At 32.5% G+C, this 136,070-nt stretch overlaps 5 protein-coding genes across 6 annotated transcripts; 2 read left to right on the top strand and 3 right to left on the bottom strand.

Annotated features, from left to right (window-relative positions):
- Nucleotides 1-31,612: 31,612 nt before the first annotated feature.
- On the bottom strand, nucleotides 31,613-34,287 carry LOC139526801 (beta-1,3-galactosyltransferase brn-like). The gene is made up of 2 exons (XM_071321956.1): nucleotides 34,159-34,287; nucleotides 31,613-32,875 (listed from the first exon to the last, which is right to left on the bottom strand). Exon 2 carries the CDS (start codon nucleotides 32,832-32,834, stop codon nucleotides 31,800-31,802), a length of 1,035 nt encoding a protein of 344 aa, XP_071178057.1. The 5' UTR covers nucleotides 32,835-32,875; nucleotides 34,159-34,287; the 3' UTR covers nucleotides 31,613-31,799.
- A 6,542-nt stretch (nucleotides 34,288-40,829) lies between these two features.
- Nucleotides 40,830-55,762, top strand: LOC139528353 (nuclear speckle splicing regulatory protein 1-like). The gene is made up of 8 exons (XM_071324298.1): nucleotides 40,830-40,941; nucleotides 46,679-46,754; nucleotides 48,734-48,802; nucleotides 49,887-50,024; nucleotides 51,984-52,191; nucleotides 53,106-53,286; nucleotides 54,391-54,432; nucleotides 55,208-55,762. Exons 1-8 carry the CDS (start codon nucleotides 40,907-40,909, stop codon nucleotides 55,746-55,748), a joined length of 1,290 nt encoding a protein of 429 aa, XP_071180399.1. The 5' UTR covers nucleotides 40,830-40,906; the 3' UTR covers nucleotides 55,749-55,762.
- Nucleotides 55,763-59,498: 3,736 nt separating this feature from the next.
- On the bottom strand, nucleotides 59,499-68,777 carry LOC139528350 (TLC domain-containing protein 3A-like). Its single transcript, XM_071324296.1, has 5 exons — nucleotides 68,621-68,777; nucleotides 66,026-66,112; nucleotides 63,897-64,101; nucleotides 63,120-63,215; nucleotides 59,499-60,723 (listed from the first exon to the last, which is right to left on the bottom strand). Exons 1-5 carry the CDS (start codon nucleotides 68,749-68,751, stop codon nucleotides 60,436-60,438), a joined length of 807 nt encoding a protein of 268 aa, XP_071180397.1. The 5' UTR covers nucleotides 68,752-68,777; the 3' UTR covers nucleotides 59,499-60,435.
- A 35-nt stretch (nucleotides 68,778-68,812) lies between these two features.
- Nucleotides 68,813-107,167, top strand: LOC139528348 (SAGA-associated factor 29-like). 2 transcript variants are annotated; one of them, XM_071324293.1, is made up of 10 exons: nucleotides 68,813-68,955; nucleotides 75,819-76,055; nucleotides 76,875-76,950; nucleotides 78,348-78,420; nucleotides 79,217-79,281; nucleotides 81,442-81,547; nucleotides 102,755-102,937; nucleotides 103,969-104,062; nucleotides 105,258-105,326; nucleotides 105,822-107,167. In XM_071324293.1, exons 2-10 carry the CDS (start codon nucleotides 75,906-75,908, stop codon nucleotides 105,936-105,938), a joined length of 933 nt encoding a protein of 310 aa, XP_071180394.1. In that variant the 5' UTR covers nucleotides 68,813-68,955; nucleotides 75,819-75,905; the 3' UTR covers nucleotides 105,939-107,167. The 2 variants fall into 2 exon arrangements, with proteins under 2 accessions (XP_071180394.1, XP_071180395.1); XM_071324294.1 differs by having other exon boundaries at nucleotides 68,830-68,955; nucleotides 103,972-104,062.
- A 2,339-nt stretch (nucleotides 107,168-109,506) lies between these two features.
- LOC139528349 (cell cycle checkpoint protein RAD1-like) lies at nucleotides 109,507-124,489 on the bottom strand. Its single transcript, XM_071324295.1, has 8 exons — nucleotides 124,295-124,489; nucleotides 118,980-119,135; nucleotides 116,020-116,108; nucleotides 115,546-115,657; nucleotides 114,432-114,554; nucleotides 112,574-112,638; nucleotides 111,133-111,277; nucleotides 109,507-109,832 (listed from the first exon to the last, which is right to left on the bottom strand). Exons 1-8 carry the CDS (start codon nucleotides 124,403-124,405, stop codon nucleotides 109,791-109,793), a joined length of 843 nt encoding a protein of 280 aa, XP_071180396.1. The 5' UTR covers nucleotides 124,406-124,489; the 3' UTR covers nucleotides 109,507-109,790.
- Nucleotides 124,490-136,070: the final 11,581 nt, after the last annotated feature.

Genomic DNA, 136,070 nt, shown 5'->3' with positions numbered 1-136,070 from the left:
ATCCTTTATGTTAGATATTTTATTTCATATTGACAGTGAATCAGTCATGCACTGATCAGGCTCTTCATTTTAAATTGAATGCTTCTTTTTGAAAATTTAATTAGATGTAAAGCATTGACCGAAGTACATTTTGTTTGAATAAAGCGCTGAAGCGCTTCATTCTAAAAATGCGCACACGGTCAACACGTTTACAACCCTATTAAATTACTAAAAGAATCATTCAATACTTATAATCACATTGTTTTGATAGGAATATGAAAAAAGAATTATATTTCCTTTTCTTTTTATTTACCTGTGCACTTTTTAAATTGCGGAAGCTCGTGTCATCACGATTGTTACATTTCATAGTGAAATAAGGATTGATTTCAGAAAGACGCGAGATAGCCATTATAAAATCAAAATAACTATCAACGATGTAAAACATCACAGTTATCTTTCTTTACATGAACATATAACTTTCTTGCTAAGTTGCTTTCTAGTTTAATGATAAATTAGATATTAATCCACTTCAGCAGATTCAGTTCATTCATATAATAAGATAGAATAGAAGTGATTTGAGACAAGGTTTGCCGATCAATAAGATATTGGTAAGACTTGAAAATCATTAAGACATGCTATTTCATACCCAAGAGAGAAGACAAACAAAAAACAGATTCTTTGTAGCTCTACATAAACTGGCATAACTAGAAATTATACATGTTGTAAGTCTGACATACATCCATACCAAGCACCAGGCTGTTCGATCGCGTTCATTTGGGGTATTTTTTCGATCGATTGGCAGGTGTATATTGACATTGATAGTTGCAAAATTTGCCTTGGGGTTTGATAGTTTTTATGTATTTTTTTCTTAAAAATTAAGGAGATTCAAAGGGTTCCCGTCTCAGAAACAGCAAACCAAAGACAAAAATAATCGATTGGAAACAAATTATTAATATATGATCAAACATCTACATTTTTACTATTATCACCATCTTTTCAATTCTCTATGGTCTTTTTTATATTTTTTTAATTTTCTATTTTTCTTATTTTCTTATACTTTTTCCAATGAAGTGAGATTGGTTTTATTTCATTGCAATCTACAAGCTGACAAGTATATATTGTACCAATTCGGTTATATATTTTACCTTGTTACTGCTTCGACACACTTTACGAAGCTTTTGGTTTCGTTTGATATTTACACCATATTGAAATTGTTTTTTCAACAACTATCGGTTCTGATTAGTTGCCGTATCATAATGTGACTGATATTCGATTGGCTTTAATGAGATATGATAGAATTTGGAATATGCTCCAAATAGAACAAGATACAATATACTGTTTGGGCATGCAAGACCAGACTAACATTATTGCTTCGTTTTGATGCAATTTATGATACAGCGAAGTGTTCCGAGTTTTAAAAATCATTAGATTTAGATTAATTTCAGGATGCCAAGAAACGGTCTTCTAAATATACTCAAAATACTTCACCTTGTTTCATACGCATTTGAAAGAAAAAAAATGAAATAAATTTCATATGTAAGGTGTTAACACACAAGTGTGTTAATATAAACAGGATAAACACCAAATATTATAGGTACCTTAACTATGCTTTTTTTAGATCTAAGCAAAAGTTATATTCATAGTTTGAATTTTGTGAATGCTCTTCAAATTCAAATCCTTGTATAGTATCAAAATGTAAAAAACTTAAATTCGGTTTAAAATTCAAATTTGTTTAATTCAAAATAATTACTCCATTTAGTAATCGAGCCACTTTTTACCGGTGAAAACAAGACATAAATCTATACCTTGAACTATGATATCGGCAATATGTTGCTTCTTCTTTCCTTCCATTTCGACTGAATCCATTGTTGCAGTTTCACTTTCACTTCTTCTTTTTCTCATTGTTAAATTAAATACTGATTGAAGTTGTTGGAAAATCCCGTTCTCTGAACAAAGACAAAGTATAAAATGGACCTGGTATTCGTTCGTCATCTATTATAGTCAGACGATCGGGGAGGGATGTCTGGTACATTTCGCCTTCTTGTCAGTCGTACTTAATGGGTTTATAAATGACAAAGGAAAAGTTCCGGTTGTCCCTTTGTTAAGTAAAAAAAAAAACATTTTGAAAATTGCATATCTATTTCTTTACTGTTTTTTTTTATATTATATGAAAGGTTGACGTTTTATCATTTAGACTGAAGACCGGAACTGAATCAAGCTGCGCATGTCGACGCAAAGTCAACCTAATGAAGCCAGTTTTATATTACATTTGTACGTTTATATTAGTAATTATGAGTAGGAAAACAAATATATCGAAGAATTGATTTGACGTTATAGAAACATTTTTATTGTATGCTTTTTACTTATCATGACTTTAATGCACAAAAAATATAAAATTTGGCTGCATAAAGGTGGAGGAATGATCCTTTGTTCCGTTTTTTTTTTGTATCGAAATTTGAAATTCAGAACAGTTTTAGAGGAGTGCGTACGGCGTTTGTTTCATTCATTGCCTTGCCCAACTAACATGATTATTTATAGACAGTGTCGAAAATTGTTCAACGATGAGGTGGAAAATATGTTTTGATATTATTGACAAATAAAAAGGGAAAACCCGGACTCTAAGAAAAATTCAAATAGGGAAGCTTCTTATCAAAAGACAAAAATCAAAAACAAATGTTCAAATCTATCAAACAAATGGAAAGTAACTGTGATACTAAAATGATTCTAGAATAGAAAACTGAACCCTTAATAATATTTAACATGTTTTGTCATAGGCTAGCATAAATATATACTTATTATAATTATTGTAAATAGTAAATAGCAAATCACATTTATAATATACATTTTTTCAAATCAATTCTATGCTAAAAAATTTACTCAGGACAAACATTTCTTGTAACAACTGACACTAAAAAATTTCCTAAGTTTCTAAAGAAATAAAATTAACATTTTAGAATCCAAAAAATCTGATCCCCAACTTGATTGAGAAAAAAACTATTGTAGTCAAGCAGATGACAAAAAAATGTATTCTGAATCCAGATTTTTCAATATTCTTCTGACTCAGACAAAAAAAACCTCCTGAAGTTAAAGGGTTGCTCCCTAATGTAGACCAAGAGCGGTTAATTAATATATAACGCTAATCCAGGACTCACTATCACAATCAATCAGACAATCACTGGGATCAACATGCTCCGGAAGTACACGATAAACAAGTAAAATAATATCACATCTGGCAGAAAAACTGACCACACTAATACCCGACTAGGATGGTATAGAAATATGGTCATCATCGGGATGCATAAATACACATGCACGCAGCCACGTGATATCATGCCTTGCGTAGAGAGATTGCCACATTCTGCATATTAAAAACCCTAACAATAACTCATTCTCTATTTCATAAGTATTATTACTTTTTCTGATTTTTGTTATCTGAATCCTTTGACTCATGCTGCCTATAGACAGAAATGTCCTTTTAAAAAGACTATATGTTCTGGTTTTATTTACAAGTGGCATATTTTTATGTCATCGTTTAAAGATAAATACCTAATTGATTGTACGTGTGTTTAAACCAATTTAAAATAAAAAATTTAAAAATAGGCATAATATTTTAAAATTCGAGATAAAGAACGGATATACAAGGTATACTAACACAGTAAACGTGTGTCAATGAATAAAGTGTACTGAGTTAATTGAACTTTATATTTGTTAATACAATTATAAATAACCAGCTTTTTTCTCCTGCCAGTTGATTATGTTCTTTTATTCATATTACGTTCATAAGAAAATACAGTATAAATTTTCCTTAAAGAGAAATATATGATGATGAAACAGTGAAAATGGTTGACACAAACGTATTGTACATACTCAAATTGGTACAATTTTGTTTTATCAAATACTTCTATATAGGCGAGCGCCAAAACAAGGATTCGGAGGTTTTTAATGCACCTACCTAACACACGGCTATATGATATATCATTCGAAAGGTCTTTTATCGAACATTCAGAATTGCCTGGTCGTCAAACTGGGAAATGGTCACATTTTTCAAAAAACGGCAAAAAAGGAGAAAAAAATATAAGTCATAATTTGACGATATTGTTCGAAAAATGCAGTTTAAGAACAAATTCATCTGCAATATAATATGAAATATATCATTTGACAAACTAAAGTCTATCTAATTTTTGTTTCTGAAATAATTTTTTTTCAAAAAGTGTTTAAAATGAAAAAAATCTCGTATTTTTGTGAAAATCATAATTTTTACGGATATTGACGCAAAACTCGCGGTAATATTGAATTTTGCATCTAAAAACACACAAATTCTATTGGTTTTATATTAGTAACATATATAACTAGTTTTTTAAGTTCTAATGTCTCGCCTAGCTTGTTTTTTATACCGACAAAATATTGATAAAACTATATTAAAACATATCTTAAAACTGCTCTAAAGCGCATATTTACCATGTTTACAGCACAGTTAAAAATAAATGTTATTTTGGTCTCCTGTTAGTTCGACAGTTATAAATACAATATGATTTAATTGTCTTAAGCTTGCCAACCACGTCAAGGCCGAAGATCACTAGCAAGGTGTTGTTTTTTTGTTGTTTTTTGTTTTGTTTATATCACTTGCAAGGTGTTGTTTCTTTTGTTTTTTTTTCTTAACTACCACTATCATCGCATACGGAACTTAACTATACAACCATTTGGTAGAGTTATTACAAAACACAAAATTAATAATAATATACATATTTACATTGAATAACAGTGAGGCAACTTAAACTTTATATTGCCCCATTGCTCAAATGCTCTTTCGCTATTAGTCAATGGTATCGTTTTCATCTTCATCATCGTCAATCATTTGATCTTTTTTAGAGGTTGATGTTCTCTTTAGAATAAATATTTTGGCAAGTATCACTGCCCTGACATGGACAAAGCTCCGTGCAAGACATTTGCTGCTCTCGGCAAATACATTTCTTGCTACGTATTTATTCCCTCTTGCAAGAACATACTAGATCTTGCAGGAAATCGGACTTCATCATGCCTAAAAAGTAGAATGGATCTGGGCCATGTAAACTCTTTTCCATCCGTATTAATAAGGAGACAAAGGATTTTGATGATCGAGATGTGAGGACATCCAAATTGTCGTTTGTTGAAATGACCGCAAAATATGTTCTTTGAATGCAGGTTCAGTTGAGTCTTTGCATGTTACAAGTTTAACACGTAACTTGTTTAAGTCAACATGTGATGAAGCGAATTTTTCTTTTAAGTCATACAAGCTTGAAATAAGCTCTATGGCAGCTGACAACGATGTGGAAAAAGCAATCTTGTCAAAGTTTTGGAGATTTGTAAACTTACTCGGAGATTTTCTTATCAAATTGAAAACAGTCTTTTTGCCAATCCCAATTATAGCAGAAATGGTATCACAACCAGTTCAAGCATGAACTACAGGGAGAATGTTAGCTAGTAAAGGTGAAAAAAGTTTACTTTACTCATGGATTGGTATGTACCTTCTACAGTTCCTAAGACAATTAGTTGACCCCGTCAAAAACCATATTTGTTCAGTCGACACAAGAATCTTGAAATAATGAACACAGAGCACAAGAACATCTGTATCGGAACACTTGACTATGATTGGTCGCCTTATATTCAACTGCTTAAAGATTTTATGAGAGTATAACATGAAGCAAGATTCTGGTGTCTGTGTCTTCATACGAACAGGACAGATCTGAAGATCTATTACATGCTCTCATTGAGTGTTGTCGCTCTATTCTGGATTGGAAAATGCGCCGTCAAGAACTAAACATTTGTTTTCATCCTGGAACATATCAGACAAATTGCTGCTCAGGTAATCTCAAAGGAAAGTTATCAGAGCTTGCTTGTTTTTGTTGCTTGATAGACATTTTTTCCAGTCTGGAACCGTTCGGCCTTCAGCGATATGAAACTTTTTCGTAGTTGTTGCCGATCGTCTATGTCGCTCTGCTGATTTTATGGAATGTTCAGTACTAGTGTCATAGCGATCGAAGACATCAACAATCTTGTCTGTGAATCGGAAGCATGATTGTAAATGATGGACGAAAGATACCAAAAGGGACAGTCAAACTCATAAATCAAAAATAAACTGACAACGCCATGACTAAAAATGAGTGCCTGCATAATGTAAGATTTGGCCAAGTCTCCAATTGTGGACATCCTTTGAACATCAAATGAGTGAAATCATGCCATTTCTTATTGGTACGGTAGCACTGTGATTGACTGGAGGAATGTTAGGGACTGATCCTACCTTAATTTTCAAATTCATGGGAAGATCAGACTTATTTTTTTGATTGAGTTTAGTCTGCCAATTGATATTTTATCGTATGTTTTTCTATGTTGTGATGTTATGCTATTGTTTCAGAAAAAGGGAGAAGGTTTGGGCCCATTAAAACGTTTAATCCCGCTGCAAATGTTTGCACCTGTCCTAAGTCAGGAATCTGATGTACAGTAGTTGTCGTTTGTTTATGTAATATATACGTGTTTCTCGTTTCTCGTTTTGTTTATATAGATTAGACCGTTGGTTTTCCCGTTTGAATGGTTTTACACTAGTAATTTTGGGGCCCTTTATAGCTTGTTGTTCGGTGTGAGCCAAGGCTCCGTGTTGAAGGCCTACTTTAACCTATAATGGTTTAATTTTTAAATTGTTATTTGAATGGAGAGTTGTCTCATTGGCACTCACACCACATCTTCCTATATCTATTATTTGTCTTCCTCATAATTCCATCGTCATAATATATGCAGTGGGAATGGGACAAATTAGATAGGACGAAACAGTTTCCACAGAAACGGCATCTCTACATTTAGTTAGAGATAGTGCACGGGTAAACACAAGCTCGGGAATCAAATGACCTTTTACAACTTGCCCAGATTTGCATTTTAGTTGTACTTTGGGGTTCATATCCTCACATGTCTTCAGTCCTGATCTTTGTCTGTTGATAGTGATGACTCAACAAATATCTTCCTTTTTGACGTTTTTGTTTTTCAAGTTTCAACTGATTTTAACAGTGAATCTTCAATGTCGTGACTTGCATGGAGACCAGTTGAAATGATCATATGCTGACGGGAGAGATTATCAACGTCAAATGGATTTGTCATATTTTCTGTTATATAAACAGTTAGATCGTCGACAAATGTTTTATCCCTTTTCATTGCAGCTGGTTTTGCTTCATCGTGACATTGGTCACCAACTTGGACAAGACACGCACGTGCTCTCATTGCCGATGTTATCTGACTAAGCACATGCCTTGTAAGATTCCATCTTATCAATGACGCCTTCCTCTTTGTTAAACCAACAATGCCTCTAACAACCTTAACACATCATCATGTCTTTGCCTTAAGCTAACAGCATTCATTAAGGTTGTGAAACCTCTATTAGTTGTCATACTAAGAGTCTCTTGTGTGATATTTTGACATATTATACAGCATTGCTAATTATGGACATGCGGCAGGCCGCAGCGCTTCATTGGAAGTGGCGCACATTTCACAGGACTTGGAACTCATCAATGATGAGTACTAGTAATTATAATAATATTCAAGAATATACTATTATACGAAATGCAGTCTGCTGCTTACATAGCACATGCTAATATCATTAGTAATGGTTAAAGTGGTCTTTTGGTAACACATATACGAATATGTATCTAGTAATATGTTGAAACACGACTTGTGTTTTGGAAACTCAAGTGTTACCTATGCATATTAGATACTAGATTTATATAAATGTTTAGCGTCTGGGATAAACACGATACAGATCCGGAATACCGTTTAATAATGCAGATTTTAGAAAAGTCGTCAAACGTTTATTATCCATCATTGAGCTTCGATGTGTGTCGCAATCTTTTCAGGGTATATGGAATTTATAAAAACAAAACATATAAGAGTTTTAATAAGTCATTGACACTGACAATCTAAAAAAATATGGTATTTTTTTTTACATTTTAGGGTTGGTCTTACAGATGCCTCAGAATCAACTAATTTTTCATAAAATCTTCTTTTTATTGGATTCCATGTCTTTTTAGAATGTATTCCAAGCTATCTTAGATAAAAACGAATAATATATTTACAACAATGCCGATATATGCAATGTTAAGTATCACCGTATAATCCAAAGTAATTCGACATGTCTGTGTTCTCGTGAGATTTGCAAGAAACGTGACCATAGGGAACTTTGACGACCACCCAAATCGTATGCTCTAGAAGTTTTTCTTTCGATTGATACCAAAATTAGCTGTGTGTTCGATAGGTGCATTAAAAACCTTAACGAGAGGCTTTTTCTCAAATCGGCGCTCGCCTAATAGTACAAGCATGAGGATCTTTGGGTGGATATTTGTTTTGTTTTCTTTAATTCAATTGCAACATCTCTATTCTTAATTGTTTACGTATTATTTTCTGTTCTCTATGTTTTAACATCTCATGGTTTAGTTTGTTTTTTTTTGCTTTTATCTTTTGTCCATTTTTCCTCTTTTTGTTAAGCCTACGCGACTTTGGGGTTCATAAAGTGGGAATCACATGAGAACCTCGAAACAAAAAACAAAGAAAAAGAAAAGTAGCGAATTTCATATAAAAAAATGACCAAAAATAAATAAAACGAACATAAAAATGAATCAAATTATTTTATCATGATAAAGAAATCTTTGATCTTTTGTATTCATTTACTTTTTTAAATGAGCGGATTATTTGATGTTTTCCTAAAATCAAAGTTATGTCTGCTTACCCTTCCGGAGCACCTGAGATCACCCCTAGTTTTTTGGTGGAGTTCGTGTTGTTTATTCTTTAGTTTTCTATGGTGTGTCGTGTGTGCTGCTGTTTGTTTGTCTTTTTCATTTTTAGCCATGGCGTTGTCAGTTTGTTTTAGATTTATGAGTTTGACTGTCCCTTTGGTATCTTGCGTCCCTCTTTTATCATACCATCTGATGTTTATCTTTATCTGATGTTGCACAGCAACGTATCATTGAAAGTGAGGTAGCTTTTAAAACTTTGGAAAAAAACCTTATAATCCTTTAATACCAAAAGTACAAGGTGTTCTGATGCGATATTCTGAAAAAAAATCCTATCGATTTCATTAAGACTTTAGCTAGTGTATATTAAAGCGATTATTTATATGTAGTCTTTACACGTATAACGTTTGAGTATGCGGGATGTACAAATATGCAGCCACATACGAAATGCACTCATTTTAAAGTAGCTCTCATATTATTGTCCTACATCCCAGTCGATCTACCTGCAGAACCTAGCTTTGGAATTTAAAAATATTTGTCACTGGGCGTTAAGCAACCTACAATCGACCTAGTGTATACTTAAAGCATTTATATGGATTCTTTACATGTATATCATCTGTTTTGTAAACCGAAACAATATTAAAATGAATCCAATCTTATAATTAAATCACTTGTCGTTTTCTTTCCATGGTTTAGTATTATGGCTTGTCGTGTAATCATGACATATTTTTACCAACTTCAATCATACTTCATTCACAAAGGTTGTTAATGGTATATAATTAAATTATAAATGTATCCTTCGAACTACATTTGTTCGGCAGTCTTGCTTAAACGGGACATACGTTTGAGAATGCGGGATGTACAAATATGCAGCCACCTTGTTCCGAATTGCAACGTGTTAAATGATGCCGTATCAAGGGAGTGTGTCAATGAACCCTTACAACAACTTCTTTCTGGTATCATACATGTCCCATAGGAAGGCTCTATTCCATATACGAAATCACTCATTCTAAGTAGCTCTCGAAATTATTGTCCTTCATCCAAGTCGATCTAATTTTGCAGAACCTAGCTCTTGAATCTAAAATATATTTGTCGCTTGGAGTTAAGCAACCTACAATCAATTCAGAATATCTTGCCGTTGTGATAATCAGCACTTTTTGGTTTACACAGATTCATATAAAGATATTAAGAATATCAGAAGAGCATAAGTTAAAGACCAAAATTAGCTAAAAATATTGATAAGTAATAAGCTCTTTTCAAGATATTTTTTTTCTTCTTCTATTGACAGGAAAAGGCTTACTCGGACTTTTATCCTATATTTGCATTGGGTTTTTTATGTCTCAAATCGAGAAAAAATCAGAATCTTCTTAAATTATGGTAGATGACCTTGCATTTTGGATCCTCAATGCTCTTCAACTTTGTACCTGTTTAGCTTTATACATATTTTGAAATGAGTGTCACTGATGAGTCTTAAGCCCCAGTCCCACTAGACCACGATCGCACCACGCTCACCGCGATCTAAATTAAATTCAGATCGTGGTGAGGTCGCGGTATGAGCGGCATGAAAATGTAAATTTTCGTTGCTTTCACGATGCTACTACGTCCTCATTACGCTTCCACAACGATCCCGCTACGATTATAACACGTTCTCACTGCGCTTATTCTGCGACCTCACTACGCTTATCAAGATCTTTCTACGCTGATCACGTTTTCACTACGACCATACCACGAGTTATCCGATTGCAACACGATCTTATCACGCTTCTACTGCGATTATAGCACGTTCTTACCACGATTACACTACGTTCAAACGCGATCTTACTGCGCTCTCAGCAATAACGTCAACATCGTGTCCCATATCAATACAGTATCATTCCTTCAGTTCTATTTCTGATTAATACGTAGATTTCTCGAAAAAAAATACAGTCATGCCACCAAAATCTACTAGAACACGTGGGCGTGGTGTTAGGGTTGATGTAGAGGCAAATGGAGCTCTGATAGTAACGAATCTTGATCAAGTAGAGATGTCGGACCGACCAATCTGACCTAAATTACAACCTATTGCTGGTCCATAAAGCTGAAATGACGATATTTTATTGTACGATAGCAGATATGAAACAGATGTGTCAATAGATATAGGAAGATGTGGTATGAGTGTCAATGAGACAACTCTCAATCCAAGAAACAATTTTTAAAAGAAACACCATTATAGGCCAAGATACGGCATTCAACACGGAGCTATGGCTTACACCGAACAGCAAGATATAAAAGGCCCCAAAAATTACTAGTGTAAAACCATTCAAACGAGAAAACCAACGGTCTAATCTATACGAAAACAAGAAGCATGGTTGAGCCGTTAGAGAAAATGGACAAGAAGTCCCTATTACATGCAGACAAACAAAACCTGGAGAGAATTAATATATTTTATGGGAAAATGACAATGAGAATAATGGTCGTAGTATGAACGTAGTCAGGTCGTAAGAAGAGCGTGATGAGGACGGCAAGGGCGTGCTAGAATCGTACTATGGTCGTGAACAGCGTGGTATAGTCGTAGTGGAAGCGTAGTTTGGTCGTGGTGAGAACGCGATGATCGTAGTGAGGTCGTAATAACGTCGCAATGAGATCGTAGCGCAGTTTCTCCGAATAGAATCACGCTTTCACTACGCTCTCACTACGATGGCACAGCGACCTTTGCGATCTTACTACGATATTATTGCGCTCTCACTACGCTTCTACTATGACCTGATTTCGCCACGACCGCACCACGATTGTTTTGAACATGTACAAAGTTTGCCACGCTCATCAAGATCTTGAAGACCTCACCACGACCGTGATACGACCTTACTGCGATCTACACGATCGTACCACGATCATTTAAATTTGCATTTTTTTCACAGATCGTAGTGCGATCGTGGCCTAGTGGGACTGGGGTATTATGTAGACTAAACGCGCGTCTGGCGTACTAAATTATAATCCAGGTACCTTTGATAACTGTTTTATCCTTTATTAGATTGGTGTAATGTTCTCTGAAAATCAAAACTGTACTTTTTATCTATCACAGTGAACTTATTAAACATGATAAAGAAGGACATCCTTTACACATCTGAATCATATTTGGACCAATTAGGGGAACAGAAGTTAAACAAAGGTAGCCAAGTAAGTTCGTTACTTATTCAATACTTATTCCTTATTCGTTACTTATTCAATTTTTATTTTCTTTCCCCTTTTTAATTCCTAACTTTTTTTAATCTCTGGTAATAGTTCTTATTTTGTTGAGGCGAAAGTACCCTTTTAACACGTATATATCTGTTTTTGTGCTCAACCGATCCTGTTAACATGTTCCTGATTTCAATACGTTCTGCCTTTTTACTACTTTATGTTCGTATGTATTGGGCTGTTTCTTGGTTAGAAGAGATGAAATAACCAGAATAGCGGGTGAGAATCGTTTCGGAGCTACAGTAAAACCGTGTTTTTAATTCGTTCCTTATTCGCTTATAATACGTTTGTTTTATGTTGTACCTTTAAAAAACATATTTTCTTTTGTTTCTTGTCTCTGGTAGTAACTATCGGTTTTTAGAGGTAAAACGAGCTTTTAACGCGTACGAAGCCGTTTCAGTGCTCGACTGATACCCTGTTACGTATTCGTTACTTATTCGCTATTAATACGTTTGTCATACGTTGCGCCTTCTTAAAGATTTTCAATTTTATTTCTTGTCGAACTATGGGTTCTAATTGATAACAAAGCCTATTAGCGTATATGTTCTCGTTTCCGCGCTCGACTGATATCCTGTTACTTATTCGCTTATAACATGTATAATACTTGTGTTATATGTTGCACCTACTAGGGTAATTTCTTCTCTGAAAACCAATAATTACCATTAGAGACGCGAAAAAAAAATGAAAATCTTTGAAAGGTGGAAAGTATAACAAACGTATTTATTTATGTGTTACATGTTTTATTTTTTTTTATATGTAAATAAGGCCGTTAGTTTTCTCGTTTGAATTGCTTTACATTGTCTTATCGGGGCCTTTTATAGCTGACTATGTGATATGGGCTTTGCTCATTGTTGAAGGCCGTATAGTTGTTAATGTCTGTGTGATTTTGGTCTCTTGTGGACAGTTGTCTCATTGGCAATCATACCACATCTTCTTATTTATGTGTATTACAAGCGAATAAGTGACGATTAGGTAATATGGTATCAGTCGAGCGCTGAAACGGTTAACTAAGCGCTTATAGGGTTATTTCGTCTCTGAGAACCGTTAGTTACCACCAGAGACAAGAACATAATTGAATTTATTTTAAAGGTGCACCGTGTAATAGACGTAATATAAATAGAGGGTTGTTTCACCTCTAAGAACCCATAGTTACTAAAAACGACAATAAATAAAATTGGAAAGATTTTTTTAAAAGGTTCAACGTTTAACACATCTATTATAAGTGAATAAGGAACGATTAAAAAAAAAAGGTATTAGTCTACCTCCGAAACGTTGTACACACGCTAATAGGGTTATTTCACCATTTCGAACCTAGAATCATCTCCAGACATACGAATATAAACCAGTTAAAGGGTAAAACGTATTAGAATCGAATAAGGAACATATAAGTATCGAATATTAAGTAACAGGATCGGTAGAGCACAAAGGCGGAAACATATGTGTTTAAAGGTTAATTTTACTTCTACAAATTAAGAACTATTACCAGAGATAAGATCTAAAATATAAAGAATTAAAAAGGGGGAAAGATGTTAAAAAATTAATTAATAACGAATAAGGAATTAGTAATTAGTAATGAATAGGTAACGACTAAGGAATATGGAATAAGTAACAAATAAGGAATAAGGAATAAGTAACAAATAAGGAATAAGGAATAAGTAACAAATAAGGTATAAGGAATAAGTAACAAATAACAAATAAGGAATAAGGAATAAGTAACCAACTTGACAACCCTAGTAAACCAATGTTAAATGTAATATTATGAATATCACTGTTGATTTTATCATAGTTGTCATTTCCATGGACAGTCACTTGACATTGAAATCTTATTATATTATCAAGTGTTGGAATAGATATAGGAAGTCTTTTTAGTGATGTATTCCGCTCCTTCATATCAGTGGCAAGTGTATATGGAGTTTAAATTTGCATCTTCTTAACTACGTAAGTAGTTGGGTAAACTTTAATCAGTTTACGTTAAATACAACATTCGGACAATTCTATTATACCTTTAACTGCCAGAACGGTCAATAAATCTTCTTATAATATCATGCCATCGCAATCACACAGGCAACTGTCAACTATCTTTGGGAGTAACATTTATAAATCCATTTACCTGGCTGGCTACTACACAGAGCGCACCGCAAATACAAGCGGATTCAAGTTTAAAAATCTATTAACCTGGTTCTCTGCTGACTTCTACTCCTTGTTCAGAGCTTACGGCAAATACAAGCTTATTCCAGGTTATAAATCCATTAAAAGAGGGACGAAAAATACCAAAGGGACAGTCAAACTCATAAATCTAAAACAAACTGACAACGCCATGGCTAAAAATGAAAAAGACAAACAGAAAAACAATAGTAAACATGACACAACATAGAAAACTAAAGAATAAACAACACGAACCCCACCAAAAACTAGGGGTGATCTCAGGTGCTCCGGAAGGGTAAGCAGATCCTGCTCCACATGTGGCACCCGTCGTGTTGCTTATGTGATAACAAATCTGGTAAATAGTCTAATTCGGTAGGTCACATTCATGAAAGGGAAGGGGATTGTAGTTACGACGTAAGGAACATATCCGATATCATTTGTGAAACAGTTATTCCATAACGGTCAACCAACTCGTGATGGCGTCCGTAAAATTTACGAAGAGATGATTTCAACTGCACCATTTGGAACTCTTGGTTTAATAGCTTCCTTGTCAGCAGCAACCCTCTATCAAGAAAATCATGATAAGAAATGCAAGCACGGGAATATCGTATCATTTGGTAGATGTATACCCCGTATGCAGGTGCTGCTGGAATGTTGCTACTTAGAAATGGAAAGTTTATATATAGTTAGTGAGACAAAAAGAAGATGTTTAAGAACATAAATTCCACTATTTGTTTTTATATTTTAATTTTACCGACATCGGATAATTATATATATTGTATCAAAAGTAATAATGAACACAAAAACAACAAATCAACATCTTCACAAATGATTAGGTAGAAAATGAATTCCTTTGAGCTTGACATTGATTATTGTCGGATGTAATAGTGTCTGACATTGTGGTCAGAAGATATATATATATATATAATTGAAGATAATTTTTGGGTTGATGTTTGGACGAGTTGTATATACATAATGTACACAGCCATGTATCACCATCACTGCTGGTGATCCGATGGATATATCTGTTATAGAGTTGTCACTGGCTCAGACGTACTTATGAATATAATTATTTTCTGTGACTATATTAATTTGTAGGATCTTTTTCTATAGATAATTTAGCTGATCTGTAAGAATAACATCTTCATGCCTTATATATCATGTACTGTAGTACGACGCTAGATTAAAACTGACATGGAAAGGTAACACCCGGCCACCGAAAGCTTCATTTTGAAGCCCAGGTGGTCGTGTGGTCTAGCGGGACGGCTACAGTGCAGGTGATTTTGGTATCACGATAACTCAGTAGCATGGGTTCGAATCCCGGCGAGGGAAGAACAAAAAAATTTGCAAACGCAAATTCACAGATTTAACATTGTTGGGTTGATGTTTAGACATAAAGAAAAGACATGAAACAATGGCGACCAATTAGTCTACTATGTGTTGATTACAAAATTCTTACCAAATTCTTAAGTAAAAACTTGTCAAAAATATTAAACAAATTATTAGATAAAAATCAAACAGGTGCAGGACCAGAAAAGTTATTATCAGACAATCTTTTATCTATAGAAAGTAAAATATTGGAGTATATGGACTTGAATGGCATAAGTGATATCGTTTAAATTGCATTTGACCAGGAAAAGGCTTTTGATCGGGTGGAGCATGAATTTATCATACAAGTGTTAAGAGCGATGAATTTTCCGTCGAACTTTATGAGATGGATTGAAATCATTTACACTAATATATCAAGTAAGGTTATTATGATTGGAGCACTAAGTGACAAGGTTGAAATTACAAGATCCATAAGACAAGGATGCCCAATAAGTATGAGTATTTATGATGTCATAATAGAAGCATTAGCCTGTAAAGATCGCAGAAACAATGATATACAGGGAATACAAATTCCTAATCATAACACAAATGTAAAACTTTTTCAAAACGCAGATGATTGTTCTATTATATCGACGAATCTAACAGATTATGAAAACAAAACAGAAATTTTAAAAATTGGAAATCCTGATACAAAAAACGTTGGCAGTATCAACAAACTAATCAAATACGAAATTAACTGGAAAAAGAAATATTATGGACTGATACAACAGATTGACAAATGAAAAAAAAAAAAGAAAACTACGATACAAAGTTTTAGTTCTGAACACTTATATAATTATTAAACTCTTGTATACTGCAAGAATATATCCACCTAGTGAATTTTATATAAAGAAAATAAATAAAGTGATTTTTGATTTTTTCTCGGACAAACATTGAGCTGTTAAGCAGAACAATTACCAAACAATATAAAGATGGTGGAAAATAAGTTCCAGACATCAAAATGAAATGTGAAGCCTTACTTCTATACAGAATATCTCAAGTTTTAACTGGAAGTTCATCGGTATGGACATCATTATTCATTTATTTCATAGGAATCTCTACAAGAGCCATACTTCCAAAATTAGCAGAAAATATGTATAAACATTCTATGGTCACTATAGGGCAATATGAAAGATTAAAATGCATTTATCTTAAATATCAAAGTAATATTATACTTAATAAGTTTTAAAGACGTTTATTTACAGCTGTAAGAATTGGACAATGTTATAAACAAGATTGAAATATTATACCCAAATGTAAATTTCCAACATATATGGATTAACTTACAAAGGGTGAACAATCTGTATAAAAGAGATTTTATCGATAAAGCTGTTCATATGATAATGCCAACAGGGGCGTGGCTCTCAAGAGGCAAACATATAAATGTAGATATTGTAATAAACATGTTGAGACGTTAGAACATCTATTTACAAAATGTGTTACTTTGACATATTTCAGGACCTTAGTTTGTAGTATTATACAAAATGAAAAAAATTGTCAAAATTTTAGTATGAATACAAATACTGGTATACTGGTTAATATTGATATAGACGTGTTTCCGTATATTTATGGATATGGACATAGTATTTGGGCTTGTAGATATATGCCAATAGAAGAACACTTATCAGAAATACTTATGTTAAAATATTATAAAGATAAACTTTTATTCAAACATTTGAATAATATTGTACAGTAGTTTCTTTTTGCTAAAAATAAGATTTATATGAGTATTTATGATGATTAAGATAAATAAGAAAAAAAGCACAATGATGAGAAAGTTGACAAAAATACATCAATATCGACCCTAATATAGGTGATTGAAATGATGTTTAAAAATGTGTTTTTGCTATAGAAATTTTATTACATTTAACATGTTTAAGTTGTATTCTATTTTTGACTCTTTCCTTTGACTTTCTTCTTAGCATATGTTATCACAACTAAACTAAACTCGAATCTTTTATAACCCGCTACTTTTTATATTTTCTTTTGTTAAATTGTGTGCTATTGTTTTACATATGAGCGTTATTTTTTCTATAAAGTCAACAACAATCTGAGTGCTATAGAAAAAAAGAAAGACTAAAAAATCATCAGGGATTATTTTCCAACTGGTAAGTAGAAGATGTATATATGCTGCTGTTGCAAGTTGCACTATGCGGATGTGTAAATACTTCATAGATTTGTATTACTGAGAATACAATGTGTATACTTGCTGGTGTTGCCAGTTGTAATATTGTGGAAGTGTATTATTTAAAGTGCACTGTGTTAAACTTTACCAGTTTGGATAATATTCATTATGTGGTAAGAGACATGTATTGTCGAAATGCGCATCTGTTGCAAGAAAATTGGTACCGTTAATTTTATTACTACCACTGGGTCGATGCCTCTGCTGGTGGACTATTAGTCCCCGAGGGTATGAATATTATAAATTAAGGAATGTATCTCCCTCATGCAAAGCTCTGATTCCTTTCACGGATTTGGCTATAATTTTTGGACCTTTTTGATTATAGCTCTTCATCTTTTATATAAGCTTTGGATTTCAAATATTTTGGCCACGAGCATCACTGGAGAGACATGTATTGTCGAAATGCGCATCTGGTGCAAGAAAATTGGTACCGTTAATTGTATTACTACCACTGGGTCGATTCCTCTGCTGGTGGACTATTAGTCCTCGAGGGTATCACCCGCCCAGTAGCCAGTACTTTGGTACTGGCATGAACATACGGATTTGTTGTGTTATTAAAATTTGCTGTTACAAAATATTTGAAATTATTATAAATTAAGGAATGTATCTCCCTCATGCAAAGCTCTGATTCCTTTCACGGATTTGGCTATACTTTTTGGACCTTTTGGATTATAGCTCTTCATCTTTTATATAAGCTTTGGATTTCAAATATTTTGGCCACGAGCATCACTGAAGAGACATGTATTGTCGAAATGCGCATCTGGTGCAAGAAAATTGGTACCGTTAATTTTATTATAGGGAGTTCAGCTATGTTTATATAAATATATTCCTTGTGCAATGAAGGAGATGTGCAAGTGTAACTGTCACTTTGATTGTGTGGTTAGTTGTATATTAACAAGGTGATACTACCAATTGGTTGACGTTTTAAATAGAAATTGTATATATGTTATTTTGTGTTCATACGTTGTGTGATACTTACCTTATGCATGTTGTGTAATAAAGGCCCGTATGCATGTTGCATAGTAATAAATTAGTGACATTGTGAATAAATCGATCTTAAACATGTTACATAGTGATTGCATAGTGACATTGTGTATATATATTTTGTTATGATACAGTGTGTCTATGCATTGTGAATGAGGTACTTCATCTTGCATTTTGATTTATGTGCATTGTGCTGTGTATATATTTTTCGATTTATTGATATGTTGATTGTTTTAAAGAACAACTGGTTGTGGTGAAAAAATTGAGTTGAAAACTTGAAATCCTGATGTATTCAGATACGAATCCATTGATCGCCCATTACAAGTTACACTACCTTCAGCTGAGCAATAGGTCAAACCCACACTATATGGTCAGATATTCAAATACCCGACATGAACAAGTATTAAAAAAAACAACGAAAAAACAAACGACTTGTTTTATAAAACAAGAAATGGAAAACAAATGGTAGAGCAACCAACAACTTTCACTGATTATAAGTTAAGTTATTACAACTGGCAACACCAGCAAGTATACACATTGTATTCTCAACTAATAAACTCTGTCTTATAATGATTATTGAAAGCTATAATTATATTTGAATATATGTGACGACAAAAGATTGTGATATCAATAAAACAGATTTTGTACATATTAAATGTAACCTTTTACATTGATTTAATTTAAAGAAAGAAGCCCATGTTTATTATACGACTAAACATTTACATATATAAGATATCGTACAATCAATTAAAAAAATAGGGTTGGTATGTTGTGACTGTTACATGAGACAACATCCTGAAGTTACTATTTGTTATAGAAATAGCACCCTACGAGGACAACACATTTACAAATATCGGTATAAGCTATCGTACGATCAATTGGAAAAAAATCTCGTTACATTTATGACCCATTGGTGGCCTTCGGCTGTTGTCTATCATTTTGTCGGGTTGTTGTCCTTTTTACACATTGCCCAATTCCATTTTCAATTTTCGGTATGTTGTGGTTGTGCATGAGTCAACATTCTGATGTAACTTTATGTTATAGATGGAGCGCCCGACGATGATTAGGCATAAACAGACATTAGCAATCGTACAATCAATGAGTACATGTATGTTGTGTTTGTTGCATGCGACAACATTCTGATGTAATAATATGTTATAGATAGCGCACCTTACGACGACTAGACATTACCAGATATTAGCATTCGTACAATCATTGAGACAAAAGGGAAGGTACATGTATGGTGTGGCTGTTGCATGAGACAACATTCTGAATTAACTATATGTTATAGATGGAGCGACCTACGACGACTAGAAAAATACATATATTAGCTATCGTACAATCAATAACGTAAGATGGTCGGTATGTTGTAACTTGTTGCATGTGACAAAAGTCAAAAGTAACTATATATCATAGATAGATCGCTCTCATTTAATTGTTTGACAGGTCTTCAATGATGAACCAAAAACAGACACACCTAATAAAGCAAAATGAAAACGCCTGCATGACGGATAGAAGTTTGATAACAATTACACTTAATTTTCTTTGTAATAAGCTCTTGTGATTTGTACCAAAAAAAACAAGTAACATTCATAATGTCCAAACATGAGGGTCTTTAGAAGGTAATATAATAGAGACAAATGAATGCAAAAAATGAATATATAAATAGTTCTATATTATTAAACATATGTTTATACAATATGTCAACGAGATTCAACGAGATTAAAAATCTTAAGTCGATCGACAACAAACACGAACCTACCAAAAACCGGCGTTGATCTCATGTGCTCCGGAAGAGAAGGCAGACCCTACTCCACATTCGGCAGTCGTCGTTTTACCACTATATTTTTTGTCAATACGATTTTGAAGGTGTGAATACGTTGTTGATATTCCTGAAAGTCGTAATTGAAAAGTGAGTTATATAAATAACTAGTATGCCTTAAAGTATGGTCATTGCTTGTCCGAAAAAAAAAACAATACTATAAAATCGAAGATTATCACAGGACACAATCCAAATATTCAAAATAATGTCTTGGTTAAATAAAATTGAAACAAGGGTTCAAACAAGATTTCAACTTTTAGTGCTGCCCTAATTTTTTTTCATTTACATGTATTGGAAAAAGAAATTTGTGTATAACGGCAATACATATAGTTTAGTTTTGTATGGGTTGAATTTGAAAAAAAACTTTATAAGTATGTTTTTTAAAAACAACCAATTGTTCTATTTTTTTTTGTTAACCCTTTTTCTGTATTCATATTTTTATCCATTTTTCTCTTTTCTGTAATCTTGATAGATTGACGTCAATATCACAGTAGGCTATCTTATAAAAATATTACATGTAAAAATAGCTGTTCGTGGTAAAAACTAAACGTTTATGGTTTATTTACATCTTTTACATAAATCCTAGATAACGGGAAAAGTAAAAAATAATCTAAATTATCAATATAGAAGTGGAGACCCCCTCAAGACCCCAATACATTATTCAAAGTAATTGAAATATTGGAAGAATGCTTTAATAAGTTCAAGTTATATTAAGTCTGCCATTGACATTTGTGTGGACTAAAAATATATGATATTAGTACTATTCCATAAACCAAATTAAGATTCTTTCGAAAAAGATTTAGCAGTTACCCTTGCTGGGAAGAGAACATTTAGTGAAACTGAGATTTGGTTCTCTCCAAATTAAACTACCTATAATTGTTTTGATGCATTTGTAACTTCAAATAAAGATATAAATTTTTGTCATCTCTTGGTATTGCTTATTGAATTAAAAATGACATTTAAGAGGATTTTAATGACAACAGAATCTTGTCTCTAATTTTCTGTCAGGCACGGTAGTTGTTTATCATACTGACATTGTATTAGAACTTTCCCTTCATTAAACAGTTACACACTAGTCAATAGACTGACAAAGATAAAGAAATACGTACCGGTATGTGAAAAGACTGTTCTTAAGATTTAACATGTTTCAAAGTTCATATTAAGTAAATACTGGTAACTGAGGCAATGGTTAAGAAAGAATTGAAACAGTATTGTCACGCTTCCCAAAAATGCTTCTGGTTTGCATGTATTGTTTCTCACTTTTTTATATTTTTCTTTAATTTACATTTTTATTGTATTCGTGTATGCTAAAAAGTTATATTGCTTCCTGATAATTTTGGAACATCTGAGCTGACCATGTAATCTATATTGGTTGTTTTTATTATCTATTTTGTTTTACGATGATAATTTTGTATTGAAGTTCTGGAGAATATGGACCAGATTGGTATCGGTGTTAGTGAGGGTCCGGGTTGGGTTTACAGAATAGAGAACAATAGACCAATATATGACAGAATAATGGAGCAAATAAAAAAAAAAGAACGGAGAAAAAAGGATAAAATAAAGAAAAGAGGATAATGGAGTTCCTTAGCCCTACCCTTTTGTATCACTTTTGAAATATATTTCAATTATGTAAGTCTAAATTTCAGTATACAATCGAATATTTAGAACAGTTGCATTACAATTCTGTTTAGTACACATGCATTTAAATTTGCAGTTATGGAGAATGGTTATCAGTGAAATCCTTGTCCATCAAGACTGTTTAATATATTTAAGACAGGGATTTCGAAGTATAAAAATGCCATTCAAGGTTAATTTTAGCAAAACCGTCACCATCTAAAAGTGTGGGTTTTTTTTCCAAAATATCTACGGACATGCGATAATTATGTATCCTTACTGTTTTCACAAAATAATTCAAATTTTGTAAAAACTAATGTATTTTTTTTTAAATCTTCAATAAAATGTCCTTATTAGTTCTATATTTAAACGTACTTTTAATCTAACTAACATTTATAGAAATTGGTAAGCAGCATGAAGTAAAATTTTTATCAAGTTTAAGATATCGTATTTAAACGGCTTTGGTAAACCTTTCTGTTGATCCATGTCCACGATTACATTGAAAAGTAGAGTTATGGATATAATGCATGCACTTTTGAGATTTGAAAATAAGGCTAACATTTTCTCTGACTATTGTATATAGCCCTATGATTTGTTTTAGAAGTTATATAGAAAAACAAAATAAGCCAAAATAAGCCACTCATTGTTGAAGGCCGTACGGTGATCTATAATTGTTTATTTCTGTGTCATTTAGGTCTCTTGTGGAGAGTTGTCACTACTGGCAATCATACCACACCTTCGTTTTTATACAAACAATTTATAAAAGATAGATAAACAATGTACGATTATATAGAGGAAAGCAACGGGTCCTTCATTTCTTTATCCTTTAAATTTTTATAACATTATTATATACTGTATTCATTTTGACCGATATTCGTTATATTTCTGTACCGTATTATCGCTATTCTTTATATTTCAGTACCGTATTATCTCTATTCTTTACATTTCAGTACCGTATTATCTCTATTCTTTACATTTCAGTACCGTATTATCTCTTTTCTTTATATTTCAGTACCCTATTATTCTATATTCTTTATACTTCAGTATCCTATCGTTCTATATTCTATGGCAAGCCGTTGTGGAATTCCTTGTTTATTAATATTAATAAAGTATTTATTAATATTAAATATTATTCTTTAATATTAATAAATCGAATTTTTAATATAAATAAATAGGTTTTATTAATTTTCTAATATCAAACAAATCATTTTTTAATATTAAATATTCGATTTTTAATATTAAAAAATTATTTGTAATATTAAAAAAATAGATCCTATATATTAATATTAAAAAATCATTTTTTAATATTAATAAATCATTTTTCAATATCAAAAATTCATTTTTCAATATTAATAAATGGTCTTATTTTTCAATATTAATAAATGGTCTTATTTTTCAATATTAAAAAATAAATATTTAATATAAATATTAAATATTCAGCTAGATGTTGTTATTAAAAAATCATTTTCTAATATTAATAAATGCACCACCTATTTATCAGAGTTGTTTGAACGCTTTTATGTACACAATAATCATACATTACTGCATACATGTAGCTGAACTAGATCAGTGGAAAATATGAATAACAAAATTATGTACGAAACACCTGCTTATCCTACTATCAATTAATTGTTGTATAAATAACAAGTTCAAAGATAATGTTTTGTTTATTTTTACTTGTACAAATAAAGCCTCTTGTACTCCACTTCAATATTGAGCAAACGGTGATGAGAATATTTCTGTTTCTGCTGTGACAGTTCAATTTCGGGTCCACTTCGCGGTCAGCGGTTAAACTATGTAGATTTCTTTAAAAAATGATTTAAAAAAACAGACTTGGAATGAAAAACTAAACTTGAAAGCGTCTGTAGGATATAAACAATAAATGTACATAGTCGGACATACTAATATGTGAAAAAACCTGGACACGCGTTGCTTTTCTTTCTGTTTCTAAATCTTGAACAAAATAATAAACAGGTAAATGTAATGACAGTTGACAAGATTATCATAGCTTTACCTGTTATATTGCTAATATTTGGCAAACGGTTAATTTCTGTAATAAGTAAACTGCCCCCAATAAATGTTGACATTACAGAAAAAGTTCTAAAAGTTTATTTTTATGACTGTTCAAAACAATATATTAATTCATTCACGACAAAAACAATTTGAGATTTATATTCTTACGGTTGCAATTTTTCTCTTTTTCTCTTATCTTGTATTCTAATAGTCACTTTTTACTTGAAAACTTTTAACACAAGACTTAATAAAATCACAATCCAGTGATAAGCAAACTATTTCTTTTATTAGATTTGATTAAGAAAGGACTTATATTTTTTAGCAAACGGTTGGTTTTTTTTCATACTACAATCTACAAAAACATTTGTTTTTGTATATTATGAAATTATGAAATTACAAGTTAACATTTACTAAAATAAATAAATTTGTTTATTAAAGTTTCACATATTGATGGCCATAAAACATATACAACAATTATAATATTTACATAAAATACAATCAATATCCAGCCATAAATACTGTCTTATGAGACACTAACAGTATAAAACTTATACAATAATGATCAATAGTTAAAACAACTAAACGTTACTCATTAAAATTGTTTCTTATACTTATAAAATTTTCCGATGTCGCAGTTCTTATTCTGTAAAATTTTCTTATATCAAAGTTTTTGAAAACAAATTAAAAGTCTGTATATATATAAACAATTTCTTGACTATGGTTAAAATTGACGTATACAATGTAATAAGCTTAAAAATTATTGCCTGTACTACAATTTTCTACTGGTAAAAATATTTGCGTGAAAGAACAGTTGTGAATTCTGATTAAAATGTATTTACTAGGAAAATAACTTTCTTTGAATAAAAATCTTATGTAATACTTTACACAAATAGTGTTGGATACTTGAACAGTTCATGGTTTGTATATTTTTTTTATAGAATAAGACAAGTCGTATACACTATCTCAAATGTTTAAACTATTTACAATTTTGTCAACTTCAAATGCCCAGCCCTTTTCTTCCTCGATGTCCATTTTAATATATAATATTCTATTTTGTTCGGTGCGAAGAAGTCTACACAATAGCTAACAAGTAATATATTCGTTGTTTTGTGTGACAAGATGTCCATCCCATATCAACACGAGTAGCTACATTCGAGGTCAGTTTTCTAAATGAGTGAAAATATTTGCAGGTTCTGTTTTGTACAGCTAAAATAGCACTTAAAGATGAGTGCCCAAAATGCCACTACCGTATAGTAATATCGGTTCCACCGTAGCTGTATAAAGTTTAGTGTACATTTTATGCGTCATTCCTCTTGCTAATAGGGAAAACGGTACTATTTATTCTGCCATATGCGACAATACCAACATTTTCTAAATTTACGAGTTTGTATAACAGAAACCTGGATAAACCAGTTATGTGTGGTGTTAGTACGTTATTACTCTATTTTAAAAGTTGGAGCCAAATAGTATCATGACCAATTTCCAACGTAGCTTGTTTATGTCATCCATGCCCACCGTCATTTTACACCAAATCTATGAAATTTTGGAAGCCTTTTCAAATAATTTTCTAGGAAATATTTCAATAGGTTTAAAAATTTATATTGTAAATTTACACACTGCAGTTATTCATAGATAAATAGAAAACACATATTGTACCCTTACATCCAATCACAGCTCTCCTAAGTTGACTTCCTTCACCTGTCTTGGGTACACAAAAGGCCAACCTAATGCTGGGAAAAAATAATATTACCGTTGTCCCTATACTGTGACACAAAGTATAAAGAATTCTTATGACACCATCAGTGCAATATTGTGGAAACCTTGACTATAATAAATACTTGTATGTCCCCATTACTTAAAGAAACATGGATCATTTCATGACTCCACCCCTACATGCTGATTTACCTCTTTCTCTACTTCTTTTCAGATAAGGCTTAATAAACAACCTGCATCTAACTATGTCTTAACTTATTTAAAAAGAAAAATAAACGGTTCCATGTAAACAGATACAAATGACAGTTCCATTTAGTTTGTGTTCATTTTATCCAAAATTTACAACATAAGCACAAATTCAAGATTTGTCATACTAATCTCCATTCCATGCTTTAGTATATGCCATATTGTGATTCAAAATTCAGAGCTGGTTATAAAATCCATTATTCTGTCTTGAAATGATATAAAACAAGGATATTAGACACTGTAAACATAAAATATGCAAAATACTCAGCAGTAAACGTGCCTTTGTTGTCTATATTAATATATGAAAAATATGAATTATGTCCCTTGGGATTATCAATTTCCAATAAAAGTCCTTTCAAACAGTACAAAATGACAAATTATATATGCCTGATATAATAAAAGATAGAAACTACAAAATGAAGCACTATTGAAATATTTGCTGCATGAATTGCCAATTGCAACAATGTGAGCAATTCTTTACACAGGAGAGTATAAATTCTGTCTAAATTTAGCCTCAAGTGGGCCTTCTTTTTTCTTAGATGAACGATTTTAACATTGAAAATGCTTCTAGTATGACCAAATACTGCCTTACTATATAAACAGTACAAACTTAACCAGCAGACAATATCCATTTTAATAGATTGTGTCAAGGGAAATACCCAATTGATATATTTAGGGAATTACATAGCAAAAAAGGCAAACATTTCAATTAAAAATATTTGCCGCGACTTGAATTCTTGGTTTTCCAATTAAATTAATCATTGCGAAAGGTGAAAACAAATAAAAAAGAACAATAGTTTGATGTAGGTTATACAATATAGTTAATATTGAAACCCTAGAATAAAGTTTTATATCAGTACCCATCAACTTGACTTATTATGATGACTCAGGATTTTTCTCAACACCGTACTGTACTCAGATAAAAATTTCTCTGTGATAAAAATCAAATGTTCTTATCAAATGCTTCAAAATAGTATAATATGACTGAAATTTGATTAATTGTGATTTCCTTTGCTATCTTGAGTATAGGGAAAACGGTACTATTTATTTTGCCATAAGCAACAATACTAATATTTCTAAATTTACCAGTTTTTATAACAAAAACCTGGATAAAACAGTTATGTGTGGTGTTAGTCCGTTATTACTCTATTTTAAAAATTGAAGCCAAATAGTATCATGACCAATTTCCAACGGAGCTTGTTTATGTTATCCATGCCCATCGTCATTTTACACAAAATATCAAATTTTGGAAGCCTTTTCAAATATTTCAATAGGTTTTAAAATTTATATTGTAAATTTATACACTGCAGTTATTCATAGATAAATACAAAAATATATTGTACCCTTACACCCAATCACAGCCCTCCTAAGTTGACTTCCTTCGCCTGTCTTGGGTACACAAAAGGCCAACCTAATGCTGGGAAAATATAATATTACCGTTGTCCCTATACTGTGACACAAAGTATAAAGAATTCTTATGACACCATCAGTGCAATATTGTGGAAACCTTGACTATAATAAATACTTGTATGTCCCCATTACTTAAAGAAACATGGATCATTTCATGACCCACCCCTACATGCTGATTTACCTCTTTCTCTACTTTTTTCAGATAAGGCTTAATAAACAACCTGTATCCAATCATATCTTATCTTATTTAAAATGAATAATAAACAGCTCCATGTAAACAGATACAAATGACAGTTCCATTTAATTTGTGTTCATTTTATCCAAAATTTACAACATAAGCACAAATTCAAGATTTGTCATACTAATCTCTATTCCATGCTTTAGTATATGCCATATTGTGATTCAAAATTCAGAGCTGGTTATAAAATCCATTATTCTGTCTTGAAATGATATAAAACAAGGATATTAGACACTGTAAACATAAAATATGCAAAATACTCAGCAGTAAACGTGCCTTTGTTGTCTATATTAATATATGAAAAATATGAATTATGTCCCTTGGGATTATCAATTTCCAACAAAAGTCCTTTCAAACAGTACAAAATGACAAATTATATATGCCTGATATAATAAAAGGTAGAAACTACAAAATGAAGCACTATTGAAATATTTGCTGCATAAATTGCCAATTGCAACAATGTGAGCAATTCTTTACACAGGAGAGTATAAATTTTGTCTAAATTTAGCCTCAAGTGGGCCTTCTTTTTTCTTAGATGAACGATTTTAACATTGAAAATGCTTCTAGTATGACCAAATACTGCCTTACTATATAAACAGTACAAACTTAACCAGACAATATCCATTTTAATAGATTGTGTCAAGGGAAATACCCAATTGATATATTTAGGGAATTACATAGCAAAAAAGGCAAACATTTCAGTTAAAAATATTTGCAGCGACTTGAATTCTGGGTTTTCCAATTAAATTAATCATTGCGAAAGGTGAAAACAAATAAAAAAGAACAATAGTTTGATGTAGGTTATACAATATAGTTAATATTGAAAACCTAGAATAACGTTTTATACCAGTACCCATCAACTTGACTTATTATGATGACTCAGGATTTTTCTCAACACCGTACTGTACTCAGATAAAAATTTCTCTGTGATAAAAATCAAATGTTCTTATCAAATGCTTCAAAATAGTATAATATGACTGAAGTTTGATTGATTGTGATTTCCTTTGCTATCTTGAGTATAGGGAAAACGGTACTATTTATTCTGCCATAAGCAACAATACTAACATTTCTAAATTTACCAGTTTTTATAACAAAAACCTGGATAAAACAGTCATGCGTGGTGTTAGTTCGTTATTACTCTATTTTAGAAATTGAAGCCAAGTAGTATCATGACCAATTTCCAACGGAGCTTGTTTATGTTATCCATGCCCATCGTCATTTTACACAAAATATCAAATTTTGGAAGCCTTTTCAAATATATCAATAGGTTTTAAAATTTATATTGTAAATTTACACACTGCAGTTATTCATAGATAAATAAAAAAAATATATTGTACCCTTACACCCAATCACAGCCCTCCTAAGTTGACTTCCTTAACCTGTCTTTGGTACACAAAAGGACAACCTAATGCTGGGAAAATGTAATAGTACCGTTTTCCGTGATACCACTATTGTCATTAAACTGTCTAGAGCACGACTGGATGCTTTAGCTAATTATTTTGAGTTCTTCGTAAATGTAAGATTTTCATCCATCCAGACACCAAGTTTATGAGTCACAATAATCGAGATTATTCTCCATACATTTAAAATTAAATTCAGAACGATCTAAAGACTGCGGTCGAAAATGAACGACTTTATAGTTTTAATCACATTTATGGACAGTTTCCTTGTTGTACACCAGTCAGACACAATATCAAGCACGCGTTGAAAACTACTTGCATCGGTGCAATTAAAGCTATGTCGTCAGCATAAAGCAGTATACTGAGACAACCATCATCAAGCTGTAATCCACACACAAGGTCATTGATACTTTATGAGAGGTCATTGATATACACAGAAAACAATGTCGGTGATATGATACAGCCCTGTTTCACTCCGGTCTCTACATTGAACCATGGAGTATGAACATATTCATTTTTTGTTCATTTTTATACACAAATTAGGCCGATAGTTTTCTCGTTTGAATTGTTGTACATTGTCAATTCGGGGCCATTTATAGCTGACTATGCGGTATGAGATTTCATCATTGTTCAATGCCGTACTGTGACCTAAAGTTGTTAATTTCTGTTTCATTTTGGTCTTTTGTGGAGAATTGTCCTATTGGCAATCTTTTTGTATATTTTTCTTTTTTAATCATTTTTTCTTTATTCTTTTTTTCCCTTCGTTCAGCATTGTTTGCTAATTATTCTCGGAACTCCAATCAAGACCTTCATATCATGAATAATCAAAAATATTTGAAAGAAACATAAGATCAACTCCGAATAAAATCAACTTACAAAAACAAACAATGAAAAACTCATGGTCCCAAATAGTTTTACTTTAAATCACAGACGCTTTTCTCAGAATTTTGTATCCCTATATACCTTATCGGATTGCTTTTTTCTGAGACAAGTGCTTGTGCTTTTAATGCACTATATGTAGTGGAGTTATACCATTAACCGTCCACTACTATTTTCGCCGATCTTTAAATTTTCCAAAAGTTTAAGCACAGATAGAAAAAAAAAATTGAGTGACCACTACATATAAGAGATATTGAAATAACTTGGTACCTATTGATTAGTGTTTAACTGCAGCTCTTACTCTTAAAAGTAAAAATAAGAAGACACCAACGATGGTCTAAAACATCTTTAGAATATATTGTCAACATCGTTTACGGTATCGTGTCGTTCTTGTGCTCGTTTGTGTACATTGTATCGTATCTATACCTTGTTTTTTTTTAACATTTTACATAGTAAACATTTCGATGTTGACAATAGCGAGACAATATACTGTTTATATTGTATACCAAGCCTATACATTAGTGTTTATATCTTTCACATCGTAGACATTGTGTTTATATTGTATACCAAGCCTATACATGTACATTAGTGTTTATATGTTTCACCTCGTAGACATTGTGTTTATATTGTATACCAAGCCTATACATTAGTGTTTATATCTTTCACATGGTAGACATTGTGTTTATATTGTATACCAAGCCTATAAATTAGTGAGTATATCGTTCACTTCGTAAGCATTGTGTTTATATTGTATACCAAGTCAATGCATTTGTGTTTCACATTGTTCACATTGTATACCTCAGATGCTTACAATTGAGTGTCAACATCGTTGATATTGTATACAAAGTCAATACCTTTGTGTTTATATCGCTCACATCGTCAACATCGTGATGTGAACAGTGTATGGCTACTACATTGTATACATTCCGATGATAACCAGCTGAACAATATATAACAGTTCTTGTAATTGCAAAGTTGTTTTGTACAGTATCTTATCTATACATTGATATTTTTCAGTTGTCTTTTTATGTTGTAATGTTTTACTGCTGTTACAGGTAAGGGTGAATGTTGTGCCTATTAAAACGTTTAAGCCTGCTTCATTTGTATGTCAGGAGCCTATTGTTCAGTCGGTGTCGTTTAGTTGTTGATGTGGTTCATAGTCTTTTCTATTTTCACGGATTTATATATATTTGACCATTGGTTTTCCTGTTTGAATTGTTTTACACTAGTGTTTTTGGGTCACGTTATAGCTAGCTGTTCGATGTGAACCAAAGCTATTATACTCTGACCATTATTGTTTAACTTTTCATACATTGGGACATGGATGGGGGGTTGTCTCATTGACACTCATACCAGATATTATTGTTAATATAGTATACATCGCGATGATGATAATACCGTGACAATTTAGGCAAAAATTAAAAAGACAGACATCAGGGTTGCGTTCAATATCGTAGCGGCTACACAAGGCTACTTACATTTATGACTATTGAACGTGAAGCTAGCCTATAGTTTCCACATATATATTGATAGTAGCTACGTAGCAGCTACATAACCGCTACGTAGCTGCTACGATATTGAACACGACCATGATAAGCAGTATGAATAACAATCAAAACACGATCATTCAAAAAATAAATTATTGTCATGAAACATATTTAGTCTACAATTATAGAGAGCGGATACTGGTATCGTTCAAGACCAACAGAGATCTAGACTCTTTAGAGCCTCTAATTTCACATGCACATGGGTGACTCTTTTGAAGGGACATCTGAAAGTCCATTTCCGACTGACAATTAATAAGTCAATTTTAACCTCAATATAACGTTGACTTCTACACAAATCAACGTCTGGCTGACTGGTTACAATGCAAATTGTTTACTGTTTTGAATTTCAACCATGCTTCGTATAAATACTCTGTACTATTATAACTATGACATGATATTATAAAGTTGAAGTCCGTTCTCCTTAAATTAGAGTTGACGAATCTTTCATCGTGGAATATCTTTATACCTAATTTCTGTGCAACCAGTGATACATAAACATCGTCGAGAAATATTGTTTTCATATAAGGAAAAGCAATTCTTAATTTTCGTGCTACATTTATCTGCGTAAGAACAGATCCACCTGAAAGAAACGGCGGTAAAATAGGTGGCTGATATTCTTCCTCTGATATATACCATTTTCTATACCTTGAGGATTTAGATCTCACCGGGTTTTGTGGATTACACTGCTTATGTCCAAACATTACGTCTTTGCCGTCCAATTTTTTCTCACGGGCGAATTGTAACAGGTTTGGTATGACTACAAAATAATCGTCGTCAACAAAAAAGACAAACTGACTATTTGAACAGTTCGATATAACCCAATCATATGCCATCAAGGTTTTATATATATTATTCTTGTATTCGTCAGTAAATGAACCTTGAACTATATCCTTGTGTTCAGCATATTCGATCCTTGCATGTTCAGTTAACTCGGCAGAATATCCGAGAAGGAAGACAACTCTTACATTTTCCCCATGACATTTTCCCCATGTGGCGCGAATCGCTTGTCTTTGGTCAAAATGTCCAATGTAAGACTTAACCAATATTATCAATTCGGTATAAGATGCACATTTCACATTGCATATTGTGTTATATTGATTGTATATATGATTTATTGGTTGGATAGTGGTCGTACCGTTATTCTTTAGTTCATTTAAAAAATCTTTCACATTGTTTAGAGGATAATTAAAATGACAGTCATAACAACGCTGCTGTTCAGCTGGTTGCTGGTTCGTATGTAAACAAATCAGTACAAATGTAATGATGAAAACAACTTGGGTTATAGTTCTTTTGCTCTTGTTAAGTTTGTTTCTGTATGAAATAGAAATCATTACTATCCTGTTCCTCTTCTCTTTGTTTTTAACTACTCCACCTACAAAAAAAACCCAAATATTTATTTATTACGACTGCTGACAAGATAAATACGTGATAGTTAGGCCTATGTGGATTATATTGACCGATGACGAAGTCTTTTATTCACATATTTCACTTGTGAATAGAGTATTATTGAAATGGACTTCAATGTTGAAGACCGTACTTTAACCTATAAGGTTTACTTTTACAAATGATGACTTGGGTGGAGAATTGTATCATTGAGACTCATACCACATATTCTTATATATATTCAAAGTTCTTTTTGTGTATCTTACATTGTATTTTGCAAGATTATTAATATTGACCGTCAACATATGTACAAGGTTATTACTCAAAATATCCGCACAACAATGTTAAATTTGCAAATTAGCGGAACCAATTTATTTTATCTTTCCGGGTCCAACGCCCTAGATCACTCAGCCTCCTAGACAGAACTAAAAATTGAGCTTTCGGTGGACTAGTGTTTCTTTGTCACTAGAATCTAGAGTTGGAACACATTACATGATATATTAAGCATGAAGATGGAACTAATTGGAGATTAGCTTAATTATCTATCGTAAAGAATCGTAAGATGTACGGCTGAAAACACATATTATATTAATAATTACTCTAGATCTTGATATCAGCACAACAATGTTGCAAAGGAGTAGGTCCGGTAAGGGCCGATTCTGGCCCCAAATTTCAAGATCAAGTGACGAAAATTTTTCGACACTTTATAAACACTTAAGTGTCTATTTCAGTTGATTCAATTATTTTATGTGAAAGATTGTAACTGATTTAGTCATGAAAATGCTCCGATTTAAGCTTAAATATGACAAATCTATCAAATATGCCAAAAAATGTCACTTTTCAAATGGTTTTTGTCAAAAATGAAAGTGGCCGCATCCATGTTCATCCTGAACCTTTATATATTTTATGTATTATCATCAAATACAACTTACATTTCAATATTAACAATGAACACAAATGCGGCCACTTTGATTTAAGACGGAAACCGTCTAAAAAATAACTAAAATGCTAAAATTGTGAAGATTTCAGAAATTAAGCATGACTTAATGATGCTAGTACCCGATATATATGTATTCTTTTGTCAAAAACAGCCCATATTTATGTAACAGAAGCATTCTACTCTTAAATAAATAACTAAAAGTTAATATTTAAACAATTATGTAAAACTGCTATATTTTGGAGCCAAAAAAGGGTCTTACTGGACCTACTCCTTTTATTCTTCTCTCGACGGGATTCGAACTCATGCTATTGAGATATATATCGTTACTTTACCATATGTACTGTGTCCAGCGCTCTAGACCACAACACCACCTAGACTGAACAAAAATTTCAACTTTCGATGGCGAAAGTAATTATTTAATAAGTACGTCTAAACAAATGACAACTCTACGATAACTCTGTAAATATAGAAACATAAATTCCGTATACTGGAAAACAAAAATAAGACTTCATGCACATAGAATACATAATTTTTTGAATCACGTGGCCATAATAACCAATGAAAGAAGAATACTATTCCAGATATTTACAGATATTTAGAACTCAGTACTTATGGTCATAACATCCAAATTATATATAAACTACCACTATTTTTTATTTAATAAAAAAAAAATAAAAAAAAATACATGGATTTAGACTAGTACCAGTACAGTTTAAATCTTATAAATAGGTTATGTAAAATAAGCTAGTCATATATAACAGGCTTACATTTTACTACGCCAAACGCGCATTTTGTCTACAAAAAACTCATCATTGATGCTCAAATCTGATAAGTTAAGTATGACAAATAAAGGACAACATTGAAGAGCATTTTGGGTCCACATTCCGAAATATTTTGCCAAGTACAGAACAATAGTATCTTATCTTGTGATAAAAAAATCCATATCGCTGGAAAATATTTGACATCTTGTAAACAGTTGATTAATAATCATGATAATATGATTTCATGTCATCACTTTTCTCCTAACTACTGGACTGTTACTACTTTCGAGGATAAAACATCCGCAAGCAGTAGCATCGACCTAGTGGTTGTAAATAACTCATCATATATACCAGGATTATAATTGTTTACAACATTTTCACGACAAAAAATTAAAAAGAAAAGTCAACCAATCCTCTCGGTCATTTCAGCATTCTTGTTAATCTTAGATTGTTGATCATGTTTCTTGGTAGAGTTTCTCAGTACCTGTCTAATATCTTGTTCGAGATAATAGACAAAGTAAATTGAAAGGTAGTCAAAATTCTCATGAAAAGACAATAACAATAACAGAAGGTCAAATTAAATAAGAACCGAAATTTATGTTTTTGACCATGATGGTAATAATTTTTTACTTCCTTTGAAATAAATTACCAGATACCAAAAAGGAAGTTCATTCCAAGTTTTTCTGAAACTTGTTTCAGTTGATAAAATTAATGCACGCCAAAAGACAAAAAATCACATGGCCTGCATGCAAGAAGACAAGTCATATTGAAACACTGGAAAATATCTCGAATTCGACATAAGTGGTATTCTCAGTACCAGAACCAGAAAAAAAGAGGCCTTTTGATGATGAAATAATAAATTCTGTCAACATAAGCAGCAGTTTACCAACTTCACCTGTATAAAAGATATATATTTCCTTATTCATCGGGTATTCAAGAGCTTCCAGCTACAAATCAGACGTAACAACAAGAATGTGTCCATAGTACACGTATGCCCTATCCGCACTATCATTTTCTATGTTCAGTGAACCGTGAAAATGGGGTAAAATCTCTTATTGGGCATTACAATTAGAAAGATCATGTCATAGGGAACATGAGTACTAAGTTTCAAGTTGATTGGACTTCAACTTCATCAAATCCTACCTCGATCAAAAACTACCTCGACCAAAAACTTTAACCTGAAGCGGGACAGACGGACGGATGAACTGACGAACAAACGGACAGACGCACAGACCAGAAAACATAATGCCCATAAATGGGACATAAAAAGTTGATGAACCAGAGGTGTGCAATGGAACTTCTCGTCCATTCTTATAAAAAAAAGTGAATCGGCAGATATCAATATCTTGTTGTGTAATATTCCGTATCAACTTCAAAAATAATAAAATTATTGTCTTGATACTCTAGGTTCTGATGTTGTTTATCATCTTAACTACGTGTTATAGTGATATTTTATTTGCTTTTTTTTAACCGTTTACGTTTATTCAAATTTTAGTAAATAATATCCTTTTGGGGTTGCTCGGATTTTATAAATCCCGTCACTGTGTTGTGCTATGGCCATGTTTAGTATTCTTTATTTTCTTATGTCCTTTGTCTTAAGAGTGTCTCCACGCATTTTGTTTGTTTGTTCCCATAGTTGTTTGTTTTATAGTAATTAAGATAACATCAAAATGTTATCTGCATAGCTCCAACTTTTTACATGTTTACTTATCATGTCAATATAATAGAATTTTATTCAACTGTCGTGCAAGTGGGAGGTTTAGCTAGCTATAATATTAAAACAAGATTTACTCACCATCTTCTACATAAGGAAATGTATTTACAAAATCAGGAATATAACAGAAGTTTTCCATTAGCTTGATGTGTTTGAGCTTTGGATTTGCCACTTGGTAATAATATGGACTTTTCGATTTGAATTTTTCTTGGAATTTGGTATTTTTGTTATTCTATTGTTTTCTATTATATCTAGTTTATGTTTTTGTTAGACAGGGATGTCGATGTAAGGGAATATATGCAACTGTCATACGAGTGAGAGGTTAAGCTATTTATAAAACCAGGTTTAATCCACCATTTTCTAAAGAAGAAAAATGCCTGTACCAAATCGGGAATTTGACAGTTATTTTCAATTCGTTTGATGTGTTTGACCTTTTTTCTATGCCATTCCCTTTTGAATTTTCCTTGGAGTTCGGTATTTTTTTTTATTTAATTTTTGGTGAGACAGGAAACAAAATTCAAAAACAAGACGGACTGTTTGCGACATTTGTCATTTCGGCAATAACTCCTGTAAAAAGTCATCTGACTGTTTTGAAATAAATCCACAGAAGGTATATTTTTCAACATTCTGGTCCATTCTTGTGCTATCAGATTAGCGGTTTTCAAGATGAAAGATAAAACCTTAATTTAACCTCATTTATTTTATTTCTAGCCATGTAGGCAATGTTTGTTTTCCAGTGGGATCGTCGGACACAGTTAAGAACTCCCTACCCAAATAAGCGTGTGGCTAAGTTTGGTTAAATTTGAGTTTCAGAGGAGAAGATTTTTGTAAAAGTTAGCTGAGACGATGAACGCCAGATGAGGATTTAAGCTCACTCAGCGGTATACTACTATTATCTTTATTTATTCAGTCCTTTTGAAAAGATGAGATAAACACAAACGAAACTCAGTATGAATTCCTACTATCTATCAATAGTGTGATCAAATTTATGTTAACTTAGGGATTTCAACAATTAAGAAAATACATACCGTATAGACAGCTATTAAAAGTTCCTTCCTGACATGAAAAAATGTGAAATACCTGAACGAGAAAATCAACGACTTGATTTATGAGAAACATAAAACGAAAATCAAACATGAATAAGTGGTTTATACCTTAAAACCTGTATTGAAGTTGACAAGCAACTCTATAAACTTGTCAAATTTCAAAACACTCAAACATTGAAAGATAGTTTTTATTAGTTTAAGACATTGCACCATAAAAACAACATGTGCATTGATTAACCTATAGGATTACTTTTTTTCCAGAAGTTATTTATTTGTACCCTGCATGCGACCATTTTAGTATACATGTACAAATACAGGTATTAAAACATATAAAATTGAGCAATAAACTATATCTCGCCTCATGTATGTGAAGTCAGCGGCCGGTTCGTTATCGTATTTCGATATTCAATATTTAACGGGCTGCTTATAATCTGTTCAAAATTATTTTTTTTCGATATAATATTAAAAGCATGATAATCATAGCTAAAAGGAGTTACAAACCTGTTTGTTCAGTCAGGGACTTTCTATACTAAATGTTTAGTATATGAATTTCCTGGTGCAGCTTTCATTGTTATTCAACAAAAATATGTATCTACTGTGACATACTTGGGTTTCTTATTTCATTAAAAAATATCTTTTTTGTGTAAAAAAAGAAAATTGTTATCTAGGATTGGTATGAATAATTTGTGAGATAATCAGTGGTTTTTTTAATGTATACTTCTCATATTTACCTTTTGTGAGACAGTGTTTGTTTGATCAAGCTTAAAAGGAGTTTCATTTCATCCTACTATGAAGCAGATATGTACTGATTTGCATAAAAACAAATATATATATATATATATATATATAAAAATTACTGTTCTAGGCCATCAACTTATAAATTGATAGAACTATTTCCTGGTGAAAACACAAAACGACTTTGTAACTTGTGAAATATATACTTTTCTCTTTAAGATAAGGAAACGGTTCAACTTTATTCTAGTACGACATACGTTTTTAGCTTGTCTCATCACTTTGCGTCCGGCATCCGGTGTCGTCGTCGTCGTCGTCGTCGTCCTTCGTCGTTAACTTTTACAAAAATCTTCTCCTCTGAAACTAATTGGCCAAATTAAACCAAACTTGGCCACAATCATAATATTTACAATGATGCGTTAACTAAACAGACACAATAAATAAAATAGTCAAAATATGGGTAGTAGTGACTTGCTCCAGCTGAAAAGGTTACCAATTAGCATTTCGGAAGCTGTCAAACGATTTCAAGACCCCCTTAAAGCTGATGACGTTTTCTTTAATTTTGATATGATTTGTCCCTATATAATACAACACACTGTAAAAATATTATTTAGAAAGCGCAGGTGGGATTTTTTGAAATTCTCATTTATTGTCTAAAAGAAATGCACCACGGAATAACTGTCTTCTCAGACCAGATAACCTTATTCGCATTTGTCACAACTTTTGGAATTTGGGTCCTCAATGCTCTTCAACTTTATAATTGCTTGGCTTTGTAACTTTTTTTTATATCTGACCGTCACTGATAAGTTTTGTGTGGTATCTAATTATATGCAGACAACATCCAACGGCAACCACGTTATTATAGTATTATGGCTTGTAACACGCTCATACAAATGTGTCGGGGTTAATTGGACATATTTTTGAGGATTCATGCCGCTAACGTTGTTTTCAAATATGCATTGATAGTAAAATAAGGGATTTAATAAGTATAGACACATTCATAAAAAAAAATATGAGACAAACTTAGTCGACAAGTTGATTATGTGGTATAAAAATAGGAAATTTCATATTCAGTTTATACCTTCTTTTTATAATCTAAACTATGTACCCAACGCCTGTGATAGTTAGATAGAGATAAGATAAATGTATGTCTACATATATGTTCATGTTTGATCTTAAATAGATAGCTAAGAATGAACACATATTTTATCATCAAAATAAAGACAATGTATGAATAAAGATTTCTTGTTTTTGCGTCGTATACACAGTTTTATTGCACATAACTGTTTTATATACTGTTTCGATGAAAACAATATATGTCGTTAACGGTTAAGCAACAAATAACAGATTTAACTTATCCATCCGTTTACACGTCCTTTATTCCTTTCATTTTTACTTCTATTCCAATTCCTTGCTAAATTAAATATAGAAAAAAGGGCAATTAAACTCAATTTCGTGAACTTTTAACGTTACACTTTGTACTCGAGGGAAAATGTATTTATAAAGATTCGATAGGTTGTTCATTTTACTATAAATTCGTTGTAATTTTCAAGAGCTGTTTGCGTTACTTTTCTTTGTCGATCTTCCTAAATATTGAGCGTCGTCTGTGTTACTCTTTCCTATATCGATTTTTCTGAATATTCGTTTGTTTGTACTATTTACTCTATCGATCTTAATGAATATTGAGCGTCGACTATGGTACTCCTTTCTCTATCGATCTTTCTGAATATTGATCGATGTATGCAGTGCAAGTTTCTTTATCGATCTTACTGAATATTGAGCGTTGTCTGTTGTACTCTTTTGTCTATCGATCTCTCTGAATATTGAGCGTCGTATGTGGTGCTAGTTTCTCTATCGATCCTATTGAATATTGAGCGTTGTATGTGGTACTATTTGAGTTGGTTGTCGTCTGGGTTTGTACACTATCACTGCAAGAGCTATGTACAAGGCAAGTAAAGACACGAGTACTCCGATCGAAAGACCTGAAAACCAGAAACATAAAATTATTTTCAAGCTGATTGGTTAAATAAAAAAATTTCTTCTTTTTTGTCTTACGACATCAATAGTCTCTTTTTTTCTTCCTTACATACATTTATATATAAATGTAAACAAATAATTAATATAATATCATCAAATAAGTAAACCATAACTATAGTAATAATTAAGATGTTCCGTCTTGCTTATCATGTTCCACTAGCTTGCCGGAGTCTGGTACATTTACAATCATGGTTTTTCAGTGAATGAATTTGGTTAAACTATTGTGGACTTTGTTGGCTTACATAAGTTTGATAGAACACTGTACAAGTACACGAAATGGCAAAATATGATCACATATAAAAATTCAAATTTGCAAAAAATAAATCAGCAGCCTGTTCAAGTGATGGTAATAAACGAAACACATATGATAGAACATAGCAACCTGAATAACAGGTAAACCAGCACCACATAAGAGCAAACTGGAAAGATCATTTATAAAGGAATTGACCAAGCAGATCGACACGAAGCACTCACTAAAAAAAGCAAGCTCGCCCGCCGAAAAACCCCCCACAAAATATCGATCTATTTAGAGTATTCGCAGTTATTGGTAATCATAAGTAAGTAAAAGCCAATTACAAATATCCAATAAGTCATGGTCCAAAAATACTGACTTTAGTGTGTCCCTGATAAAACTCACCAAGTTGTTGATTCTTTAAAACACTAATTTGATTTCCTAATTCAGACATTGTATAATCTCTCTTTTAGTCGGGATACGCCCCCTTTCTTCGGAACATATCTGACTTTATCAATAGATGCTTTTATCCGAGGAAAACGTAAACAAATCGTGGGAATGGCAGATCAAGAAATTGGAAAGAAAGGAAAAACGTTAGTCTGAGCTTCATGTCACAATTATCGGCAATTTTATTATACAGTGTAACAATTAACATACACCTCCCTTTGTTTAAAGCAAAACAATGATTATTATGATATGAAATAGGTAATAATTCAGCAAATGTCCCCCTTTTTCCTTTTTTATGATGTGAGCTCGTGGTTAAGACCGATGACCACAGTGCTGAAGGTCCCAAGGTCGATCCTCACTCGAGTTGCTAAAAATATAAGAACATCACAGGGGTGATTTTCGTCCTCGCCCACACATCTCTGGTACCTAGACCGTACAGTTTAAACTAGAATGGGTACTCTATGGGGGTCTTGTTTGCACTGTGCTTAAACGGCTGTGGATAAGTTACCCACAGCCCAAGATGGAGCCGCCTTGCGTCGGTTAGATACTTTTCTTCTATAGAATAACAATACCACGAATGCATCAATTAAACAACTAAATTTAAAAGTTGTATTAATCGTTTAGGGAAACCCCTAAACTGGAAAGGTGATTAAATTCTACAAAATAAACGATCGCATCACGATTTTAAAAAACACTTAGGCTGTCCGTAACTTCAAAACAACTTGTCCGTAACTTTTTTCATCATACCAACAGAGATGTCCGTAACTTTCAAAGAATCGACATTCGCGGATGTAATGTTTAAACTGATGATATAGATTGCATCGAATACATATTCACAAAACGAAGTAGATGTCTAGTATGATATAATTCATTGTATCGATGGAAGACAAAATTGGGAAAAATATGAAAAAAATCACGATAAATCCGCAAAACTCGGGTCTCATTTTGTATATCGTCGGGGTACCCGAATCGCCTAGATGGAGGGTTGTTTCCGATCATAGCAGATAAACTGTTGAAACATCATTGTTCGTTTTCATTTTTGAACAAGTAGACTACACAAGTATTTTTTACACATACATGTAGCATGTATACACTTACTGATTTTCTGCCAGCAACGACAAGGGTAGAATCCGGGATTTTGGAGGGGAACCCAAATTGCCCAGGCATGCAGTGGATAGACTATACCAGACTTAAGTGCACACACTTTTTTCGTCTTTTTGAAATAGCCAAAAACACTTTTCTCTCATCCCCACAAAAACAAATCCCATCAGCATTGACAGTAAAATAAAAGGGGTGTCAATCTGGACACACTGGGACGTTGCGCACAATGATATTGCAGCACCCTGGCCAAGATTTACAGTAAATGGGAAAACTTAAAAAAAGGACATTTTGTATAAATGAATAAACCTAGCTTCACAGCTAGCTGCATATTTCATTTGTATGCAAGTTGCATTAAATCTCATTAAACTGAATAAAACTAAAAGACACAATTAATAGGTAAAAGTCAGTGACAATAAAAGGAAAAGAGCAGTCAACATAGTGTAACAATTCGACATAGTATATAAAAATATAAATAACTACGTAGGACAACAGGGTAATTTAATAGTCTAACAACCCCTGATAACATACAAAGAGAGAAAAAAAACATACTAGGAAACATATTCAAAAAATCATAACACTATAACTAACTGGTGAGATGTATAAATACTGAGCCGCGTCAAAGAGTATTCATCAAAATACACATAGAAAGAAACAGAGGTGAAGGTAAACCGCAAACATACATTATGATTAAACTCAAAACATTAAAGAGTATGGAAAAGCCTTGGTCTGACAAGCGAAAAACATCGATAAGACGCACATCAGTAAATAAAAGTTCAAACCATAACCAGGATGGAGTACGACAAACCCCACATAAAACTTCTGTGGTGTTAGTATGATGCGTTAATAAAATCACATTTGGTGGTGAATGAGTAGTATAAATGGCCGCGAAGGATTCAAATAATGATGTTAATTGTCTTCTAATTGTTGAAATTATAATTCTTAAAATTTTAAATCAAAAGTTACCCACATCTAAAAATAAAGTTACGGACAGTCTGTTAGTTTCGATCAAAAAGTTACGGACATCTTATGCATTTTTAAAGCAATTGCTTTTATGCCGTCGCGTATGGCCATCTTTGTGACCCAGATCAGAGACTCCGCCCAGATCAAGCCATAGTATTTTGTTAAACAGGCTCCTGGTCAGTCATTCTTTAACACCTATGTATATGTTTTCTAATGCAATACATAGCTTGAAACTTTAAAAAAAAGTTAGTGGATTTAAGAAGTTTCAGAATATGTTCTTGTAGATGTATTTTTGTATTTAAAGGGTCAACCGTTTGACTATCAAATAACATAGAAGTCCGAGTGAAAAAAAGTACATTTTTATAAATGCGATTCCGTTTTCCGCCGTTCGTACGATGTTTCAACAAAATATGGATTCATTTCAGTTGTTGATTTAGTATTGAAAATTTAACTGAATTATTTCCTAATAAATACGGTTTTTTATGTTTAATTTGTGTTTCTTTAAGAGGTCAGGTGCTCTTGTTCATTCATAAAATTATCGTTCATTCATACATTTATCGTAAAATCAAAATCACTACACAGGTTAATGCGTAGTGTCAAATTATTACCTGTAATCTAAAAATAGACAAACTTTATTTGCGCAAATAATTTAGCGGAACGAAAACCTTGTTGAAAACACATAACAATAAGTTCGTTTTCCTTTTCTGTCAAAACTCCGTAATATTTATCGATCACCTTACTAATGAAATGGACCCTTCCAAACGTAGTAGATGCCAAGTCGGTCCAGATGAAGAGATATTTACAATTTGGAATTTTCTAGTTTATTGATACATAGATTGAAAAAAAGTACGTCTTTTTAAATATCATGATCAAAACTGGGTTTGCATAACAAATGTCAGATGAAACCATTATCCTCGTCTTTTCAGTGAACAAGTCTACTACGTTTGTTGACACTCGAGGGTCCACCGTGTTAGCAATTTTATTTCACATGTTTTCGAAATATTGAAGATCATTTCTCGCAATGTTTCCTGAAAATTGATAAATATCAAAGCAACGTAGAGCTGTTTGTTCTTGTTCGTATAATAAAATTGAGAATGGAAATGGGGAATTTGTCAAAGAGACAACAACCCGACCATAGAAAAACATACAACAGCAGAATTAAGGTCACCAACAGGTCTTCAATGCAGCGAAAAATTCCCGCACCCGGAGGCGTCCTTCAGCTGGCCCCTATACAATATATATACTAGTTAAGTGATAACGATTTAATGTCATGTTTGTCTGTGATGACCCCCCTTTTCGGGATTGCATGAGAATTGTAGTTATCTCGTACCCACATGCACTTGTTTCTATCCATAGGAAGGTCGACTATCCATATAAAACTATTTATATGGATAATCGACCTTCCTATGGATAGAAACAAGTGCCTGTGCTCGTACCGCATCAGAAGGACACATATCAAGTTTTAAAAATGATGACAAAGTAACATTATGAAAATATTTTTATTAAGCTGAAATATACATTTATTCTTTACATGTTTATGTCTTGTAAGATATTTTATTTCTTTCCCGTTTTTTAACATTTGCATCTGGAAAGTTGAAATGTTTTAACTTAATCATTTGTGTTAATGGTTAAATATAAATTAATAATGAAAATTGTTAAAATTAAATCAATAAAGGAAATTATTGCCAATGAAGTTACAAACACTACCAGGGGATAATCCATGATGATTTCTTTTTGAGTTATATGTTTCAGCACATGTATATTTGACCCCAACTTTAGCCTGGTAAAGGTGTTGTCTCCTTGTGAAATATAAAACATATTAAAAATGACTTTCTGCTAAAGTCTTTTATTTATATAAAGTTAAAACCTTCTTACTTTTAACTAGACAACACTCATGTCAGGTTTAATTCTTGTATATATGTGGATGAAAAATAAAAGTCCCCAAACATTAACATGGCAGCAATTGCTTTTACAGCCTTTAAGGCTTTGATTTAAAGTTGACCTTGCGCTTTAGTGAACTCTATATTAACAAATTTATGGTAATTGTTAGTCATTTCTTTATTCAATAATCCTATAAATATTTACATTCTGCATGAAAAACATCGCAAAAGGTACATTTTGTATGAATTAAATATCAACGAGTTTAGAGTTGGCCATCTTGGGCTGTGGGTAACTTAAGTTACCCACAGCCGTTTAAGCACAGTGGTTTGGTTAAAGTTGCTCCGGACTTGAAGATGAATCTGACTTTTCTGTTGATATTTTTTCTGTTTTTCTGTTCCTGTGGATCAGCCCAGTTGATCCCTCCGATAAATTCTGCTTCCTCCAACATAATAACAGATTCTGCTAGGTGCCCTTACATGTACATGTACACGTGCCTTACACTCAACTTTAATGTCAAGACCACATTTTAAAGAGTAAAGATTTTTATATAAAGTTAGGTTGCATAAATACATAATAACAAGGAAGCTTGAAGGAACATGAGCTTTCAAGACACTGGTTACTTAGATGATGCAATGTGTACAGCATGCACCATGTTTTATCTTTGATCTTGTATACTGTACATGTATGTAAATAGACATTACTAGCGCCTACGTAACGCCTAAGTATTAAGTACTCATTATTGAGTTTAACTACTATATATATCAATATGATCAAAGAAAAAGAAGAGAAGCTCTTTCACAGACTTAGTGATGTCCATAATTAATATTGCCTTTAAAAACATTGTAATTTTTCTGTCCATTTTCATGCATCTGTAAGCACATGTAAGTTTTCATAACTTGAAGAAAATAAAGGAGTTGAAAAAAGATTTTGAATTATCATGATTATTGGGCTGTTTTGTTTTAATTATTTAAAAGTGGCTATATAGAGTGCAAAAAGGTAATATTATGAATTTGAAACATCTCTGGCTTGTTGGTAGGCATGTTTTGTATGCTATTATTGTATGAAGTTTATTAGACCAATTTTTATCATCTTTCATTTTTTCTTTTGAGACTTGGACCACACATTACAGATATATATTTTGGGGGGTAAAAAATACCAGTTGCAATATTTAGACATCTTTTGAGACTTGGACCACACATTACAGATATATATTTTGGGGGGTAAAAAATACCAGTTGCAATTTTTAGACATCTAAAATATGACAAAATGTTAAAAGAACTGATTAGGGAGTTTATTTTGGTCTTAGGGTTCATGGAAGCACCATACATGTACTTTGTATATGGCTACAAAACTTAACCCAAAGAATTTAATTTTCTGGTAAATTTGATGTTAAGACAAGATTTTATTTTCATTTTCATGTGGAAATTTTATAAATGTATAATGCTGTTGCATATTTCTTCCTGTGTCTTTTTTCTGGGGATTACTACAGTTAAAGTGATCTAAATTAATATAAATTTTCGATTACGTCCTTTGTTTTTCAAGAAAACTACAGTGATCACCTCATTTCATTAATCAAATGTTTGTCAAAACCAAGAGGTACAAAATTTACAATACCTGCACATTATCATAAATGATCCATTTCCTGTTAGAATACATGAGGAGTGACACTTCAAAGTTCAAACATTGGCACACATTTGACTTTCACCACAAAACATATTTTGTACATGTTCATCAGTTCTGTAAATGTATTCACCTACCCTTGTCCAATGCTCATCAGTTTTGTAAATGTATTCACCTACCATTGTCCAATGCTCATCAATTCTGTAAATGTATTCACCTACCCTTGTCCAATGCTCATCAGTTTTGTAAATGTATTCACCTACCCTTGTCCAATGCTCAGTTTAGTTAAATATACTTTATGAGCTGTTCACTATTTTGTAGGTATGGCCTATTGTTGCCAAAGAAAGGACAAACCAAGGTCAAGGTTAAAAGTGTATTCGGTGATGACAGTGATGATGTGAGTAATAATTTGATGTCAGTGCATATTTGTTTTATTAAATAAGACATACTGCTATAAAAGCTTAACTTGGCCTAATTTTAAATGAAATTTTAACTTTTTCATTTATGTCATTAAAAAGCAGTAGTTCATGAATCATGAATGACTTCACAGTGAATGTATTAACACAAGTAAAGACAATATAATACTACTTACTTATCCTCTCTGTTCCCATGTTGGACATGACAATTCATTATAACTTTACTACAGGGTATATTTATTATGAAGTTATGCACATGATAGAACCAACAAAAAAATAACTATTATTTTATTTTTATGAACAATATCTATGAGGAATATATTTGCAAATATTTCCAATACATGTAATTCCTATAAGGTTGATTCAAAGTTCAAGATAACTTCATCTTGCAGCATGCAATTTATCAGAAATCAAATTAAATGAGTGTAAATCTTTTCTTTATTCATGTTATTTATTTATAATTTAATTTTGGATGTAACACGTCTTCTGATTGGCTGACATTGTTATGTTTATCAGCTGATAGACATAATTTTGTCATGTGACCTTGACGTCATCATGTTTTTTTATGGTTTACTCCGGTTTAAAATTGAATTTAGAATTTAAATATAAGAAATGACTGTAATATTTTTTCTGTCTATTCGAAATAACATTAAAAATGTGGTGCACACTTTAAATATCCCGCTGCATGGGTTATTTAGTGTGCACCACATTTTTAACCGGATTTTTGTGACAAAAATGTCGGTTATTGATTTGGGGATGTATGGCGGGCGGTCGGGCGGGCGGCAATCAAATGTTGTCCGTGCAGGAGTTATGGTTCTTGAAAGATTGAAAAATGAAGTTTCCAGTCGTGTCCGTGCATTTACGCATGAATTGTTCTACCAAAGCTTCCCAAATTTTAATATGTTGTTACTGATGACAAAATGTAGGTCAAGTTCAAAAATGACGATTTTGACTTTTACCGTTCAGGAGTTATGGTTCTTGAAAGATTGAAAAATGGAGTTTCCAGTTGTGTCCGTGCATTTACACATGAACTGTTCTACCAAAGCTTCCCAAATTTTGATATGTTGTTACTGATGACAAAATAGAGGTCAAGTTAAATAATGACGATTTTGACTTTTACCGTTCAGGAGTTATGGTTCTTGAAAGATTGAAAAATGGTGTTTCCAGTCGTGTCCGTGCATTTTCTCATGAACCATTCAACCAAAGCTTTTGAAATTTTTATATGTTGTTACTGATGACAAAATAGAGGTCAAGTTCAATAATGACGATTTTGACTTTTACCGTTCAGGCGTTATGGTTCCTGAAAGATTGTAAAATGGTGTTTCCATTCACGTTGTTGCATTTACTCATGAACCATTCAATCTAAGCTTTTCAAATTTTAATATGTTGATACTGATGACAAAATGGAGGTCAAATTTGATATTGACAATTTTCACTTTCACCATTCATCAGTAATGGTTCTTGTGATATTGCCAGGACACAAATAAATATTAATAAATCCGGTTTGCTGTCGTTGTGACAGCCTCTTGTTTATGTTATTTTTTACATAGACAGAAACAAATTACAGTCATTCCTTAAAGAAAATAGAGTAATCTTGGTAATATTTTGATGAATTAACATATGAATTATTATAAACCCTATTTTGTATTGGACTAAACAGATTTGGCTTATTATAATGTGCTTGTTCACAAGGTACATGCAACTGTCTGCAGGAAAATTTCAGCTTACAAGCACCTAATTCACTTTCAATCAATCTGTCTTTAATCTTTTTCCTAAGTGCTGATTGCTTAGCATATAAACAGTTAATACCATTTTCCAAATCATTAGTTTGGTTCAGTAGTGAAAAAAACATTCAGGATGACAGTCATGGCACTGCCAGGTGAAACAATACTTGAAATAAAATACATGTAGTTTTACAATTTAAACATTGCAACACCAATATCAATTTTAATTATTTCAGGAGAGTGCACATGATGCTATTAACACTTCAATAAAAAATGCAGCACAGAAATCTAAAATTAAAAGACAGGTTAGTATTTATCTCATAAAGTATTATTATTTCCTTCTGTATGCTCAGCCTGGCTCTGATAGTGACTTTTATTTTACGGAAATCAAATTTTAACCAAGATAATTTGAAGTTAGAAAAAAAGCTTTGTTACTTACTTCTATCGTCTTTCCTAATTTGATGCATACAAATAACAGTTTGTAAATCTTAATAAGGTATTAAAGATATAACTTTGGTTTTGCTTTAAGCCAGTTGTATCCCAAAATAATTTTATTACCATAAAAATTTATTATATAAATTTATTTTATGACTTGAAAGATCTGAGCATCCAAAAAAAATAAAATTGGCCAAAAACTTGAAAACAGCCATTTTTGCCTAGTGTGTGATTAATATGAGGCAGGCATCACCTGTAAATGGGGACGAAGTCTGTATGAATTATTTTTTTGTAACTTAAATATTTGTTTAAAAAAAAAGAAACGGAAATACCGTAACGTTTCCGATTTTGGTTCTGTTGTTAGGGATTTAGTTGTGACGTTATTTAAATTATGACGTCATATGCAATGTAAACAAAGAAACGCTATCATCAGGTAACGTTTTTTCATATCAAGGAATTATTAAAAATGAAATTGGTATTGTGCGTTCCTTCCTATTTTGTACTTGACTGATAAATATATATTTTACTCAAAGTTTCATACAAACGAGACCGGAAAAAGGAAGTACATTGTACATTTCTGCGCAGGTATGGGATTTCAAAACACGACAAAAAAAATTTGAACGATTTTGAGTTCATTATAGTACAATCAAAAATTCGGGAAATTTTCCCGTATTTTTTTTTTATTGAATTTTCTACTGTTATTGGGGACTCCGTCCCCATATAAAAGGACCAACCAAGCATTAACAAAGTTTTGTCAAAATGTCTTTTAAAAAACATGCCAACCATAACAAACAACTTCATCAAATGTTTAATTCATTTCCATATATTTAGAATATTTCATTGCATGAATAATGTAATTAATAATTGTTATTAACATTAAAAAAACAACCATTTAAAAACAAATGTATTGTTTACAAAGGGAGCTTACTCATCTGTATGCATGTCATTTTTCAGACTCAACTAGAAATAGACAGAGCTCTAGAAGCTGATCCAACAGTATATGAATATGATAGTATATATGATTCTATGCAGGAGAAAAAGGCTCAGCAGGTGGCAGCAGTCAGTAGTGATAAAGCCAATGTTGAGAAAAAGGTATTGCACACACTGTTCAATGTCAACATCTAAAATGTATGTGATAGTAGTTATATATTAATCACTGTAAATTCAGAAATGGTCTTATTACATAGATATAAGAAGATATGGTATGAGTGCCAATAAGACAACTCTCCATCCAAGTCACAATTTGTAAAAGAAAACCACTTTAGGTCAAAGAATGGTCTTAAACAGGGAGTTTTGGCTCACACTGAACAGCAAGCTATAAATGGCCCCAAAAGTGACTAGTGTAAAACCATGTATTCAAAGTTGCATTTATTGATGCTTTTTTGACAAATTAACAAAAATGTGAGTTTTGTTATTTTGATTTAAGGAAAAAGCTTCATATATCATGTATATATATATGTATCAAATATCAGAATACTTGTTCTCATTATTGAAATACTCACGAAGTCGCATTTTTGGCTTAAATACAAACCTCACACTAATTTCTAAAGGAGTAAGTTCGGTAAGGGCCATATTTGGCCCCAATTATAAAGTTTATAGTTACAAGACAATAAATGCTTTAAGTTGCCTTAAAGACATGTGAGAAAGTTAAACAGAACTGTTTTTGTCCAAGTTTCAATTCTAACACGTTGATTTTTATATCCCAAAAAGGTCAAGATAAGGGATTTTTGTGAAATTTGACAAAAACAGCTGGATTTCAACCAAAAAAAGGACCAGGAAACATAGAGCGCAGGCGTCGACAAGCTTAATATTCAAATAAGACATGTGAAATGTCTTCACAAACATTATTTTAAAAGATCTTTGTTGTCGACGTATGCGCTCTATGTTTCCTGTCCAATAATCTATGGAAATTTACCCATTTTCATTGATTTTTGTGTGAAAAATCAATATGAGTACAACTTGTGACGTCATAATGAAACGCAGAAACGTGAAATGTTCAATAAAATGGCTTATATCCTATCTAGTCAATGTATTAGCTACAATTTATCGTGATATTGGTAAATAAATCTGAATTTGAAATTTACGCTAAAAAAAGGGGCCATTTTAGGACCTTATCGAACAGACTCCTTTCAAGAATGAAATGTTTTGTTTCAACTTCCAAAACTCTGAAAGAGATTTTATTTGTATTTTACATTTTTCATTTTTGATTGATTGATTGTTGGTTGCTTTTTGAATTAATACTCAAAAGTTGTAACAAAATTGTCAACAGAAACAGTTATTATGATTAAGTAATTGACAAAGGCCTAACACAAATATATATATATATATATAACTCGTCTAAACATCAACCCAACAATGTTAGATCTGTAAATTTGCTTACATAATTTTTGTTCTTCCCTCGCTGGGATTCGAACCCATGCTACTGATATTACGTGACACCAAATCGCCTGCACTGTATCGATATCCGGTGCGCTAGACCACACGACTACCTTGGCTTCACAATAATAAAGCTTTCGGTGGCTGTGTGTTACCTTTCTTCGTCAGTTTTAATCTAGCGTCGTAATACAGTACATGATATATAAGGCATGGAGATATCATATAAACAAAAGAAAACAAGAGAGGAAATTATTTATTTCAGTTATCATTGTTTTAAAACACATACATTTGCCATTATGCAGAAAAAAATCCAAAATACATTTACTCACCAATCACAACAAGGATGGGTCTTCACATTCATTGAATTTATAAACCTATATATATTTTATATCCATCGATCTGGTTTGACTGTAAGCCATAAGACTATTGAGATAAAAAAAAAACATTGTATCAACCATAGGTCAGTTCTAATTCATCTAAAATCAATTTTGTAGTGAACTTGCATGAAAAATTTGCCACCTGTGTTAAGCAACCAACAATCAATTCATCTATAATCAATCTGATAATTCTTACAAAATCTGTTCATTAATAGTATTGCCACTTTTATAATTTGTATCTATTCATGACAAATGATAATTTTCAAATAATCTTTTAGTTATTTTCTTTTATAAAAAGTCTAAATACATAGGTGGACTATTGAAAGCATCAGAAGTAAGAAAAAGGGAGTTTGAAAGACAACAAGAAAGAAAGGTACAGAAGGAAAGAGAGACAGAAGGGGATGAATTTGCAGAAAAGGAAGTGTTTGTGACAGGTGCATATCGTCAAAAGATGCAAGAAATGCAGGAAGCTGAGGAAAAAGAAAGGCAACAGGCTCAACTTGAAGGTATTGAGTTTAAATAATGATTCAATCACTTTATAACAGTCTTTTAAAAAGCTTGTTATTTTAGAATAGAGTAACGAGCATCCTTAAAGTGTGATGTTTTGATTAACAATTGAACAATAAAAAATTAAACATATGCAATATTTAAAATAATCAATACCCAGCCAAACAAATTGATTAAAGAGACACTGTAAAAATATATTAGGAAGTTGTATATTAACATACATGTACTAGTGTCCATTTAAATCACATTGAACTGTTTTATCAAAATATTCTTTTTATGCCCCAACTACAATAGTAGAGGTGCATTATGTTTTCTGGTCTGTGCCTCCGTTCATCCTTCCGTTTGTCCCGTTTCAGGTTAAAGTTTTTGGTCAAGGTAGTTTTTGATGAAGTTGACGTCCAATCAACTTGAAAATTAGTACACATGTTCCCCAAAATATCATCTTTCCAATTTAAATACCAAATTAAAGTTTTGACCCCAATTTCACGGTCCACTGAACATAGAAAATGATAGTGGGAAGTTCAGATTTAAGTTTTGTTCAAGGTAGTTTTTGATGAAGTTGAAGTCGCATCAACTTGAAACTTAGTACACATACTCCCTATAATAAGATCTTTCTTATTTTAATTCCAAATTAAAGATTTGACCCCTTTTTCATGGTCCACTGAACATGGAAAATTATACTGCGAGTGGGGCATTGGTGTACTATGAACACATTCTTGTTTTAATACTGACTAAAAAAACTTCTAAGATTGACAATAGGTTGTAAATATAGCATTCACATAAGAGCTATTCCATTAAAATGTATGTGGAAGGGTAGGAAGGTAAGTTTAATTATTAAATGTGGGTTTCTGATCAGGTGATAAGATATTGTGTAAAATATCATTAAATTTATAAAATTTGTATGTGATTGTAGCCATGTTAGATGTCAAGAAGCAAAACGATATGACTGGTTTCTATAGATACCTGCTGAATGAGAAAACTGGGGAAAATATCAAAACAGAAAATGAAAAGCCAGAGGTATCTGTTAAAACAGATGAAGAAAAAACTTCTGAAAAACCTGACGGCAGCGAAAGTCCAGCTAATAGTTTACCAATGTATGTTAAGAATTTGTAGAAAGATTTGGTTCATCTGTCTCATATTTAAAAAAAACAATTTTATCAGGTAGTTTAGCATGATGTCGAAAACAGATCATCTTAAAACTTAGTAGGCTATTTTATCATAATATAACATAAGACATTGTGGTATTATTGCCAATGAGACAACTCTCCACCAATGATGTGTTTATTGGAGTTAATATTTACCAACTTAGGGTTTTTGTCAATATTTTATGCAACTTTGCTGTGTAAAATCTGTTTCAAAACATTTGTTAACATTAATTTCATAAATATCAATTCAATGATATCCAAATTTAAGAAGAAGATGTGGTGTGATTGCTAAAGAAAGACACAGCACTCTACAAGAGACCAAATTACACAGTATACATTTCAATTGTTAATTTCAATTTGAAATCGATTGTTAATAAGTTTAAGAAAAAAGTTATGCATATTATATAAAGTAACATAACAAACAAACAAAAAACTCTGAGGAAAATTTAAATCTAAAATTCATTTAATACGCCAATTGCAGAGTGAAAAGCTCAAATACATCAAGGAATGGGTAAAATAGGTCATATTTCTGACTTGGTAAAGGCATATTATTTTGAGAAAATATGGGATTAAACTTGGTTCTATAGCTAGCTAAACCTCTAACTTGTATGAAAATCACATAAAATTCCATTATATTGACAACAATATGTGAATAAAACTTCACAGATATAATGGGTAAAAAAGTAAAAAATAGGGGTAAAGCATTCAATGCAATATATTGTAGTCAAATAATAAATTGATGAACAATATTGCAAAAATTCATTTCACAACATGATACCTTGGTATGCTATTAAGTCATCAGAGAAAACTGATATACTCAATGAGAGACATATTTTATTAAATATATAGTACACTTATGAAATGCATCAGGTAATCTTGTGCTTAACATGTTAAATGACAGATGAATATTTTTAGAAGTTGACAGATATGAAGCACTGACAATTTCTAAATTATAATAATGTTAAGACATTTTTACATTTCAAACTTGTTTCCGCCTCTTGGTATTGGTATTTTTCACTTGCTAACTTTTTTATTATTTTCTTTTTATTTCAGAATAAAGAAAGAACAGATAACACAGAGAGAAAACAAAGAAAGGTACTTGACATACTGCACACACATCTTTAATTCGTTCCATACCTTGTTAAATATCTTAGTTTGACATCTAAATATCTTGTCTGGGTTGTTGGTTTGCTGTCTTGAAATATAACCCACATCACCTTTCAATCAATTTCTTTTCTTTTTTATCTTGAATTAAAACTCAACAGAAGGAATTACTATACACCAACTAATGCAATTTATTTTCACGATTTTTGCAAATAGAAAAATAATACACAAAAAAATTGTCTCCAATACCGTATGTAAAACTCAGATATTTCCTTATTGAACTTCACCAAGTAAATTAGAAAATCACACAATTTATAGCCATGAAGTGAACAAGATAGGGCAATAAGTTGGCATACAGTAGATTTATGTTTTACTTAGATGTCACAAAAAACATTTATGTCAATATTATAGTTTGTTGGGAATAAAAAAAAGCATAACTGACAATCTATTTGTTTGCATGGATTAAATTGATTATTTGGAGAAAATTAGAATAGAAAACTGATATACACTACTTATAGGAAATAATCAGTCAAATTGTTTATCTTTTAGTTTGACCATCTGTTTATGTGTTCATCTTGCTGGAACTCAATCTCATAAACCTCTGAATGACTTGCAATGATACAGAATATCTAGTGGTTGCTGATTTTTTTTTATTAAGTTTCCCTTCACCAATTTATAGACATGTCAACAAAGTTCAGGCTATTTATTGTATAAAAAACTGATAAAAAAATCTAATATAAATTTATTTATTTATGTATGATTCCAGGAAGCAATACAGACAGAGAAAGTCATCATCTTCATCATCATCAAGGTCTTCATCAAGGTCAAGGTCACCAGAAAACAGAAAAAGGTCATCACCAAGACAACAGAAAAAAGCAAGTGTGAATTCCTCAGATGAAAGTGAAGATGACAAGAAAACAAAACTTAGCTCAAAAGAGAAAGACAATTCTTCAGGAAAGGATTCAATTTCTAAAAAACAAAAAGACTCATCAGAAAATGATAAAAATAGATCTGACAAAACTACTCAAAATAGGAAAGATAAAAGAAAACAAAGAACAAGGTCATCATCCGGGTCAAGTTCAAGTGATGATGATGGTCCTAGTGCAGCAAAAAAGGATAAGAATGAGGAGAAAGAGGAAGTGAAGAAAGAAACAAAAATTGATAAAGAATTGACAATAGAGGAAATAAAAGCTAGATATGCTAGGAGAACAACAAAGGACATGATTGAATCTGCAAGAGAGAGATACTTCCTACGAAAGATTGAAAGAGACCAAACAAAACCTTATATATTTAGGAGTGATGAATAAATCATTGAAATGTATTCAGTCATTGTCATTGTGCTCTTTAAAAGTGTTCATTTGCAAGATGAAAAACATTGGCTGCCTCACAAATAAAAAGACCTTATCCTTATTTTCATTGTTCATTGCTCAGTATTCAGTTTTCATGGTTTATATGTGATTCTGCAATTCTATAGCAATAGTTAAGTTTTAGAATTACTATGGCAATAGGTCAACTTTATGTCTGTGCATGCTCTCATTTTTATGATTTATTGGTTTATGTTCAATTTTTGTGAAGACTTTTGTTGCAGAAAGCTTGACATAGGGATAATAGTAGTGATCTTACAGTGGCTTTAACCAACTTCTTAAAAGCTTTATTTTTTAGAAGGGGGAAACCTGGATGCTTCATTATTTGTATATAGATGCCTTATGTTACAAAGCTGTACATGTTAAAGTTTACCTGGCATGGATCATCTAACCTTGACCTCATTTTCATGGTTCATTGGTCAATGTTTAGTTTTCTTGGTTAAGTCTGTTTATCAGAAACTATAAGCAACTATATTTAGAGTATTGATGTGTTTAATAAAAAATTGAAGTACCAAATCTCACCATTGAAAGGATTTTTTTTTAAATTGGTGTGTTTATGACATGATATTGGAACAAGTGTGAAAATTACTGGACTGATGAAAGCCTCTGATAATAAAAATGTTATTAGTTCACTACTAATGAAGTCAAAGGGGATTTATGTTTGCACTACATCTGTCTCTATCTGTCAGTCCAGCAAATCAGTTTTCCAAACTTTTTTATGCCCCATTTATGGTCATTATGTTTTCGGATTTGTGGTTCCCTCTGTTCGTCCGTTCGTCAGTCCATCCTTTCATCCAACTGTCCCGCTTCAGGTCAAAGTTTTTGGTCAAGGTAGTTTTTGATGAAGTTTGAAGTCCAATCAAGTTGAAAGTTAGTACACATGTTCCCTATGATATGATCTTTCTAATTTAAATGCCAAATTTAGAGATTTCCCCCCATTTTCACGGTCCACTGAATATAGAAAATGATAGTGCGAATGGGGCATCCGTGTACTGGGGACACATTCTTGATTCTTCATGCTTCAAGATATTTATTTGATTTTTGGTATATTTTTATAAATTGTGCCTTGGATGGAGAGTTGTCTCATTGGCACTCAAATCACATCTTCTTATATCTGTCATCATCTCCTTTCTTTAATTTTATCATTGTTTTGTACTCCACCATACTTAAGCAAAATGTGTGCAATATTTTTACAGAAGGTGTCAAGCTAAAAAAATTCCTGTAAGATAATTAAACAGTAGAAAAACATTGCAACAATTTTTCTTCTTGAAAAATAAGAAACTAGATATTATCATGAAATTTTATTAAAATCATTATAAAAAATATAAAAATTTGAATATGCAAAACAACAGGAAAAATGAACAATTGCACAATTAGAGATTTGAGCAACAAAATACAATAAAAATAAATTAAAATTTATCAAAATAACAATAACTATCAATTATCTAAATATATGAACACTATCACATTATTGGTGGATTCATAGTATTAAAGTCTACAAATAACAGTTAAACTTTGTTGAAATTTATTGCAAGTGAACTTTGTGTAGAAATTTTTAGAATCATAATTTTCATTTTTTTCTGAAAAAAATAAATCATTTGTATGCTGTGTTACGCTGAACTTTTAATTCTATTTTTGAATTATTATACTTTCCTCTGAAAAATCTAAACCAAATTTTAAATTGATGATAAGGTAGTGGAAGTTAAGTTACAGTTGAATTTTATTGTTCACTAAATTTTGTTTGATTTTGCATTTTTCATGAAAAGGTGTCGGAAAAAAATATAAGCTTTTATTTTTTGAAAAAGAGTTCATAGATATGGAATAATTGTTATTTTTACTATAACAGATGCAAGAGTTTTACATTTAAGAGGCAAATTCAAAACTGTAAATGGAAATTCTTTATCTTTCAAATATTGGAATTCTTTTAAATTTCTATAAAAATGAACACAAAACAAAAATAGATAAAAATGTCAATAAAATCTCGTTATGAGGACAACATTTTAGATCACTTCAGCTGAACATTTGACAAATCTCCAGTTGTGACTAGACAGCACAATCACAGGTCTGTATCAGATCATTTAACCATTAATTCATTGGACAAATTCAGATGTTAAAGTATTAAATATTTACAGAACATGCTTTTTGCCAAAATATAATAAAATTTATGGGTCATAAGACTTTTTTTCATGCTTCAGGTTGTGTAAATTGTCAGATTTTGTATAGATTAGTCATGGAAAATCCAACTTTGTGGGATAAAAAGAAAACTTTACCATTAAATGTTAAGAAAAAATATGAGAAGATGACTCGTAATACATGCTTTCAGATAAGAAAAAGAAAAAATGGGGTCACTGGACAAGTTTTCTGGTTAGTTACTTATTACAATGGATAAATTCACAACTTTCTATTACATGTATAATAATTACGTTATCTGAGTTATCTCCCCTCTTGTTGCAAAGTTGAAAAAAAATAATCAAACAAAAATACAGTTGTAAATATGATAAAACACATAATTTTCTATATTAAGGAGGCTCGAGGGTATAAAAATTTCAGGAAAAAATCAAACATTTGTTTTTCATTACAAATTTTATTTATTTCCTTTTGTAGTTGTTACTTTATCATATGGTACAAAAATCATTCAAAACAATCAATTCGTGTTGGCCCCAGATGACTTTCAAAATGTATACATCATTGAAAAAGTTCCAAATTATCTCCCTTTGGTGGAAAAATGCCATTTTTTGGCTCTAAAATTGAAATATCTTTTTCAAATCATCGGTGATCTATCTTTTTTAATATAATTTCCATATAAGCTGTACTTAAACTAAATTATTGTAAAATTTTAGCGATTTCTGTAATAAATTTCTTTATTTTATGTCGATATTACCTTTATTTCTCCTATTACTTGAACAGAAAAAAACCACCTTTACCAAAATGTATGCTTCTTTCGAAGGCAGATTGTGAGCGCAAATGAACGGTGACCCCACTTTTTTATTTTATTTTTCTATTAACTATAAGATAAAGTTCATTTATAGAAAAAGATAGAGAAATCCTATATAAATGATTTAGACCCGCGAACCCCCTTAACATGATTAGTCTTACACATTACAGTGACTTGACTGTTAGTGTTGCTCTCCACCAATTGCAACTCATTCAAAATTTTGACCAAATTGCAATTTGTTTTATTAAACCAAATTGTTCAACTGGTCAGAATATTAAACAAATTGTTCAGTCAAAATGTGAAAGTGCAAGGTGATAAAATAAAACATACTTACAATCCTATAAGACTTTAACTCCACTTTAATGATGTTGTGACAAAATGAGTTTATCAGTTTGTATAGTTATATTATAGTCATTTCCATGCTGAAGAGGAACTGTTTATTTTGAATTGCTATAAAATTGTCCGAACTAAGCTTTCATATAGTTTTTCTTTCTAAAAGTATTCTATATTTATAAGAATCAGATATCATTTTAAATAAAACATCATATATTCAGTAAAATATGTGTGAAATAACAATATGCTATTGATAAGTTTTCAGGGGAGATAACCTAAAATATTATTCTTTTGAATAAAGACTTTTTGAAAGAAAAGTTATTATCTCCCCCATGGAAACTTCCTACAAACATATATTGCAATTTTACACATATTTTACTGAATATGAAATGTTTTAATTCACATGCAATTGGTGGAGAGCAACACTAACAGTCAAGTCACTGTAATTACATACTGCTCTCAAAATTTGCACATTTTTAAAAATCTAAACCAATTGTTATCTGCTACTTCTAAATCCAGAATGAAAGAAGACACCTCAACCAAACTTACATTCATCTGAGTAGATTTTGTAAAAAAATGTATAACAAATATGGTTTAATTTGAACATATTGTATGGTTCAAAACGACAAATGGATCCGACACAAGTTTTGTAACTTAGAAACGTCTTCTTAAAAATAACAAGACATATACACATTTATAAATGAACACAACAAATATTTCATACAAATAATTTAAGCATAAAGACATGAAAACAAAAGGAAACTTGTTGAAGCAAATCAATGGATTTTAATCGATATGGTGGTATATTTTTTTTTAAACTGCGCTATTTCAAATCGCATAGTACTATTTGAAAATACTGGCCATATTGTTAGTACACTGTGTAATTATTGGACATTAAATTCTCAATAAGAAAACAAGTAAAAAGGTAAATTTTGAATCACAAATGGGCATCATGTTTTATCATACATTGGAATGTAGAATGATCAGTTTTCACAATGTTATTTCCTCTCAATTGTCCTTTATATAGACTTTAAAGGATAATGCCGACAAATTAATAAATAAAATTATCGCTATTTTGTGCATTTTTCCTTAAGCTTTGATCTTTTTTTGTAATAATTTTCATATCATGCTACTCGCTTTAGATGGAAAATTGTCGCTAGAAACTAAGGAGGCACTTGGCGTTGCTAATGAAATTGACAATGTCGTCATCGGTAAAATAGCGATAAAACAGATTATCATTGTTCATCTCAACTCCACTTGAATTTCTCGCTTTCTCTGTACCAGCTCAAGCAAGAAAACCAATCTTGTTGAGATGATTACTGATAATCTATAAATAATTCATAACAAACAATAGCCCAAGATTTATTCTGTCGAAGACTTTTTTGATATTCTTGTGATATACATCTTGTAAAATACTCGGACAGCTCCTTTAACCATAATAGCTAACCAATACACTTGTAATACTAGAATTATAAGACAGCCTACATTACACTTTATAGGTATGTTCCAAGGGACCTCCCAGAATGATATATTGGCATGTATACTATACTTCCAGTAGAGATATGGAAACACTGTTACTCTGGTAACGGCGAATGTAACTATCATTAATAATCCTGATATCACATACAATGTTGTATCTTTCATGTTCAGCTGGAAATAAATATAACCAATTTAATTAAAATTTCTATCTGTAAATGTAAATTGCAGCCAAGTCCATCCATCAGTAAAAAAACGAAAAATGAAAAAAATATATATTTTGAATTATTTTGCTTATTTTCTCTTTGTGAATGTTATTCAGTTTCTGGTAAGAATTGTCTTGTAAACAATCATACTACAGCCTATTATATTTATACTGTATGAAGAACGGGAAACTTTATTTTCTTCACTTGTTTTTTATTTCAGGTAGTCATGTGTACATCATCCCCATGTTTATTTTTTTGGTTTTAAAAAAGAATGCAGACGCTAAAATGTCTCGCCTTACTAATCATTGATAGTGATGTTGATAGTCCTAAATATAAAGCTTTACAACAACTATCACATAAACTTAACATGATCCCCAAAAAAATGAGGTCAAGATCATATAAACTGAACAAGAAATAAATGTACACCTTACAATCATTCAATGCAATAAATATAGTTGACCTATTGCTTATAATTTCTAAGAAACAGACTTAACCAAGAAAACTAAATAATGACCAATGAACCATGAAAATTAGGTCAAAGTCAAAGAACCATGCAAGGCAGACATATACAGCTTACAATCATTCCATACATGTATAACAAATATAGGTGACCTTTTATTGACCTATTGCTTTTAGTTTAAGAAAAAACAGACAAACCACAAAAACACTGAGCAATGAACCTTGAAAATGAGGTCAAGGTCAAATAAAAGGTGTGAGACTGACGTGTACATAAAAAATATTTCCATCCACCAAATATAGTTGATCTCTTGCATAAAGCATCAGAAAAAAAAGACCAAACTCAAAAACTTAACTTTGACCACTAAACCATGAAAATGAGGTCAAGGTCAGATGACTCCTGCCCACTAGACTAGTACACCTTACAATCATTCCATACATCAAATATAGTAGACCTTTTACATACAGTACACAAAAAAGCTTTAATTCGACCCCTGCCACTGAACCTTGAAAATGAGGTCAATGACAGATGACACCTGCCATTTGGACATGTACACCTTACAGTCCTTCTATACACCGAATATACTAGACCTATTGCTTATAGTATCTGAGATATGGACTTGACCACCAAAACTTAACCTTGTTCACTGATCCATGAAATGAGATAGAGGTCAAAAGAAAAGTGTCTGAGGGGCATGAGGACCTTCCTCATAATAAGAGAGAAATTAACAATACAAAAGTGCTTAACTTTTTTTTTCAAGTAGTCACAGAACCATTAAAATGAGGTCAAGGACTATGGACATGTGATAGACGGAAACTTCATACCATAACGCACCTATACAAAGTATGAAGGCATCTAAATCTTCCACCTTCTAAAATACAATGCTTTTAAGAATTTAGCTAATGCTGCCGCCGCCATATAACTATCCCTATTTCGAGCTTTCTGCAACAAAAGTCGCAGGCTTAACAAAAAACAAACAGAACTGACTCACCTCTTCCTGTTTGAATTCTAGTAAAACAATAACCCCTTTTGAAAATATTTTCAAGGACAGAGTTTACCTGGGTTCACCTAGTACAGATTTATTTCAAAATGGTCCCTATGATAGTTTTACTCATAAAGCTAAAGACAATATGGAGCAGTGAACAATGCAATATTATTTCTAACATGTTTCATTCCCACTAACAAAATCAGAAAAAAAACCCCTCCTTCAAATTAAACTTTTCTATAAAATCGTTTTTATTTCTTGTAAACACCTTTTGTCTCTTTAACTTGTCAAATTCTTTATTCTTTTTACTCTAATTAATTAACAACTTATTTACAGAGACAAGATATTTAATTTATTCAAATTAAATTGCTATTGTACAAGCCAATAGATACAAATCATCATATCTAAACCTTAAACAAAAATCTATGATAGAAATCCAGGGCCCACTCACTATAGATTGTCTATTCAAAGTGCTTATATTGAAGGGTAAAGCTTGCTTTCAATTTGCAATTTTTGTGAATTTTTAATTAAATATCTAGTTGTGAATTTCCTAGGCAAGTTAAAAATTTTAATTGGAGTTATCTTTCTTCATTCATGATTCTACATTTGTAGTTGAACACATTCATGCATCATGCATTACTTATGTAGTTTTTATATAATAAAGTTAAACTGTTTTCTTGACAATGTAAAAATTCAAATTTATACATATCATATAGGAACTTAAATATCTAAGTATAACAATTCATAAATAAAATTGCATGACATTGATTGGTAAGATGTTAAAAATGATCACTTCACTGCTAAATTTTGTTGGAACTACCAAAAAATAGTGACCAACCCTGGAAAAATTAGATCTGAAGTTAGTACAAAAAAGGTTTTCATGGTATTTCATGCAATCTTCACCCAAAAATGAAAACTTTACCTCTGCAAGTGCTCCTCTGAATACTATAAATGGAATGGCTAACTCTATCTGATAAAATACACCAACAAAAAAATCTCCATACCCTTTTCTCAAAAGCTGAAATTGATAATTACATATTTAAGGTGTACTATTATGTGATATTGTATAAAAATTCAGAAATAATTCATGTCCAAACCAAAGCTCTTCTTGATTTTGTTTCTTATGTCATGTATGTAGTAAACTTTAAGTCATGTGTTTCAATAATGATAATTGCTATGTGCACTTAAAATACCAACAGTCAATTATGACAATCATCAAACTTTTAATGATCATAACTTAAACAATTTGTTTTCCTGAATTTAGGGTAAGGTCCAAATATATTGATCATACCAGAGAGAATGCAGAAGGTGAATTTCATGTTTTTTAACTTTAAATATTTTCGTATCTTTTATTTTCAATGTTAAACAGTCAATTATTCAATGACTGACCAACAATTATTGTAAATCATAAATAAAACAGGTAATTCAAAATGAAAGTTGTAATTCCTTAACCAGAATTTTCCGCATTTGGCTATAGTAAAGGTCCTTTTTGGTTTCATCAGCTCCTCAGCATTAAATTTGTATAAGGTTTAGATTTTCATTTTCCTCAAGTCATGCAAGTATTTTTTCAAGTCATTAATTGTTGAAACATGCAGGTATATTGCAAAACAGTTGGTACAATTGACGGAACATTTATTTAAATTATCCTGAAATACACACATGAATAAGATACTAAAGTAATAATTACGATTAATCATACAATTATAGCTGGATAAAAGATAATTGGTAGGACTATGTGATGTATCATCATGGCTTTGTTTCTTCTTAAGAAATGCTGAATTCCAAACAACAAAGGCTTCTTTTGAATTTCTTTATATTGGTGGTAATGAACCTCGTACATGGCTACAACATCATATACAAAGTATGGCAGGGCAAAGACAGCATAACTGTTGGTCAACCAGTGTCTAAAACAAACAAAATATTTACAGTACCAATAATGATGAACATCTGAAGATAAAATACATAAATCAGTTAATCAATTTCTGAAATAACATCAGATTAAAAGTATGTTCAGCTGACAGCATTGTAACTGTTGACCTGTCTGTATGTCTTCTGTGGGTCTTTCTTTGTGTCATTTGGCTGGTATCTAGTTTACATATAATGTGGATTGATTCATTATTATTTGTTGGATACCAATTTTAGTGGATTTAATAAGTACATGTGAGCCATAAAATTAAATGTTCAACATATAACAAATTTCCTATAGGCTTGGATGCAAACTTCGGCAAAACTACGAAAAATAAATATCCATGAATATGAAAGTTTTCCTTAATCCATGAAAATTGGTACCTTAAAAAACAAATGAATCCACAGTACTCCTTATTTTCTTCTATTGACTTTTCAACCAACCATTATTGGAAATTGTAAAAGGTACAAAGCTTAGTTACCCTACTACATAGATTTGATCCTGTTTACTGTTGATGATTTTGAGCACATATCCTACATGTTACAAAGATATCTTTTGTTTATTTGTGTTGTCTGGTGGCCGTCTTATTAGCATATCCCACATCTCTGTTTATCTCAAATTCATATGTACATGTACAGGCAAAAAACATAACATCCAGCATTACTAGACTGAAAAAGTTCTCATCACATCATTTTATCAAAATACTGCTTTTCTTTGATTTTTTTGTAGGGGGAGTACCATAAGTATGTTTCTATGTTGTGATGTTATACTATTGTTTCAGAAAAGGGAGAAGGTTGGTACCCTTAAAACGTTTAATCCCGCTGCAAATGTTTGTACCTGTCCTAAGTCATGAATCTGATGTACAGTAGTTGTCGTCATACATGTTCTCGTTTTTATATAGATTAGATTTTGGTTTACCTGTTTCAATGATTTTACACTAGAGAATAAGTAATTTTTGGGGCCCTTTATAGCTTGCTGTTCAGTGTGAGCCAGGGCTCTGCGTTGAAGGCCGTACCTTGACATATAATAATAATGGTTTACTTTTATAAATTGTTACTTGGATAGAGAGTTGTCTCATTGGCACTCACACCACATCTTCCTATATCTATGGTATAGGGCATAATAAATCATTTCGTTATAAATACCTATCTGTCATTATGTTTCCTTGGTATACCACATCTTCCTATATCTATGGTATAAGGCATAATAAATCATTTTGTTATAAATACCTATCTGTCATTATGTTTCCTTGGTATACCACATCTTCCTATATCTATGGTATAGGGCATAATAAATCATTTCGTTATAAATACCTATCTGTCATTATGTTTCCTTGGCATACCACATCTTCCTATATCTATGGTATAGGGTATAATAAATCATTTTGTTATAAATACCTATCTGTCATTATGTTTCCTTGGCATACCACATCTTCCTATATCTATGGTATAGGGCATAATAAATCATTTTGTTATAAATACCTATCTGTCATTATGTTTCCTTGGCATACCACATCTTCCTATATCTATGGTATAGGGTATAATAAATCATTTTGTTATAAATACCTATCTGTCATTATGTTTCCTTGGCATACCACATCTTCCTATATCTATGGTATAGGGCATAATAAATCATTTTGTTATAAATACCTATCTGTCATTATGTTTCCTTGGCATACCACATCTTCCTATATCTATGGTATAGGGCATAATAAATCATTTTGTTATAAATACCTATCTGTCATTATGTTTCCTTGGCATACCACATCTTCCTATATCTATGGTATAGGGTATAATAAATCATTTTGTTATAAATACCTATCTGTCATTATGTTATGGTATAGGGCATAATAAATCATTATGTTATAAATACCTATCTGTCATTATGTTATAAATACCTATCTGTCATTTTGTTATAAATACCTATCTGTCATTATGTTCCCTTGGCATGCTGTGGCTATAATATTACCAATTGTAAATGAAGCAATGGCTTGCAGACTGGACACAATTCTGTAATGAAAAAACTATCAGTTTTTGTAAATTCAGAAATTATTGCGTGCATTTATTAATTGCGATTTTGTCATTTTAGACTGATTTTATGCAATTTTAATTATTGCGATATTGAGAAAATTCCTGTTTAATTCACAATGATTCATATACAAAAATTCAAAATGTGACTTATTTCGATGATAAAAACCTGTTGCATTTTTTGCAATAATAAAAACATTGCAATAATTTCTGAAAGTTCGAGAATTGAGCAGTTTTTCTATTTGTAAAGGGGCGTAACTCAAGAATGGTGAAAGTGATATATTACCAAGTTTAAATTTTATCTGTATTTTGTGGTAATAAGCATTGTGTAGAATTTCATAACATTAATTGAGGCAAACTAAAGTTGAAGAAAAGAAATGAAAAATTCTGCAATTTTCCATTTGAAACATTGAAAAGGGCATTACTTTAGAACAATAAAAGTGACAACCCCAAATTCAAACTTGATCTGTATTTTGTGATAATAAGCATTGTGTGTACGTTTCATAACATTTAATTAGGGAAACTAAATTTTTGAGAACGGAAACGACTATTTCAGTGATTTTTCATTTGTATAGTGGCATAACTCTAGAATGGTTTAAGTAACGCCACCAAAATTCAACCTTGATATGTGTTTTGTGGAAATATGCATTGTGTATAAGTTTCATAACATTTGGTAGAGACAAACTAAAGTGAAAGAATGGAAACGCAAATTTCAACAATTTTTCCAATTGTAAAGGGGCATAACTCTAGAATGGTGAAAGTGACATCACCAAAAGTCAAATTTGATCTGTATTTTGTGGTCATAAGCATTGTGTATAAGTTTCATAGCATTTTGGTTGAGGCAAACTAAAGTTAAGGTTTATGACCCCCTTCTGTAGTTATATTTGTACAAATTTTTCAAACTTCAATTGTATCAAAACTACAGATGTAATGAATAATAGAGGTAGGCCATTTTGTACATATACCAAGGGGAAACTTGATGCAAAGCATTATTATTTATTGTTTCATTGCATTTAATAGAAAAAGAATACTTTGTGGATACTTTGTGGCAAATAAACCAAGATTTTTATAGAAAACCCACAGCCTTTAATACAGAGATTTTTGTTATAAAATTTGAAACATAGATTACTCACTTGCTTTTCTATGATGTGCTAGTGTTTATTTATTTCAAAAAATTCTAAGCAACCTGTTAATTCCAAAATACCTCGTGTGGAGTCACTAGAGTCGAGCGCACCCTAAAAGGTGTACTTGATTTGGTCCATATTTTAATTTGTTTTAACCAATAACTACATTAATAAACTCGTTTTAAGGAAATCAATGCTAGCACTGCATGCAATAATCTTATATCATCGATCATGAAATTGCTAGCAGCGGGACCGTAGCTCTTAGGTCCTTATGTTATTTTTTGACTATTTGCGGACCATCCACAAATAGTAAAAAATAACATAAGGACCTAAGAGCTACGGTTCCGCAGCTATGAAATTGCCAAATATGAGATTACAAGGATAAATGCTGTGGATTTTCTATAAAATTTCCATATGTTTAGCATTGAATCAACACAAGGGTCAGTCAGGGGTACTACTTGTACAAGTGTATTTTATTTACTTGAAGAAGTAAAAAAATATATACATATATAAGTAAATAAATAATGTTTAAATAATCTCCCCTTCATTTTCTCAAAAATTTACTTGTATAAGTAAATTTTTCTTACAATCCAACAAAAATCCTCAAGTTTTGAGATGTAAAATCATGCCTTTAATGATTTTTCCCAGGTTTGCTCAAATTTTTTAATTAAAGTTCAATGTTTCATCTCATTAGTTCAACAAAGAAACTGATTGCGCAAAGATCTTAAGTATTTGCGCAAGGCCTTCAAAAATTGCTCCTTGGGGGCTTGTAAATGAGCAGTGTTCTGAAGATAACAGACAAATGGGATTTTCATTGTCCATGAAATTGCACTGAAATGATTAGTAAAGACTTCTGCAAAGAGCAGATAATTTAAAATTCTATTAGAGCAAAGAAATCCAAAGATTTCAATAAAAGAAGATAGGATGACTTTTTTACTTCTACAAGTAAAAAAATCTGAATGTCTAAGGGACATAACTCAGCCAATTTTTTTTTTACCTATACAAGTAAATAAAATTCACTTGTATAAGTAGCGTACAAATTTACTTATATGTGTATATTTATTTTTACTTCTTCAAGTAAATAAAATACACTTGTACAAGTAGTACCCCTGACTGAGGGTACATAATCATTAAAGTACGGAGAAATCAAATCGCAAAATTTGTATAAATTATAAAAAAAAAAAATGACACTTATTTCTATAATGTGTACTCTTTGTCAAATATTTGCTGATGCCGAATTGACTTTAATTCAAATAGATGCCGATTTGAACAGATGCCGATTTATCCTGGTACCAAATTCGGATTTGATTTCGCCCCCAGTATTTCTATGCCTGTTCATACTACAGCTTGTTTCAAAGATTCTTACTTTAAACTCAGGTCACACAGGATGTCGATAGAAATTTTATGACTGAAACCTGACAATAATATACGTCTTATTAAAAGATATGTGCATGAGAACGTTGCACCCCCGGCCAGAGTTAGGCCGGCAACCTCCATCTTTAAACACTTATAAATCTGACCAATCAGCAACCCCCTTTCAATTATTGACGGAAGTAATAAAAAACGAACCAATAAATAATCATGTAACTTGGTCTGATAAACGTAAACAAAGCAAATTCACTGACAAAATATTTACTACACATGTCTACAATCATGTAGCATGAAACCAGAAAATACATGTTATTTGATACGCTCTAATAAGTATGAAAATTCTACTCGGCCATTTCACAAAAAATATGAACATACGAAAAATATTTATAACAGCTATATTTTTTTTTCAGTATGATCCACAGGGGTGTGTTACTATACACCTTATCGCTATTCCCGCTTGACCCGAGAATCTGTCCCGCTTGAACCTTTGACGTCATACAACAATCTCTTTTCCATTGTGGCGTCAGATATTTTCTTTTATGACGTCAAAATTTTACGGGAACTTGTGTGATGTCCAGTAATGGCGGACAAATAGCGATAAGGTGTATAGTCTATACACCTTATTGCTAATCCCGGCTGACCCGGCCGCTTGAACTTTTGACGTCAACAAGAATCACTTTTCCTTTGTGGCGTCACATATTTTTCGGGAACCTGTGTGATATCCAGTAATGGCGGACAAATAGCGATAAGGTGTATTTTCCGGGTTTACTATCCATACAAACACCAAAAAAATCACACTTATAACAAACCCCTGTGTAAATAGACATCTATTTTAGTATTTAGTTTATTCACAGTCGCTTGAATTTAAGTGATATATGTATGAAATTTTTTTTAAAAAAATACTGTTATATGAATTTTAGTGATATATGTATGAAAAAAAATTAAAAAAAATACTGTTATATGTATATAAGGCCAATTAAAATTAATTGATAGATTTTCATCCCCGCCCGCCACTCTGAAATCGCCCTGCCCCGAATTTTTTTATTTTATAAAATTTACGATTTCCCGATTTTGTTCATTCCCGTTACCGGTAACCGTTAAAATTTCGTTTCATTCAATGCTTCCTGTTTCAAATTTCGGTTTTGTACCTCGAGTAAATCTAACCAAAATGATTAAGTCTACCTTTCCGCTGCTCTATAATGACAACATCATCTTCCGAGAGTAAAGATTGATAACGAGAATGACATGAAATATTGGTGTTACGAGAAAAACGCTGTTTCCAAGACTGCAAATCGCGGTATGTCACAAATTTCTGTGATTAGAAAACTGCGGACTTTTTTATTTATGCAATGACTTTGTCTCAGGAAATTTAAACTGTAAATGATACTCAAAGCACAAGATTCGTGGAAACCATTGATACCTAAACATGACTGAATTATAGATATTGAAACACAAGCACGAATTTGTCAGATTTATGACCGTTTATTGAATTTAAAAAGTCGACTAACATACGCATTTTATTTATGCAAGCCCTTTGATTTTACCCATGGCTGTCTTTTTATGTTGACAAACAGCAAATTTCCCAATACAGCCAAAAAGACTCATTAAACAACAACTTTTTTTTAATTATTAGGTTCATGTTCTACATGATAATTATATTTTCATCTTGCATATAAAGTACCAACCCTATTATTTTCAACACTCTCTGAGCTTTCATTTTATTCTGTACTCATAATAATTGTGTTGCATACCAATGCATTTGCTTCATTTTATAGTAATACAAACTATTGTTTAGAAACCCAATACATTTTGTGTAGGTAGTCTAACTGAAGAGAGTATTTCTCACACGTTTTTGTTGTTTAAAAGTTTTTAAAGCCGCAGTTAGATATATTTATTTAAGGATTTGAAATATTATGTAAGATTCCTCATACTTGTGTATACATGATATAAGCTTATTATTACACTTGCATATACGAAGAACTAGTCACAAAAGGGTTTCATATGAAATAAAATTTAAAAAATAAAATCCTCCCACCCGCCCCATTATTTTCAAAAATTTGGATGAAAATCTACTAATAAATTTTAGTTGGCCTAACAGTATTTTTAAAAAAAAATTTCATACATATATCACTAAAATTCAAGCGACTGTGGTCTATTATAGACCAGGGACAGTCTAGGCTACAGTTTTTAATTTTGTTGGTTTACGCATTTTCTCCATGAAAAAGTCAGGTCGGTCGGTCGGGGAAAAAAAAGAAAAAAACATCTTTCAAGACAGAAAACTGATATGCAAAATAAATATATATTTCACCTTTCTAATAATATGTTTGTTATGCTATTTTGTTATCATTTCTTAAAGTTCAGTTCTATGAAATATTAATGCTCAGCTGTAATAAACATCCCATGACATTGTCTAATAATTTCCCGTAAAAAAGGGGGGTGCACGGACAAAGACGAAATTAAATCGTCATTTCACAAACAAGAAAAAACAGATTCATGTAGTTCTTAATCAGTTCCAGAAAACTTGGTGAATAATGATCTTCAAGCAAGCAAGAAAACTGATAAAGAAAAAAATGTAAACACTTCGTACGAAAATATGTTTCAACACACGTGTCAAAAACGTAATAAACTCGTCCACTGGAAAAAATGAGAATATTGGGTTAATATGTTGTCATGCATTCCCGTTTTTTATCCAAATGGACGTTATTTTTTTATTATCTATGAAACAAGAAAATTTCAAATGATTTGTTAATATTCAGTACTTTAACTTGATGTCTTGAACTTCGACCTGTTCACATTTGGACAAGTCTATTTCTATGAGAAGATACATCTTACGGCTTTTGACAAATAAGGGAAACTAACTTATTGTGTAATTGGTTTTAAACACAGGTTTCGTTCCGCATTTTAGAAACGTAAACTGGAAGTTTCATTTTTGTCAAGCCTTCGACTTTTGTCGAAAAAGCGTGACATAGCGATCCTACATTCTGTTGGTGTCGTCTTCGTAGGCGGCGTCCACAAATATTAACTTTGTGGTTACAGTTTTTAAAATTTTATGAACTTTCTCATTCTACTTTGGATTTGTACCAAACTTAGACAGAAGCTTGTTTATGATCAAAAGCTAGTATCTAGAAGGAAATTTTGTTAAAACTTTGTACCTGTGTATCTGTATTTTACTTATAAATGGACTTAGTTTTTTTCCAGTTAACATTACATACAATCTGCAGTTAAAGTTTTTAAAACATTTATCACTGGCGTCAACGTGATTATCGTAACTGCAGTTACGATCATCCCAATATGGCGGACACAAATATAGGGAAATTTTATAAGGCTGATTCCTCCACTTTAACAGCTTATTTTCATATTTGTATTATTTTAAGAAACATCTTTATAAGCATTGCCATTGAAATATTTTTTCGGACAGGATGGAAAAGCAACAGGAAGAATGAAAATCGAGATTCAAAAAATCACGATGATGATCGTAACTTGTATTTATTTTTATCAACGATGATCGTAACTTGTACTTAAGATGATCGTAACTGTCTGCTCCCACGAAGCATTTTCTGATAAATGAGGACAATAAAGCTGTCTAGTGTGCGAAAAAATGTACGTAATCAGCTGTTATTGTGATGATAATGAGGAACGATCACTGAGGTGAGGGTAACGTCCTATTTGTAAGTGCACAAATGGTTATGACTTCGCGAGATTTGGTATATCTGATTTATCTTGTTCAATATTTAAATGTATTGGAGATTAACAAATTTATTTTGATTTCATAGGTTTTACATAAATAAGGTATTGGACAGGTCATATTAATGACCAGTTTGTTAAAATTGAAGATTTTTTTTGATTTTTTCCCTACACTTTATAGGGGCAATAGTACCTTTCGAGGATCTGGTATTTTTGTGGAATTAAGACTTTATAGTTTCTTTTATCAACAGATTTACGATTTTTAAGGGAGAGGTTGAAAAAATAAGTGAAATCATATCTGTTGAAAAAAAACAACAACAATGAAACCGTCAATAAAGAGAGCTACTATTTGATTTATATTTCAGGGGGAGGGGCTAGGATGAATAATTTTTTCCTGCATTTTTTATGTTGAACTCTCTATCCTGCGTTTTTACTTTTCCTCTATTCGGTCCTGCTTTCTTTCATCCTGATTTTTTTACATAAATTGTCATCCGGCCCTTTTTTTACTCAAATCTCCTGTCCTGCCCTTTTCCAAATTTAATCCCCCCTTATAAAAATCAAATAGTAGATCCCTTATTGATATGTTTGGCTCAACACAACTTCTTCGACCAACTTCAATAGTACATGTCGTACAAAAATGTATACCGTATAAATGTAAGAATTTGTAGCTTGAAAAATGAACGTGTATAATATCTATTTCAACTTTTCCTTCTTTACATAAATAGCCAACCCATGGTAAATATAGGCAACAGTAGTTCAGTGGCGTAGCTAGAGATTTTCAAAAAGGGATTGGGGACTGACTTCCTAAGAGTAGGCCCGCTACAGTCATGCTTCATTGATCCCCTATACAATCAACCAAATTTCCCCCACAAAAAAGGTGATGCGAGCACCTTGACCTTCCCTCGAAGTCCACCTCTGTAGTCTACCAATTTGTAATTATAGTCATTAGTTTGATAAGAAAAAACCAAGAGCAGGAAACAATTTAAAACTGATAGAAAGTCATCAAAATAATATAACTACATGCCGTCCTTTACTTTATTAAGTAAAAGTTTTGGCCTGTATTCTTAAACTGTATCATGAGAAGGATATTAATATCAACTTCATATCCACGTAAATCTATTTTGAATGTTAACTTAATTACTCATAAGAAAATAATATTGAGGGCAGTTGCATATATAAGTCTGCTAATCCCCCTTATATCATTTCTTTTTAGAATAGCGGTTTTCCGATTTATTCTTTGTTTGATTTTAAAATAATATTTTTTTTTATCGTGACTGCTAAATAGGATGTTAATTTAGTGGGGAAAAAACATTCGTAAATTTTGAGTTACGATCATCTTTTTATAAAAACAAGTCAAAGTTACGATCATCTGTAGACGAAGTTACGATCATCATCGTGATTTTTTGAATCTCGATTTTCGTTCTTCTGGTTGTTTTTCTATAATTTATGAAAAACACATTCAATGGCAATGCTTATAAAGATTTTTCTTGATATAAAACAAATATGAAAATAAGCTGTTAAAGTGGAGAAATCAGCCTTTTAAAATATCCTTATATTTGTGTCCGCCATATTGGGATGATCGTAACTGCAGTTACGATCATCACGTTGACGCCAGTGATTTATTAGATTCATAAACTATCCTGGACTTTATCAAACTTGGATGGAAGCTTCTTACAATCAAAAGATAGCATGGATAGTATCAAGAGGAATATTTTCATTGATTTTTTTCCTCTTTTTTGTTGAGCCTGCAATTAACAGCCAAAGTAGGCGAGACACTGAGTTCAGCGGAACCCTTAAGAATTTTTTTCACAACACTTACAGAAAGTGTGATCGATTTTGTTAGTGATTAATGCATTTCATTTCATAAAAAAAGGATATTTCAATTATTTTTCAGGGATAATGCATTTGTGTTAGGGTCGGCGGGAATAAAAAAACATGAAAAGTAAATTTTATTTTTATTCTGGAAAATGGCAAAATTGGATCGGCGGATCCTTAAACCAACAAATTAAAAAATCCTGGCCCTATAGTAAGTCCCTGTTTGGTTTAGTTTAAACATTTATTTATAGTGGATTGGGAAACAAGTTTTGCAACTTATATTAATCCCTTTCCACTTTGTGGGTGCGAGTGCTGCCTTGTAGCGGCATTATCCTGCTCCTTTTCGAAATCTACAAGGTTGTCTTTAACGTGCAAGAGATGTGGCTCTCTTTTCACACGGGTCAGCCATTTATCGTCCCCCTCCAACGGACTATCATAGTTTCCTCAAGACCTTACTCACAAATGGTGTCAAGGGAGAGCCAATAATTCAGTTCCTGAAATTATCATCCCGAAGCAGGAATCGAACCAGGAACCTTTGTGTCAGTAGTCTGACCCAAATCGCCATATATACCATTAACGATAGATTCCGACCTTTGATTCCACACTCCCATAAACCAACAGTCAGGGGTTCAAATTAGTGGTGGTCAGAGTTCATGGACTTATCAGAGATGTATGGTTGAACTTCTGATTTTGCATCTTGACAGATTTCCAAGTTTCAGATAACATATATCATGAATTTCTATATCAAACACTTTGTAATTTTAACTTGTAAATTGATGCCATGGATATGTTAATGTGTCAGGATGAATTGTGCTAAATCTTATTTTAACTTATTGATCCACTTCCTGGTTTTTAATGATACAGCATATCAGATGACAATTTTGATTGATAATTTCTGTGTCATTCATTTGGGTCTTATGTGGAGAGTTGTCTCATTAGCAATCATACCACATCTTCTTTTTTTTCATTGACTCATCTGATTAAAGAGAAACACAAAAGCAACTTATGAAAGACTAGAGATTCAAAACACTTTTGAAATAAACATGATTAAGAGATTAAAGTTATCATGGATCTAAACACTATATATATTTGCTCTTATTTACTTCAACTTATTAGGCCTGTAGTTTTCTCTTTCAAACTGTGAACTGTTTCACATTCTTCAAATAAGTCCTTTTATAAATGATTAGTTGGACTATATGGTATGGATTTTTCTCATTTTTGAAGGTCAATGAAGGATGTACAGTATGTGACCTATAATTACTTTCATCTTCGTCAACTTTGAAATTCCCATTTGTCAATTCATGGCTCCTTTAATCCAAACCCTTTTTAAAATGGCAAGCCTAGGCTAGCTTATATTCCTTATCTTGATGTAGGTGTTTGGTACATGTAAACTATTGTCTATAGTATCAACCATTGTTAATGTTGAATCCTTATACATGTACTTCGACAAATTTGTGTGGAAGCCTTAAAACTGTTTATTCAATTTGTAATTTGATGTAAATAAAACCAGTATTTTTTTAGCTTCACAAAGGTAAAAACTTAATGTCACTGACATCATGGGATTGTTTTGACAAGCTCCAATAGGTCAATTGGTACAAAAACGAGGTAAAACTCTGAATTTGTGTATTTTTGTCAAATGACAAATCCTATCTTTATGTGATTAGTTTTTAGTCCTTTTATTTTTATACCTGCAGATAATATTGGAAAACAGTCATCCATTTTACTTCTGGAAGAAAATTATAGCATTGTAGCAGAGTGATAGAAAAACCGACACATAATCAATGGGTAGAACAAAGACTATCAGCGGTGGAGGTGGAACGAACAGTCCGTCGTCATCAGACAGCAATCCAGCTTCGAATACAGCACAAAAATCAGAAACTAGAATAAAGGATTTACTGAAGGAATTGTATACTTTAATTCATAATGTTCAGGTATATTGTTTTTGTTCAGAAATGAATTGGGTTTATTTCAATATCTTCTACCATGACAGCTGATTACTATTGTTTCTCAAAAACCTGGAATTCTTTGAATGAATATATCTGTAATGGCGACAATTACAATTGTACTTTCATTGCTAAGTTTTACTCATAACAAGTGTACACAGACTGACTTGTAATAAAAGAAAATCATTTATCTTATCAAAAAATCTTCAGAAATGTACCGGTGTTGAGTTAATGTCCTTCCATACTATGATTCACTGATAATTTCCTACATACAGTGACCTTAACTACAGGACCTCTCATCCTGGTACAAAGAGATGTACAAATAAAAATTACAAACATTAAAAAAGTCATTAAAAAAACATTAAACAATGTAAAAACAAATAAAAATAAATCAATTAAAAACATTAAAAACAAATTAATTTAAAGGCAGAAAAAAATCATCAAATAATATACATTAACAAAGACTAAATGTATTCTACATTTTCAAAAAAAAGTAAAATTTCAATTTTAAAAGAAATTCTAGTTACCTGTACAGGTAAATTTTAATAAAACATACAAGCTGAAAACTTCAACCTTGATTGTTTTCAACACAGGTAACATACATGTAATTAGATGAAACAACTACCTTTGTTTAATAACTCCAATAAACGGCCAACATCTCAAGATTGAATACCCCAATAAATGTTCACCATTTGATGTTGACCATACAAAAGGGTGGACATAATTAAGAGGATGTCACAGGTTGTGCTGTAATCAAACAGTTTTTTATATGATTTTGTAAAAAAACAGATATCTTTTATGTTTTAGGATGAAAGGGCTCGTGGGGAACACAACTTGACAAATATATCAAAGACACATGAAAGAATGCAACAGGAACAGAGAGGTATATAAGCTTAGTGACTATTGTTCATTTGAGGAAAGATTTAAGGGGGTAGACTAGTCTGCACCGTTAGCCACTAGTTCGATGCCCAAGACTTGTAAAGATTGATTCGGTCTAGTAAAAATTTTCAAAATTTTATATAGTCATATAGGGACAAGTTTTGATATTTCGAGTCTGGACTAGAAAATGAAAAAGTTTTTGGCGCAGACTGCAGTAGACCTAAGATCAGGGAGATAACTCTTTTAAATCAGTTATGTGTTTGTAAAAGTCAAGTTTCATCAATGTATTTTATGGGTTTGCCGGAAACAGATTAGAAATAATCTATGTGACACAGAAGCTTAAAATATATTTATGAAAATGGTTTTCCAAAAGGTTCTAATGATTTTAAGAGTTATTTCCCTTAACCTAGGTCTATCTCCTTAATATATTCTTCAGAGTGTGTGACAAATCTGAAGTGTTGCTTGCATGATAAAATATTCTCACAAACTGCCACTATTGTCTTGTAATGTAATGTGCCCTGACTAGATAAATAAAAGACATGAAAATGGTTTTTGATTCGGTTCCACCAAATGTGCACATACAATTTCAAGAACAATCCACTACTATCCAGCAAAGAGGCACAGAATAATATATCTTATTGAATGAACATTTTCTCTAGCTTACTCTTACCATGTAGTGATGTAATTTTAATAGCAACTTTCTGTCTCTTTTTATCCATCTATAGTATATAATTGTATATAAGGAATGGTTTGTTATATTTTTCATATAAACATATACATCCTTATGGTGCTAATTTTGGTTATAAATTCTGTGTTGGTTAATAAACATCCATCCATATCTTACACACAGCAGAGTCAGATTAATCAGGGCTTACATATATATATTCCTAACTTTTTGTTCATTTCTTCGTCAAGCTAAGTTGTTGGGTTCATTGTATAAATAATCTCCAGGTAAACATTAAATTTAATGTATTCATGTTGGTAATACAAACATGAACAATGAATTACAGCTAAAGAATGAAACTTAGAATACACTTTTATTTCTGTTCCTAACTTTTCAATCTACAAATCAGAATACCCTGCAATTTGATATCAACATTGACATGTGCATGTTATACAGTCTAATTTGTATTCAAATTTGGTGCTTTTTTACATCCTGTTCACAATTTAGTCTTGGATCCTGACACAATTCTAGTTTGAATATATTTGAATTTAAGCTTGTAAAATTAAAAATATTTCATTATGACCTGGTCAGTTTACCAGTCTCTTTAGCTGAGGGTTTAATTAGTGAGCAATTTCATTAGGATTCCAGGTCAGTTTACCAGTCTCTTTAACCGAGGGTATAATTAATGAGCAATATCTCACAGTTTCACTTTAACAATTATTGTATGATCTTTTCAGTGACACCCTACTACAAGACTAAATTGAAAGGCCTGTACAAGACAGCCATGCAGGATGCTGAAGTAGAAGCAGAGTAAGTGTTTCTCTCTGTATTTGTCATATTGATGTTAAGCAGTGTTATCACAAAACATATCATAAAGGAAGGATTGGAGGGGGCACGGGGAAGGGTGGTTTGCATTCTTTAGTCCGTTTTCTGTTCTGTCTTCTTTCACACTCCTTTATCCTCTTTTAATGGCTAGATTTTTGCTCTCATTTGCTCAGATGTCAGAATTGTTTTTACAATATATACAAAAAAAAAATTTAAGGGGCAAAGTTTTCATAATGTTATGAGCTTAAGAAGACCAGCAACACAAGTATTTCCCATTGAAATTCTCTAGAGCTGTTGGTGATTGGGTTTGGGGGTTGAACATTGGAATGCGGTTCTATTGTAATATTTGTATTTTTAAATAACAAACATGACATTGACAGATTTTTCTTCTCTTGTATAATAATGTGGTAAATCTGAAGTCAATAGAAACTTTCAAGTAGCACAGAAATGAGAAATTAAGAACCGAAAGTGCCTAAAAACATAATACATGGGAGATAACTCTGTATTACTTATCATCGCATCCTATTTAACTGCCTGTATTTAGGGAGTAAAACAGATGTATAAAAGAAATTCTTTTTAGGAAAATATTATATTTTTGTAATTTAAATGTATGTTGTAAAGTTGAAGATTGATTCAATTAATTTTCTAACAAAACACAAAGGTCATCATTAGCATCTGTGAATTCTGAAGTGTGGCAAATATTTAAATGGACTTTGATACTGTATTTTAATTTCAATCATGAAGATTTCAAATACAAAAATAATTTCTCTTTTATTTTCAGACTTTTAAGGAAAGCTTTAGATAAGATATCAGAGATAAAGTCTATAAGAGAACAACGGAGAATTGGTTTGTATTGCCTATGTCATATGCTCAAAATAACACATAATATCCATGATATCTGTCTGTCCAACACCTTGTGAATGCAACTTCTGTGAGACCCTTTGACAAAAAACTCTAATCATATCAAGGTTATTTGACATCATGTGTAGCTGACGTATTTAACCACCGATTTGGAAACACCAATGTTTATTGGAGTTTAACCATTGTCTTATAATTAAGTGAATGTTACACCTTGTGAACACAACTCCTCTGGGACCCTTTGACAGAAAACTCTCATACTTAGTAAAATTTAGAAAGGAAATTGGGAATGTGTCAAAGCAACAACAACCGGACCATAGAGCCAACAACAGCGGAAGGCCACCAATGGGTCTTCAATGAAGTAGGAACTCCCGCACCTTTAGGCGTCCTTCAGCTGGCCCCTTAAAAAATATGTATACTAGTACAGTGATAATGGACGTCATGCTAAACTCCGAATTATACACAAGAAACTAAAATTAAAAATCATACAAGACTAACAAAGGCCAGAGGCTCCTGAATTGGGACAGGTGCAAAATTGCGGCGGGGTTAAACATGTTTATGAGATCTCAACCCTCCCCCTATACCTCTATAGTATTGTTTGCTATCATGTTAAGCCAAGGATCTTTGTTGAAGACCATACTTTGACCTATAATGGTTTTCTTTTACAAATTCTGACTTGGATGGAGAGTTGTCTCATTGGCACTCCTACCATATCTTCTCATATCTATATATATATATTATTATTTACATATGACCATATTAATGGAAATTATAGGACTCTGGCTTTGTTTTTGTACCACTATGACACTTTTTAAACACAACTCCTCTAACCTGATATTAAAGAGAACTGCTGGACTAGCCCCATCTGCACAGGTGGTATTGTAGAAGGGTTGGAAATTGTGGAGCAAACCATTCAATCCACTTCCGGGTCATCCCAAAGACAGTGACAATCAAAGGAGGATAACTGTGTCCCTAGTCCAACGTGCTTAAAATATGTTTGTCTATGTCTTACAATTATTTTTAATGTCAAGATTAAGCTGGAAAAACTCCTGAGAATAACACACAGTAATACCTCAGAATTAATGACAGTTGGTAATCCTTTGTTTGATTATAGACAGAGCTCATTACTGTAGAAAATTTAAACAAAACAAGTAAAACTTTTATTTAAAAAAAATATTACATTTTTTTTTTCTCAATCAATAGTTTACATACATTTTCTAACATCTTTTTCAAAGCTACAAAAAATGTATAGTTAGCACAAAAGCAAGCATTACAAATATTTCTATCAATCATTAGCTGTCATTCTTTGTAGCAGATACACACCAATCAAGAGGGTATTCAGGTCAATTTAAAAACTACACAGATTTTATAAAGTTGACTGTACACTGACAAATTTGAGCAACATTATAATGTAAATTATAAAACACTTCCTAATTCACATATAGATATCAATCTAGAATACAACAGGTTAAATTTTGATAAATGAAGTTTTACACTAGTTTAGGTTATTGTGGATTCATTATTATTCATTGGATACCAATTTTCTTAGGTTCCTTGGGTACATGTGAACCATAAATTCTAATATTCAATGAATTACAAATTTTATATGGGCTTTATATGCAGAGACTGGCAAAACCACAAAATTAAATATCCATGAAAAATGCAAGTTTTCCTCAATCCACGAAAATTGATACCCACGGAACCTATGGGGAAAAAATCATTAAAGTGGTCTTTATATTTAAAAGATGTACAACAAAAGGTCTTTTTTTGTAAGACTAAGTGATATGCTTTTCTTCTACTATTTACAAAAACAGACTTGACATAAAATGAAGATATATTTATATTAAAACAATGTATATACATGATAAGCACTCTAACACTGTTCTCCATCTTCATTTCTCTTATTAACTACAGCATTCAAAGCTTTTCTTGAGAGTCAATACTGTAAACATTGACTTCTGTCTGATTAAGTAAATTTAAGGGTTGAATCTGTTGTCAGAATCATTTTGAACATTGACTTATTCAATGAAGATTTGATATTTTCATGATTATTTTAAAAAAATCATTAAACAGCTTTATAAATTAAAAAGGACAAACGAAGAATGTTCTGCATAAGAGTAAGAATAATCTTTCCTGTTTTACTTCCAGCTGATTCAGATAGACCTAAGCCTATAATGAGAAGGGGTGTCCTGATGTCTATGTTACAACAGAATGCCAGCACACTGCCATTGTGGGTTAGCAAGCCTGGTGAAAAGTAAGTTTTGATGAAAAGTGTACTGATAATTACTTCTTAAAAACTTATTGAATATCTGATAGGTCTTAGTTTCAGATAGATCTGTGAAACATTGAGGTAAAAATAGTTTGAACACCCTGCTTTTATGGCCAAGCAAAAACCCTTTAAAAAAATCCAAATTGATTATAGATACAATTCCTTGTACAAATAAATAAAACAAATAGATAAAAACCGAAAAATATTTGAATATTAAATATTACTGTGGATTCATAATAATTGTTGGATACTTATTTTAATTGATTTTGTGGGTAAAAATTAAGAACAAATTTTAGTGTTCCAACAAAGGACAACTTTTCTAACTTTTTAACATTTAGTTCTTGTCTGACATTATGAAAATTGTATATTAAACATTTCAAAAGTATGGAGACATGTTGAGACTTAAAGTCTTCTATAATCTTGAAAGTTATAGCAGTAAACATGGTAAAGAAAATGAAGGAGGACAATTTTAACCAATCAATACTTAGAATGGAACATGTGCAAAATGTAGAACAGGGAACAAAAATACCTATACCCACTGACCCTTAAGAAAATTTTGTAAAAAATACCATCCAGGTGCTTCAAAGGAGGCTTATAATTTGGAAGGATTTTACAATGGGGGTCAATGTTTATTATGGATATTGTATTATAGGATTATGTTTGTTAAAGATAAAGGTATAAACTGGTCAAGAAACATTTTTGTTCTGAAATCAAGATCATTTACTTGATATTAAAACTTTCTTAAATTATTGATTTGGTATACAAACTACATTGTAACTCAGATAATGAAATACAGAACAATTATGTGTCTGCAATGTAGACACATACATGTACAAATGTGATGAAACATAAGACAGCCAGGAGTTGAAAAATTTCATGAGTTTGAGATACTGTGGATTAGTTAATTGCCTTTATTCTAAATTATTTTGAGATTCAGATAAGAATAATTAAAAACAAAATTTGATATCAACAAAATAATAAATGAATGTGATCTTTTACTTTGTATTTTCAACATATAAAAAGTCTATATCTGAGATGTCCGTAGATTGATCTGAGATGAAATGATCATCTGCATTACATGATTTAAAATTCATAGAACCACTGGTAAACAAGATGCTTTCCTCCATTAAATCATTGGTTAAATCACTTTTTATAATGTCTCTATTGCTAACAATAGACAGCAGATATTGAAAATCATCATTGTTCAATAACATGTTGTCAAACATATTGTCATCATGGTATTCATTGTTCAGGTTATTGTCTTTTGATGCTGTATTTGATAAGTTTTCTTCTGTCACAGCCTTGTGAATATGGACATCTGGAGATATTATACTTCCAGTGGTCATTTTAAGTGAACTGCAGAAAAGAGGATAAGGAAAGTTTGATACATAGCTAATCTAAAATATCTAAACAGATTGGATTCCATATCATTTTCTTCCGTAAAATACTTGGTATTATTTGAAACTGACTTCTGCTAAATGATCACAAGAAAGATATCTTATTGAAAAGAATAATTCTAGATTAACAGTATGCAGCTGTCTTGGGTTGAAAAATAGCATTATTGAGAATTTTTTAACAAATATCAAAGTCCAAATATGTGTTCTGCTCAATTCACTCTTTCAATTTAACCCTATAATGGAATATAGCTCTTTATTTAGGGGCCAGCTAAAGCACTCATCCAGGTGTAGGATTCTCCGGTTACATAATGAGTAAGAATGGGATATCGCTTGATATCAGCTCAAGTTATTTCAATTAACGTTATCCAATTTTCACAAGTTGTTAAACCTATTTGGCTTATGGTCAAAATCCTGCAAAATATGGATCTAGTCTTTTGCACATTCCAGTATGACATCATATGTCCTTTAACGGTGTGAAACTTTTAACATCAGACATTTTAAGATTTTTTTTACGCTTCAGAATGTAATAAAATTTGACGAAAAAGAAGATTGTCAGGTGAAATGTGTTCTTTGCTGTGGAAAAAATGTACATTGTTTTAACCCTTTGAAAGTCATCATTGACCTAACAAATAAACAATGGAAATGCGGTAATATCGTCTTGTGATGCTGGATAAGCCAATAAAGTTTTTCATTTCATTTTTTTCTATCACACTGCAGTATGATACTAGAAATATCAATTCATGCAAGAAATAGATAACCAGCAACATTCATAAGAGAAATTTCTTTTTACATGATTCTATATCTGCTGTGTTATTATACCTTTTTTTATATACCCTCTTCTAAAGCCCTCTTGCATAAAGTTATCATCAATGTAGGATAATAACAGGGCAGATAAATGGAAAAAAGCATGTATTAAGGTGGATCTTCATCTGTTCATTAGAGAACATTGTACCAATCATGAATTCATGATATCATTTTTATGACACCTTGTAGCTTCTCTTCGATCCTATATTATTTTTTGATATGACTTTCCATTTGATAAACTGCTGTATGACTCTCAGTGTCATTATTTACTTGTTAAATATTTATTGTAAGTACCTGTCGTGGGAAATAGGTGGGAACTCAGATGGCTGATATATGCATGATGTGTTAATACCCATACACAATCCACTTTCAATAGGACACATTGCCATAGGTCTGCTTATCTGAACACATTGATTTATTGAATTACCAGGCAGGGATTTCTGGATGGATTTATCATCAGTAGAATTAACCGATTTGATGGTAGAAATCTCAGCAAAATCTTCAAGTGGTGGTATATTACACAAAAAAATTTCAGATGTCTTTGCATTTATTAGGCAGTTCTCATTCAGTATTTCTTCACTTTTTTTAATTTCTTCTTTTGTCTTTTTATCTTGATATTGTACCTCTTTGAATGTGCTGAAGTCTGGTTTGTAGCCATGAGTTGTTATCTTTATTGGTTTTCCATTCAATTCAAATTTTATCTTAAATGACACATTGTAACAAAAATAAACATTTTTTTATGACACATCCTATAAAGGAATTAGCATAAGATGAGTAAATAGTCCACTTTTTCAATGATGATCTTTTGAAGAGATAATGAATGGAGTTTAGCACACTTATTACCAGGCTATGAAATCTGTTGTCAAAACTTTTTTTTCAGTAACAACTGATGCTACACCTGCATATATTTTATAGATTGGTATATATCTGTGTTCTTTAAAATTTTGACAAACAGTTATAAATAGTCTCAACTGAAAAAAAAGTCTAAAAGATGTTATTAAATTATCAAAAACTATCATCGAAAGATCTGCCTTAAAAAAATAAAAACTGTACATATTAAAGAACATTAAAATTTGACACAAAAAACCTATTGAGGGTGTTTCAAACTTTCAGTAGAAAATGTGGCTCGGTTTAGATATTTTTTTCAAATTCTTCAACCTTCGATCTTTTCATCTCAATCAATAGTTTAAAAGAAGTAAAGGTATTTGAAAGAAAGTAACAATTGAAGCTATATTGTACCTGTATTTCTGATTTTGTTCTCAACAGTCTTTCTTTAGGTGAGATCTTTGGACTTGTTGTCTACAATTTTGATAAAGTTTTTTTAATAGAGTTTAATTTCTAAAACTATACATGATCTTTGATTATATAAGAGTATAATGAAGCTCAAACAAGTTGTAATGTGGTTGATATATTATATAGAGACTCTCTATATGATATATCAGTGACTGTTTTGGATAGTTAAGTTGGAATCTACAGTAAATAGCAAATACAAGTTATTTCTAGTATACATTTATGATCATATTATACAGTAAAGCACTTAAATATCAAATTAATTAAAAACAAAAATAAAGAATTTTGGAAAAAAAAGGTGAGGGCTAAAAAAATTGTCCTGTCCCCAAGTACCTAAGGTGAATAGAGAAAATTTAACATTTTATGGATATTCAATTTTGAGGTTTTGTCAAGTCTGCATACCAGCCTATAGAACATTTCTAATTTGTTGCTCATTTAGATTTGTGGTTAACCTATGCCAATGAAATCCATGAAAGTTCAGCCTTTGGCAATTGTTGAAGAAAATCTTTGATTTTGAATTGGAACATAAAGAATGATGATATATATGTATGAATTTCATAAAATACAAAACCATAAGCAAACTGCCCAAAAAGTGTGACTGGTGCTGTTGTTCCTCCTGTATATGGACATAGTCAGTTTATCATGTTTATGTAATGTGGTTAAAAAAAACCACCCAAGAGTTTTAAAAGCAAGAAGACAAAAGTTTTTTTGTTTCAGCTGAAATTGTAGTCTTTGATATCCAGTTATTTCAGCTGTAAATATCTATAAAAGAGTACAAGACTAAGTTACCAATGTATTTACAAATTAATTTATAAAGTTTAAAAATCATCCTTATTATTAGTCTTTCACAATGAATTGTACCTTTATATTCTTTGTTTGTGGTCCACCAGTGGTTGTTGAGCATTTCTGTTTTCTTTTCTACAAAACGTGCATGTTTATTTTTTTTATAATAACAAATCAGATGTTTAAGATGGATATGAAAATAAGTTTTGAAGGCTGCAGAGTAAAGAAACCACTAATCAATCAATCATTATAATTTTGGAATAAGAGAAAAGGGAGGTGAAAAAAATTGGGGGTGGGGGTACAACTTTTCAGATTTCAGATTTCAGAAATTAAAAAGAAATTTTCTTCAAATATTTTGTTTTGAGGGGATTAATATTCAACAGCATAGTGCATTGCTCAAAAGCAACACAAAAATTGGAGTTCATTAGACCACATTCATTATGTGTCAGAAACCTATGCATTGCTGTTTAACTATTTAATCACAATCCAAATTTAGAGCTGTATCAAGCTTGAATGTTGTGTCCATACTTGCCCCTTCTGTTCAGGGTGCGACCTCTGGGGTAGTATAAAGCTGTACCCTGTTGAGCATCTGGTTTATATTCTAACATGTACATCTTTAAATTATGTATACATTAAAGATTTTATTTCTTCAAATAATCGATCATGAATATACACTTTTTGATTAAAACTTTTAACAAAATCATGAAATTCATTATATGACTTCACAAAGCATATAGGTTTTTAAATATTCTGAAATAACTGTAAAATATCACTTTTGCTATCGACCATTTAATATCTACCTTCGATAAAAACATGTGACTATCCCTGAAAGATGAATCAAATTAGTTAAAATATACAAATTAATCAAAAATATTTTTTATGAATATTTAAAGTTCCAATGGAAACTATAATTTTAGTCCGAATGGAGCCTGGTGAACCATCAACAGATTCAAACAAAAGCAAAACTTAATGTATGTAATGTTAAATTCCTACCCTGGAATCAGCAACATGTGCAGTCTGTGGAAGTTTTGTCATCCACTTGTCTGTTTTTAGCTGAATACCTCTTTCTGAAAGCATTTGCATGGCTGCACAAAGAAAATCTTCTGACTGTAGTATTTTAAGGTTTTCTTCAACGATTTTTACATCATGATGAAGAACATACTCTTCTAGTAAACAATGTTGTATTTGTGGACATATGATCCATTTAGTGCAAGCATCAATATATGACCAATGGTCAAGGAGTATTTTGCTTTCAGGATATTTCTTGTTACAATATTTTAAAAGGTCATTGAAGAAGTTTTTAAGATGCTGACCTTTCTTTTCGTTATGAGGATCTTTAAATTCTTCAAACTCTTGTGGCCAGTCTTCTGGAGATTTATACATCTTCACTTTACAACCATTATTTGCAATTTTACACAGCACACAAGAAATGTGACGGAAAGCTCCCCAACATAATTGAGACAGTTTTCTGTTTTCATCTATAGGGTTAAATGAGAGCCATTTGCGAAAGTTAACATCATTTATTTCTATTCCTAATAGCTGAAGGCTTTCTTTGGCGCTTTCTGAAAACTTTGATATTCTTGCAATCTTAGATGTTATTTCTTGAACTTTTTCGTTAACACTGTTTGATATCTGATGAAGTTTGAATAATTCTTCAAAATCACAAGATTGCCAAGCTTCAACTTCATTTCTCACTTCATTAGAGAGATTATCACTTGAATTACAACAGACGATTAAAATGTCTATTAGTGCTTCTGTTGGGAGACATTTATATGTACAACTATATACTTTCCCTGTCTCAGGATTGTGAAGGAAAAAGTCTGCATTTCTTGTCCAAAAATTATTAGGAACTTTCTTACATTTAATTCCTTGGTATAATTTTAGTAATGATGCACATAATGGTTGTAGTACTTTGCGTAATTGCTCTGAAAATGTTTCTCCTACAGGTCCAGGGTTCTTCTCAATGTCATTTGCAATCCATAACAAGTGCAATGCAGCTTTTTTGAAGTAATAAACAAGGCAGAGAAACTGTTTTAGCTTGGCCCGTTCTATAGAGTTAATTTGAAGTAATTGTTGCACTGTCGTAAATACATGTACCTTTATCAGTAACTGAAACATTTGTATTTGCATTTGATGATCATTCTAATATTGTCAAGAGAATATTTTTAACAGTATGGTACATCACTTTTTGCTCTTGCATTTACTTTTAGTTGATTTAAAATGTTTCTTTGTTAACTGGACACAGCATTTCAGCGTTCTCTCTTCCTCACTTATTTGCTGGAATCAGGCATTTGGTAAAAAGCTGAAATGTGTAATGCAAATTTGTAATTGTAATGCATGGTAAAGCATTACATTTTTCCAAGTAATTGCATGTTATGTGTAATGCAGCAATTTGTCCATTACATATGCATGTAATTGTAATGTATAGCATTTCTTGAGATAAAAGTTGTGTAATTTCATGCATTACATGGCATTACTGGTTTTTTTCACATTTTATATATCTTTTACAGTTGAGAATTAGCTAAAGCAGAATTTAAGATTTCTGGAATTAATTAAGAACAGAATCTTTTGGATATTGATTATTTTAATTGCAAATGCATTACTGTAAAAGTGTTTTATTGTTGTCAAAGCATAACTGAATGCCTTGTCAGGATTAATAATTGTCATAAAACACTATAAATTAAGTTTGTTTTAAATTCAATCTTTTCACCATTTTGACACTTGATCATAAATAAAGCTATTTGTTTATTATTTAATTAGGAAAGATATTCTTATTTCATATTTTTGATCGGAATTATTAAAACAAATGTTTATTTATAAATGTGAAGGTACGTAACATAAGTTAAAATAAATATTAAATATTAAACTTCATCTCTATAATTTCATTTTTTTTTCATTTTTGAGAAAACACAGAGATGTATACCAAATAATGCAATGTAATGTAATTTACCCCATGTCTGGCTGGAATGTCCAATGAACTGCTGCAATTGGTGTCAGTATATTCTCTTTACTTTCTACTATGAAGAAGTTTTCAACCTTACTTATAACTACAATGTGTTCAGAATCAAATTTTACTTGAACAGCAAGGTTGTTAAAGTTAAGGTTTGAATGTTATTGTCCTGACACTATGTTGAAATATGCTGCAATATATAGATATTAAATAGAAAATACACACAATCAATAATTTGTTATTAAAAACCTATTTATATTCTTTGCAAGGTGTGCCAAAAAAAAAAGATATTGATGTGTCTGTCCCAAGTCCAGAGCATTTAGCTCAGTGTTGGTCTGCGCTTTAAGTTTCTGGAAATTGGCATTATTTTCTGCGAAAATAAACCTGATGTTTCTCATTAGGGAAAAAAAGTCTACGTTTCCGCAAATAAATATCTTACTTTTCTGAGAAATACTTACTATTGCGGAAATAATAAATGAACACTTTTCCAGGAAAAAAATTAAGGAATACCTGTTTACGAAAGCAAAGTTAAATAAAAATGAACTAAATATTTTTTGTGTTGATATTGAATCTGAATCTAGGTTATCAAAACATGCTTTAAGACCTTTAGACTGAATTTTAGGCCACCAATTTTGTCAAAAATGAAACTAATTAAACCTACAACAACTGATTGTAGCAGCATGAAATGTTTTTGATAAAGCAGTAAATAGAATAAATACGGTATATCTAACATATATTCAAATATTTATAATCTACTACCAGGTAAATATCAGGAAAAGTAATAAATACAGTTCCTCAAAAACATATACTTTAAGTTTCAGAAAACATAGTATTGGAACTTTGAAAAATTAGCAGAAATGCAATACGCCAGTGTTTGTGGGTAGATCATGTCTGTCCTATTTATACAGTCAAACCTGCTCAAGATACCACCTGTATTAAACAAAAACCTTTGTTATAAGACCATTAATTTTAGATTCCTCTGTAGTACATTTCATATGAATTGAACCTGTATAAAAGGGTTCATTCTGGCTATTCCTACATTTTGAATTTTATAGGTAAAATAGTAAAATTCTAGATTCAGATGCAATAGTTTATTAAAGTCTTGTACATTTGGACCAGTGTGTAAAAATATTTATCCACTGTGGTTTCCAGCCCATGTCACCTGACACAGCATCGTTTGGGGTATATTTACCCACACCCATGTAGAAACGCATGGTGCGATTCTGTACTGCAGGGATGCATGAGAAATCTCTCGTGCCCCAAATAGATGAGCCATAATTTATGACTGACCAAACCATCGTATCAAATAGCTTTGTGTAGATATTGTGCTGAAAACCACCATGTGCTTTACATTTAACAATAAGTTAACCTAAAACCCTACTTGCTGACCGGGCTACAGCTTTTGCCATTAATTGGTAGTCTAAAAACTCTGTTAACAATAAACCTAAGTATTGGTAATTTGAAGCAGGAATAGCCAGAATGTTTATGTAAACAATGGGATTATGTAGGATAATGTTGTAACAACACTATATATCTAGTCTAATGAATCAAGGTATCCAGATAAATCTTGTGGAAAATATAGAAAAAGAAGAGTTTATATTACGGCTCCCTATACATGTATTACAATATTTTGTTTACAGTGACTTGACTGTTAGTGTTGCTATTCACCAATTGCAACTCATTCAAAATTTTGACCCAATTGCAATTTGTTTTATTAAATCAAATTGTTCAACTGGTCAAAAATTTGAACAAACTGTTCAGCCAAAATGTGAAAGTGCAAAGTGATAAAATAAATCATACTTACAATCCTATAAGTCTGTAACTCCACTGTATTGATGTATTTCCTAAATCAGTCTATCAATCTGTATAGTTATATTACAGCCATTACCATACTAAAGGTGAACTGTTTTATTTTGAATTGCGTCGTCCGACGTCGTCGTCGTTAACAATTTACATTTTGAACTTCTTCTAGAGAACCACTGAATGGAATGGAACCAAACATGGCATGACTGTTCCTTATGAGGTGCTGACCAAGTGTTGTTACTTTGTAGCCGATCCATCATCCAAGATGGCTGCCAGCGGGGGACTTAGTTTAACATAGGACGCTATGGGAAATGCATACAAATGACTTCTTTTAGAGAACCACTGAATGGAATGAAACCAAACATGGCATGAATGTTCCTTATGAGGTGCTGACCAAGTGTTGTTACTTTGTTGCCGATCCATCATCCAAGATGGCCGCCAGCCGGGGACTTAGTTTAACATAGGACCCTATGGGAAATGCATACAAATGACTTCTTTTAGAGAACCACTGAATGGAATAAAACCAAACATAGCATGAATTATCCTTATGGGGTGCTGACCAAGTGTTGTTACTTTGTAGCCGATCCATCAGCCAAGATGGCCGCCAGCGGGGGACTTAGTTTAACATAGGACCCTATGGGAAATGCATACAAATGACTTCTTCTAGAGAACCACTAAATGGAATGAAACCAAACATTGCATGAATGTTCCTTATGGAGTGCTGACCAATTGTTGTTACTTTGTAGCCGATCCATTATCCAAGATGGCCGCCAGCGGGGACTTAGTTTAACATAGGACCCTATTGGAAATGCATACAAATGACTTCTTCTAGTGAACCACTGAATGGAATGAAACCAAACATGGCATGAATGTTCCTTATGTGGTGCTGACCAAGTGTTGTTACTTTGTAGCCGATCCATCATCAAAGATGGCCCCCAGCAGGGGACTTAGTTTAACATAGGACCCTATGGGAAATGCATACAAATGACTTCTTCTAGTGAACCACTGAAAAGAATGAAACCAAACATGGCATGAATGTTCCTTATGGGGTGCTGACTAAGTGTTGTTACTTTGTAGCCGATCCATCATCCAAGATGGCCGCCAGCGTGGGACTTAGTTTAACATAGGACCCTATGGGAAATGCATACAAATGACTTCTTTTAGAGAACCACTGAATGGAATAAAACCAAACATTGCATGAATGTTCCTTATGAGGTGCTGACCAAGTGTTGTTACTTTGTAGCCGATCCATCATCCAAGATGGCCGCCAGCAGGGGACTTAGTTTAACATAGGACCCTATGGGAAATGCATACAAATGACTTCTTTTAGAGAACCACTGAATGGAATAAAACCAAACATTGCATGAATGTTCCTTATGAGGTGCTGACCAAGTGTTGTTACTTTGTAGCCGATCCGTCATCCAAGATGGCCGCCAGTGGGGGACTTTTGAATGAAATTAAACATGTTCCTTTCCTTATAAATGAGGTTGTGTTGTCACTTTTAGCCAAATTTTATATTTTTTTATATGATTTCAAAAACCCAAGTAGAATCAGGTGAGCGATACTGGCTCTTGAGAGCCTCTAGTTTTATATAAATAAGGCCGTGAGTTTTTTTGTTTGAATTGTTTTACATTGTCATTTCGGGGTCTGTTACAGCTGACTATGCGGTATGGGCTTTGATTATTGTTAAAGGCCGTGCGGTTACCTATAATTGTTAATTTCTGTGTCATTTTGGTCTCTTTTGGACAGTTGTCTCATTGGCATTCATACCATATCTTTTTTTAATTTATTTTAAAATGCTTTTACTATTTTTTCTTTGAAATAATATTTTCCAGACTATTTTTAAATTTACTTTTGATCTAATGACTAACACAACATATTTTGCAAAAACAACATTTATTGTTCTTCCACTAATCCCCCATGTAAGAATAGCAAGAATAGTAAAATACAAAATGTAGGAATAGCAAGAAGACACCGTATAAAAGACCACCTGTCTAAAGAGACCACTTTTTTGCTCTCCCTTAAATGGTCTCTTTAGGGCATCAGTTACAGTTTTTCAATATAGGTGTAATCCCAAGAGAAAATCTGGAATTGCACTGGAATCCCGGCTGAAATTTTGATGGGATTCCAATTGGGATCCCACCTAATTCCACCGGGATAAAATTTTGGGAATCCCACTAAAAATCCAGGAATCCCGATGTAAATCCCGGTTGAAATATACTGGGATCCCACTGGGATATTGTGGGATTTCAATTGGGATCCCACTGGGATAAAATTTGGGATTCCCGCAAAAGAAGCGGGATCCCAGTGTAAATGTACAGGGATAAAATTTCGGGATTCCCATAAAAGAATGCTAAATTTTTTACACCATATCCAGATTGCTTAAAATATTTATATCATGTATATAATAAATTAAACAGTCCATCATAATTAGTCATACTCCTGACTCGAAAAAAAAAAAGTTTGATTTCATGAAAGGCAGTGAGTTTATCTATTTATACTTTTTCTGTTAAGGCCAACTAAAATTAATTAGTAGATTTTCATCCAAATTTTTGAAAAAAATGGGGCGGGTGGGAGGATTTTATATTTTAAATTTTATTTCATATGAAACCCTCGTCACGAGTTCTTCATACCGCGGAGTATATGCTAGTGGAAAACAAGTTGTATAATGCATATACATGCTGTATAAGGAATCCTACACTATTTTGTAAACTCTTAAATAAAAATCCCTGATTGGCAACCACTGTTATACATGTAATTTACGCTTTAGAAATCTATTTATAGTATACATCAAAAAGAAGAGAAATGCTCTCTTCAGTTGGACTATACCTACACCAAATTTATTTTGCTTTCTAAGTAATGGTTTGTAGTCCCCATAAAATCAATAAAATGTATTGGTACAATTGTATGCAACACAAGTATTATGAGTACAGAATAAAATTTAAACTCCGTGTTGAAAGTAATTATGATGTAAAACATGAACTTAACCAAAAAGTAGTTGTTGTTTAATGACTAAATTGAGGGTATTGGGACAGTTACAGAAGGTGTTTGCTGTTTGTCAACAAAAACAACAGCCATGGGTAAATATAAGGGCTTGTTATAATTAAAATGCGTGTTTGTCGACTTTTTGTTCTCAATATACGGTCATATTGTGTCAATTTCTTTAATCCAGTCATGTTTTTTTTGTACCAATTTGTTCTACAATTCTTGCGCTTTGGAAATCATTCAGTCCAAATTTCCTGACACAAAGTCATTGTATAAATAAAGTAAAAAACACGGTTTTCGATTCACTTGTGACTACCGCAATTTGCGTTCAAGGACAAGGCGTTTTACTCGTAACTCGAATATTTCATGCCCTTCTCGTTATCAATCTCTATTCTCGGTAGATGATGTTGTCATCATAGAGCAGCAGAATATGTCGACTTAATCATTTTCGTTAGAAGAAATACAAAAACGAAATTTGAAACAGGAAGTTTTGAATGAAACGAAATTATCGATGGTTCCCGGTAACGGACATGAACAAAATCCGGAAATCGTATTTTTGTTAAATAAAAAAAATCGGGGCGGGACGATTTCAGAGGGGCGGGCGGGGATGAAAATCTAGCAATTAATTTTAATTGGCCTAAACAAAAGCTAAATTGAAACTAAAGGATAATTATATTTCTGAGGTGAGGCCAAATAAAAAGATATGTGTTTCCTATTTCCCTACCTACATTTTGACCTACCCTTTATTTTAAGCTAAATTTCTCCCCCATAGACTCAATGTAAAAAAAATGTAAAATAAACAAAAATTCCCTACTTACCTACTCTATTTTTTTCAAAGATGTACGTTATAGGAAACACACATATTATTTTATTTGGCCTAATCAAGATAATGGGAAGTAATTATTTTTGTTTTGATCTTATTACTGTGAACTTTCAGTCTGAAAATCAAATGTTGTCTGATATTTAGAAGGTAACAATCTGTTTGATATAAGTGATTTCCTAAATTAATTTGAAAAGAATAATAATAATTCCTTAATATATCATGTTACTGTAGAGAATGAACAGTCCTGACATATTTGATCATGTTGTCTTATGATCGATCATGTTTGCATTTCATGACCTTTAAAATATGTAATATAAACTGCTTTTATGCAAATGTATATAATATTTATATAACTATGCATCATGTTACTGTAGAGGAACATAAAAGTGTAAAAATAACTATAAAATAAAAATACTGTGTAATAAAATTGACAATTACCTGACAGTGTTTTATCCACTTCAAAAAAAGAAAATATGGCCGATTGCACTTTTCAGATTATTAGTATATTCTGTTTGGTTATTACAAAGTTTACAGCCAATAAAAAGGCTCATTTTGTTTGAGTTTATTTTTAGATCTTGATTTTCCACAAATTATTTATATGTACCGGTAGCCAAGGTCTTTAAAGCAACAACACTTTAAGGAATGCTTCAGTAATTTATTATGATAGATAATTCTAATTGCCACCATCATCAGGATAGAACAATACATAAAATTATGCTGATGTTCCAAATCAGATTGAGATATTGAAATGTCACAATATTGCTTTGATGAGTAAGGTTATATAAATAGCAGTTGAAAGAGATAGTGAAAGTGAAAGTAAGTATAAATGGAAGTAAGGTTGCAGAAACCAGTTTATATTTTATTGATTTTTATACCACCGCAAACATTGAAAAATTTTTGGTCGTATATTAGTATCAGGTTGGCGTTGTCATCTGCGTCGTCGTCGTCTGAAGACTTTTGTTTTTTCGCACTATAACTTTAGTATAAGTCAATAGAAATCTATGAAATTTAAACACAAGGTTTATGACCACAAAAGAAAGGTTGGGATTGATTTTGGGAGTTTTGGTCCCAACAGTTTTAGGAATTAGGGACCAAAAAGGGCCCAAATAAGCATTTTCTCGGTTTTCGCACTATAACTTTAGTTTAAGTAAATAGAAATCTATGAAATTTTTACACAAGGTTTATGACCACAAAAGAAAGGTTGGGATTGATTTTGGGAGTTTTGGTCCCAACAGTTTAGGAATTTAGGGGCCAAAAAAGGGCCTAAATAAGCATTATTCTTGGTTTTCGCACAATAACTTTAGTATAGTAAATAGAAATCAATGAAATTTAAACACAAGGTTTATGACCACAAAAGAAAGGTTGGGATTGATTTTGGGAGTTTTGGTCCCAACAGTTTAGGAATTAGGATCCAAAAAGGGCCCAAATAAGCATTTTCTCGGTTTTCGCACTATAACTTTAGTTTAAGTAAATAGAAATCTATGAAAGTTTTACACAAGGTTTATGACCACAAAAGAAAGGTTGGGATTGATTTTGGGAGTTTTGGTCCCAACAGTTTGGGAATTAGGGGCCAAAAAAGGGCCCAAATAAGCATTTTCTCGGTTATCAAATTGGTTCACATTGAGGTCTAAAGGGTCCAAAATTGAACTTTATTTGATTTCCTCAAAAATTGAGTTCTTGGGGTTCTTTGATATGATGAATCTAACCATGTATTTAGATTTTGGATATTGGAATACCACAAAGGGATGGTAAGAATTGTCTTTGGGAGTTATGGCTCAAACCGTTAAGGAATAAGGTGCAAAAAAGGGGGGAAAAGTGTTTCCAGGGTAGTGGACAATTACTTAAGTACAAAACACAATTTAAAAGCAGTGTAAGGTTGGTAATTGAAACTCATTTTAATATCTCACCTAAACTGCTCTTAAATTATGTATATTAGAAATTTGCCAAAAACTTTATTATTAATAAATTCCATTGGAAATTTGCCAATATAAAATGTTATTTTAGTTTAAACATATTTTATTGTTCCAAAAAGAGACAAATGGATTAGACACAAGTTTTTCAACAAAAGTATTTATTTCATTTATCATTAAAAGCCTTTGTGATGAAAAATTGTTACAATATAATAAATAATGTTTAGCATCTTCATTGATGAAGCCACGTAAACAATTGGCATCTGGTACTAAGTTTGCATTAAACAAATCAGATTGAAGAGTGATACAATGGTTTCACAACCTTGCATGTAATACAGATAATATAAAATGTTGCATTGGAGTTATCTTTCTTTGTTCAGAATAGTAGTTAAATCAACATAAATCATGACAGTATGACATTTTATATTTTATGATGTATTTAAATGAGTAGTTATTGTTGAAAACTCCATAAGAAATTTGAATTGGGATCATTTTTGGAATAAGGGAAAGGGGGAGGTGAAAAAAATTGGTGGGGTTCAATTTTTCTTATTTCGCGCAGATTTCAGAAATGAAAAGGAAAATTTCTTCAAATATCAAACGATTAATATTCAACAGCATGCTGAATTGCTCAAAAGCAAAAAAAACATTTTAAGTTCATTAGACCACATTCATTCTGTGTCAGAAACCTATGCTGTGTCAACTATTGAATCACAATCCAAATTCAGAGCTGTATCCAGTTTGAATGTTGTGTCCATACTAGCCCCAACCATTCAGGGTTCAACCTCTGTGGTCGTATAAAGCTGCACACTGCAGAGCATCTGGTAAGATGTTGATTTTAAAATAAATCTTTAGAATTTCATGAATTTATGATTTCATTTTCTTGAAAAATCATTCAAGCTTATATACAAATAAAATGTATGAAATCCCCAACCTCTGTATATAACTACTCACTTGTGTAGTATTATAAAAAGCCTAGAATTAACATTCATTTATTTTTTTCAGTCCACAAGATGTAATTATATACTTCAATGCTTAACTATACAGAATCGTATAAAAATACATGGAGGCAAATGAGGCAAATTAAAAAAAAAAGTTAACAAAAGCTTGTCTTCATATCAAATTGTTTTCAAGGCGAATGTCTAGTAAAAAACAAGTTATCTTCAATCTCTAATTTCATCCCTGCAATGTGTTTCGTTGTTGATGTTTCTAATTTAAATTACTTTAAGTTTTCAGTGTTTTTGGTCTATTGTTTGTAGTTATGTGTCTTATCTGTCCCCAGTTATGTTGAATCAAGCAGTTCTAAACGTATTATACTTCACTGTCACTATATAAAAATTCAGTCATTAAAAAAAATTCACCAAAGTCTGAATATGATACAAGACCAGAACAGACAGATACAGTACGTATTAATGATTATGACTGAGAATTACGATTTTTGCTTTATTCTACTGTAGCATATATCAGTCTTTTGATGTTGTCCCTAAAACCTGTTTGAATTTTGTCAATATAAGCTAAGAATTATTCACTTGCAAGTGAATAATTGGACCTAATTGAATCAGACTCAATCAGTATTCATGTGCACTTTAATTTAACACATTAGCAAGAGATGGATACTGCATTCATTGTACATTTTCTATTATTTAAAGGAAAAGATTGTCAACATTGAAAGTGAAACAAAGCTAGGTAAATCATTTGATTGACTGATTCAATCAACAAAAAAAACATGCTTATATAGGGGATATGGGGGGAGGTTGTCAACTCGACAGTTAATAAGATGGCGTCTAGCCTAAAAAAGTCATGAAAAGAATCTACATATTTTTGAGCCCATGCCTGGTTTATTGTTTATTTTAGACTATTTATAATTTGGATAAATGTTTTACATTGTTATAAATCGAGTATTAGAATTTGAGTCAAATTGGTACACATGAACTTAACAGCGTAATAATGTCAAAATATTCAGTGCAAAACTGTTGAAGGGCTAGGTAGAACCTTGCCATTCCCAGTTTCTCGATCAGCCTCATACTAAAAAGTTTATATTTTTCTGACATTGACCTAATATTGTATATTTAAATAAATGAATTTTGCATTCACTGCATTCTAGTGGCCTTGGGTTTTTGTCGAGCCTGCAACTTTTGTTGCAGAAAGCACGACATAGGGATAGTGATCCGGCAGCGGCGGCGGCTACAACGGCAGTGTTAGCTAACTTCTTAAAAGGTTTATAATTTAGAAGGTGAAAAACCTGGATGCTTCATACTTTGTATATAGATGCCTCATGTTACGAAGTTTCCGTCAGTCACATGTCCAATGTCCTTGACCTCATTTTCATGGATCAGTGACCACTTGAAAAAAAAGTTCAGAATTTTTGTAATGTTGAATTCTCTCTTATTATAAGTAATAGGATAACTACTAGTATATTTGGTATGTGCGTACCTTGCAAGGTCCTCATGCCCGTCAGACAGTTTTCACTTGACCTCGACCTCATTTCATGGATCAGTGAACAAGGTTAAGTTTTGGTGGTCAAGTCCATATCTCAGATACTATAAGCAAGAGGGCTAGTATATTTGGTGTATGGAAGGACTGGAAGGTGTACATGTCCAACTGGCAGGTGTCATCTGACCTTGACCTCATTTTCATGGTTCAGTGGTTATAGTTAAGTTTTTAACCGGATTTTTGTGACAAAAATGTCGGTTATTGATTTGGGGATGTATGGCGGCCGGGCGGGCGGGCGGGCGGGCGGTAATCAAATGTTGTCCGTGCATTAACTCATGAACCGTTCAACCAAAGCTATTAAAATTTTAATATGTTGTTACTGACAACTAAATGAAGGTCAAGTTCAATAATGGCGATTTTGACTTTTACCGTTCAGGAGTTATGGTTCTTGAAAGATTGAAAAATGAAGTTTCCAGTCGTGTCCGTGCATTTACGCATGAACTGTTCTACCAAAGCTTCCCAAATTTTAATATGTTGTTACTGATGACAAAATGGAGGTCAAGTTTAATAATGACGATTTTGACTTTTACCGTTCAGGAGTTATGGTTCTTGAAAGATTGAAAAATGGAGTTTCCAGTCGTGCCCGTGCATTTACACATGAACTGTTCAACCAAAGCTTTTGAAATTTTTATATGTTGTTACTGATGGCAAAATAGAGGTCAAGTTCAATAATGACGATTTTGACTTTTACCGTTCAGGAGTTATGGTTCTTGAAAGATTGTAAAATGGCGTTTCCATTCAAGTTGTTGCATTTACTCATGAACCATTCAATCTAAGCTTTTCAAATTTTAATATGTTGATACTGATGACAAAATGGAGGTCAAATTTGATATTGACGATTTTCACTTTCACCATTCATCAGTAATGGTTCTTGTGATATTGCCAGGACACAAATAAATATTAATAAATCCGGTTTGCTGTCGTTGTGACAGCCTCTTGTTGTGTTTTGGTCTGTTTTTCTCATACTTTATGCAATAGGTCTACTATATTTGTTGTATGGAATGATTGTAAGGTGTACATGTCTAGCGGGCAGATGTCATCTGACCTTGACCTCATTTTCATGGTTCAGTGGTCAAAGTTAAGTTTTTAAGTTTTGGGTCTTTTTATCTAATATTATATGCCAAAGGTCAACTATATTTGGTGTATGGAAATATATTATGATCTATATGTCAGTCCCGCAGGTTTTATTTGAACATGACCTCAATTGCACGGTTCATTGCAAGTGTTAAGTTTTTGTGTTTTGGTCTATTTTTCTTAAACTATAAGTAGAAGGTCAACTATATCTGTTGTATGGAAGCTTTGTTAGCTGTACATGTCTGCCTGGCATGGTTCATCTGACCTTGACCTCATTTTCATGGTTCATTGGTCTTTGTTTAGCTATCTTGGTTAATGTTAAGTTTATGTGACAGTTGTAATAAAACTTTATACTTAGGACTATCAACATAATATCAATGATTAGTAAAGAAGGCGAGACATTTCAGTGTGTGCACTCTTGTTAAAGATAGCAAAACAGTAAATGATAATGATACATTTTCAAATTCATTTCTAAATAGTATAATAAAGGTACTTCAGTCAACTGTGTATGTAGAATTTTGGGAAGTGTTTTGAAAATTCTAAAAAGGCTATCATCATCCCTTATGGGACAGGAAATACTAAAGTGCTACCTCAAGTAGCAAACTTATATAATAATTGAAATAAAATATAAATACAATGTTTTTGTTGTTAAAACGTTTGGTAAACCTATTCAACTGTCATGAGTTTAGCACTCTTGCACAGTGAGTTGAAAGAATTATACAATAAATTATTGTAAGTTCACAGTGTTCTGTATAAACTTTGTGTTCAATTAAAGTCTTAATTGTTTTCCAAATATTGACAACATTTTACTAGCGACTCCTTACCATTTCGACTGGCTTCCCTTTGCCAGAGGTATACTACCCCAATCGCATCGGGAAAACAAAAAATTATGAAAAAGAGATATGATTTTTCATTTCCTATCGTTAATTATCCATTTTTAGATGGTGATGTTCCCTACGTCAATTTGTCACCATCTTATGGTGTTTATATATCTCAACTTGTACGATTTGCTCGTGTATGTAACTACGTATTTGATTTAACCGAGAGAAATTTATGTATTACTGAAAAATTATTACACCAGGGTTTTCAATATCACAAACTGAAGTCAAAACATTTACTAAATTTTATCATCGGTATAAGGAGATCATTCATAAATATAACTCAACATGCAGACATATTATATGTTCAGGTATTTCACATCCAATTTTTGATGGTAATATTCTTTACAAAGCACAAAAATGTCAGTATTCACCTCAAAAGCTAACAAAACCTTTAAACAGACTTATAAAGAGGGGATATAGTTATGATATTTAACAGTTGTCAGGTCATTAAAGATTACATATTTTGGCTTTGATATTGATTCACTTATAGGGTCTTTGCATCTGAATTAAACACATTTATTCTAAAACCAGTTGTTGGCATGAGTCGGGTTATGTTCTTCTCATATATTTCATGATGGTATAATACTAAACCCCTAACAGGAGGGATTGTGCCTGATATTCATATGATGACGACCTAATCTTTTAATCAGTTTAATTGAGGTCTGGAGCTAGCATGTCAGTAACTGCTAGTAGTCTGTTGTTATTTTTGTATTATTGTCATTTAGTTTATTTTCGTTTGTTTCATATTCTGACATCCGACTTCTCTTAAACTGGGTTTTACTGTGCATATTGTTTTGCGTTTGTTTTTTTCTACATTAGTTAGAGGTATAGAGGTATAGGGTTGAAATCTCAAAAAACATGTTTAACCCACTGCAATTTTGCACCTGTCCCTAGTCAGGAGCCTCTGGCCTTTGTTAGTCTTGTATGATTTTTAATTTTAGTTTCTTGTGTATAATTCGGAGTTTAGTATAAATTCCATTATCCCTGAATTAGTATACATATTTGTTTAGGGGCCTGCTGAAGGACGCCTTTGGGTGCGGGAGTTTCTAACTAAATTGAAGACCCATTGGTGGCCTTCTGTTGTTGTCTGCTCTATGGTATATGAAAATAACAAAGAAAATAATGTTTAAATTCTACATGATATACATGATAACAATTTTCCATATTGATTAACATTTAAAAGGAGTAGTAAATCATAAAAGTCAATTACTTTTATTTATAGCATGCTTCTGAACAAAGTGTGATTTTTAAAAAGCAATCGATGCTGCCTTTTTAAGTCTCACCATTGGTTACAATTCTTAAATATGGGCGAGTAACTAAAAAAAAACTCTTTTTACATTTTTCTAGGACACACTAGATATCATAGGTACTTTGTTTCTTTACCAGTAATTGCTCCCAGATATAATCCCCATATATTGTTTCGTCACATTCTGAGAGAAACAGCTAAGAATCTTACCAGTATATATAGCTATTAAAACTCTGAAAAAATGTGTTGAAAAATAACGCACCAACCGGATTGTTTTAACATTTTCAAGCATCCAGTGATAATTAGCAATAATGGGTATTGTGATAAAATACCTATGGAACAAACATTAATTTTATTAAATCCAGCATAATGTCAGGATCAAACAAATTAATACAGGATGCAGTCACAGAAATAATTATATAATAAGTACGTCTGAACGAGTGACAACTCTGCGACAGATTTTATTCATCGTATCACCAGCAGTGATCGTGATACGAGGCTGAAAATACATTCTGTATATATATAATAATTTGTCTAAATAAATATATATATTCAAAAAACAAAAATGTTTGTCTCTTCTTTTTGTACCTATTCCTTTCAATACCTCCTAAATCATTATTTGGTACTTTTACTGCACACAATAGCTACACCATACTCATGCTTTGGGGATTTATGGATGCCACATTTGAGTCTGAACATGTAAATTTTAATCATGCTTTATATTATATTATAAATGTATATATCATTGGTTTTCAGACCTCCACCACTTTGTGGTGCTGTACCTGCAGACAACAATTACATAGCCAAGCCTGGAGATAAGGTTGCTGCCAGAGTGAGGTCAGACGATGAGGAGAATTGGATCTTGGCAGAGGTCGTGTCCTTCAATGCATCAGCAAATAAATATGATGTGGATGACATTGATGCTGATGAAGGAAAAGAGTAAGATATATGTTAATATTGTATTTCCAGTTATAGAATAAATAAATAAATAGTGACCCGTTTCTTTCATATATTCAATTGTTCTAAAACATTAAGACTGTGAACTTCTTATATTATTTTAGTAAAAAGAAAAGATAGTCAGATTTTCTTTAGCAAACATGGAATATATGCCATTTTAGCTAAAGGATTTGACATCAACTGCTGGATTTAAGTAAATCATTTCAAGAAATCTTTAATCTATAGCTTTAAACATGTGTACTTCCTGTTTTATATTTTGACTGGAATGTATGTTTTGAGTTTTCCATGGCAAAACATGGATTTTACTATATATGTGTACAAATAGGAAGAGCAGAGGATGAAAATTTGTGACCAATATTCACAGTTTACAGTTTTAAGAGTTCCTATATTTATGTTTATATCTAATAACTATATAAATATAAGTGGTAGTATCCAGTTTACCAACCTGAATACTATGTACAATGATAGAAAACATTATATATTCTTGATTGAAAAGGAAGTTAAATGTTTTCTGAGTCTAACCATTTCAGATAATTTAAAGCAATTTGTTGAATAATTTCGCTACACAAAAAGTAGTCTTTGCATAAAAACAAAATATAAAATAATGTATTTGTTAGAAAGAATTTTAGTTAGACAACTGGATGTTTAAGAATTCAATATTCATAACAGTGTAGTCAGATTTCTATAATCAAGATAATTTGTTTGGAAAAATTAATGGACAATGGGAGATAACTCAAAATTTTTAATGCTGTAATATTTTAATTCTTCAATATTTACCAATAAAGCAAAAGTTTTTTTTTCTTAGTATATGACTAAATATTTATAGGGGACTTAAGTTTTCTTTGTGTTCTTCACTTTCTTTATCCATGTATTCACTCAAAGGATTTTCAATAAACCGGTTTCATAAAACATTTCTCTTATGTTGAATAAAAGCATGTGTTGCATGAATAATATACTGAATAGCAAAAGAAACATACAATTTTTGCATGAATTGACACTTATATATGTTACAGAAGACACACATTGAGTAAAAGAAGGATTGTAGCACTACCAATATGGAAAGCTAATCCTGAGACAGATCCTGCTGCTTTGTTTGGTAAAGGATCTGTAAGTAACAATAGGAATAGTTAAACATACACACCTTCTGTTTAGATGTAAGTGAGTCTTCCATGGAAGATTCAAATCTTATTAAATCCCATAATACATAGAAGGCTGTGTGTACTGTAAATTCAGAAATTATTGCACTGTTTTAATTATTGTGAAAAATGCGACAGGGTCTTAATTGCAAAAATGTAAACTCGTATTTTGAAAAATTTTATTTGAAATAAACAGGAATTTTCTCAATATCGCAAAAGTTAAAATCGCATTTTTGTCTGAAAGGACAAAATCGCAATAATTTCTGAATTTACAGTATCTTTTTTATCACTCTTTTCAACTGCACACTACCTCTGTGGTATCATGGTAGTATGCTGGCATTGAGTGTAGGGGTCAAGGGTTTGACTCTATGCCTTGTTCTATGGTCAGGTTGTTGTCTCTTTGACACATTCCCCATTTCCATTCTCAATTTTACTTGTCATACAAAAGACTTCTATTGGTATTCCCTACTTCTTTTATTAACAACCTGTATAAAGAGTAAGAACAAGGCTAAATTCCTAAGAGTCTACATAATGTGTCTAAGATGACATGTCTTCCTGTGGACTGTTGTTAACTTTAGAACTAGCTTGTTTAGAATTCCACTCAGACTTTCGTTCTGGTACAAAGCAGGGATTATATTCATGTTGCAATTACATATCTTCATCCTAAATATGCATTCAATAAATTAATTATTTGCTTATGATCATATTTTGACTTTTAGACTGTTTCTAATACTTGTAAGGTAAATCCAGAAGAAGAAAAAAAACATTTCAACATAACAACGAAAGAAGTGGCACTATGTTTTCTGGTCAGTATGACTCTTTATCCGTCCATCCCATAATAGGTAGTTTACAATGAAGTTGGGGTCACACAAATAGGAAAATAATTAATATAAAAAGAAGATGTGGTATGATTGCCAATGAAACAACTATCTACAAGAGACCAAAATGACACAGAAATTAACAACTATAGGTCACTGTACGGCCTTCAACAATGAGCAAAGCCCATACCATAAGCAGTTATAAAAGGCCCAGAAATGACAATGTAAAACAATTAAAACTAGAAAACACAATGGTTTACTACACATGGACTTATGATAGTGTTAGCAGAGAATGGTATATGAACACAGATTCTTGTTGTTTGTTTAACTTTTTTTTTAAATTTGTAGTTGGTGCTGGCGTTATATCCACAGACAACCTGTTTTTACAGAGCACTTATACATGAACCACCAAAGAAGGTAAAACAGTTTGTTGAGATCAAAATTAATTTGAAGATAACATAAACGAATAACACTTTTTGCTTGAAAAGAGCATTGAGAATGGAAATGGGGAATGTGTCAAAGAGACAACGACCAGAACAAAGAGCAGTTTTATACAGCCCTCATCCACCAATGGGTCTTCAGCTGTTCAAGTTTTAAATTTAATGCAAAACTGTTAAAGCTGTCTAAAAAGCATTACTTTGAGATGAATATGAGCAAAGGGTGTATCAATTTGCATCAAATATCTTTATACGTTAAGCCTTTGCTGGGATCTTTTTTTGTAAAAAAACCCTGTAAAATTACAGGTTTTTAGTCAAACAGTTCAATTTCAACTTGTTTTAGCCTCGTGATATTACAAGTGACCCTCCTGTATAAAGTGTCAAGATTATATTAACCGGTAAATTTATCAATGAAATTCAAATACTTTTGAAAGTCTTGAATAAGTTAACTATGATTTGTTATCTATATTTTTAGCAAGGAGATGAATACTCGGTACTGTTTGAAGATACATCCTACCCTGATGGGTATTCCCCTCCACTGATGGTTGCTCAAAGATATGTCATTCTGTGTAAAGAGGATAAAAAGAAATGAATAGTCCTATAGTCATCAAAATAGTATATTTTAGAGATTATGTATCCAGCTGCCATTTTTCGCAGTATATTATTGCAAACTTTGAAACAGCATTTATGTTTTTTTTCGCAAATTCAAGATGCCAATCAAATTGAATGCTTACATCTTTTTAGTGTATATTTTTAAAATGTAAGTTATTAATGCTTTAAGCACTATCTTCTGAATATAAAGGGTGAGGAAAATGATAATTTATATGTAAAAGAATATTGTTTTTGTTCTTCTAGTTGTGTTTATAGAATATAATTAAGGACTGTTTATATTGTTTTATATTTAAATATACATACATTTGTATATAGAATAAGGAGATAAGTTATGAATGTTAATGAGACAAATATTCATCAGTCCAAATGATGTGGATGTTTATGAACTCAATATCATATTTCACACCGATAGAGTACTTTGAACATTTAAAGCAGTGGTAATGTTCTCCCACAAACTGAATAACTGGTAAAATATTTTAACAAATTGCTCAAGTGAAAGCTTATTAGTATGAAGTGAGTGCTGTGATATAAAAAGTTACCATCCAGCTTCAGTTATTTTTCAGGAATGTAGGAATTATTTGGTTATCATTTTCTTTTATACCAGATTTTATTTCTGGCATGAGCTATATTAAATTGGTCTTGTATTCAAAACTGTAATCAGTTGTTTTAACAAAATAAATTTCAATTCATTATTTCTCATCATCTCTCTTTCTGCATATTTCAATATTATCATGTCATGTTATTTTTTATGCCCACCTACGATAGTAGAGGGGCATTATGTTTTCTGGTCTGTGCGTCCGTTCGTCCGACTGTTCGTCTGTCCGTTCGTCCGTCTGTCCTGCTTCAGGTTAAAGTTTTTGGTCAAGGTAGTTTTTGATGAAGTTGAAGTCCAATCAACTTCAAACTTAGTACACATGTTCCCTATGATATGATCTTCTAATTTTAATGCCAAATTAGAGTTTTTATCCCAATGTCACAGTCCACTGAACATAGAAAATGAAAGTGCGAGTGGGGCATTCGTGTGCTGAGGACACATTCTTGTTTAATCTATTTTATGACTAAGATTAATTATTGTTTCTTTGTTTTAAGTTATACTTGTTTTGTATTGATAATACCATACATAATGTAGTTCTGTATTAGTTTTTTATATCTGTACCAAGTACAAGATATTGTAACATGTATTGTTGGAAAATAAAATTAAAAAAAATATTCTATTTGTTTACTCTAGAATATTTTGTGCTGTCAAAACTGAATGACATTAAATGTTTTAATGATAAATTCACATCAAGAATACTAATCACAACAATCCAGAATTGGTTCGTTTTCAATTTGGTAAATATTGCAGGTTCTCCGAGTCCAAGTATTAAACTTGGAATTGATCAAAGGGATATTGTGTATAAATTCAATACAACCTTTCTCCGACTTTGGTTTTTAAAGATTTTGCTCTCCTTATACCCATGTTTATACAATTTAACCAAATTAATTGTTGATATTCATATTGATCAAGTAGTGAACACAACGGCATCAAATCACAGAAAGTACTTCACATGGAAAGATACATCAATAAACATGTTTCTATAAATTTATCAGATGGCACTTATTAAAATGAGGAGGTATGATATACATTGAGACAATTATCCACCATAATCCATATGAAATGAATTTAAGCAAATAGAGTTTTGACAATCAGCAAAAGCTGTGCTTTATAGTTTATTGGCAAGGAACACCATTTTCATCACTTTTAGCACTAAAAAGAAATCTAAAAATTTGGAGAATTGGAAAGGCCTATTTTTATACGACCGCAAAATTTGAAAAAATTTTCGTCGTATATTGCTATCACGTTGGCGTCATCGTCTGCGTCGTCGTCGTCCGAATACTTTTAGTTTTCTCACTCTAACTTTAGTAAAAGTGAATGGAAATCTATGAAATTTTAATACAAGGTTTATGACCACAAAAGGAAGGTTGGTATTGATTTTGGGAGTTTTGGTCCCAACATTTTAGGAATTAGGGGCCAAAAAGGGCCCAAATAAGCATTTTCTTGGTTTTCGCACTATAACTTTAGTTTAAGTTAATAGAAATCTATGAAATTTTGACACAAGGTTTATGACCACAAAAGAAAGGTTGGGATTGATTTTGGGAGTTTTGGTTTCAACAGTTTAGGAATTAGGGGCCAAAAAAGGGCCCAAATAAGCATTATTCTTGGTTTTCGCACAATAACTTTAGTTTAAGTAAATAGAAATCAATGAAATTTAAACACAATGTTAATGACTACAAAAGGAAGGTTGGTATTGATTTTGGGAGTTTAGGTCCCAACAGTTTAGGAATTAGGGGCCAAAAAGGGACCCAAATAAGCATTTTTTCTTGGTTTTCGCACCATAACGTTAGTATAAGTAAATAGAAATCTATGAAATTTAAACACAAGGTTTATGACCATAAAAGGAAGGTTGGTATTGATTTTGGGAGTTTTGGTCCCAACAGAATAAGAGGCCCAAAGGGTCCAAAATTAAACTTTGTTTGATTTCATCAAAATTGAATAATTGGGGTTCTTTCATATGCCAAATCTAACTGTCATGACTGTGTATGTAGATTCTTAACTTTTGGTCCCGTTTTCAAATTGGTCTACATTAAGGTCCAAAGGGTCCAAAATTAAACTTAGTTTGATTTTGACAAAAAATGAATCAGTTAGGTTCTTTGATATGCTGAATCTAAAAATGTACTTAGATTCTTGATTATTGGCCCAGTTTTCAAGTTGGTCCAAATCGGGGTCCAAAATTAAACTTTGTGTCAGAAACCTATGCTGTGTCAACTATTTAATCACAATCCAAATTTAGAGCTGAATCCAGCTTGAATGTTGTGTCCATACTTGCCCCAACCGTTCAGGGTTCAACCTCTGCGGTCGTATAAAGCTACGCCCTGCAGAGCATCTGGTTATGATATTGATAAGAACCTGTTTATATGCAAGAGAAAGTAATCCACATAATATTATATAATAAAATTACTCTTCAGTGATTCTCAATAATCTTCTAACTTTCACTGTTGCGTCATTGATTGATTATTTGTGTTTTATAGCCACTTTCCACACTCCAGGCTATATTATGGCGGCGCTATATTATGGCGGCAAGTTTTTACGGGTAGAAGTACCATGAACACCTAGATAAAATCTAAGACCAGCATCATTGTACATACTTGTATAAAGCAAACAAATATATTGACAGTGAAAAATAGTATCTGGTATTCTGGATGTATAATTGCCTTGCCTATTGAATACTTTTCCTTTTAAGTTTAGAAATGTGATTAAAAAAAAATACCAATTTGTCACCCAAATATTGTGTAAATTGTAAGTTATCAACAATCATGGTAACAAACCAAGTTTTTAATTCCTTTTACGTCTATTCTGTATACTCTGTACAGTTTTAAAGAAAGAAAGACAAAAATATTCTTATTCCTATACATTTTTAAACACAAAGTTGTGAATGATAATGAGGCAAAATTGTCAATTAGACAGCAAACCAACACAAAAGCTTTCAAGAATAATAAATATTCACATATAATGTCACATTATATTTTATTTACAGCATGTGTAAACTAATAATCTTAACAACTAATGCAATAAATAACAAGGCTAGAGGAAGTCATCGCAGAATTCCATATAGTACCACAAATGAGTGAACATATCCATGATTTTACAAGTGTATAGTTTGAATCTTTATAAAAAAGTCTGTTGGTATCACTACTTTCAAGAGATTCACATCAGTCTTAGTAAGTCTGATTCATGACAACATTTCAGTACAGCAATGCTTAGCACATTTCAGTAAGAAGTGTTCAGTATCTTCTATGGTTCAGGTCCTTCGTCTACATCTTCATCTGGTGCACACTACAAAATATAAAAAAAGACTGTTTTCAAAGACCTCTACACATATTTTGGATATTTGTGTCATTGTGAAATTGGGTAATAATCTAATTTGGTATTAAAATTAGAATGATTATACTATAGGGAACATATGTACTAAGTTTCAAGTTGATTGGACTTCAATTTTATCAAAAACTACCTTGACCAAAAACTTTAACCTGAAACTCCCACTTTCATTTTCTATGTTCAGTGGACCGTGAAATTGGGGTCAAAAGTCAAATTTGGCTTTAAAATTAGAAAGATCATATCATAAGTAACAAGTCTACTAAGTTTCAAGTTGATTCGACTTCAGCTTCATCAAAAACTACCTTTACCAAAAACTTTAACCTACTATCGTAGGTGGGGCATAAAAAAGAATTCTTGAAAATAATAAAGTCAATTTTAGATCTTTCAGTAAATGAGGTCAAATAGATAGTGATGTGGCCTTGACTGATGGCTTCAACAAAGATATCATATACATGTAAATAATAAATAAACTGTAGACACAGAGAAATGTCTCACCTGTGTGTTATTTCAATAGTATAGCTTCAATATTGTATCATTCCTTAATCATTTATTTAAAACAAAATCGATTTTAAAGTCTAGACTATCTCCTTAGTACAAAGTTGCATAATCATCACTGTTAAATAAATTTGCATTAGATTTAATCATGATTAAAATTTCTACTTAAGGAGGCTGGAGGGTACAAAAAATTCAGCAAAATTTTAAACATTTTTTTTTTCATAGCAAATTTTATTTATTACACTATTTTTTGTTACTGTATGATATGGTACAAAAATCAACCCAAAAAATCGATTCGTTCTGGCCCCAGATGACTTTTTAAATGTTTATATCATTGAAAAAGCTACAGATTATCTCCCTTTAGTGCAAAAATGCAATTTTTCGTCATTAAAATTGAAATATCTTTTTTAATTCATTAGTGACCTATACTTTTTATTATCTTTTTCAAATGAGCTGCACTTAAACTAAACAATTGTAAAATTTAAGTGATTTCTGTAATTTAGGTTCTTTTTTCATTTCAATATTACCTCTATTTCTCCTATTAGTTCACAGAAAAAAAGTACCTTAACAAAAATGCTAGCTTTTTTTCCAGTGCAGATTGTGAGCGTAAATAGTAACCCAATTTATTTATTTTATTTTTTTATAAAGTATATTATAAAGTTCATTTATAGAAAAAATTGTGAAATCCTACATTTAAAAAAAAAAGTTTTTATACCCCGTTTACAGAAGTCCTGATTCATGCAGTGAGCCACACAATACATACATAAAATTCTACAAAGCAGACTTGTCCATCTTCATTCTTGATCATAAACTGTAATGAGAGGAATCCTCTATTATCTGTTCTGATGGATACTCTTGTGGATAGTGCTAGTGCTTTGACCGAAGGCTTCAATAAAGATATCTTATACCTGTAAACAAACAATAAACTGTTGAAACAAGATCTTTATAAAACTTATATCATGGGTTAATATAAGATTTATCTCAGGATTGTTTAAAATGTGTGCCAATCAACGATTTTGAAAATAGTTATGCCACTTGGAAATATTAATTATATGGCAAATTGCATTGTAAGCACTCTCACATGTACAATTTTTGCCACACTTTTATCAAATTAAAATCAAATACAAGAGTTATGCCCCTTGGAAATATTTTCAATATCGGAAATGTATTGTCAATTTGCTCTTAAGACTTATTTCTCTTAGGTATTTCCAATAAAAAAAAATTAAGATATATATCATCCTCAGACAAGAAGAAATATGTGCAACGCATTGGGACTCTGATATTGTTTTTTTTTATCTTTCTGTCATTAGATAATTTTTACATGCATTCTTTTAAATCTCAAAACTTTTGCAACTGGTCAAATTTTCTAAATGATGATACAGACAGTATACTTTACATAAAAAATATCACTGGCTTACCCTAAAAGTGAAAAGTTGAACTTATGTGAGGTCTATCAATTTAATTCCTAAACCAAGTTTGAAACAAGAATGTGTCCATAGTACACAGATGCCCCACTTGCACTATCATTTTCCATGCTCAGTGGACCGTGAAATTGGGGTCAAAACTTTAATTTGGCATTTCAATTAGAAAGATCATATCATAGGGAATATGTGTACTAAGTTTCAAGTTGATTGGACTTCAACTTCATCAAAAACTACCTTGACCAAAAACTTTAACCTGAACTTCGCACTATCATTTTCTATGTTCAGTGGACCATGAAATTGGGGTCAAAACTTTTATTTGGCATTAAAATTATAAAAATCATATCATGGGGAACATGTGTACTAAGTTTAAAGTTGATTGGACTTCAACTTCATCAAAAACTACCTTGACCAAAAACTTTAACCTGAAGTGGGACGAACGGACGAACGAACAGACGAACGGACGTACAGACCAGAAAACATAATGCCCCTCTACTAACATAGGTGGGGCATCAAAATTCAAATTTGTTGTTAGTTGCTGTATATCATATTTGTTTTTCATTTATTATTTTGTACATAAATCAGGCTGTTTGTTTTCTAGTCTGAATGGTTTAACATTTGTCATTTAGGGGCCTTTTATAGCTGACTATGCAGTATGGGCTTTGCTCATTGTTAAAGGCCATACAGTGACCTATAATTGTTAATTTCTGTATCATTTGGTCTTTTTTGGAGAGTTGTCTTATTATATTAGCAATCATATCACATCTTCTTTTTTTTTAATACCTGTTTGTTTGTGTCTGTGTACACTGGAATGATTCCATCATGTCTGATTCCTTAGGAAAATCTGACTGAAATATAAAGTTAACATTTCAGACTAAAATAGTAATACTGTAAATTTATAAGAAAAGGGTCAAGAATTATTTTTTAAAATACAATGAAACCTGTTTAAACTGAACTCTCTGTTGAGACTTAGCCGCATTAGAGGGACAAACAAATAAATTCTGCAGTCCAATAAACATCTGCATAATCTTAACAAATTAACAGACTTGCATGCTGTGTTTTATGTAATAATTTTAGCTTAATTAATCATTTAAATTGTGAAGTTTTTATATAACTAATTCTATTGGTAATATGTGTAGGATAAGTGTTCTGTAAACATTTTATATTTCTTTTCAAAAAGTTTTGTGCCAAACCTACAAATTAAAGCTGAAAATTTCAAAAAGAAATTGTAAGTGGTCTTGGAAGATGACTAAATACCTTCTGTATGTTAACTTTTGTCAGTATGCAACTGTGTATAAGCCAAAACACTATATCTCCTTGAACTGTTTATTTTCAGTAAAGCATTCTGTTCCTCATACTGTGGATTTCTGAACTTTTGTAGATACAGATTTCAGAAGATGGAGGGAAATTGTTTTTTATGTGAATTTTTAATTTTGTCAATCTGCAAAAGTCTGCATACAAGCCTCTAGAAAATTGCTCTTAATTGAACAATCAATTTCAGGGTTTATCAATACCAATGAAATAATTATGCAATTCAGTAATAATTTCTTGTGCATGTTTTTAATTTGTAGGTTATCAACAGTTGTTTCCCTTAATCATGTGTTAATTGCATATAACAAGACAAAAGTATCAATGATTTATTTCAAGATATGTTTGGTACAACCAAATAAAGCAACAGTGTCAATCATACTACATCTTCTTATTTTAATGTTTGGTCATTTTGTGTGCTAGACAGTTTGAGATACTTTTAAATGATCATGAAATATTCATTTTGAAAATAATGCAAATAAGTGGCATGTACAATAGGTTAAACAATTAAACAACCTGACAAAACAATCATGTCATGGAAATACACACCTTTTCACAAAGCTGTATCAAATCAAAACGTTCCTCTCAATAAGTCTTTTACTTTGAATTTAATGCTTGAATGAATTCTATTTTAATATAGTAACATAAACATATTGACAGACTGTTAAGTTTGATAGATTTGATTCTTCATTTTTCTAATGAATCCCTGAAAAAAAACTTTAAAACTATTTTAACAAGAATGTGTCCATAGTACATGGATGCCCCATTCCCCCACTAGCACTATCATTTTCCATGTTCAGTGGACCATGAAATTGGGGTCAAAACTTTAATTTGGAATTAAAATTAGAAAGATCACATAATAGGGAACATGTGTACTAAGTTTCAAGTTGATGTGACTTCAACTTCATCAAAAACTACCTTGACCAAAAGCTTTAACCAAAACTTTAACCTGAACTTTGCACTATAATTTTCTATGTTCAGTGGACCGTTAAAATGGGGTCAAAACTTTAATATAGCATACAAATTATAAAGATCATATCATGGGGAACATGTGTACTAAGTTTCAAGTTGATTGGACTTCAACTTCATCAAAAACTACCTTGACCAAAAACTTTAACCTGAAGTGGGACGAACAAACGAACGGACGGACGGACGAACGGACCCAGACCAGAAAACATAATGCCCCTCTACTATCGTAGGTGGGGCATAAAAATTGCTTTGTAAAGCTTCAATTTTCTGACTGCTATGAATCACTTCTATATAACCTTGAATTTGGAATAATTTGTACTCTTGCAGCTACTGTCTGAGTAACTAATTATCTCCCTTTACTTACATGTGTACTACCAGCATTACCAAAGGTAGACAATCTGAAGTGTGGAGAGTCGGGTGACATCAGGAACTGTAGTATATCACTGCTCATGTCTAACTCACTGAATGCTTCCTTCAAACATTCTGACTAAAACAGAACAAAAGGCATTATAGATATATTGTTCAAAAATATAATTTGAAACTTTCCTTAGCAGAAGATTTGAGGTATACAAATGGTAACATCTTCCTCAAGGAACATTTTATTTAGACATACTATATGAACCAGCATTAAACTGATGAATAGCCAAATAAATTTGAACACAGCAATAGCAATGTAATAAACTAATTGTATCTTTAATCAAAATGAATACATGACTTTAGACTGTTTATTTGTGGAGACTGTATTGTCTAGCTCTTTTAGATATTTGTGTTGAACAGACTAGGACCAACATCTCCTAATGTCCATTTTATGCAAGATGTTCAGAGACGAATTTAGTGGGACAGGGGTCAAGCTCACCTTTTGGAGCTACATAATTATATGGTTAATGCACAGACTTTTAACATGTCACACTCCAAACATTGTCTAGTTTAGGGGTCCTACATTTACTTGTTTACAAAATCTTGGATCTGCATCTGCTGTTTTGCAAATTTTAGGAGGCAAATTTTCATCAACAACCTAAATGATTTACAATTTGAAACAAGATATCAAGTTTACAATTTGATCAGATTATTGCATGAGAAGGAAGAACTTGCATACTGTTCTGAAATACTATTACAAGATTAAACATATTAGTCTTGCATGTTCAGGACCTATAGATCAATAAATTATTATAAAGTGTTGAATTACTACATTCTATAGAATAAAATTGAGAATGGAAATGGGGAATATGTCAAAGAGACAATGACCTGACCAAAGAGCAGAAATCAGCAAAAGGAAACATGTGTGATCTTAATACTTGTAGACAGTGAGTTTGTTGCATGTTCTGGTTATGCCTACTCAATTTGACTTGGAATATAAAAATATTTCATATTTTTTCTTCCTTTTTGAAGTTTAAGGGAATTCTAAATTTAATATATTGAGGATAAATATACATGATATACATGAATTGGCATGGTAAATTTAAATTCATTAGACCTACCTTCATAATAATTTTATTGATAACATTTGTGCTACAGAAGTTGAAGTCTAAGATCTCATCAGGTTCTAAAGTCTTAATACTGCAGTCTGTCAGAACACCATCTTCTTCTAAACTGGAATATTAAATGATTCAATGCTGAAAATTGAAGTTTAACATCACAGTACATAGGACAATGTAGGAGGTTTTACCTTTTTTTTTTGTTGATAGTGATTTTGAATGTGAATGGTCATTATTGTAGGTGGGTTTTCTCCTTTGTATTGATTCAAAATACATTTTAATTGGGCTTTTTAAAGCTCACTATATGGTATGCTTTTACTCACTGTTGAAGACTATATAGTCATAATTAACATATTTGCCCTTTAGTCTCTACTAGAAAGTTGTCTCATGGAAAGTAGTTTACCGCAAGTCCTTATTTTCATTTTAATACTGTGCATATTTACACTTACTTTAACTGGAAGTAACATATATACTTACACAAGGATAAGAGGACATCCATAGCCAGCATAACACATCTTCAGACTGGTACTTTCTCCTGGTGTCCCACCAAATATTGTCAGGCATTCCTGTCAATGTAAATCATACTTACATGTTGAATAATTTAATACATTATCTTCTTCTTGTTAATTTGATACCATATATACTTTCTGTATGTTTATTGCAGTTAATAAATCAAATGAAAATTCAAAACAAATAGTAAAATTTAGATGTGTACAGAAGAATCCCTGCTGATATTAGATAATGAAAGTATGGTGTATTTACTCACAAAAGCATTAAATCCAATGCTTGTATTGCTGCTCTTCATATTCATACAGTATGTTAGTGCATTTCATCCACCTAAAAACTTAAGACAACTATACATTGCGGTGACCTACATTTATATTTCATTTTATCTTTGTCATTTGAACTTTTTGATACATTTGTAGTTGACTCATTGGCAATTATACCAGGCTTCCTTTAAAATACTTTCATGTAAAAAGATTTATAGAATAAAGGTTCATGTAAGACAACAATTTTGACATGCCATTAGAAAAAATGCATCCTGATTCCCATGCCCTCATTTAATGCCTGATCACAATTGGATAACATGAACAACATGTATTACTAGATGTATCACTAGACTAGAAGGAGAAAAGATAAGAAATGAACTCGATTGTTTATAAAAGTTTTGTTTTTCATATGCCGACCGCGGCTATTTAAGCTATTTAAGGTCTAGGTCATAACCGTTTAATGAGCTCTGCATCTAATAAAAACGAATAACGGCACTGTTTCCTGATCAAAATACCGAAAATAACATGAATTTATTTAATCATATACGTGTATTTATATCAATATTTAAAGATAATATTTTTTCTTTATCATTGCAATTTTTTTTTTATATACATTAATTTTATATCTAGATGTCTAGAGTATATCTTCCAAGAAAACAAAATTTTAACTTATACATAAACACATTATTCGCTTTTGCCAGACAGACCTGAAAAGTAAAAAAAAAAGAATTATAGTTTTAAACCGACGTGCTGATACATGTTACATAATTTTATTATTAGGCTTAAATTAAAATATTGTTTGTTTGCCCTTTACCGACCGACCCTGTCAATTCGTTCCGCCTGAAAATCTTTTATTTGTATTTACCAGCAAGATTTTATTTTATCTTTTCGTTCCTACCAAAAATCTTATATTTGTATTTCCCGGTCAAAACTTTTTTACCGGAATCCTCGGGTTTTATCTTTACCGTATAAGGTCTAGTCCGTTTGGTATCTCGTGAGCGTTTGACATGAACACTTGCATATAGAGTTTCAAAGCATTTGTTTGAAATCGATGTTGAACGCTTTGAGAAAACATGATGATATGACGTTAGCTGCGAAAACGTAGCTCTTAAGGTCCTTTTGATGATTTTTGATATTTGCGGACCATAGATCTATGGCAAAAAAAAAAATCAAAGGACAATAGAGCTACGTTTTCGCAGCTGGATATGACGTACGTTACTCTGTATCTTTATACTTGGAGAGCAGGGTTCACTTACAAAAAATTTCGTTTAAATTATACAAAATTATCAACGTGTGTACAAACTTTTTTGTAAACGGACGTTGTATTCTATGTACAGTAGGGATGGCCTTTTGTGATCCGTAGATCAGGATGATTATGTTAAAGATGCCTTCGACCAGCATTGCTGTATTATTTATATCTGACATGAACCAAAGGTGGCAAAAGCCTGTAAAGTGGAGAATATTTGGCAGTAAAAGCTCCCAAGTTTTCCAAACAGATCATTTATAAATTGCGGATGTAGAATATGTACCCGAATGGAATAGACTACCAGACAATCTCGTGTGTGCTAAGACAATTGAGAGCTTTAAACTTCGGTGGCTCTCACAATGTTGGATTAATTTTCCAGCGCCTCTCTCCCGTTGCCACTGATGCCATATATACTGGCCCTGCAACGTACTTATTCAGATTCAGAATTGAGTTCAAGTCTTGTAGCATTTTTATTGGAAACCCAGACACACACAAAATTTAAACACTCTAGGGACTTTTTCTACTAGTAATGTATCTCTGCCCGGACATATTTTACCAGGACTAAGTAATCGCTTATAATATACAGAAAACCTTTAGGTAGAGGTCAGCGTACAAGGTACGTAGTACAGAATATTAGTGCAAGTTAAAACTCTTCAAAGCTCCAGGCATATACACGTTGAAAATATGCGGCACAGCTCTAAATTTTGATATTTGAAAACAAAGTCGTCTTGCATATGAATTAACTTCACATTCTACATGATATTTTTTTTTCAAAACTTCCTGGGACTATTATACTACTAGTCCCATCAACTTATTAGCAAAAGCAAAACAGACAAAAATGACATTATGCAGATTTTGTATATTATGTTTCTTGTCACTTGTGTATACAATGTACTATGTTTGCATTTTAACCCGTCAGGGTTTCTTATTTTTTTGCAATATAAAATAAAATATTATACCTACCTGCCTACCCATGACAAAAAATATACCGAGCCAAATTATTTTTTTTGGGAAAAAAATAAAATATTTTACCTACCTACCTACCCTGTTTCAAAACATATGGTCGGAAAAGGGCAAACAAACAATATTTTAATTTAGGCCTTATGATAACAGCTCATGCAGAATTCTATCAAACGCACCAACTGTGACACCTTGAACATACATGTTATTAAGATTTACCAGCGATGGCTCACCTATTATTACTACATGTATTTGAATAATCACCTGGTACAATTGGCACATTCCAGTAAGCTTGCATGACTGGGGACATTTAATCCGATAATTACGTTGTGTATTAAACAAACAGAAGGTGAACATTTGATCAACATAAAGGTAGACCATGGCCACCATAAATTTTATGGTCGACATCCTTAAGACAATGTCACGGGTAGTACTGTATTAATACATGTATAAATACAAACCAGTAGCACTGTTAGATTGATTTTAAAGGTGATCTGGTCTTCTTTCATCACAAATTCGTGGAACAGAGCTTCCTGAATAAAGGCATTGGCCTGTACACACTTAGAATCTTCAACTGTCACCTTAAATCCCATAGAACTGGCAAACACTGTTGCTGACTGAAAAAAAGAAACCAAATACATGTATGATATATGACTTACTTTTTGATTTCTTACATGTAGTACTTTATGAAATAACTTTAAATAATCCCAGTTATTCATTCAAATTTGTTAAAAATACAACTTTTCTGACTACAATTATTGTTTGGTTGTTGTGACAATTCACTTTTCTTTCTTATTCTCCAACTTTCAAACATTCAAATTCTTAAGCATACAATCGTAGAACTTTTTAAAACTTAAACATAAAATAGAAGGTTCTAATATTATCCTGATTATAATTTAAAAGAAGCATGGGAAAGCCAGACTTAAGCTTTATACAGGGCAAAACACTTTAGTCCTCTTAGGGTGTAATCATAGTAATTTAGACTTCTGAAATTTCTTTGAAATAGGGGGTGGTGGGGTTTGTCCCTGCACCTGCACAAGTACAGTATTTTCAATGCTGATCTACATTTTGTACAACAGGCTAAAATGAGGTGCACATGCATGTTTCTCTCTACACTTGCTTCATCCTCTAGAAAGACCTGTTGTTGAGTGGAATTTTAATGGCTGCTTTATTATTGCATAAATTTATCATGTTTACATATACAATGAATGCATATAATATAATTTTATTATTGTATTCTGCATTTACAATATACATGATATATATTGTTGTTGGCTCTGATTCTTACTAATGTTGATATACTACGTGTACTGTATATGGACCATAATTTGCTATTGGGCTCGTTTCCTATAACTATAGAAAAGTGATAAAAACGTGTATTACTGTAAGAAAAGTTGTAACTACATCTAAAGATGCCATTATTTTTATCAACATACAAGTGTATGCTACTCTTCCCTAGAAAAAAAATTGAAATTAACAAATTTTAAAGATTATATGACCGTATTTTTGTGTCGTTTCTCGCGTTACTTTTCGCTTCCGAAGTGCATAACGCTGACTGATTTATAGATAATCGTCACCGGCATTCGTAACTTTTGCTTTCAAATAATAAAGAACATCGACCAATAAGAATAGTCAGAAGAAAATGCCGAGAACTATAAGTATTTCTGTAACAGGTGTAAGAACACTAGCGTTACTTTGGTTTCCAATTTCGTAACGCAAATTTTAGATGATGTAATCTGCTTTGTTGTAATAGAATTCTTTCTAACAATATGCAAATTTTTGACTTTGTCAGTAGTATACAAATAACTGTAAAAGAGGGACAGTCAAAGTCATAAATCGAAAAAAACTGACAACGCCATGGCTTAAAAAGAAAAAGACAAACAACAGTACATATAACACAACATAGAAAACTAAAGAATAAGCAACACGAACCCCAGCAAACTGATTAAGTCCAGATAATGAAGAAATCTTGCAGCTAAACCGAGCAAATCCAGATAATGAACAAATCTTGAAGCTATCTCTAATCAAGACTTATTACACTTATTACACTGATTATGTGATGATTATAAACATATAAAATGTGCAAAATTGTCATATTGCTTCCATAAGGTAAACATGCCTTTTCAATGGATATTTATGCAAGTGAGTTTATGCTTGTGTTCTTTAAATGTTGGCCACCATTGAAAAAATAAAAGCACAGATGTAGTTTGTAGTTTTAAAATATATTCTGGTAAATGATTCTTAAACTCTGGTTTAACTTTATTGCTAATAACATAAATTAATAAAACAGGCTGCTATTTCTTTATTTCATATTTTACTGTATAACAGGTCTTTTTCAAAACATTTTTTTTCAAAATTTCTTTGCAGGCAATGATTTCAAGAAAGGGCCAAAGAAGATTGACCTGTGAACTGCAATGCAATGACTAATCATTATTAGAATATCAATAAATTGAATTAAAACTAAAATGTGTAATCTTGTTTAAAAATATAAAACATTAATGAATTGTCACGATTAAAGGCTAAAAAACTGCGACAGAATCCATTTGTATCTAAAGGTGTCAAGGTTCCGACATTGTACATTGTTCTATTAATTATGGGATTGCAATGCAAAGTTTTTTTTTGTTTGTTTTCTTTATTGAAAGACAATCATATAAAAATTAGACATTATATGCCCTAATAATTAAATGGTTGACAAGTTTTAACTGACGTCTGTCCATGTTACATGAGACTGGCTGATGAACCATTGATATTTTACTGCCTTCAGTTATTTTTTCTGTTCATATCAGTTGCCTTTTTGCTCATATATATTATGCTACATATGTAGATCTGTCAATATTAGGAAAGAAACAATACTTCTGCAAGTCTGAAAGTATTTTTAAGATAACTTTAATGCTTGATGATTTTTTTCAATTAAATTTTATGCGATTCTACACCTTTAAGGTAGCAAAATTCACTGTTTTGAATGGTTTATGATTTTTTTTATGAATGACACATTGCTCTTACATGATAACAGTTCACAATTACTCACTTTAAATTAATAAAACTCTTTGGAACCTTGAATAAGAACATGTCTGTCCATGTTACATTAAATAACGTGCAAGACCTATTGAACTATGCAGAAATTAATGATGAGACATTATCTTATCCATGGATGATATTTTTTGAATAAATACAACCCATAGCTATTAAAAAATGACTGATACTGATGTTTTTGGCTTAGTTTTTAATTTTCAATGGTTGTCACAGCAAAATGGGCACAGAGCAGATATGTAGCCAAATATGAACTCTCGCGAGATGTTCAAACAGGTAAATCAGAGATGATTTACATTCTAGTTTTGTTCTTCGTAATAATTAAGTAAGAAAATGTCGTTATCGTTATGCGTTACATTTCAAACGAAACAGAAGTCCAGTTATTTCCTTTTTTTATTAAAATTGTTTTTGTCGTTAAGTTCTAATCATTTCCGGTCATACGTGAAACATGTGACTTACATGTGATCACGCCCTTACGGCCGGATGTATGAAATACTAGGTCTAAACATTGTTTTTGTTTCCAACGGGATGTTAGCAAACATAATCTGTAGACTTGTTTCGTCTTGTTTAAAAAAGGAAAATACAATTTTCAAAGAGATTGCGCCGGGGGTCTATTATTTTTCCTATGTGCATAATGTTACATACGATATTGTGTGAAAATAAATGCCCAATGACTTGACAAAATCGATTTCAGATTTGACAGACATTATAACACACTTTGTTTCCTGATAACGATGTAAAGGGTCCTTTGAAAATTCAATAGACATTACGTCTCTTATCATTGTGCCGATGCTCGTTAGATTGATTTTGTTTCAGCAGTAAATATTAATGGATATTTTAGGTGAATAAAGATAATTTAATAAAAAATACATGTTAATATACCGTTACACTTGGAATGTACAAAGTTGGTATCTTTGTCACAATTTTTAATTATTTTTTTTTATTCATGTTCTGCAAACACTTTTCAGAAACGCAATAAACTTGTCAAAGGAGAAGTAAACTTTTACCATGCATGACTTGAAAGGAAGTACTTTATTGATTTTAGCCCACTAAAGTAGGTTAAAATGTGGAAACCATGTAGATGGTGTACAGGTCACAAATATCACATGGTGCCTATTTTAAAGATTTTAATTCCAAGTTAGAGTTTTTTTCTTTACTGGATTTAAAGAATTTTACATTGCCAATGATTTGGAATTAATTGTATATAACTGGAATTTCAAAACCAAATATAAATACATTTTTTTGGCTAAAACATCAAGATACAACGATTATGGTATCCTGTATCAATGAAGAAAATATGGAAATTTCTGAATAAATTGTACTAATTGTTTTCAAAACAAGCACATATTTAGGAGTTTTATAATACTGTTACATTTAAGATGGATTTTAAGAAAAAGTTTACTGTTCAGATTATTTTAAGCAGATTTTGCAATAAAATAAAACTAAAGAAATGCTTTCGGTTTCTTTTGGTTTCCTCATTGTTCCTGTCGCGTTTAAAAAAACTTTAATTTAACATTGAAAATAGATTTCAAATATTAACATGAAGCAAGTAACACTATTAATGGTGTTCATTTATGTCTTTTGAAATATATTGTGCAAAATAAAGAAAATAAAGATTGGTTTCCTGTTTGGTTTCCTGTCACGTAAACGGTGAATCAAAATGTATTATTTTTTTCTTGAAAAACTCAATTGTTCCATTAATACTATTCTAACACCAACACAACCCACAGAATAAAAGTTAAAGTTTTAGAACTTATAAAAAAGGATACAAAAAGAAACCAAAGGCCGAATACCAAATTATGGTCCATATACATTTACATGTACACTGTAATGTGTATTGTTGTAATTATCAATAATCACTGATGTAAAGGAACAGATTTAAAATTAATTTTTATTAAAACATTTTTAATGCCACTGTGTGACTGTAAGCATATCAACAACTAACATGAGTTGCTAGACACTTTCAACTTATAACATGTATAAATTGGTATTAAAGGTATATAAATGTCTCAGAAAAAGAAAATTTTTTTTAACATTCCAACAATATTCATCATGTTCATGATATTCTTTATACTTTATTTTTAAAAATGGGAAAGATTTCTGAGCTTCCTTTATGTTCAGTGGCCACACAACTGATGGATTTCTCAATGTTAATAGACTATTTTTATATTACCGACTTTTGACTCCAGTTTATATTATTTTTCGACATCTTGGTACTCAGTCAATTTTAAACATGATTAAGAGCAACATAAAGAAGTTACATCACACATTTAACCGATTTGAGGGGAAATTTTACTATTTTCCAATGAGTTTGTTGTGTAAAGAAAATATGAAGTAGTATATTTTCCCTGAGAATAGTACCGATTAAATGTTTGATGTTACTTCTTTACATTGATTCAGAGTAGATCTAAGGTCAATTGAGCACAAATTTTACAGCTGAGTACCCAAAGTGTAAATACGTTTATTCAGCACCTAATGGCTAATGAAAAGTCAAATCGACACCTGGTCAAATCAGCACCTACAAAAGGCTACATTTACATGTATAGTCAATGTAGCACCAGGGACTTTCATTAAGTAAACACTACTACTAAACAGACAGAAAGTCACAGGCAGAAAGTCGAAAATTTGATAGGACATAAAATAAGCTCTAATGAGCTTAAACCGACGGATTTGACCACATGCCGAAGTGACTATCTGTGACTGTGTGTTGTTTGTGTTTCACAGTTAACTTTGATCTCTCATTTACCTCTTTAAAATGAATGGCTTTCAGAATGTTCGATACATTTCTCGCATTGTCTATTTTAGCTAAAAGTACATATCTATCATCATTTTCAGGCTGTTGCGTTGAAAGTGCCATAGTCAGATAAATTTGGTTAAAATTGTCAGAAAAATCATTTTTTTGTTTTCCCCGCCATTTTCAATTGAATTTATTTTCCTTCATTCAAGGAGAGTGTAAAATTTGCGAGTAAAGGAAAGATTTGATCACCTGATCACAAAACCCTTTATTTTAAGAAAATAGACTGGAATTCTATGTTGATAAACAAGAACACATAATTAGACGAGTAATTTTGTTAAAAAGGGAAAAAGTTGTTAAAAAATGTTTGAATAGGACTGAGACTACTATATATACATGTAACACAGTATATAGTCATCTCAGAATACGGGATATAGTTGTACAAATTATACTTTTAAATTTATTCTAATTTCTAAAGTCTTCAATCAGAGACATATATAATTAATACATGTATTATATGTCTCATACGTCTCTGCTTCTATACACCGCTTGTCCATACAGTGACAGATCCAGGAGGGGGATTCCGGGAGTTGTGACCCAATTTTTTGACGATCAATGGAAACTATACCCCCCCCCCCCTCTTCTTGTCCTGAGAAGGGAACTCCCTTTCAAAATTGCTGGGTCCGCCCCGGTATATCAATCCTTTAAAATTTCGTACGATCTTTTGAAACAGTTTAACCTATTGATTTACGTTACAAACCTTCTCCACTCCATTTTTTTGGTTCACCCAATCATACGGCGTATATATAGAAGACTACACTAGAACGTTATACCGGCGGGCAGGGTTTATTTTTTTCTATGCGAATACTTGAAAATATTTGGATATATTTATCCTTGTAATTGTGCATGTTGTTTGGTTTCATCTTTTGAGTATTGTGTTATAAGGTAGTCAGTGGAGGATCCAGAGGGGGGTCCTGGGGGTTGGAACCCCCCCTTTTTTGGACGATCAATGCATTTGAATGGGGACGTATAGTTGGACCCCCCTTTATCATGGGTTGGGAACCCACCCCCTTTTTAAAATGGCTGGATCCACCCCTGGGAGTTCAAATGGTGTTTTTTTTATAAAAAACAAAGAGGAGGGAAAACTATTAATACTGAAATAACAGTGTTCTGATTTTGAATGTTTTGATATAGCTGTTTTTTATATTATCTTAAGTTGGCTAGGTTTTTTTTACGATTAGCATTCAGATATCTCTTCAAAAAAGTCTGTGCATGCATAAGTCTAAGCGCTTTTGTGATTATAACATTATAAGGTATGGTAAATATATGTTACTGTCATTGGGATATGTGCAACTGTACTAATTTGCAAATATAGAGACAAATTATATAACCTTGGCATCATTGTAAGAATGTTCTGCTTAGTGTGAGCATGGAAGTATTCTATTGAAGATATTACATGTATAATGAAATTATAACTCCGTGTTCCTACTTAATTTCGTTAGTTAACGGAAGTCACACGTAGGGATTACTGTGGCGGAATGTAGGACAGAAAGTCACAGACAAAAAGTCACGGACAAAAAGTCACCGGACAAAAAGTCACAATTCATTTTTTCTGATTATTTTCTTTAAAGAAAAAAAGCTTATTTCTACAAAAATATTTTTGTATTTTTCTTGAACTGTTGTATATATATACCAACTTTGTAAACAAAATTAATCAAAAATATATCAAAGATAATCAAATAATTGTTAAAAAAAAACAAAATGTCAAAGTGACTTGGCACTTAAATGGCTTCATGGTGCCAAAAAATATATCATTTGCATGATTAAAATTAAATGAATCTTGATTTTTCAAGCATAATGACACAATTCCTAAACTTTAATTTGAATATATGTATTAAAAAGTAAATATTTCAAGATATTTCTATTATATATTCAAACAATTGTCAACAAATTATTTGTGACTTTTTGTCCTACCAAATTTGTGACTTTATGTCCTGTGAGTAGTAGGGACGGTTCAGTTTTAGGCACCCCCAAAACACAGGGCGCTAGGGCGCTGACGTCATATGCGCATGCCCCGCCCCCAATATGATATATGGGCATATACTAGCCCTAATGACGTCAGTGTAAGTAAGGAAGATGAGTCATACCGAATGCACGCCGTCCATATTTGGTCATGACGCGGTGCGACCATGAATCATCAGGATGCAAGATCAGGGCATGACTCACTACATGATAATACGGGCTATATATCAAAACGGAAGCACCTGATGTCGGATTATGACTCTTGGACCACCATATGATGAATCCCATATATGGAAAGCGACCACAATACCCTATGACCATATATGGAAATTATGACCAAATTTGGTAAAAAAACTTATTTTCACTCAAAAATCGAAATAAAATACATGATCATATATGGAAATCGACAAAACAACCTATGACCATATATGGAAATCATGACCAAATTTGGTAAAAAAACTTATTTTCACTCAAAAATCAAAATAAAATACACGATCATATATGGAAACCGACCAGATACCCTATGACCATATATGGAAATTATGACCAAATTTGGTAAAAACTTTATTTTCACTCAAACATCAAAATAAAACACATGTCCATATATGGACAACAGGTCACGTGATCGTATCGAGGAACGTTAACTCTGGTACAAAACAAGGGAAGCAACTCTGTATATATATCTCTCTCTCTTGGATTGACAATTCAACGTTCGAGGCAAGGTCACATGATCATATCGAAGAACTCTGGTACAAAAAAGGGAGGCAACTCTTCAAGGTGTGAACGTCAATCACCGATTAATCGTATCGTGTTCGGGGCAAATAGAAAAAAAAATACCAACGCAGATGTCAGTTTCATATACATTTACTACATTCATTCGTACAATGCAAGCAGTTTGTCGTCGTTACTCATCAAGTCACTAGGGGAAAAATCTTTCACAATGTCTTCCATGCTAATGTTTCTATATCTCATCTTCACGAAATGTACACAATAGAGTCCGCACGTATCGGATGATCCCGGTTGCACTTGAGTCGTACTGAATCTGTATTGAGGTCCATTGGCGATGAGCACGTTCCTGAAGCGCGATGATAATACTCCGGAGAACGTCCGAGTGAATCGAAGAATTCTGCCGGTCCCGTGGATGGAAAGTGAAACGCCACCCAATGCTTCCCCGGTCCATCGCAGGTATCCGTGTTGACGACATAGGTCATCGGTCGGTGCGAGATGTCTGCGGGTAACTCTTCGGCACAACGTACGTCCACCGGTAACCCTTCCAACGCTTCTTCTAGTTCTGCGTCGCTCATGGGAAGTATGTCTTCGTCCGTGTCGTATTCGGAGGTATCCTCGCTGCTGTCGAGCCTCCTCGCCTTGGAGATCCTTTCCTCCTCCTCCCTGCTGCACGCATGCTCCTCCAGTCCGCGGCGGTGTACAAAGACCAGTCCGCATTCTTCGCAGGCGATCAGATCGTTCGTGGTCGTTTCTTCCGTTTGGGTCGTCTCCTCCTCCTCTCCCGCCCCCGTCAGGACGTTCGTGCGCAGTCTCTCCGTCTCGGGGGTCTCCGGTTTGACGTCGACAAGGAGATAACCGTGTCGTCTTCTCGTGGCCTCGTCGAATTGTCGCAGGAAATGTTCGGATCGACCCGGGTACATCTGTCGTGCCAGGGTGGCCACGGGCTGTCGATCGATCGGATTGTCAAAGAGGACCATGTAATGACAGTTTCTTCTCTGTGTGGGGTCCTTTCCAAAATACAGGTTCTGGTAGATGGCGATCACGGAAAGATTTCGATGGTGACTTCCTTCGGTGAAGAGATCGTTGATGCGGGTGTCTTTGCTGGCGAGGGTCATCAGATCGTCCAGGACCACCATGTTGCGCACTCTCGGATCGAAGAAGTCGTCGCTCTCCAGGTCGGCGGGGATGCCTCTCACAAACTCCACCGGCGGGTGCACGCCGTCTCGTACGACGTCGTAGAGGGGTTGCCACCTCTTGTACAGCCAGACGATTCTCTGCGGTGCCGGTTCGCACATCGCTTCCGCTTCTCGGAGGACTTTCGCCACGAAATGCGTCTTGCCGCAAGACGTCGGACCCGAAACGATCATAGTAAACGGGTGTCGAAACAGGAACGGACCGGACGGCGGTTGTTCTACCACCGCAGGCACGGGCGGCGGCTGTTCTACCACCGCAGACACGGGCGGCGGCGGCGGCGGCGTATCCCCATTACCATGCTGATTGCGATAATGTCTCAACATGACATCTCTCCTGGAAAACCGTCTATGGCAGGTAGGACATTCCATGTTTATACATGTACTTCGAAATCGAATCCGCTATCCTCTTATAACTTTTTTCTAAAATGCAGCAAGCAGAATACGTGATCGTCCTTGAATCGGCACACTCGTAATCTATCGTCTCTGACGGTGATTTCCAATAGTGTCACCTCGCCTCCTCTCGTCGTGCGGTAGAGTGGTCTCTCGAAGACGACTTCCATCGTCTCGTCCCGTCGCACTGCTACGGATTGAAGTAGTGGTAAATACGTGTCTCTGACGTACGATTCTTCCCTCACCACGTCGGAACATAGGTAGACCCTGCGCGTGGGTATTTCGAAAGTAGGCACGAACGTCATTTCCAATAGGGCACACTCCCACGTTCCATTCGTTAAGTGTGATCGAGGTAAACGTACTGAGAACTGACCTCCCCTATTCTCGGGAAAGAGATCGAGCGAGTCTCCGCTATTGACGAATAAATAAAACTCGTCCATGATTAGATGAAGCCCGTGTTCTCTCCTTCTTATAAAGTTTTGAACAATACCGCCGCCGCCCCGCCGCCCCGCCGCCGCCGCCGCCCGTGTCTGCGGTGGTAGAACAGCTGCCGCCGCCGCCCGTGCCTGCGGTGGTAGAACAACCGCCGTCCGGTCCGTTCCTGTTTTGACACCCGTTTACTATGATCGTTTCGGGTCCGACGTCTTGCGGCACCGGCACCGCAGAGAATCGTCTGGCTGTACAAGAGGTGGCAACCCCTCTACGACGTCGTACGAGACGGCGTGCACCCGCCGGTGGAGTTTGTGAGAGGCATCCCCGCCGACCTGGAGAGTGACGACTTCTTCGATCCGAGAGTGCGCAACATGGTGGTCCTGGACGATCTGATGACCCTCGCCAGCAAAGACACCCGCATCAACGATCTCTTCACCGAAGGAAGTCACCATCGAAATCTTTCCGTGATCGCCATCTACCAGAACCTGTATTTTGGAAAGGACCCCACCCAGAGAAGAAACTGTCATTACATGGTCCTCTTTGACAATCCGATCGATCGACAGCCCGTGGCCACCCTGGCACGACAGATGTACCCGGGTCGATCCGAACATTTCCTGCGACAATTCGACGAGGCCACGAGAAGACGACACGGTTATCTCCTTGTCGACGTCAAACCGGAGACCCCCGAGACGGAGAGACTGCGCACGAACGTCCTGACGGGGGCGGGAGAGGAGGAGGAGACGACCCAAACGGAAGAAACGACCACGAACGATCTGATCGCCTGCGAAGAATGCGGACTGGTCTTTGTACACCGCCGCGGACTGGAGGAGCATGCGTGCAGCAGGGAGGAGGAGGAAAGGATCTCCAAGGCGAGGAGGCTCGACAGCAGCGAGGATACCTCCGAATACGACACGGACGAAGACATACTTCCCATGAGCGACGCAGAACTAGAAGAAGCGTTGGAAGGGTTACCGGTGGACGTACGTTGTGCCGAAGAGTTACCCGCAGACATCTCGCACCGACCGATGACCTATGTCGTCAACACGGATACCTGCGATGGACCGGGGAAGCATTGGGTGGCGTTTCACTTTCCATCCACGGGACCGGCAGAATTCTTCGATTCACTCGGACGTTCTCCGGAGTATTATCATCGTCGCTTCAGGAACGTGCTCATCGCCAATGGACCTCAATACAGATTCAGTACGACTCAAGTGCAACCGGGATCATCCGATACGTGCGGACTCTATTGTGTACATTTCGTGAAGATGAGATATAGAAACATTAGCATGGAAGACATTGTGAAAGATTTTTCCCCTAGTGACTTGATGAGTAACGACGACAAACTGCTTGCATTGTACGAATGAATGTAATAAATGTATATGAAACTGACATCTGCGTTGGTATTTTTTTTTCTATTTGCCCCGAACACGATACGATTAATCGGTGATTGACGTTCACACCTTGAAGAGTTGCCTCCCTTTTTTGTACCAGAGTTCTTCGATATGATCATGTGACCTTGCCTCGAACGTTGAATTGTCAATCCAAGAGAGAGATATATATACAGAGTTGCTTCCCTTGTTTTGTACCAGAGTTAACGTTCCTCGATACGATCACGTGACCTGTTGTCCATATATGGACATGTGTTTTATTTTGATGTTTGAGTGAAAATAAAGTTTTTACCAAATTTGGTCATAATTTCCATATATGGTCATAGGGTATCTGGTCGGTTTCCATATATGATCGTGTATTTTATTTTGATTTTTGAGTGAAAATAAGTTTTTTTACCAAATTTGGTCATGATTTCCATATATGGTCATAGGTTGTTTTGTCGATTTCCATATATGATCATGTATTTTATTTCGATTTTTGAGTGAAAATAAGTTTTTTTACCAAATTTGGTCATAATTTCCATATATGGTCATAGGGTATTGTGGTCGCTTTCCATATATGGGATTCATCATATGGTGGTCCAAGAGTCATAATCCGACATCAGGTGCTTCCGTTTTGATATATAGCCCGTATTATCATGTAGTGAGTCATGCCCTGATCTTGCATCCTGATGATTCATGGTCGCACCTCGTCATGACCAAATATGGACGGCGTGCATTCGGTATGACTCATCTTCCTTACTTACACTGACGTCATTAGGGCTAGTATATGCCCATATATCATATTGGGGGCGGGGCATGCGCATATGACGTCAGCGCCCTAGCGCCCTGTGTTTTGGGGGTGCCTCAAACTGAACCGTCCCTACTACTCCTGTGACTTTTTGTCCTGTGTCTTTCTGTCCGTTTACCCTGTGGCTGTATATAGCTTGATACTGTGAAAGGTTGACACCAGTGACAATAAACAAGAGTGGCCGTCTTTGGTCAAATACTGGCATCAGATAAGTATTTCCTGTGACATAATATAGAGTTATATCCTCTTCTCGGTAATATATATTTCAAAGTATAAAAATGACTTTCTGCATTCAAAATAAAGTTTTGAGCACGGGTAATCGTCTGAATAATCAATAAAAATACTAAGCTGAGACTATTACTACACATAGAACTGTTAATTATAACTGATTGCAACAATGTCAAATATCGAAAAGAGCGGAGAACAAAAAGTGAGTTTTGAAGAGTTCTCGACGTTTTCCAGCCATGAATCAGCACCACTCAGGGTTGATTTACAGGAGACGTTGAAAATTGAAAGAATTATTGTTAAGAAATCGACACCAAAAAAAGTAAGTTATGATAAAATTAATAATAATTTATATTTTGTCGATTTGTATTGTCTGCTTGCTCATTGCAGTCATTCATTATACGTATTTTTCTTTTAATAATACTTTGTAGAAAATGATATTACTGACGATATATCACAGGCCTCATTTACGCCAAGTTACTTATAAACTCATTACCCGTTATATTGCTGTTACTTTAACTTCGCCTAGTGAACACTGTCAGGATTGGTCAACGGAAAAAAAGTCACAGGAAAAAAAGTCACAAAACCTCTAGGAAAAAAAGTCACAGGAAAAAAAGTCTCAAGAAAAAAAGTCACAGAAAAAAAGTCACAATTAATAAAATTATTTGAAAGAAGTATATAAAATGTATTTTAAGAAGTATGTTGGAATGCACATGACAAAAGTGATTTTGTATATCAGCTGTATGAAATAAATAATTAAAAAAATTGCAGTTTTGTTAAATAAAAATAATACTTCTTGTAAAAGTGTATCAGATCAATTATTTTTAAATTAGAGCTTTTAAAATTTATATAGTTAAAGCGCACATCGATATTAACAGATTTCGTTTTATTTATGGCTTAATAAAATAAAAAAATATATTCTTTTCATCATTTAAAAAAAAAAGAAATACACTAAAAAAAATGATAATGGTAAAAGTGTAATAATTTATGTTCTCTTTTTCAAAACAAACTCTTAAACAAACAGGATAAGCCATTTGTTTCCTTTTCATTCATGATAAGCCCTAGTTGTTTTTCATGGGTAGGGCTTCCTTCCAAAAGAGGAAGTGAAAGGTCTACAAAAAAGGGAAAGGTGCCACAAGAAGCCACTAATTAATCTCAACAGTCACTGTCAATAAATGTTGTAATTACATAATTATTGTTAATGGGGATGCTTTGTTTGTTTAACATGTAATTGAAGGATTCTCATGATATTGGTAAAAACACAGCTATAGAAACCTGTTGGTGAACGTCTGCTGTTGTCTGTTCTATGGTCGGGTTGTTGTCTCTTTGGCACATTCCCTATTTACATTCTAAATTTTATAATAAAACAAAAGGATATGGGGTACAAAAAACACAAAACCATACTTGCACATGAACAGCAGAAAAAAACCACACACAGACAAAAGTCATTACCAATATTTAAGTGCAGATCATATGACAGTTTTCATACAAAATATAAATTGTGACTTTTTTCCTGTGACTTTTTTTCCTGTGACTTTTTTTCCGTGACTTTTTTTCCGTGACTTTTTTTCCTGTGACTTTTTTCATACATTCTCGGGATTACGGCACAGATTGAAACGAAACGACAGTCATGATCAGTCCCTTACATAGGCGGATCCAAGGGGGGGGGGGCGTGGGAAAAATTTGGTTGATTATATAGGGAATCATTGAAGCATGACTGGAGCGGGCCCCCTCTTAGGTCAGTCAGCGGGCCCCCCTTAGGAAATGTTCTGGATCCGCCACTGGGCTTAATCAACTAAAATTTTATTTTGGAATTGGTGCAATCGTATACTTGTATCTTAAAATATCAGGCGCAAATCATTGGATATACAAGGTCGTTTGAAAAGAGTTGCACACATGTATCATTGCCAATTGGACAACTCTCCCCAAGAGTACAAATGAGGTACAGGTCAGTCACCGTAAACCCTTCAACAATGAGCAAAAACCATACCCAAAGGTAAGCTACAAAATGCCCCCCAAATGACAATTGTAAAACAGTTCAAACAAAAAAACTAAATGGTCTGATTATAAATGTGCAAAATAATAAAGAAAATTAATACCTGACGTCTGTGTTTCTCTTTTGGGGTGTATTGTATCTTGTAAAATGGCATGGCCGTCCAAATACTGAGACAACCTGGAAATCCAAGTCCAACATTGATCAACATTCTCTCCCGAGTATTTTCCACAGAGAATTGACCATCACCGTTTACTCTCAGCAGCCAATACATTCGAGGATGCAGTTCAAGATCGGGTTAGACCCAACGACAGAAGGGATACTACCTATTGCAAGCTTTCAGTAAGAGAAAAAACTTTTTATATGAAAATTTTCGATAACATTTTATTTATTTTTGTTCGTCGTACCATTGAAATTTATGTTTAAAGTGACTTATAGACCCAAAGGGTCGGGTGTTCTAATTATTGTTTTTATATCTCACTGTATTATATAATATTTTGTGAAAAACACATGTCACTATAATAAATAATTTACTTACTTACTTACTTACTACCGTAATACAATTTGACTTGGACATTTTCAGATATTGCTTTCAAACCGACAAAGATGTGATATTGTATTGCGCAGATGACTTTTCCAAACTTCCATTAAGTGAGAGCTGGTATTATAAGATTGACAAAAATGGATGTGGCTTAAAAATTAAATTTCCTGTTCGACTAACACCAAAACTGAATATGAAGAAAATATATGTAAAATTGGAGAAAACGTCGTTATGAAAAGAAAGCCTATAGAAACAGTCCACTTGATATCGGTCAGTGGCGTGTTTGTTTAAAATGAAAATATAGAATTTTTAAAAATCTGCTTATTGTTTTCATGCATGCACTAGTAAAGCGAAACAACGAATCAGTACAGACGTTTTCTATGGTAACAACGTATGGTATATAACAGCGATATGGTATCCGATATTAAAACTTAACAACTTAACACATTTAACCAACATGTGTGTTACATATTGTTGATTACAAGTCAAAGAAATTGATTATTTGATTTTTTTTATCCTGCTTTTCTTACGTATTTCTGTATGTCTATAGATTAGTAGAATGTATGTGTTATCGTTGTATGTTTTTTTTTACTATATTGAGTTAAATAAAGCATAGTATACACTAAGCTGATTACTGACTCTTATATCTATAGTTTGCCATCGTTATTTTATACCAAATATAAAAAATAAGATGTGATATGATTGCCACTGCGACAAGATACAAAAGGACACAAAAATTAACAACTATAGGTCACCGTACGGCCTTCAACAATGAGTAAAAGCCCATACTCTGTGACAATACTATTGATTAAAAGGTTATTTTATAACACTGTCTTTTTCTGATCGAATTAAAAAAAAAACACCAAGAGAACAAAGTCAAATCAAACAATCTAGTTTTACGAAACCCCTCTGTCAGCAGTGTTAGGGGTTGAGCTCTGATTCTCGAAGCCACTGTAGGTGTGTATTATAGAAGATCATAACTTATATGCATTACTGGAGGCCTTAGATAAATTAACATCATTATTTCACCGACCACCCACCACAAATCAGCTAGAAAAAAGAATGTGTCCCCAGTGCACGGATGCCCCACTCGCACTATCATTTTCTATGTTTAGTGGACCGTGAAATTGGGCTCAAATCTCTAATTTGGCATGAACATTATAAAGATCATATCATAGGGAACATATGGTTGATTGAACTTCAACTTCATCAAAAACTACCTTGACCGAAAACTTTAACCTGAAGCGGGACAGTATATACTACTACTATAGTAAGTGGGGCATAAAAAGTAAAAATCAACTATGTCCACCAACATTTTACTAAGTTTTGAAACCATATATCAAGTCAGCTGCAATCAAATCTTGAATATATTTTCATAAACCACCCTTTATACAAACATATTAATTTTCACGCAACTAGACTACTTGCATTTAAGAACCGGATAATACTTGCAAACGACCAAGCAGAATTGGAAAATGTTGAAGATACACTCTGACTTCTTTAATCTTATAAAACATAATAAAAAGAAATATAACGTTACTGAGCTTAGGTCAAATAGGATAGTTGGTTTGATATACATCTGTACTTCACATTGCAAGACATTTGAATCCAACGGATTGTAGCATATGTTTTGTGATTGCATTAATTTTAAGAATTTACAAGTGGACCCCACAAACGAAAATTTCCAGCACATAATAAAAGCAGAATAGCCGGTTTCACGTATCCTTGTGCAAAAATAAATTATATACATTTTTCCCACTTGTTTGTGAAGTATTTCACGTCAATAACCCGAACCTCGATCTCCTATTTATCTAACATTCCGCTGCTCCGAATGACATACGAGGAAAGGTTACGAATGTACGGTCCAGATAAGAACAATGCTATCTAACATATTCTACAAATCTTACTTAATTTACTGCTTTTACTGTCGAGATAAACATGCTGTATTTCATTAAATTTAAAAGTCAAATTTGTAACACATTCTTACTAATTGAGAAAGATCGTTAATTCCATACTAGATCAAAAGACATGCGTCGAATTTCTCGAATTGCGGACTAGTTTTCATTAATGTAAATTATGTTGAAT

The sequence above is a fragment of the Mytilus edulis genome, chromosome 6, assembly GCF_963676685.1.
Source record: "Mytilus edulis chromosome 6, xbMytEdul2.2, whole genome shotgun sequence".
Taxonomy (NCBI): Eukaryota; Metazoa; Mollusca; class Bivalvia; order Mytilida; family Mytilidae; genus Mytilus; species Mytilus edulis.
Note: the sequence above shows the minus strand (reverse complement) of the source record. Positions and strands in the feature narration are given on the sequence as shown.

Bases quoted from the DNA above. Each gene is read 5' to 3' on its own strand.
- LOC139526801 (XM_071321956.1), bottom strand. From the start codon at position 32,834: ATGATTTCTATTTCATACAGAAACAAACTTAACAAGAGCAAAAGAACT.
- LOC139528353 (XM_071324298.1), top strand. From the start codon at position 40,907: ATGGCAGATCAAGAAATTGGAAAGAAAGGAAAAAC. The intron at 40,942-46,678 runs GTTAGTCTGAGC...ACTATTTTGTAG, and splicing joins ATTGGAAAGAAAGGAAAAAC to GTATGGCCTATTGTTGCCAA. The intron at 48,803-49,886 runs GTTAGTATTTAT...GTCATTTTTCAG, and splicing joins AATCTAAAATTAAAAGACAG to ACTCAACTAGAAATAGACAG.
- LOC139528350 (XM_071324296.1), bottom strand. From the start codon at position 68,751: ATGGAGGTTGCCGGCCTAACTCTGGCCGGGGGTGCAACGTTCTCATGC. The intron at 64,102-66,025 runs GTATTTATAACA...TGTTTGTTTTAG, and splicing joins GGGAACATAATGACAGATAG to ACACTGGTTGACCAACAGTT. The intron at 63,216-63,896 runs GTATGATTAATC...TATCAATTTCAG, and splicing joins TCTTTTATCCAGCTATAATT to CTTTTGAGAAAAGGGTATGG.
- LOC139528348 (XM_071324293.1), top strand. From the start codon at position 75,906: ATGGGTAGAACAAAGACTATCAGCGGTGGAGGTGGAACGAACAGTCCG. The intron at 78,421-79,216 runs GTAAGTGTTTCT...TTTTATTTTCAG, and splicing joins GATGCTGAAGTAGAAGCAGA to ACTTTTAAGGAAAGCTTTAG. The intron at 104,063-105,257 runs GTAAGTAACAAT...TTAAATTTGTAG, and splicing joins CTTTGTTTGGTAAAGGATCT to TTGGTGCTGGCGTTATATCC.
- LOC139528349 (XM_071324295.1), bottom strand. From the start codon at position 124,405: ATGGCACTTTCAACGCAACAGCCTGAAAATGATGATAGATATGTACTT. The intron at 119,136-124,294 runs GTAAATGAGAGA...TCTTTTTTTCAG, and splicing joins AAGCCATTCATTTTAAAGAG to TCAGCAACAGTGTTTGCCAG. The intron at 111,278-112,573 runs GTATTAAAAAAA...GTTTGTTTACAG, and splicing joins ACACAGACACAAACAAACAG to GTATAAGATATCTTTATTGA.